General features: G+C 44.0%; 1 protein-coding gene across 1 annotated transcript; it reads right to left on the reverse strand.

Annotated features, from left to right (window-relative positions):
- Positions 1–22,844: 22,844 nt before the first annotated feature.
- LOC142741831 (tubby protein homolog) lies at positions 22,845–89,073 on the reverse strand. Its single transcript, XM_075851160.1, has 10 exons — positions 89,028–89,073; positions 88,830–88,946; positions 82,149–82,274; positions 74,516–74,604; positions 63,558–63,728; positions 63,280–63,392; positions 63,087–63,195; positions 54,257–54,355; positions 42,468–42,639; positions 22,845–22,993 (listed from the first exon to the last, which is right to left on the reverse strand). The coding sequence occupies exons 1-10, from the start codon at positions 89,071–89,073 to the stop codon at positions 22,860–22,862; spliced, it is 1,176 nt and encodes a 391-aa protein (XP_075707275.1). The 3' UTR covers positions 22,845–22,859.
- Between the last annotated feature and the right edge of the window lie 55,106 nt (positions 89,074–144,179).

Genomic DNA, 144,179 nt, shown 5'->3' on the forward strand with positions numbered 1-144,179 from the left:
TACGTGCAATAGCATCATCTCCATCCATAGCCAATCACACAGTCCCACACGACGAGCCTCCAAGCTGCATGAATGACATGGTCAGTAGCCAATCAGATGCCAGACCAACGTCCAGTCAACATGTGCGTCGCGCGCACGCGTGTATCATTCCAGATGAATGATTGTCATATCGCGGGTGCCCTGCATGTCAGGTGAATGACACCATGAACAACCAATGAGATGCCGTAAGTAAAAGTCCAATCAACGCATGCATAACGCGCATGCGTGTAGTAGTCAAGGCGGATGATAGTGACACTGCCGAGATCCTCCATTCATATCATAAGTAAAGAAGAGAGTAAGGGACTGTATTATAACAGGGCAAAGCAATCAATGGAATAGGATAACAGTGGGGTTATAAACAAGAGGGCATAGCATCAATAAAAGGAGGACGTAAATGCAGCCATTCACCACCAGATGGGAATTATCAATGGGCATAGACAGAGCACATATGTCAATAGACATAGCGGGCAGGGGTACGGAGAGAGCAGGAATAAAAACTTAGGTTGTCTGTCATATTAGTGATATCAGAACGGTGACAATATAGATGTTTCATAAACATTGTAAAATATAAATAGTCATACATCAGCAATTTGTTATAATTCAGAGTCAGTGTATTGTAAACTGTCAAACTGACAGTGATATCATGTTGCAAAAGTATATCTCTGCAAATAGGTATATTTCTATAAGAAGGCCATAAAGGTAAAACCTTCATTTAGACCATTGGGGCTGAGGGAGTTCAGCCTGTATATCCAACGGGCTTCTTCCTGTAAAAGCCTCCTGTCTAGGTTGCCAGCCCTAGGACCCAATTTTACCTGGGTGATGCCCCAAAATTGGAGGACCTTAGGATCTCCCTCATGGAAGGATCTCACATGTCTAGAGAGGGAAGTATCCTCTTTCATGTTTATAGAACTGACATGTCTCGAGATCCTTCTCCTGAGTTGTTGGATGGTCTTGCCAACATATAATTTGGGGCAAGGGCATCTGGCGGCATAAACAACGCCACTGCTCTGACAGTTAATGAAATGTCTGATGGTAAATGTCTCCCTCAGCCCCAATGGTCTAAATGAAGGTTTTACCTTTATGGCCTTCTTATAGAAATATACCTATTTGCAGAGATATACTTTTGCAACATGATATCACTGTCAGTTTGACAGTTTACAATACACTGACTCTGAATTATAACAAATTGCTGATGTATGACTATTTATATTTTACAATGTTTATGAAACATCTATATTGTCACCGTTCTGATATCACTAATATGACAGACAACCTAAGTTTTTATTCCTGCTCTCTCCGTACCCCTGCCCGCTATGTCTATTGACATATGTGCTCTGTCTATGCCCATTGATAATTCCCATCTGGTGGTGAATGGCTGCATTTACGTCCTCCTTTTATTGATGCTATGCCCTCTTGTTTATAACCCCACTGTTATCCTATTCCATTGATTGCTTTGCCCTGTTATAATACAGTCCCTTACTCTCTTCTTTACTTATGATATGAATGGAGGATCTCGGCAGTGTCACTATCATCCGCCTTGACTACTACACGCATGCGCGTTATGCATGCGTTGATTGGACTTTTACTTACGGCATCTCATTGGTTGTTCATGGTGTCATTCACCTGACATGCAGGGCACCCGCGATATGACAATCATTCATCTGGAATGATACACGCGTGCGCGCGACGCACATGTTGACTGGACGTTGGTCTGGCATCTGATTGGCTACTGACCATGTCATTCATGCAGCTTGGAGGCTCGTCGTGTGGGACTGTGTGATTGGCTATGGATGGAGATGATGCTATTGCACGTAATGAGCACTAGTCTATATAAAGAGCAGGAAGTCAAACGCGCGCTCATTAGCCCCGAATTATCCCCTGAGGACGCTGCTTGTGCAGCGAAACATGTCGGGGGGGCTATCGCCATTTTAATATTTACCGACGGTCCAGTGATTCCCACTACTAGTGTGGGACTGTATTCCTATTACGGCAGTCTGCAGCTGCCGAATCAGTTTCTCACACAGTGCACAGCGATGTGCTGCATACACTTGTTCTATCCTTTGTGATACACATTGGCCGTCCTCTGTAAACATTTTTAACTCTTGCTTGTTTGTTGTTTGTCTCCATTTGATACATTAATAAAAGTTACATTTTAACCGATACCATTCCTACGGTGGTTGGGAAATTGGGACTCTGTGCCTAGGCACTTCATTTTTCATTGTTAATATATCCCTGCCAACCACTAGGGGTCCTCCCCTTTTCCTTGACATACGCTAAGATGTTCATGGCGGCCCTTGAAGAGCACATCGTCTATGTATCCCACCACTTCAGCTATGTGCTGAGGTGGTGGAGATATATCGACGATGTGTTTGTGATATGGACTGGGTCTCAGACCCAATTACAGCAATTTTTTTGATTTCTTAATGTCATGGATCCTGACATCAAGTTTACCATGACATCATCAATGGTGTCCCTTCAATTTTTGGATACTTTGGTTTACAGGTCGGGAGATAATCCACTGACAGACCTCTATACCAAACCAACTGATCGCAATAATTTGCTTTTGTTTGATAGCCAACATCCGAGGCGAATGGTAGAATTCCTCCCTTACAGCCAGATGGATCAGATGAACCATGAATTTGTTAGGAGACATTATCCACATCCCCTTTTAAATAGACAGTTGGATAAGGTGAACAAGACCATTAGGGCTAATTTGCTGTTCTCTTCTAATGAGGATCGACCGACCCGAATCCCTTTTATTTCCACTTATTCCCATTTGAGCGATAAAATTGGCAGCATTATTCGCCGTGAGTGGCATATGTTACATAGTCTGGCAAATAAGATACCGGAATTTGGTCGGCCCCCCATGTTGGCATACAGAAGAGGTAAAAATGTACGCGATCAATTAGTGCATGCTGACGTGGGTTCAGCACGGTATGTTAGATAAACTACCTTGGTACCCCATAGGGTTGGCTGTTACCCATGCCTAAATTGCTGCAACTGCAGCGATTTATGCAAGGGTCCTGTCTTTAAACATCCCCTTAGTAACATCAATTTCAAAATTAGGCGTTTCTTGACATGTTCATCTGATCACGTAGTCTATATCTTAAAGTGTCCCTGTGGATTATTATATATAGGGGAAATGACCAATGAATGCCGTATCAGGATTAACAAACATAAGTCCACTATACATACCAAGAGACTTGATTTCCCGGTTTCTCAGCATTTTGCTAAAGCTGGTCATACTCATTATAGATCTTAAGTTTTGTAATATAGACTATAAACCCCCCCCCCCCCACTTAGACGTGGTGGTGGTGGTGATAGGATTGCTAAATTGCCAAGATGAAAGTTTCACACTAGCTGTCACATAGGGTTCGTGGGCCCACAGGGCCGTACCGCCTTGGTGGTATGGCAGCTGGCCAACAGGGCGCAGGTCAGAGTCTATTGTTCATATAGGGTACCTGTGGCAGCTCGGACAGTAGCAAAGCAGGCTTGGCTGGGACTAGGCAGCAGGTAGAAATCAGGCGTGGAGTAGCAGGGCAGGCTTGGAATACAGCACAGCACAGCAATAGCTCAACTTTGCACTAGATCAGGATACAGGTTACAGGATACAGGAACAGGGAACACTGGGAGCAGGAAACACTAGGGGGTCATTTGCAAGACAAACTTAGGATACGACAACAACACTCAGGCGTGGGAGGAAGGGGCTGAGACCTTCTTATAGCCCATGGTGCCCAGGGAGAAATCAGCACAATCTCCCACATGCGTGCGCTCTGGCTTCTTGAGTCTGGACTGAGCTCGCGAGCACACCCTGGTGGTCACTGTGGAACAGGACGACTGTATGTGCAAACATCTCTGGAGAGAAGGGCGTCGACTGGATGGAAGGAGTTCGTAATCAGAGACCACGGACGTTACAGTATCCCCCCTCTTACGCCCCCTCCTCCCGGGACCAGAACGAAAGAGAAACCTCTTAATGAGGGTAGATGCGTTGAGATTCTCTTCTGGCTCCCAGGACTTTTCTTCTGGACCAAACCCCCTCCAATCTACTAAATAAAAGGTTCCTCCTCTTACTTTTTTTAATGTCCAGGATCTCCTTAACCTCGAAAGTTTCTGAAGGACCGCTGGAGGCAACCGCAAGGCTCGGAGTCTTGGTAAAGTGGTTCAGAACCACCAGCTTCAAGAGGGAGATATGGAAGGAGTTGGGGATCTTGAGGGTAGGAGGCAGCCAAAGCTTGTAGGCGACAGGGTTGATCTGCTGTAGGATCACAAAGGGTTCGAGGAACCTGGGAGCAAATTTGTACGACGGCACCCTCAGTCGAATATTCCTGGAGGACAGCCAGACCTTCGTGCCAGGAAGAAACTGAGGAGGTTCTCTTCTCCTTGTGTCCGCCTTCCGTTTCATGCGGTCTACCGCCAGCAGGATGGAGTATCGAGTCTGCTGCCAGATCTGCAGAAAGTCCCTAAAAGCCGTGTCAGCAGCTGGTACATCGGACGTATCAGGCACCGGGAGAGGAATTCGTGGGTGTTGGCTGTAGACAATGAAGAACGGTGTCTTCTGTGTGGACTCGCTGGTGTGATTGTTGTATGAGAATTCAGCCCACGGAAGCAACTGCACCCAGTCATCATGCTGCTTGGAGATGAAGTGGCGTAAGTAGTTCTCCAAGATCTGATTGATCCTCTCGACCTGACCATTAAACTGATGATGGTAGGCCGAGGAAAAGTCCAACTTAACACCTAGGAGTCCGCAGAGGGCTCTCCAGAACTTCGAGGTGAACTGTACCCCCCGATCAGACACAATATGCTGCGGTAAGCCGTGCAGGCGGAAGATGTGTTGGATGAACAGCTTGGCCAGTAGAGGAGCAGAAGGAAGACCTGTCAGAGGAACGAAGTGGGCCATCTTCGAAAATCGATCCACCACCACCCAGACAGCACTGCATCCAGCAGAGAGAGGCAGGTCAGTAATAAAGTCCACAGCTATATGCTGCCAGGGAGCATCGGGCACAGGCAATGGCTGGAGCAGGCCAGCAGGTCTGGAGTGAGCGACCTTGTTAGCTGCACACACTGAGCAGGAGGAAACAAAGTCCAAAATGTCCTTGAGCAGCGTGGGCCACCAGAAATGATGGGCAATCAGATCTCGTGTCTTACGGATCCCCGCGTGACCTGCCAGTATAGAGGACTGTCCCCAGCGGAGGATTCTCCTTCGGTCAGCCAGGCACACAAAAGTCCTCCCTGGAGGAGTGTCCCCAACTTGCAGGAGTTTGACAGAGACAATGCAAGACGGATCAATAATGTTCTGTGGCATCTCCATTGCATCCTCTGTCTCGAAAGTCCTGGACAAGGCATCGGCCCTCACATTATTGTCGGCCGGGCGATAATGGAACTCAAACTGGAACCTGGTAAAGAACAGCGACCACCTGTCCTGACGAGGATTCAGCCATTGGGCTGTCTGGAGATAGGTGAGGTTTTTGTGGTCCATAAATATCAGGATGGGATGAGCTGCGCCCTCTAGCAGATGTCTCAACTCCTCCGGGGCGAACTTGATGGCCAGTAACTCCCGATCCCCAATCGAGTAGTTGTGTTCTGCGGAGGAGAAGAGCTTAGAGAAATATCCACATACCATAGACTTGACCTTGAAACCTCTCTGGAACAGGAGTGCACCAGCACCGACAGAGGAGGCGTCCACCTCCAACGAGAACTGCAGAGAGACATCCGGATGATGGAGTATAGAGGCTGATGTGAAGGCACTCTTCAGGCTATTGAATGCGGACTCTGCCTCAGGAGTCCACACCTTGGCGTTCATACCCTTCTTAATAAGGTTAGAGATGGGAGAAGTCAGTGAGGAGATGTTCGGAATAAACTGGCTGTAAAAATTAGCAAATCTCAAAAAGCGCTGTATGGCCCTCAAGCCTTGAGGGCGTGGCCACTCCAGGACAGACTTTACCTTCTCAGGGTCCATCTCGAGACCACGATTCAAGACGATGTAGCCCAGGAAGGGTAGGGCATCCTTGTCAAATACGCACTTCTCCAACTTGGCGTACAGACGATTCTCCCTTAACCATAGCAGAACCTGACGGACATGTCTCTGGTGCGTCATAGGATCTGGGGAGAAAATCAAGATGTCATCAAGGTAGACTACAACACAAACATATAGGAGGTCACGGAAAATGTCATTCACAAACTCCTGGTAGACCGCGGGGGCATTACACAGGCCGAAGGGCATTACTAGATACTCATAGTGTCCATCACGGGTGTTAAATGCAGTCCTCCATTCATCACCCTGGCGAATCCGGACTTGGTTGTAAGCCCCACGCAGGTCTAATTTAGAAAATTGCACCACGTATGCGATCAAACAGTTCGGAGATCAGTGGCAATGGATAATTATTCTTCACCGTGATCTGGTTGAGACCACGGTAGTCGATGCAAGGACGAAGAGAGCCATCCTTCTTTTTGACGAAGAAGAACCCGGCTCCTGCCGGGGAGGAAGACTTTCGTATGAAGCCCCTTTCTAAGTTCTCTATCACATACAGTGAAGGAAATAAGTATTTGATCCCTTGCTGATTTTGTAAGTTTGCCCACTGTCAAAGTCATGAACAGTCTAGAATTTTTAGGCTAGGTTAATTTTACCAGTGAGAGATAGATTACATTTAAAAAAAAAAACAGAAAATCACATAGTCAAAATTATATATATTTATTTGCATTTTGCACAGAGAAATAAGTATTTGATCCCCTACCAACCATTAAGAGTTCAGCCTCCTCCAGACCAGTTACACGCTCCAAATCAACTTGGTGCCTGCATTAAAGACAACTGTCTTAAATGGTCACCTGTATAAAAGACTCCTGTCCACAGACTCAATTAATCAGTCTGACTCTATCCTCTACAACATGGGCAAGACCAAAGAGTTTTCTAAGGATGTCAGGGACAAGATCATAGACCTGCACAAGGCTTGGATGGGCTACAAAACCATAAGTAAGACGCTGGGTGAGAAGGAGACAACTGTTGGTGCAATAGTAAGAAAATGTAAGACATACAAAATGACTGTCAATCGACATCGATCTGGGGCTCCATGGAAAATCTCACCTCGTGGGGTATCCTTGATCCTGAGGAAGGTGAGAGCTCAGCTGAAAACGACACGGGGGGAACTTGTTAATGATCTCAAGGCAGCTGGGACCACAGTCACCAAGAAAACCATTGGTAACACATTACGCTGTAATGGATTAAAATCCTGCAGTGCCCGCAAGGTCCCCCTGCTCAAGAAGGCACATGTACAGGCCCGTCTGAAGTTTGCAAATGAACATCTGGATGATTCTGAGAGTGATTGGGAGAAGGTGCTGTGGTCAGATGAGACTAAAATTGAGCTCTTTGGCATTAACTCAACTCGCCGTGTTTGGAGCAAGAGAAATGCTGCCTATAACCCAAAGAACACCGTCCCCACTGTCAAGCATGTAGGTGGAAACATTATGTTTTGGGGGTGTTTCTCTGCTAAGGGCACAGGACTACTTCACCGCATCAATGGGAGAATGGATGGAGCCATGTACCGTCAAATCCTGAGTGACAACCTCCTTCCCTCCACCAGGACATTAAAAATGGCTCGTGGCTGGGTCTTCCAGCACGACAATGACCCGAAACATACAGCCAAGGCAACAAAAAAGAGCCTCAAAAAGAAGCACATTAAGGTCATGGAGTGGCCTAGCCAGTCTCCAGACCTTAATCCCATCGAAAACTTATGGAGGGAGCTGAAGATCCGAGTTGCCAAGCGACAGCCTCGAAATCTTAATGATTTACAGATGATCTGCAAAGAGGAGTGGACCAAAATTCCATCTAACATGTGTGCAAACCTCATCATCAACTACAAAAAACGTCTGACTGCTGTGCTTGCCAACAAGGGTTTTGCCACCAAGTATTAAGTCTTGTTTGCCAAAGGGATCAAATACTTATTTCTCTATGCAAAATGCAAATAAATATATATAATTTTGACAATGTGATTTTCTGTTTATTTTTAAATATAATCTATCTCTCACTGGTAAAATTAACCTAGCCTAAAAATTCTAGACTGTTCATGTCTTTGACAGTGGGCAAACTTACAAAATCAGCAAGGGATCAAATACTTATTTCCTCCACTGTAGGAGGACATGGACAGAGTCTCTGGCAAGGAGAGAGGATACACCCTACCACGGGGAAGGGATGCACCAGGGATCAATTCAATAGGGCAGTCATACGCTCGATGTGGGGGCAATGTCTCCGCCTCCCTCTTGTTGAAGACATCCAAAAAGGCAGCATAATGACCCGGCAATCCTGCCAATGTCCGAGGCAGAGAAGGCTGAGCCAAACGAATCCTCCCCAGGCATCGACCTTGACACTCAGGACCCCACTGGAGAACCTCTCCAGAATTCCAGTCCAGAACTGGGGCATGCAAATGGAGCCAAGGTAGGCCCAGCAACACAGGGTTAACAGCTTTGGGCAGGACATAACGACAGAAATCTGGAATGAAGGGCTCCCACTTGGAGCCTCAGTGGCTTGGTCATGGCTATAACTGGGTCTGGCAGAGGTAGTCCATTTACTGAAGCAACTGTCAACGGGCTCTCCAGAGCGGTGGTAGGCAATTGCAGAAGGTCCACCAGATCTCTGTGGATGAAATTAGCAGCGGATCTGGAGTCCAGATATGCAGAGACCTGATGTGCCTTCTCGCCGGACACTATGGTCACAGGTATGGACAATTTAGACAGAAGTCCAACTTTACCCAAGGTCGTCACTCCAAGCAACCCTAGGTTTTGGGATCTTTGGGGGCACAGGTGTAATGACGGGGAAGGGAGACAGACAGGTGAGCCCTAATCTACCCGCCACTCAGTCCCTGCCTACTTGCACGACCCGTCCTAGGCGACGGCGTACAACTGGGCGACGTTCCCTACGCTCAATATGTGCACGATAGACAAACAGATAAGGTTACACAGAAGCTAAGGGAAATGAGGCAGTTGCCCACGGCAAGACCGTGAGCAACAAGAGTAGTGAACGAGCCGAGTCAGACCAGGAGTGTACGAGGTACCAAATGCAGAGCAGGAGAGTAGTCAGTAAAGCCACAGTCGATATGAAGCAGAGGTCAAAAGTTATAGCAGGAACAGCAGAGCCAGGAAACAAGATAGAATCACAGGCAAAGACAAGCAGCAAATGGAGGTATAAATAGACCGAGGGCGGGAGCTAGAACCGTCTGGCCAGGCTGTGATAGGTTCTCCCACTCCTCAGCCTACCAGCCAGAGTGGTAGCAGATCGAGTCACTCTATCAGACCTAGGAGCAGATGCAGACTGATTAACCACGGGCGTCGACACAGAAGCTGTGTCTGGCAGATCCTTTACAACAGGCGCACAAGATGACCATCGAGACCGCAATAAAGACAGAGTCCAGATGTGCGTCTGCGTTGTCTCTCTTGAGTAGATAACTTACACTGGTCCGTTATTACCGACTTCTTATGATGATCGACATTGGGGGACAGCAGGGGTTGCTGCAAAGTAGGAACCAGACTAAGAAGGGCTCTCTCCCGTTGAACCTCTTGGAGGCGTTCACGGAACCGTATATCAATCCGGGCAGACAGAAGGATGAGGTCATCCAGGGTAGACGGCAGACCCCGGGCGGCAAGTACGTCTTTAATTCTGGAAGATAGTCCATGCCAGAATGCATCCCCAGAGCCTCATTGTTCCATAAGAGCTCTCCCGCCAGGGTGCGGAAGTGGATTGCGTACTCACTCACGGAGGTGTCTCCTTGGCGCAGGTTAATCTTTTATGAGGGGCCACTGGACCCTTCCTAGGTGGACCTGGCTTATTTGGGAACCGAAGATGGAACCTCCTGAGCAATACCCCAGCATGAACATCCCGGGCGGGTACCCAAGTCCTCTCTTCAGGCCCGTATCCTCTCCAATGGACCAGGTACTGGAGGGAGCCTTGGACCATCCTGCTGTCCACAATCTTGGCCACCTCGAATTCTACCCCTTCAGGGGTGAGAACAGGGAGCGGAGGTTTCCTCGAGGTAACCAAGGACGGGGAGCAGCGTTTCAGGAGGGAGGCATGAAACACGTCATGTATTTGAAAAGACGGGGGTAACTCCAGCCGGAAGGAGACAGGGTTAAGGACCTCAATGACCTTGTACAGCCCTATATACCGGGGAGCAAATTTTTTGGCCGGAACTTTAAGGCACAAATTTTTTGAAGATAGCCACACCAGATCCCCGAGCACAAACAAGAGGCTAGCAGAACGTCTTCTATCTGTCTGAGTCTTTTGTATGCTCTGGGACGCCTCAATGTTCTTCTGAACCTGGGCCCAGACTGTGCACAGTTCCTGATGAACTACATCTACCTCGGGATTGTTGGAACCACCAGGTGAAACGGAGGAGAACCGTGAATTAAACCCAAAATTACAGAAAAAGGGGGAGACCCCTGCCGAGTTACTGACCCTGTTATTAAGGGAAAATTCGGCGAGGGGAATGAAGGAGACCCAATCATATTGACAGTCAGAGATAAAACATCTTAAATATTGTTCTAGAGACTGATTAGTCCTCTCAGTTTGGCCATTAGTTTCAGGATGGAAGGCCGAGGAGAAGGACAGATCAATCTCCAACTTTTTACAGAGGGCTCTCCAAAACAATGAAACAAATTGTACCCCTCTGTCAGAAACAATATTGACAGGAACCCCATGGAGACGCAGGATGTGTTTGACAAACAAGGTAGCTAACGTCTTGGCATTGGGTTGTTTCTTGAGGGGCACAAAGTGGCACATCTTACTGAAGCGGTCTACTACAATCCACACCACCGACTTGCCTTGAGATGGAGGCAGATCGGTGATAAAATCCATGGAGATATGGGTCCAAGGTCTCTGGGGAATGGGCAAAGAACATAGTAAGCCCGCTGGTCGGGACCTGGGAGTCTTGGCCCTAGCACAAATTTCACAAGCGGCGACGTAGGCCTTAACGTCTTTAGGCAACCCAGGCCACCAATAGTTTCTAGAAATGAGGTGCTTGGTACCCAGGATGCCTGGAAGGCCAGATAGTTCCCGGGAGCTAAACCTTGATAAGCCGCAATTTCGAAGACTAAGTCAGAATCAACAGAGGATATTATTATACCTGGGGGCAAAACACAAGCAGGATCTTCCTCTGAAGGAGGGCTGGCCATGAAGCTACGCGACAGTGCATCAGCTTTAATATTTTTAGACCCAGCCCTATAGGTGACCACAAAGTTGAATCTAGTAAAAAATAACGCCCATCGAGCTTGTCTCGGGTTTAGCCTTCCAGCAAAGTCTAGGAAAACCAGATTCTTGAGGTCGGTAAGGACCGTTACCTGGTGCCTAGCCCCCTCCAAGAAGTGGCGCCACTCTTCAAATGCCCATTTAATGGATAAGAGTTTGCGGTTGCCTACGTCATAGTTACTCTCAGTTGGCGAGAACTTCCTGGAGAAGTAGGCACAGGGACGGAGATGGGTGAGGGACCTGGTACCCTGGGACAACGCAGCACCCACTCCCACCCCGGAGGCGTCAACCTCCTCGATGAATGGCTCCATTTGGTTAGGCTGAATCAGCACTGGGGCAGAGATAAAGCACTTCTTAAGGATCTCAAATGCCTGGACCGCCTTCGGAGGCCAGTGGAGGAGATCAGCACCTTTGCGAGTAAGATCCGTAAGAGGCTTAGCGATGACCGAGAAGTTAGCAATAAATCTCCTGTAATAATTAGCAAACCCCAGGAAGCACTGTAACGCCTTCAGGGAGGCAGGTTGGACCCATTCAGCCACAGCCTGAACCTTGGCAGGGTTCATGCGGAATTCATTAGGAGTGAGGATTTGAAACAAAAATAATATCTCCTGCACCCCAAACACACATTTTTCGGATTTAGCAAAGAGTTTGTTTTCCCAAAGGGCCTGGAGCACCTTCCTGACATGCTCAATGTGGGAGGACCAGTCCTTGGAAAACACAAGTATGTTATCAAGGTACACTGCAAGAAATACCCCCAGGTAGTCTCTTAAAATCTCATTTATAAAATTCTGGAAGACCGCGGGAACATTACACAACCCAAAGGGCATGACGAGGTATTCGAAATGACCTTTGGGCGTGTTAAACGCAGTCTTCCACTCATCCCCTTCTCTGACTCGGATTAGGTTATAAGCCCCCCGAAGATCAAACTTAGAGAACCATTGGGCCCCCTGAACCTGATTGAAGAGATCAGGAATCAAAGGAAGGGGATACTGGTTCCTTAAAGTTACCTTATTCAAGTTTCGGTAATCGATGCACGGCCTAAGACCACCATCCTTCTTCCCTACGAAGAAGAAGCCAGCACCTTCCGGAGATGTAGAGGGGCGAATGTAACCCTTGGCCAGGCTTTCCTGGATATATTCTCTCATGGCCTCACGTTCGGGACAAGAGAGATTAAATATCCTACCCTTAGGGAGCTTAGCTCCTGGTACCAAATCGATTGCGCAATCGTATTCTCTATGAGGAGGTAACACTTCGGAGGCCTTTTTAGAAAAAACACCAGTGAAGTCCTGAATAAACTCAGGTAGAGTGTTCACCTCCTCAGGGAGAGAAATAAAATTAACAGAAAAACTGGACGTCATGCATTCATTACCCCATTTAGTAAGATCCCGAGTATTCCAGTTAAACGTGGGATTATGCATCTGCAACCAGGGAAGGCCTAAAACCAAATCGGACGATAATCCCTGTATCACCAGTACAGAGCACTGCTCCAAATGAATGGAGCCAACAATGAGTTCAAAAACAGGGGTATGCTAAAATAACCATTAGCAAGTGGAGTGGAGTCGATACCCACTACCGGGACAGGTTTAGGCAAATCAATCAATGGCATAGCTAGAGACATAGCAAATTCCACAGACATAATATTAGCAGAATCCCTGAATCCACAAAGGCACTGCCAGTGGCAGACCTACCCTCAAAGGAGACCTGAAAGGGAAGCAAGGTCTTATTAGGTTTCATATTTACGGGAAATACCTGTGCACCCAAGCGACCTCCCCGATGGTCACTTAGGCATGGAAGTTTTTCACTTGATGCTTGTCATCCCCACAGTAGAAGCAGAGACCATTCTTCCTACGGAGCTCTCTACGTTGTTGGGGAGACACGGAGGCCCCGAGTTGCATTGGTTCATCTGAGTTTTCCATGGAAGAAAGAAGCAACGGAACCTCAGGAGCCATTATGGGGGAGACAGAGGAGAAGGCACAAAAACATTCAAGTCGTCGTTCCCTGAGACGTCGGTCCAGACGTACCGCTAAAGCCATAACCTGATCTAGAGAGTCAGAACAGGGATAGCTAACTAATAGGTCTTTCAGGGCGTTCGACAGACCCAATCTAAACTGGCACCTCAAGGCTGTTTCATTCCACCGAGAAGCTACACACCACTTCCTAAAGTCAGAACAGTACTCCTCAACGGGTCTCTTACCCTGACATAAGGTCACCAGCTGACCCTTGGCAAAGGCAGTCTTGTCAGGCTCGTCATAGATGAGCCCGAGAGCAGATAAAAAAAGGTCAACAGAGGAAAGTTCAGGGGCGTCAGGAGCCAAGGAGAAGGCCCATTCTTGGGGGCCGTCCTGGAGCCGGGAGACAATTATACCTACTCGCTGGCACTCAGAACATGAGGAGTGGGGCCTTAAACGGAAATAGAGCCTACAACTCTCCCGAAAGGAGAAAAAAGTCTTCCGGTCCCCCGAGAACCGGTCAGGCAACTTGAGGTGGGGTTCAAGAGGTGAGGTGGAGGGCACTACCTGGTTAGCATCACGCTGGTCGCACCTCTGAGCCAGGGCTTGGACCTGTAGGGAGAGACCCTGCATTTGCTGAGCCAGGGTCTCAAGGGGGTCCATAGTTGTGTAGGAACCAGGGTAGAAAAGGTATATGTACCTGTAATTATGTAATGATGGGGTAGGGAGACAGATAGGTGAGCCCTAATCTACCCGCCACTCAGTCCCTGCCTACTTGCACGACCCGTCCTAGGCGACGGCGTACAACTGGGCGACGGTCCCTACGCTCAATATGTGCACGACAGACAAACAGACAAGGGTACACAGAAGCTAAGGGAAATGAGGCAGTTGCCCACGGCAAGACCGTGAGCAACAAGAGTAGTGAACGAGCCGAGTCAGACCAGGAGTGTACGAGGTACCAAACGCAGAGCAGGAGAGCAGTCAGTAAAGCCAGGTTCGATATGAAGCAGTGGTTAATAGTTATAGCAGGAACAGCAGAGCCAGGAAACAAGATGGAATCACAGGCAAAGACATGCAGCAAATGAAGGTATAAATAGACCGAGGGCGGGAGCTAGAACCGTCTGGCCAGGCTGTGATAGGTTCTCCCACTCCTCAGCCTACCAGCCAGAGTGGTAGCCGATCGAGTCACTCTATCAGACCTAGGAGCAGATGCAGACTGATTAACCACGGGCGTCGACACAGAAGCTGTGTCTGGCAGATCCTTTACAACAGGCGCACAAGATGACCATCGAGACCGCAATAAAGACAGAGTCCAGATGTGCGTCTGCGTTGTCTCTCTTGAGTAGATAACTTACACTGGTCCGTTATTACCGACTTCTTATGATGATCGACATTGGGGGACAGCAGGGGTTGCTGCAAAGTAGGAACCAGACTAAGAAGGGCTCTCTCCCGTTGAACCTCTTGGAGGCGTTCACGAACCGTATATCAATCCGGGCAGACAGAAGGATGAGGTCATCCAGGGTAGACGGCAGATCCCGGGCGGCAAGTACGTCTTTAATTCTGGAAGATAGTCCATGCCAGAATGCATCCCCAGAGCCTCATTGTTCCATAAGAGCTCTCCCGCCAGGATGCGGAAGTGGATGGCGTACTCACTCACGGAGGTGTCTCCTTGGCGCAGGTTAATCAAAGCGGCCGCTTCAGATGAGACACGTCCAGGCTCCTCAAACACCATGTGAAAACTCCGGAGGAAGGCAGGGAAGTCACGGGTCTTGCCGTTGAGGAGGGAAATTATGAAAGCGACCCTGGCACCATCAGACGAAAAAGTCCTAGCATACAGGATGAAATGGATCTGGCATTGATCAAGAAAAGCACAACAGGTACTTGCTTCTCCATCATAGCGGTCAGGAAGTGGCAAAGAAACATGTGGGTCCATACTGCCAAGAGGTGTAGACTGAGGATCCACATTGCCAGGATGTGTATTAGGAGGAACGGCAGCTTGTGCCTCCTGCCGACGTGCAAGGATGTTCAACGCCTGGAGGAGTTGGTTCTGTCGCGACCGGAGGTCCAGCATATCCGCTCGCATCTCCTGTGACGTCGTCATAGTCTTGGATTGACCAGCGGGGTCCATGGCCTGAGCGTATTGTCACGAAGGGTCTGTGGACTCAGTGGGCTGTACCGCCTTGGCGGTAAGGCAGCTAGCCAACAGGGAGCAGGTGATTGTCTAAAGTTCTATAGGTACCTGTGGCAGCTCAGACAGCAGCAGGGCAGTCTCGGCTGGGAATTAGGTAGCAGGCGGACGTCAGGCGAGGTGAAGCAGGTCAGACGTGGATGTAGCGCAACATGTCTTTGGCACAGCACCGTGATAGACCAGGAAGGTATGGATTGCTAGGAACAGGAACTGGAAACAAGTATAGGTACAGGCACTGGAACAGGAAACACACTAGGAGGCCATCACATAGACAACAACGCTCAGGCATAGAACTAGGGGGCTGGACCTCTCTTATAGTCCTGGGTACTCACAGGTCAAAATTCGTCCATGAGGTCCGGTGCGCGCGCTGCCCCTTTAAGAGCGGGCGCGTGCACCCTACGGGATCCGGCAGAGGTGAGTGGACGCGAGCGCTGGCGTCTCCTGAGGAGGAGGCTGGGGCCAGTGCTTGCCGACTCGCAGCTGCGGCTGTCAGGGGGTGGTTGGAGCTGACAGCCCGCAGCCAGGGACATTACACTGAGCTTTGTTCTGGTGCTGTATTTATGTACTGATCTTGGTTTTGGTGCTGTATATTTGAACAGAGCTTTGTTCTGGTGCTGTATATATGTACTGAGCTTGGTTCTAGTGCTGTATATATGTACTGAGCTTGCTCCTGGCACCGTATCTGTGCATTAGCAGGGAGAGTTGTCGCGGTTTACTTCGCACGCCGCACTGTCCTCCATGGGAACAGCCTAACTAAATGGGCTGAGCACGCTTAGGATATTGAATGTGCGCATATAGGCCTATACGTAATGGGTGAGTTTAATATAATGTGTGGGTAGGTCTGTACGCTTATGAAATTATATTCATAGTGTGGCAATCCACACTAAAGCATTCTGGACAGGGAATTTATTTATTTAGAGTCCACTTTAATGTAGAGGGTATTTGGAATATCGTAATTGTTTTATTTTATTATTAAAATCATTTCCAATGGCGCGAAAAACCGCAAAACACTGTGACCCCTCCCCCCATGGTGCGTATGTCTTTGTCCGAAAAACAGGGAACCTTTTATGAAAAATTTTAATCCCACCCCTGAGTATCACACATGATAGGATTAGATACAGTAGCTCAGCAGTCAGTATTACACATGATATGATTAGATATAAGGCCCAGCAGACAGTATCACACATGATGGGATTAGATACAGTGTCCAGCAGACAGTATCATACATTATATAATAAGGCTGGGTTCACACGACCTATTTTCAGACGTAAACGAGGCGTATTATGCCTCGTTTTACGTCTGAAAATAGGGCTACAATACGTCGGCAAACATCTGCCCATTCATTTGAATGGGTTTGCCGACGTACTGTGCAGACGACCTGTCATTTACGCGTCGTCGTTTGACAGCTTTCAAATGACAACGCGTAAAATGACTGCCTCGGCAAAGAAGTGCAGGACACTTCTTTGCAACGTAATTTGAGCCGTTCTTCATTGAAGTCAATGAAGAGCAGCTCAAGATTTACGAGCGTCAAAGACGCCTCGCATAATGCGAGGAGGAGCTTTTACGTCTGAAACGACGCAGCTGTTTTCTCCTGAAAACAGTCTGTCTTTTCAGACGTAAAAGCCACTTCTCGTGTGCACATACCCTTAGATACAGTGGCTCAGCAGACAGTATCACACATGATAGGATTAGATATAGGGCCCAGCTCGCTGACATTGCGGCACCAGCGCTGGACCCAGGAAAGGTAAGTATAAGAATTATTTTGCTTTATTACGTCTTACAAATTTTTTTCAGTGTGTTTGTGTTTTTTTTACAGATTTAGTTGTTGGACTACTTCAGATTTGAGGACTAATGTGATAACGGTGTTGTTTTATTCTCAATAAAATGGATGACAAGAATTGTGTGGGATTTTTATTTCAATAAAATATTTTTTCTATGTTCTTGTAGTTTTCTAACTTTATTACTATCTCCTTAGTAATGGCCGCTGGCTGATTGACAATGTCCATTACTAAGGCAGGGCTTAATGTTAGACATGAAGAGGCTAACACTAACCCCCATTATTACCGTGGTACCAACCGCCACCAGGAAGAGCCGGGTACAATCCAGTACCGACCATCTGTAGTGATGGTTAGGTACCAGCGTGGCTGCAGGCTGGTATTATTAGGCTGGGTTAAGGCAAAAAACAGTGGCCCTTCCCACCCTGGTAATGCTGCCTGCTGCTGCTGTGTTGTATCTGGCTGTTTATAAAACTGGGGGAACCCCACATCATACTTTCCAATTATTTAAAAAAAAAAATTAAATGATGTGGGATCCCGACCCATTTTCCATAACCAGCCAGATACAACACTGTGTTTGGCCTTTCCCAGCCTAATAATACCAGCCTGCGGCTGACCCAGTGCCTGACCATTACTACAGAAGGTCGGGTACTGGATCGTGCCTGGCTCTTCCCGGCACCCCTGGCGGCGGTGGGTATCGGGGTAATAATGGGGGTTAGTGTTAGCCTCTGCATCGGTTAACACTAAGCCTCGCCTTAGTAATGGACGCTGTCATTCAGCCAGCACCTATTAATAAGGCAGAAGTAATAACGTTTAAAAAAAATACAAACGCATAGAAAAAACAGGTTTATTGAAATAAAAAAAAAACCCACACAACCCTCATTAACTATTTTATTGATAATAAAAAAAATCCGTCATTGAAGTAGTCCTCGAATCTGACATAGTCCAATGACCGAACCTGTAGAAAAACACAAACACAAAAAAACATTAGTAATGGCCTGTTCACATCACCGCTGCCCTTCCGTCTCAGGTTTCCGTCAGGTAACCCATCGACGGAAAGGCAAACTGAAACCTCAGCTTCTGTTTCCCTCACCATTGATTGGTTTCATTGTTTTGACGGAGTCAATAGCGCAGTCGACTGCGCTATTAGTTGCGTCAAGAACAACGGGACCCTGTTACAACAGTGACAAACGGGAACCTTTAGCAACTTTTCCGTCACCATGGAGATCAATGGCGATGGAAACGGAAGCTGAGGTTTCAGTTTGCCGTTCCGTTGAGTGGTTACCCGACGGAAACCTCCAACGGAACCCCTGAAAGGAAGTGAAATGGTTATGTGAACACATTCTAACACATATGGAAAATTAGATGCAGGGCCCAAGTGCATGTGTAATACTGTTTGTTGGACCCTGTATCTAAGCCTAAGGTAGGCTTAGATACAGGGTCCAGCAGACAGTAATCCTATACAGTATAAGATTACTGTTTGCTGGGGCCATGTATCTAAGCCTGCCACATGGTAGGCTTAAAAGGGGTTGTCCAGACACTAAACATGGATGGCCTATCCTCAGGATAGGCCATCAATAGCTGATGAGTCAGGGTCCGACTCCTGGGACCCCCACCAATCAGCTGTTTTGAAGCGGGTGCAGAGCTCGTACAAGCGCTGCTTCCCCTTTATTTTCCTTACTTGCTCACACTGTGAATTGCTGACACGTCCGTGTCGACCATTCAGTGTGAGAAAGTGACCGGAATGAAGGGAGAAGTAGAGCTCGTACGAGCGGCTGACAAAAATGCACCAGCACCATAAATGTTGCGACCGCTGCGACCCCTAAAGTTACGCCTCTGCTCTAGATGAATTCTTTTAGGGGATTAGTTTCCAAAATGGTGTCGCTTTTCTGGGGTTTCTAATATTTTGAAAGCCCTGAGCCTCTGCTTTTATGACACAGGGCAGTAAATACCACCATAGTAAGCCTCAAATGTTGCATGGTGATCTTTACATTCTAAGCCCTGCCATATACACAAATAGCAGTTTATGACCACATATGCGGTATTGCTGTACTCGGGAGAAATTGTGGAGCGATATTTCTCCTATTACCCCTAACTAAAGTAAAAAATTTTTGGCTAAAGCGATAAATTATTGAACATTTTTTTCGTTTTCATGTCCCAATTCTTATAAATTCTATGAAACAGCTGTGGGGTCAAAAATGGACACAACACCCCTAGATTAATTCTTTGAGGAATGTAGTTTCAAAAATAGGGCTAATTGTGGGGGGGTTTACACTGTTTTTTCCTCTCAGTGGCCTTGCAAATGCAACATGGCCTCCGCAAACTATTCCAGCTAAATTTGAGCTCTAAAAGTCAAGTGGCGCTCCTTCCCATCTGATCCCTGCCGTATGTCCAAACAGCCGTTTATGACCACATATGGGCTATTGCTGTACTCTGAAGAAACTTCTGTGCAAATGTTGGGGTGCTTTTTCTCCTTTAGTTCTTGTGGAAATTTAAAAAAAATAGCTAAACCTAAATTTTATTGAAAAAAATGTAGATTTTTATTTTCACGGCCTACTTCCAATAATTTCTGAAAAGACCTGTGGCATCAAAATGCTCACTATACCCCTGAATAATTTCATTGAGGGGTGTCATTTCCCAAATGGGGTCACTTGTGGGGTGTTTCCTTTGTTTTGGTACCACAAGACTTCTTCAAACCTCACATGGTGCCTAAAATATAATCTAATAAAAAGAAGGCCCCAAAATCTACTATGTGCTCCTTTGATTCTGAGGCCTGTGCTTCAGTACATTAGCACTCTAGGGCCACATGTGGGATATTTCTAAAAACTGCAGAATCTGGGCAATAAATATTGAGTTGTGTTTTTCTGGTAAAACCTTCTGTGTTACAGAAAAAAATGGATTAAAAATGAATTTCTGCAAAAACAATGAAATGTGCATATTTCACCTCTACTTTGTTTAAATTCTTGTGAAACGCATAAAGGGTTAAGAAACTTTCTATATGCTGTTTTGAATACTTTAAGGGGTGCAGTTTTTTAAATGGGGTCAGGTATGGGGTTTGTATTGTATTGGCCCCTCAAAGCCACTTCACAATTGAACTGGTTTCAGTAAAAATAGCCTTTTGAAATGTTCTTGAAAATGTGAGAAATTGCTGCTAAAATAACCCTTGTAACGTCCTAGAAAATAAAAGAATGTTCAAAAAAGATGATACCAATCTAAAATAGACATATGGGAAATATAAATTAGCAACTACTTTGTGTGGTATAACAATTTGTCTTACAAGTAGATTTATTTAAAATGATAAAAATGCTATTTTCTTCATTTTTTTTTTTTGCAATATTTCTGTGTTTATTTAAAATTAAATACTAACTGTACCTCGAAATCGCTTAGATTGGGGAAAGTATTCTGATTTTAAAAATGGGGCTCTGTCATTTGGTCCAAAAGTGGCTGTGGCGGGAAGGGGTTAAAATCACTGACCTGTCTGTTATCACCACGCAGTGTTTGTATTTGATGAAGTGCCCGGTTCGGGCTCGAAATGCGTAATATTTTGCACTGCACCTTACGTTTTATGTAATAAAACTATTATATACATGAAGACAAAAGAGCCTTTGCATTTTTCCCTGAGGAACAGCGCCAGAGTCTCAGAGTAACTACTCATTTTTAAACCTTTTTTTTCCCATCATCATATCCTGTCCTGCACATACCTGTCTTGTTCTTGATTGATTGATTTTCAATTTTACCCATGTATGTTAAAATGCTGTAATTGAAATTTTATCTCTAGTATTTTGTTATAATTATTTGATTCCGAGATATTTTCATAAATATCTTGCATTAAGGGGTTTTCCAGTTATAAGAGAATAATGACTTATCCTCAGGATAGGCCATCCACATCTGATCGGTGGCAGTACAACTCTCGGTACCCCCGCTGATCGCTGTATTGAAGAGGCTGCTCCTTCATCTCTGTTGCTCGTACTGTAAATCGCAGACACATTGTTAGCAGCGGTTCACAGTATTACAGCCTTTTCCCATTCACTTGAATGGGATAAGGCTTTAGTACTGTGAACTGCCCCTACAAGTGTGTGAAAGTGAGTAAAATGTGTTTATGTGACTCCAATTTGTAAGCGTGCATGGAGTCTCCATTTTATATCTTAATAAATCCATTCTGTGTTTTGAAGAATTTTTTGTGTCAATGTAAATTTATGCTGGGATTGTCTGAACACAGGGTTGGCCTTAGGGGTGTGCGACCTGTGCGAGTGCACAGGGTACTGCAGCCTCCCTGTATGTATGGGGAACCACTGTGCAGGCCGTTTGACCTCTGTTCCCTGCTCCTCGTTACACACATGAAGCAGAGTAGCAAAAGTAGAGGAGGAAGCTCCGCCCACAGCCCGTCCTCCAAGAAACCTGGGAGCAAGGAGAGATGGTAAGTGGCTATTTGTGTGCATGTGTGTATATGTTCCAGTGTCTGTTTGTGTATGTGTCTGCCTGCCTGTGTGGGTATAGTTATCACTGGTGTTACATAGGACTGCAGGTAACATCTACTACATGATCTGTACTCAGAGAGTTATCACTGTGTGTTATCCGTGGTGTTATATAGGACTGCAGGTAACATCTACTACATGATCTGTACTCAGAGAGTTATCACTTTAGTAGTAGATGTTATATGCAGTCCTATCTATTATATATGGGTCTGTCTGTGTGTGTGTGTGTGTGTGTGTGTGTGTGTGTGTGTGTGTGTGTGTGTGTGTGTATGCGTCTGTGTGTATATATATTTACCTATGTGTGTGTGTACATATCTATATATATATATATATATATATATATATATATAGATAGATATATTTGTCTGTATATCTAAATATGTCTTTAGGTATGTACAGTATATATGTTCCAGTTTTTGCATGTCTATATATATGGTTAATTTTTAATTTGTGGAGGGCAGCAATAGAGAGTCCCGCACAGAGCTCCATCCAACCTAAGGCTGGACATTTATAAGTTTAAACTTTTTAACCAATGTTTTTCATCTCTTATCTGAGTCTGTTACAAGGATGTACACATACTGACTTTGCAGCTGCAAGTTTGTTATTGGACGTTTTGTTTTACTGATTATTTCTTATGAAAAGTTTTTTTTCTCGCAGTAATTTTCCATAAGATGCCTTTCTTGCCTGTTATTGGTTAACCTCATGCCTATTCCCCTTTTGAAAGCTATTATTGTAATGAGATTTTGGCAATAAACTCAAAGAAGGATATTTGAGTATAAGAGCATGGTCTCTGTGTCTTTTACTTCTCTCCGATATATGTTATGGATTTGGATCTGGATAAGTTTACTGGCGAGGTCAGTTGAAACACCTATCTATCAAGTGTGTTGGCGATTCACAGTAGTAAGGAATGAAGGGGAAGCAGCGCTCGAATGTACACCACTGTTCAAAACAGCTTATTGGTGGTGGTGCCGAAGGTCGGACCCTTACTGATCAGATGTTGATGGCCTCTCATGAGGATAGGCCATGAATTTCTTACTACTGGAAAACCCCTTTAAGTGTTACTGTTATGTGGCCTTCAGTGCCAGAGAGAAACTAAAATAATGACACAATTCATATTCATTTTTGCTATATTATAAATATTATTTTTCTTGTATTGAGAATAGACATAGAATACACATAATAATTAAGGGGAATATCCTTGGTACATCATTCGCATGCCAACTTTCCGTCAAAGCTGGATAGTGCAATCGCAAATGCTTGAACTGCGCACATAGGGTACTTATAGTCCATCGTGAATGCATCATCTGCTATGCGACCAAATTGCATGATGATATAGTCAACTGTAAAGCAAAAATAAAGAAAATCAGCTTTTGGCATCTAATTTTTTTATTCAACAGCGTAATGTGTCCTATCTTCTTTAGAGCAGTCAACAGATTTTCTATAGAATTAGGGTGAAGAATGCAACTTTCCAGAAGATTGGTTTGCTCTTTTCCGTTCATACATTTTTTATTTTTCTTTCAAATAATAATAAAAACCTGATTTAAATAATGCTTATATGTTTCTTGTGTTCTTTTTATGTGACTATCCACTAATTCTTGAAATGTTACAGTTTTCACACTGTCCATTAGAGAAGTCACAAAAGGTTGATGCTTCCTGTTTTCTGTAGCTTACTTGTCAGCTTTGCTGTATAGAATGGGACAGTGACATGTCATTATCTTTAAAGGGTGGGCGAGTTAATGACAGCCTTATTACACTGCTTAATGTCTAGATAATGCACAATATCAATATTTTAGACACAGACAAGGCTCTATATGCATTTCTCCGATTACCCCTTGGTCTCTGGAGAGGAAGCCATACTGCATCGAGGCTGCAGTAATCTATGAAACTTCTCTGTCAATTGACTTGCATTCATTGCAGCTGCCATAAAGCACACACAGCCTTCTGCACTATCTATATAGACAATAGAGAAGGTAAGTGTGTGCTTCCAATTTGGTTGCTCCTGGGAACTTCTAAAAAGTAAAAAATAAAGTGAACAACACTAAAATTAAAAACATGAGATAATCACATAACCTGTTTGTGCAAATGGGCGTACCATTCTGTCCTAATTGTGGACAACGGTACGCCCAGTAGATGGCATGGGCACAGGAGCTGTGCCCGCGCCATCAACAGCGGTGGTTGGCTGTAATATGCAGCCGAAATTCTTCTGCAACGGCCAGGATTGAAGATAACTTTGATCCCGGCCATTCAACCCCTAAGATGCTGTAGTCAATGGCTACTGTGGCATCCAAGTGGTTATAGAGAGAAGGGGCTCCCTCTATTACCCCATCAGTGCAATGCAATTGCAGGGGCACCGATGGATTGTCATGGCAACCGAGGCCTATAAAGGGCCCCCAGGTCTGCCACGGCTATATGCGTATTGGGTCGTGCCAGGAGCCTGTACAGTCAGGCAATAGAGATGAGCAAATCAATTCTAAACAAATCAAATTTGGTCAGAACTTCCCAAAAATTTTGGATTTGCCAAAATCCCAAACTTTAGGGGTTCACGCCGCATAAATCTGTAAAATGTGGCGGATTAAGTAGACCATAGGCCCTGGGCTGTTCCCGAAACTTGGGCCCCCCTTCCCCTTTCTATAGTAAACACCAACTTTTTGTGCGAGCATTGACAAATGGGTGTTACGATTCCCCTTGTCAAAGGGCTGTGTCCCTACATACTGACAGTCTCCAACCATCACTGACAGTATCACACTTCCTCTTGACAATGGGAATGGTAACACACATTTATCTATTAGTCCTGGGTACACCAAGATATGTAGAATACAAGGATTTCCTACAACAGACATGTCAGGAGAGGGGACAGATCCCCTATAGATCCAGTGACTCACAGGTGATGTCTTCTCTGATGGGAGTAGTTTTCTTTTCTTCTCCATCTGACGCAGACCGTTATTGCGACTTCTCCTGATGAGACATCTTTGCCCATCACTTCTGCAGCCATTTCCAGCCTCTATAGAAACACACAAATTTAGACACCAAGGCCCAGAACCATACATTAAAGGGGTTGTCCGGACACAGACCGTTTTTTCTACTAATGACCTATCGACAACCCTTTTTACTCAGACTAATAAATGTGGACCCCAGACTAGATCATAGAATACATACAGACCTAGACCTTCTAAACTATTGCAGTCCCCAGACCAGACGCCCCTAAACAAATACAGACCCCAAAACAAGCACCCTAAATAAATACAGACCTCAGACAGAACACCTAAATACAGACCCTAGACCCGACCCTCTACACAAATAATGACCCCAAACCTGACTCCCTTAATACAGACCCCAGACCAGACCCCCTAAACTAATACAGACCCCTAAATAAAGACTCCTAAACGAATACACACCCTAGACCAGGCCCTCTAAATACAGAACCAATAAACTAATACAGACCCCAGATCCCTAAATACAGACCCCCTAAATACAGACCCAAGACCTCAAACTAATACAGACCCCAGACCTGACCCCCTATAATGACCCCAGACCTGACTCCCTTAAGGAATACAGACCCCAGACAGACCCTCTAATCTAATACAGACCCCAGACCAGACCCCTAAATACAGACCCCTAAACTAATACAGACCCTAGACCAGGCCCCCTAATTACAGACCCAATAAACTAATACAGACCCCAGACCCCTAAATACAGACCGCCTAAATACAGACCCCAGACCTCAAACTAATACAGACCCCCTAAATACAGACCCCAGACCTGACCCCCTACACTAATAATGACCCCAGACCTGACTCCCTTAAAGAGGCTCTGTTACCAGATTTTGCAACCCCTATCTGCTATTGCAGCAGATCGGCGCTGCAATGTAGATTACAGTAACGTTTTTATTTTTAAAAAACGAGCATTTTTGGCCAAGTTATGACCATTTTTGTATTTATGCAAATGAGGCTTGCAAAAGTACAACTGGGCGTGTTGAAAAGTAAAAGTCCAAGTGGGCGTGTATTATGTGCGTACATTGGGGCGTTTTTACTACTTTTACTAGCTGGGCGTTCTGACGAGAAGTATCATCCACTTCTCTTCAGAACGCCCAGCTTCTGGCAGTGCAGACACAGCCGTGTTCTCGAGAGATCACGCTGTGACGTCACTCACAGGTCCTGCATCGTGTCGGACGAGCGAGGACACATCGGCACCAGAGGCTACAGTTGATTCTGCAGCAGCATCAGCGTTTGCAGGTAAGTAGCTACATCGACTTACCTGCAAACGCCGATGCTGCTGCAGAATCAACTGTAGCCTCTGGTGCCGATGTGTCCTCGCTCGTCCGACACGATGCAGGACCTGGGGCAGGAAGTGAGTGACGTCACAGCGTGATCTCTCGAGAACACGCTGTGTGTCTGCACTGCCAGAAGCTGGGCATTCTGAAGAGAAGTGGATGATACTTCTCGTCAGAACGCCCAGCTAGTAAAAGAAGTAAAAACGCCCCGATGTACGCACATAATACACGCCCAGTTGTACTTTTACTTTTCAACACGCCCAGTTGTACTTTTGCAAGCCTCATTTGCATGAATACAAAAATGGTCATAACTTGGCCAAAAATTCTCGTTTTTTAAAAATAAAAACGTTACTGTAATCTACATTGCAGCGCCTATCTGCTGAAATAGCAGATAGGGGTTGCAAAATCTGGTGACAGAGCCTCTTTAACCCCTTCCCGCCACAGCCCTTTTTCATTTTTGTTTTTTCCTCCCCACGTTCCAAAAGCCATAACTTTTTTATTTTTCCGTCGATATAGTCCTATGAGGGCTTGATTTTTGCGGGACGAGTTGCAGTTTTTTGTAAGAGAAGAGAGTGTCGCCCTCAGGCGACCAGCCTAATTTCCCAACTACCCAACAAAATAAATTAAAAGTATTTCTTTATTAGCTACTTATAGCAAGACGACCACACACACACAAATTTAAAATTCTCACTACCAGAAGACCGGATGACAGTATTTTGCCTGTGGTGCAGGCATAAGGTAGCTACCGATAAGGTACGCATTAACAAGTGTAGTAAGTTAGATTGCTTGACAATAGTCAACTAAATAGATAGCAAAGTGAAACCGGTCAGTGGTAGGAATTAAAAGGAATTAGAAAGCCCCCCCGACATGTTTCGCTACGGAGTAGCGTCCTCAGGGGTACACGGGGCTAATGGCGACGCGGCGAGACGGAAGCTCCTGATATGGGCCAGTAGCTGACGTTTAGTGGGGGTGTGTCAGCAGGACAGCCAATCCTGTCAAAGGAGACATGTCCGTAGCGTGGAGAGGGAGAAACAACAAATGGAAAACTGTATGAGGTTGACCAATAGCGCGAGGGCTAGGGCGCAGGCGTGGAAGCACAAAATCGGACTTAGTCTGTGTGTGTCACGCCAAGTATAGCGGCGCCAACCGACGCATGCGCAGATCTCACTTACAATGACTCAGAAAAGGAATAGCAAGTTCCCATCAGTTAACGGCAGAGGCGGCGCAGGCGCAACTGACAGTGTATGTACTCAGAAAACAAATGGTAAGTGAAATATAGAAATGAGTGGAATTAAAACACTGACGTAAACGGATAATTTTAAATGTAATATATATATAGTAAACCAAGTCGGAGATAAATGAGGCATGCATGAAAGTGCACGGCTCGTTGGCGCATGCGTAAAACAACTTTTTCGTAAATCGAACGAAAGATGACACATATAATGAATGACAAAAAAAAAAAAAAATAATCCCCCCCATCATCACCACGCCACCAAGATGACAGGAATGCATCAACTTATAGAAAGTATAATGTAAAAGATCCACCTAATGCGGCATGATAAAGGAGGTCCACATCAAGAGAGGTGAGTCCATTCATAAATAGAGGGGCAGTGAGTACCGTCCCCTATAGAAATAATTATTTGTATGTCGCCATAATTGTGTAGTACTCGTCATAAGGATAGATAGGATAAACATATATGTAAGACCCCAACATTAAATGTGTGGGGTCAGAGGAATAATCACCAAAATATTTCGATACCTTGGAAAGGATACGGCAGGGAAGGAAACTTCAAAGTATAAAGTAGAAGGAACAGTGTCAATAAAGTATCCACTATATTTTACTGATGACAGAATAGGTCCAAAGAGGCTCATAGGAAGGCACTAAAAGTGAAACCCTCGTTAAGACCCCTGGGAGACATGGTATTAAGGCGGTAAATCCACCGCGCTTCCTCCTGTAGGAGTCTGCGGTCAAGGTTACCTGCTCTGGGGCCCATTTTAATCTGGGTAACCCCCCAGAATTTAAGCAGCCCTGAATTACCCCCATGGTGCTCGTGGGTATGTCTCGAGAGGGTGGTGTCCTCCTTGAGCCTGATGGTACTGAGATGTCTGGATATACGTCTTCTCAATTCTTGCACTGTTTTTCCCACGTACAGCTTGGGACATGGGCATCTAGCAATGTAGACAACCCCTTTGCTCTGACAGTTGAGAAACTGTTTTACAGAATAGGTTTTGCCATCGGTAGGATTAATGAAATCCTTAACGGTGGGCATATATGAACAGAAAGAGCACCTACCGCAGGGATGAAATCCCTTTACTGACGATGTAAGCCATGTAGATGGAGTACTAGTTATAGTTGAATAATGACTATGTACTAAAAGGTCACGTAAGTTTTTCCCCCTGCGGTAGGTAATACTGGGACTCACAGAGATAGCCCCCTCCAAATCTGGGTCAGCGATAAGTATATCCCAATGCTTCCGTAGGATCTGGGAAACTTGAGGGGAACATGCATCAAAGGTGCCAATGCAACGAATGGCACTGGATGATCCGGTCTTAGCAGCTATAGTTTCCTTATTGGACAGAAGGTCAGTTCTCCGAGCAGCCCTTGCCCTTGCGTAGGCCCTATGCAAACATTTCTTAGGGTATCCTCGTGCTCTAAATTTATGAAACAATTTATCACACTCCAGTTGGAATGATGCTTCACTGGAGCAGTTCCGTTTCGCTCTCAGGTATTGGCCTATAGGTATCCCTTTTTTAAGGGCTGGGGGATGGTAACTTTCCCAATGTAAATAGTTATTTGTAGCTGTGGCCTTTCGAAATATGTCAGTTTGGACACCGCCACCAGGATCCAAAGAGATCTTAAGGTCAAGGAAGTTAATGGCATGGTCGTGTATCTCATAAGTGAACCTCATGCCTATATGATTCGTGTTGAGTATAGACATAAAGTCAGTGAAAGTTTTGACATCCCCATCCCAAAGGATGAGGATGTCATCTATATATCTACCCCAAAAGGAGATATGTGAAGTGAAAAAAATTAGATCGGAAAAAACCATGGTGTCTTCCCACCACCCCAAGAAAAGATTCGCATAAGTGGGTGCACAGGTAGTGCCCATAGCCGTGCCCTTAATTTGATGATAGTATACTTTATCAAAAGTGAAATAGTTGTGTGTGAGTAAATAACGTAAAAGTGATAACACAAAATTGTTATGTTGTAGGAATTGGGTACCTTTAGTGCTCAAATAATGTTTTACGACAGTGAGTCCCAAATCGTGCTGAATATTAGAATAGAGTGACTCTACGTCTATACTCGCTATCATTGTAGTGGAAGTGACATTGATCTCATGGATCCTGGTGACGGTGTCCTTGGTGTCCTTAAGATATGAGGATAGGGAGGAAACGAAAGGTGACAATATTTCATTCACATAGAGACTAATACCTTGGGTCAAGTTATCATTACCCGACACAATGGGTCTCCCAGGGAGGGGAAGAACTGCTTTGTGGACTTTAGGTAATGCGTAAAAGGTTGCTAAAGTGGGAGTAGAATTATAAAGAGATTTGAATTCATCAGTAGTGATGAGGTTATCATTCTTGGCGGTATTGAGGAGATTGTACAATTCAGGTAAGTAGGTGGCCGTGGGGTTACTTTCCAAGATGGCGTAGGTGGTAGTGTCATCCAGTAGTTTATGGACCATACTAACATAGTCAGTACGGTCCATCACCACTATATTGCCCCCCTTATCAGAGGGCTTCAGGACCAAGTTATCATTTTTACACAAATCATCCAGTGCCATTTTCTCATTGTCACTAAGATTGCCAAAGATCTTAGACCTACCACCCTTCAATTTCTTGAGATCATTACAGACCATTCTAACAAAGGTGTCAATATGACTATATTGAGAGAAGGGGGGGTAAGTTTTGACTTAGGACGTAGTGATGAGAGTGGCCCTACAGCATCAGTGACACCAAATTCGCTCTCATAGAGGAGGCCTTCCAAGTCCCTCAGGGTATTAGACTCCAGACGGTCTTGTCGAGCAACATCTGAAACGTTGCCCTTAAAATATTTATGTAAGGCCAATTTTCTTGCGAATAGGTTTATGTCCTTTACCCATATAAATTCATCGAAACCTGGTGTAGGGGTATAGGAAAGGCCCTTCTTCAGTAAAGTTAACTGATGAGTATTCAGATGACAAGAGGATAGATTGAATATCTGCAACTCTTCGTCCTTTGATAAATATGTGTTTGATGTTAAGGTTTGGTCCCCCAGTTTAGGCTGGGTGGGCCTAAAAAAGGAAAAGTAGCCCGGGGGCCAGCGACAGAATTGGCCATATTGTCCCCTGGGTTCTGACTCAGATTTAACCGTGACTGTATATGACTGATCGGAGTATTCGTAGTATTTGGTATAGATGTTAGGGAGGATGCAGAAGGCATAGACAAAAAACTGGAAGTAGTAGGTGGACATCCTAACGCACGGTTAGGGTAATTAGTACTTGTTTGTTTAGATGTAGTGAATGTTCGTTTAGGTAGACTAGGTCTACTGTTCCTGATTTTACGTTTCGTGCCCAGTCTTAAATTGTCAATATGTCTCGGTTCCTCCGGGCCAGAAGTGTCCGATTCTGAGAAATCTGTGTACACCGTAGTACGCTTTGAGGTAGGATATGAATTTGTTTTATATGTATAAACCTGTCCCAAGTCAAAATCCCTACGGTCACGGATGTACTTCCGATGTTTACGCTCCTTAATTTCTCCCTGTAATTTTTCAATATTTTTTTGCAATTTAATTTCAGAGGTGCTAAATTCAGGCAAGAATGAAAAACCTGTATATCTTCAATTTCTTTCTCTAGTTGAACACTAATCTTACTGTAGTTCTGTCTCTCAAAGTCCAACAAATACTGAAGCATACGTATGGAGCTGTCAGTAAGGAGTTCTTCCCAGCCTTTAATAAAGGCAGTATTGTCCCTATATGAATTAGGTGAAATATTGATTCTTAGACCCCTATATACTATTTTTTGTTGTATATAGGTCTCTAAGCTGGCCACTTCCCAACAGGATCGTACGTATTTTTGATATGTTTTTTGAAGGTCCCTAAAGGCTGTTAATACGTCAAATTGGTGCAATGGGATGTTCTCAACGGAGAAAACAATGGCAGCATCAGCCGACAGTGTCTCTATGTTAGGTCTTTTAGACAAAAACCCTGCCATATCAAAACGAATGCACAAATCGCTTGGTAGGTTGTTCCAATTAGGAACGGGGTCATATAACGGGTAATTAACCCAGCATTATAGAACACAGAAAGATGAAAGAGACCCCAGGTAGTTGGCAGGCACACTAATGAATTGCAAGAGAAGAGAGTGTCGCCCTCAGGCGACCAGCCTAATTTCCCAACTACCCAACAAAATAAATTAAAAGTATTTCTTTATTAGCTACTTATAGCAAGACGACCACACACACACAAATTTAAAATTCTCACTACCAGAAGACCGGATGACAGTATTTTGCCTGTGGTGCAGGCATAAGGTAGCTACCGATAAGGTACGCATTAACAAGTGTAGTAAGTTAGATTGCTTGACAATAGTCAACTAAATAGATAGCAAAGTGAAACCGGTCAGTGGTAGGAATTAAAAGGAATTAGAAAGCCCCCCCGACATGTTTCGCTACGGAGTAGCGTCCTCAGGGGTACACGGGGCTAATGGCGACGCGGCGAGACGGAAGCTCCTGATATGGGCCAGTAGCTGACGTTTAGTGGGGGTGTGTCAGCAGGACAGCCAATCCTGTCAAAGGAGACATGTCCGTAGCGTGGAGAGGGAGAAACAACAAATGGAAAACTGTATGAGGTTGACCAATAGCGCGAGGGCTAGGGCGCAGGCGTGGAAGCACAAAATCGGACTTAGTCTGTGTGTGTCACGCCAAGTATAGCGGCGCCAACCGACGCATGCGCAGATCTCACTTACAATGACTCAGAAAAGGAATAGCAAGTTCCCATCAGTTAACGGCAGAGGCGGCGCAGGCGCAACTGACAGTGTATGTACTCAGAAAACAAATGGTAAGTGAAATATAGAAATGAGTGGAATTAAAACACTGACGTAAACGGATAATTTTAAATGTAATATATATATAGTAAACCAAGTCGGAGATAAATGAGGCATGCATGAAAGTGCACGGCTCGTTGGCGCATGCGTAAAACAACTTTTTCGTAAATCGAACGAAAGATGACACATATAATGAATGACAAAAAAAAAAAAAAAAAAATCCCCCCCATCATCACCACGCCACCAAGATGACAGGAATGCATCAACTTATAGAAAGTATAATGTAAAAGATCCACCTAATGCGGCATGATAAAGGAGGTCCACATCAAGAGAGGTGAGTCCATTCATAAATAGAGGGGCAGTGAGTACCGTCCCCTATAGAAATAATTCTTTGTATGTCGCCATAATTGTGTAGTACTCGTCATAAGGATAGATAGGATAAACATATATGTAAGACCCCAACATTAAATGTGTGGGGTCAGAGGAATAATCACCAAAATATTTCGATACCTTGGAAAGGATACGGCAGGGAAGGAAACTTCAAAGTATAAAGTAGAAGGAACAGTGTCAATAAAGTATCCACTATATTTTACTGATGACAGAATAGGTCCAAAGAGGCTCATAGGAAGGCACTAAAAGTGAAACCCTCGTTAAGACCCCTGGGAGACATGGTATTAAGGCGGTAAATCCACCGCGCTTCCTCCTGTAGGAGTCTGCGGTCAAGGTTACCTGCTCTGGGGCCCATTTTAATCTGGGTAACCCCCCAGAATTTAAGCAGCCCTGAATTACCCCCATGGTGCTCGTGGGTATGTCTCGAGAGGGTGGTGTCCTCCTTGAGCCTGATGGTACTGAGATGTCTGGATATACGTCTTCTCAATTCTTGCACTGTTTTTCCCACGTACAGCTTGGGACATGGGCATCTAGCAATGTAGACAACCCCTTTGCTCTGACAGTTGAGAAACTGTTTTACAGAATAGGTTTTGCCATCGTTAGGATTAATGAAATCCTTAACGGTGGGCATATATGAACAGAAAGAGCACCTACCGCAGGGATGAAATCCCTTTACTGACGATGTAAGCCATGTAGATGGAGTACTAGTTATAGTTGAATAATGACTATGTACTAAAAGGTCACGTAAGTTTTTCCCCCTGCGGTAGGTAATACTGGGACTCACAGAGATAGCCCCCTCCAAATCTGGGTCAGCGATAAGTATATCCCAATGCTTCCGTAGGATCTGGGAAACTTGAGGGGAACATGCATCAAAGGTGCCAATGCAACGAATGGCACTGGATGATCCGGTCTTAGCAGCTATAGTTTCCTTATTGGACAGAAGGTCAGTTCTCCGAGCAGCCCTTGCCCTTGCGTAGGCCCTATGCAAACATTTCTTAGGGTATCCTCGTGCTCTAAATTTATGAAACAATTTATCACACTCCAGTTGGAATGATGCTTCACTGGAGCAGTTCCGTTTCGCTCTCAGGTATTGGCCTATAGGTATCCCTTTTTTAAGGGCTGGGGGATGGTAACTTTCCCAATGTAAATAGTTATTTGTAGCTGTGGCCTTTCGAAATATGTCAGTTTGGACACCGCCACCAGGATCCAAAGAGATCTTAAGGTCAAGGAAGTTAATGGCATGGTCGTGTATCTCATAAGTGAACCTCATGCCTATATGATTCGTGTTGAGTATAGACATAAAGTCAGTGAAAGTTTTGACATCCCCATCCCAAAGGATGAGGATGTCATCTATATATCTACCCCAAAAGGAGATATGTGAAGTGAAAAAAATTAGATCATCGGAAAAAACCATGGTGTCTTCCCACCACCCCAAGAAAAGATTCGCATAAGTGGGTGCACAGGTAGTGCCCATAGCCGTGCCCTTAATTTGATGATAGTATACTTTATCAAAAGTGAAATAGTTGTGTGTGAGTAAATAACGTAAAAGTGATAACACAAAATTGTTATGTTGTAGGAATTGGGTACCTTTAGTGCTCAAATAATGTTTTACGACAGTGAGTCCCAAATCGTGCTGAATATTAGAATAGAGTGACTCTACGTCTATACTCGCTATCATTGTAGTGGAAGTGACATTGATCTCATGGATCCTGGTGACGGTGTCCTTGGTGTCCTTAAGATATGAGGATAGGGAGGAAACGAAAGGTGACAATATTTCATTCACATAGAGACTAATACCTTGGGTCAAGTTATCATTACCCGACACAATGGGTCTCCCAGGGAGGGGAAGAACTGCTTTGTGGACTTTAGGTAATGCGTAAAAGGTTGCTAAAGTGGGAGTAGAATTATAAAGAGATTTGAATTCATCAGTAGTGATGAGGTTATCATTCTTGGCGGTATTGAGGAGATTGTACAATTCAGGTAAGTAGGTGGCCGTGGGGTTACTTTCCAAGATGGCGTAGGTGGTAGTGTCATCCAGTAGTTTATGGACCATACTAACATAGTCAGTACGGTCCATCACCACTATATTGCCCCCCTTATCAGAGGGCTTCAGGACCAAGTTATCATTTTTACACAAATCATCCAGTGCCATTTTCTCATTGTCACTAAGATTGCCAAAGATCTTAGACCTACCACCCTTCAATTTCTTGAGATCATTACAGACCATTCTAACAAAGGTGTCAATATGACTATATTGAGAGAAGGGGGGGTAAGTTTTGACTTAGGACGTAGTGATGAGAGTGGCCCTACAGCATCAGTGACACCAAATTCGCTCTCATAGAGGAGGCCTTCCAAGTCCCTCAGGGTATTAGACTCCAGACGGTCTTGTCGAGCAACATCTGAAACGTTGCCCTTAAAATATTTATGTAAGGCCAATTTTCTTGCGAATAGGTTTATGTCCTTTACCCATATAAATTCATCGAAACCTGGTGTAGGGGTATAGGAAAGGCCCTTCTTCAGTAAAGTTAACTGATGAGTATTCAGATGACAAGAGGATAGATTGAATATCTGCAACTCTTCGTCCTTTGATAAATATGTGTTTGATGTTAAGGTTTGGTCCCCCAGTTTAGGCTGGGTGGGCCTAAAAAAGGAAAAGTAGCCCGGGGGCCAGCGACAGAATTGGCCATATTGTCCCCTGGGTTCTGACTCAGATTTAACCGTGACTGTATATGACTGATCGGAGTATTCGTAGTATTTGGTATAGATGTTAGGGAGGATGCAGAAGGCATAGACAAAAAACTGGAAGTAGTAGGTGGACATCCTAACGCACGGTTAGGGTAATTAGTACTTGTTTGTTTAGATGTAGTGAATGTTCGTTTAGGTAGACTAGGTCTACTGTTCCTGATTTTACGTTTCGTGCCCAGTCTTAAATTGTCAATATGTCTCGGTTCCTCCGGGCCAGAAGTGTCCGATTCTGAGAAATCTGTGTACACCGTAGTACGCTTTGAGGTAGGATATGAATTTGTTTTATATGTATAAACCTGTCCCAAGTCAAAATCCCTACGGTCACGGATGTACTTCCGATGTTTACGCTCCTTAATTTCTCCCTGTAATTTTTCAATATTTTTTTGCAATTTAATTTCAGAGGTGCTAAATTCAGGCAAGAATGAAAAACCTGTATATCTTCAATTTCTTTCTCTAGTTGAACACTAATCTTACTGTAGTTCTGTCTCTCAAAGTCCAACAAATACTGAAGCATACGTATGGAGCTGTCAGTAAGGAGTTCTTCCCAGCCTTTAATAAAGGCAGTATTGTCCCTATATGAATTAGGTGAAATATTGATTCTTAGACCCCTATATACTATTTTTTGTTGTATATAGGTCTCTAAGCTGGCCACTTCCCAACAGGATCGTACGTATTTTTGATATGTTTTTTGAAGGTCCCTAAAGGCTGTTAATACGTCAAATTGGTGCAATGGGATGTTCTCAACGGAGAAAACAATGGCAGCATCAGCCGACAGTGTCTCTATGTTAGGTCTTTTAGACAAAAACCCTGCCATATCAAAACGAATGCACAAATCGCTTGGTAGGTTGTTCCAATTAGGAACGGGGTCATATAACGGGTAATTAACCCAGCATTATAGAACACAGAAAGATGAAAGAGACCCCAGGTAGTTGGCAGGCACACTAATGAATTGCAAGAGAAGAGAGTGTCGCCCTCAGGCGACCAGCCTAATTTCCCAACTACCCAACAAAATAAATTAAAAGTATTTCTTTATTAGCTACTTATAGCAAGACGACCACACACACAAATTTAAAATTCTCACTACCAGAAGACCGGATGACAGTATTTTGCCTGTGGTGCAGGCATAAGGTAGCTACCGATAAGGTACGCATTAACAAGTGTAGTAAGTTAGATTGCTTGACAATAGTCAACTAAATAGATAGCAAAGTGAAACCGGTCAGTGGTAGGAATTAAAAGGAATTAGATAGCCCCCCCGACATGTTTCGCTACGGAGTAGCGTCCTCAGGGGTACACGGGGCTAATGGCGACGCGGCGAGACGGAAGCTCCTGATATGGGCCAGTAGCTGACGTTTAGTGGGGGTGTGTCAGCAGGACAGCCAATCCTGTCAAAGGAGACATGTCCGTAGCGTGGAGAGGGAGAAACAACAAATGGAAAACTGTATGAGGTTGACCAATAGCGCGAGGGCTAGGGCGCAGGCGCGGAAGCACAAAATCGGACTTAGTCTGTGTGTGTCACGCCAAGTATAGCGGCGCCAACCGACGCATGCGCAGATCTCACTTACAATGACTCAGAAAAGGAATAGCAAGTTCCCATCAGTTAACGGCAGAGGCGGCGCAGGCGCAACTGACAGTGTATGTACTCAGAAAACAAATGGTAAGTGAAATATAGAAATGAGTGGAATTAAAACACTGACGTAAACGGATAATTTTAAATTTAATATATATATAGTAAACCAAGTCGGAGATAAATGAGGCATGCATGAAAGTGCACGGCTCGTTGGCGCATGCGTAAAACAACTTTTTCGTAAATCGAACGAAAGATGACACATATAATGAATGACAAAAAAAAAAAAAATCCCCCCCATCATCACCACGCCACCAAGATGACAGGAATGCATCAACTTATAGAAAGTATAATGTAAAAGATCCACCTAATGCGGCATGATAAAGGAGGTCCACATCAAGAGAGGTGAGTCCATTCATAAATAGAGGGGCAGTGAGTACCGTCCCCTATAGAAATAATTATTTGTATGTCGCCATAATTGTGTAGTACTCGTCATAAGGATAGATAGGATAAACATATATGTAAGACCCCAACATTAAATGTGTGGGGTCAGAGGAATAATCACCAAAATATTTCGATACCTTGGAAAGGATACGGCAGGGAAGGAAACTTCAAAGTATAAAGTAGAAGGAACAGTGTCAATAAAGTATCCACTATATTTTACTGATGACAGAATAGGTCCAAAGAGGCTCATAGGAAGGCACTAAGACCCCTGGGAGACATGGTATTAAGGCGGTAAATCCACCGCGCTTCCTCCTGTAGGAGTCTGCGGTCAAGGTTACCTGCTCTGGGGCCCATTTTAATCTGGGTAACCCCCCAGAATTTAAGCAGCCCTGAATTACCCCCATGGTGCTCGTGGGTATGTCTCGAGAGGGTGGTGTCCTCCTTGAGCCTGATGGTACTGAGATGTCTGGATATACGTCTTCTCAATTCTTGCACTGTTTTTCCCACGTACAGTTTTTTGTAGCACCATTTATTGTGCCATATAATGTACTAGGAAACAGGAAAAAAATTATTTGTGGGGTAGAAAATGAAAAAAAACAGCGATTTCTCCATTGTTTTTTGCGCGTCGTTTTTACGGAATTTACTGTGCAATTAAAACAACATGTTAACTTTATTCTGTGGGTCAATACGATTATGTAAATACCAAATATATATAGCTTTCTCTATATTGTACTACTTTTACAAGTAAAAACCTAAGTGTAAAAAATAAAATTTATTTTGTGTCGCCAAATTCCAAAAGCCATAACTTTTTTATTTTTCCGTCGATTAAGTGGTATGAGGGCCTATTTTTTGCGGAATAAGCTGTAGTTTTTAATGATACTATTTTGGGGTACATGCGATGTTTTGATCACTTTTTATAAAGATTCTGGCGTTTACAAATGATTATTTTTTTACGGATGCGGCGATACCAATTATGTTTGTTTATTTATTTGTTTACTATGCTCTAGGTGGAAAAGGGGAAAAGGGGGGTTTTTTGAACTTTTAATTTAAAAAAATATTTTTACTTAAAAAAAAAACCTTTATTTTAGTAATTTTTACTTTTTTTATTATTGCTCCTAGGGGACTTCAACCAGCGAGCGTTAGATCGCTTGCACTATATACTGCAATACTAATGTATTGCAGTATATCGTGATTCGGACAGGCATCTATTAAGCCCTGCCGGAGGCAACCATTGCCCCCCCTCACGATTGTGGGGCTTAATAGGAGCACAAAGATGGCGGACCTGGGGATCTTCATTAGGCCTCCAGGCAGCCATAGCAACCATCGCCACCCTGCGATTGCATTGTGGGGGGCGCGATGAGCTGTTAGAGTGGGTCCCCCATCTTTCTTTCTATTTAAATGCTGCGGTCGCTATTGACCGCGGCATTTAACGAGTTAAACGAGTGGGATTTCGCTTGAGCGTGATCCCGCTCGTTACTCTGAAGTGTCGGCTGTAACATACAGCTGACACTAGCATCGTATGGAGCGGGTTCACTCTGTGAGTCCGTTCCATACTTCCCCTACCCGACTTTGGCGTATGGATACATCAAATGTCGGGAATGGGTTAAGTAATACAGACCCCTGACCAGACCCCCTAATCTAAAACAGACCCCAGACCAGACCCCTAAATACAGACCCGTAAATAAAGACCCCTAAACTAATACAGACCCTAGAACAGGCCCCCTAAATAGACCCCAATAACTAAAACAGACCCCAGATGTCAAAATAATACAGACCCCCTAAATACAGACCCCAGACCCCTTAAAATAATACAGCCCCCTAAATATACAGACCCTAAACCCCTTAAACTGATACTTTAAATACAGACCAGACCCCGTAAATACAGTCCCCAAACCAGACCCCCTAAATACAGTCCCCACACCAGACCCCCTAAATACAGACCCCTTAAACAAATCCATCCCATGCTTACATAGCAGCTCATCTCAGTCTTCTCTATGGAATTTTGCTGCTGCTCACGGACCTGCAGTCATGTGACCTGCAGGTCTCTAAACAGTAGTAAGAACTTCAGAGATGAGGTCATGTGACCTTATGTCTAAAGGTCCTTTTGCAGGACATATACAATGCCATTTCATCGCGTTTTTTGCAGCGTCCGCGGCAAAATCGCGGCAGTGCCGGGCAAAGCTACATTGTACTTTGGGCAAAACGCCCTATGATGATCCGCCATAGCCTACAGCGAATACATGGGACAAAACAACATCACAGAGGGTCCCTGCCAGCCTCCTGAGATGACGTTATTTTGTCCCATGTAATTACTGCAGCCAATCACAGGCTGCATTGGTCACATGGGACAAAAGAGCTTCATCTCAGGAGACCAGCAGGGACACATCTCTATGGAAGATCAGGGTAGGGTGAGTATGGTGTATTTTATTTTAGGGGTGGAATCGCAAGTGCCCAGATTGCCCTGTTTTATTCTCTGATGCCTTCTACAACTTAGATAGCGTCCTAGAAGACATGAGAGAGACAGACAGGGCAATTGCAGCACTTGCAATTCGAGGCAAATTTATTACGAATCAAATTTTGTGGCCATACATGTGTTATGTTGTGAAACATAATTCGCTCATCGTTAGCAATAATGCTTTAGTATACCAAAGAATTATAGAAGAGATCAGATCAGATTTTATAGTCCCATAGTGGGACTAAAAAAAAATGTTAAACACAGTTTAATAAAGTTTATTAGGAAAATAAAAAGTATTGACCGTAAAAAAAATTTTTTTTTCCATAAAAAGTGTTTTTATTTATCAAAAGTGTTAATTTTTTTTAAAAACACATATGGTATTGCTGCGTTTGTAACGACCAGTATAGTAAAACATTGATCACATTAACCCGACACTGTGAACGGCATCAAACCAAGGCGGAGATGCAGCAGAGTTGAATATGGCAGATAAAGAAGTGCTGAATTTATCAGATGCAGTGGTGTTGAATATGTCAAATGTAGAAGTGCTAAGTCTATTGGATACAGCAGTGTTTAACGTCAGATGAAGAAGTGCTGAGTCTATCTAAGGGTATATTCGCACGGATTGTTTTCAGCCGTGTTTCAGTCCGTAAACGTCCCGAAAAACGGCTGAAAAATCGGAAGCAGAACGCCTCCAAACATCTGCCCTTTGAGTTCAATGGGAAAAACGGCGTTCTGTTCCGACGGGCCGTTTTTTTCGCGGCTGTTTTTCAAAACGGCCATGTAAAAAAACGGGCGCAAGAAAGAAGTGCATGTAACTTCTTCAGCCGTTTTTGGAGCCGTTTTTCATAGACTCTATAGAACAACAGCTCCAAAAACGGCCGTAAAAGACGCCGAGAATATCGCGAGTGGCTTAAAAAACGTCTGAAAATCAGGAGCTGTTTTCCCTTGAAAACAGCTCCGTATTTTTAGAAGTTTTTGAGTTTGTGTGTGCACATACCCTATCACGCTGTGTGTGCAGTGAAAGAAGCTGGGCTGAGACGATGAGACAGCGCCCAGTTGTCTATTAAGAAACTAATTAGCATAAATCTGAAAATGTACATAACTTGCTCAAAATTGATAGTTTTTCAAAATAAAAACCACTGTTGTTATCTACATTATAGTGCAGATCAGATTATGTAGGCGATAGGGCATTTATAATCTGGTGACAGAGCCTCTTTAAGTCTCAACACTTTGCTGCTACTGTATTCCGCTGCAAATTTTCCGTCTGCAATTCCGGACAGAAAATATGCAGCAATTCCGTTACCTGTGGACAAGCCTTTAGTAGTATTCACTGTTAATAGCAGTGTTTAGTATGTTATGTAATGGTAAGACTATCAAATGTAGCATTGTTTATTATGTAAGAAGGGGCATACTGTAGCTATAAGGGGTGCAGAGGTAGCAGTCCCATCCGGGCCCTAGAGCCTGAGGTGGCCCAAAAGCCCCTCAATCGCATAAGAAGACACCAATATTATAAATTATATATGGTAGGTGGGGGCCCTGTTATAGTTTTTGCATTGGGGCCTAGGAACTTCAATTTACACCTCTGTGATGTAGTAGTGCTGAGTCTGTGTCCTGACATATGAAGTAGTTTATGGGTAGCAACACACACAGCATAAACACTGCAGATTTTCTTCAACGGATTTCATTGTGGAAAATACACAGCGTTATACAGTAGCAGAAGTGTGGGTGACATTTTAAAAAATCTCATCCCCACACAGTGGAAAAAAAATCAGCTGAAAAAAACGTTCATAAATTGACCTGCGGTGCGGTTTTTTACTTCGTGGATTGTCAAGTTATGCTGTCCCCATTTAAATCAATTGGGTGTTAAAACCCGCAACAAAGTGCTGTGTTGAGTCTTTTGCGGCAGAAACGATGCGATTCCGCTACAAAAATTGCAAATAAAAAAATATATATTTTTCATTTTAAATTAATAAATAAAGCTCATACTTACTTTGTCCTAGCGGTGCGATCTTCTGACTACGGCTCTGTCACCACATTATAAGTGGCCTATATTGTACATGATGTGATCGGCGCTGTAATGTAGATTACAGCAGTGTTTTTTATTTAGAAAAACGATCATTTTTGAAGGAGTTATGACCTATATTAGCTTTATGCTAATGAGTTTCTTAATGAACAACTGGGCGTGTTTTACTTTTTGGCCAAGTGGGCGTTGTACAGAGGAGTGTATGACGCTGACCAATCAGCGTCATACACTTCTCTCCATTCATTTACACAGCACATAGCGATATAGCTATATCACTATGTGCAGCCACATAAACACACATTAACGTTACTGCAGTGTCCTGTGTGAATATACATTGCCTCCAGCCAGGACGTGATGTGTATTCAGAATCCTGACACTTCGCTAATACAATCCCGACACTACAGCACAGCAAGCGTAATCTCGTTTGAAATGACAGTTTACAGCGTAATCTCGCGAAATTACGCTTCCTGTGCTGTAGTGTCGGGATTGTATTAGCGAAGTGTTGATGGGAAGGGACAGGTTTGGGGGCAGCTAGAACAACCAGCGTAATTGGGGGTAGCAAGCAGGAGAAGGTTAATATGCTGTGAATATAAAACGAAAGGAATGGTAACAGGGGTTTGCAGGTGAACTGCCAGAGGGGGAAGGAAACTCTGCTCAGAGCCCCTCCCCCAGCAATAGAGATTAGCAGCACCACCAGGGGAAGCACAGAGAAGCAAAAAAAAAAAAAAGGGAAAGCTATTTTTATATTCTAGAAATACTGCAAATTTCTATAATACAGCTATTAACAGCCTTTCTGGACTTTGGTATGAAAATGATCTGTGGGATAACTTCTCTAACTTGCTAATCCTAATCAAATAGTCAGTAGAAAGCCCTGGCATCAAGCACTGTCTTTTCACTTACCATCATCTGAGTGGACAATTTGAAAGTTTTTAATGGAAGGGTGTGTGACACGCCCATGAAAGTTCAGAACATAAGACTGTGTTTCATCATTCCACACTGGACTCTTGTTATGTAACTCTATCACGTTCTCCATGTTCTTGTTCTGCCATCGTTGGAGTAGTCCGTCATTGTCCTGTTGGAAAACGATCAACCATCAAAAAAAATTCTAATTAAAGGGGTTGTCCAGTCATAAGAAATTAATGACCTATCCTCAGGGTAAGACATCAATATCTGTTCGGTAGGGGTCCGACTCTCGGCCTCCCCTCCGTTCAGCTGTTTTGAAGGGGCCCGCAGCACTCGTACGAGCGCTGATTCCTCTTCATTCTTTATCTACTCATACTGTGAATCGCAGACACATTTGTAGTGGCGGTTGACAGTATTGCAGCCTTCTCTCATTCATACTGTGAACCACTGCTACAGGTGTGTTAACGATTCACAGTATGAGCAGATAAGGAATGAAGGGGAAACAGCCGCAGCCCCTTCAAAACATCAGTGCCGAAAGTCAGGCTCCCCTCAATCAGATACTGAAATCAATTTTCTATGACAGGACAACACTTTTAAATATTTAGATTGTTTCAAATTATACTTTTCAAATGATAGCTTAGAATATTAAAACATAAAAATCCTTGTAATTGGTATTGGCTTGAAATTGGAGTTCTAATTTCCCTCAAACCCAACTCGCACTTATGGTAGTTCCTTTGTTACGGAGATTGTGGTTGGTCCATTCTGAGCAGGTATCAGTCAAATATTATGGTTGAAAAAAGGCATATGTCCATCAAATTCAATCAGGGAAAGCAAGAAGAAGAAGAAAAAAAAAAAAGGGAATCCTAGTATACCCTACTACGGCACAGCACCATACATGTGGTTGAGTCTTGTACTGCAGCTCAATACCATTCACTTGTACATATGTAAAGCAAAATATTTGTAAAGTCATATGCTTTAAACCCTTCCCGTCACAGCAAATTTTTGGATTTTTGTTTTTAATTTTTTTCCTCCCCACCTTCCAAAAGCCATAATTTATATGTTTTTTTCTGTCAATAAAGCCATATGAGGGCTTGTTTTTTGCGGGACGTGTTGTAGTTTTTCACCGCCCCATTTATTGCACCATATAATGTATTGCGAAATAAGAAAAAAAAATTGTGGGGTGGAATAGTAAAAAAACAGCAATTCCTCAATCTTTTGAGGGGTTTCATTTTTACGGCTATCACCGTACGGTAAAAACGACATGCTAACTTTTTTCTACCAGTCAATATGATTACGGTGATACCTTATTTATATCATTTTTTTTATGTTTTACTACTTTTACAAGGAAAAAAGTAATTGTTAAAATTTAAATTTGTGTTTTGTTTCCACATTCTGAGAGCCATAACTTTTTTATTTTTCTGAGTGGTATGAGGGCTTATGTTTTGTGGGACGAGCTGTAGTTTATTTTTGGAAAATAATGTGACCAAAAAACAGCGATTCTGTTGTTTTATATTTTGTTCTTTTTATGGCATTCACCGTGCGCATTAAATATTGCTATATTGTAATAGTTCTGACATTTATGGATGCAGCAATACCAATTTTGTATATTTTTTTTACTTCAGAGGAAAAATGGGAAAACTTTTTTTTTTACCTATATGTACTGTATATATATATGCAGTATATTTTTTTTTTACACTACTAAAAACTTTATTACATTTTTATTACACATTTTTTTACACCCCCTGGGAAACTTGAACCAGCGATCATCGCTGGTACAATGCACTGCAATACTAATGTACTGCACTATATTAGTATATTGTCATTTTTACAGGCTCCTGTTAAGCGCTGCCAGAGGCAGGGCTTAAAAGGAGATGAAGAAAGTCAGTCCTAGAGGCCTTCATTAGGCCCCTGTGCTGCCATAACAACTATCGGCACACCTCGATCGCGTTGTGGGGGGTGACGATAAGCTGTTGGAGGGGGCGCCCTCTCTTTCTAACGTCTTTGATAAGGAGATCGTGATTGATCGCAGCATCTAAGGGGTTAAACGGGCAGGAACAGTGCTGTTCCTGACCATTAGTCCCGGGAGACAGCTGTAATACACAGCTGACACCCGCTGCGTACAGAGCTGGTTCAACGGGTGAGTCCGCTCCAAAGATCACCCCCACACCACGACATGCTATTATGTCGTGGTGCGGGTAAGGGTTAAAGTTACTTCCCATTTTTATTTATCCTCTAAAATTGCCATTGATGTCCAAAGCTGAATAAAGAGGGCTGCAGTACACTTGCACATCGCACACTCAGAGATTGCATTTGATTTTAATGGGACAATCTTTTAATCCCTTGGCAACATCCGCCATACAGTTATGTCGGGTGTCGTAAGCCTCAAGTTGGTGCCTCACAACTGGGTGCCGGCTGTTTTGAACAGCTGACACCCACCTACAATGGCCAGTATTGGATGTAACTCTGATCTTGGCAGTTTAACCCCTCAGATGCCACTGTCAACAGCAACAGCGGAATTTGAGCTGTTAGACCGAGGGAGGGGGCTCCCTCTGTCCTCCGATCAGCCCCTTTAAGAAAAAATCACAGGGTGCCAATCGGTTGTCATGGCAGCCGGAGGCCTATTCAGAGCCTCCAGGTCGGCCAGCAAATCCCTATTAATAAGGCTTATTAGTAAGGAACAGATAAAGGCAATACACTGCAGTGTATTGCATAAGCGATTTAATTGATCGTATGGTGTTGTCCGCTAGGGAAATTTAGAAAATGTTTTCAAATATAATAAAAAAAACTAACTAAAGTTAAAAAAAAAAAGTTTTTCCATTTTTCTAAATAAATTATGAAAGCAAAGTAAACATAATTGGTATTGCTGCATTTGTAAAAGTCTGAACTATTAAAATATCATGTTATTTAATCCGCCGGGTAAATACTGTAGGTAATGCAAGTGTAATGGCAGGAAGGAGGTGAAGGGAAAGTGAGCCCTAATCTACCCACCGCCCTGTCCCTGCCTACTTGCAACGACCCGCCCTAGGCGACGAGGTACAACTGGGCGGCGGTCCCTACGCTGGCTAAGTGCACAGGAAGACAAACAGGGAACATGCAAGGGAAGGGGCAGTAGCCACGGAACGCCACGAGGAAACGGGGCGGCGAACGAACAGTCAGGACAGGACGAAGTGAGTACACCCGAGCGGGCACGGAGACAGAAGCAAGCCAGGGGCAAAGCAAAGCAGGTCAAGCAGAACTGCAGCAAGGCAGAAGCACGGCAGAAGCAGGCTGGAGCAAGCAGCAGTGGGGCCAGGAATCCAAAAGAATTACAAGCACTGAGGGAGAGCACAGGGCAGGTAATAAAGGGCAGGGGGCGGAGCTAACTCCGACAGACCAGGCCGCGATAGGCTCTTCCACTCCTGAGCCTGCCACCCTGGTTGGTGGGAGATGGTGTCAGTCGAACAGGTCTGGCCTCAGGTGTGGATTGATTAATCCCAGGAGTATAGCTAGATGAAGTACCTGGCAGATCCCTAACAGCAAGCATTGCTGTTTCATTTCCCTTCGCTTCCTCCAAAAAACTGAATAAGAAAATTATCAAAAAGCCGCATGTACCACAAAATGGTAACAGTAAAAACCGCATCTCGCCCTGCAAAAAAACAGCTCTCAAACTACTTCAAATGGCAAGACAAAAGAATAAGAAAAAAAAAAGTGTTTCTACTTTATTAGGGCTGATTCAGACGAACGTGACGTTTTTGCGCACGCAAAAACCGCGGCGTTTTGCTTACGCAAAAGGCACTTGACAGCTCCGTGTGCCCTGTTCATATGGATGTGCGGCTGCGTGCTTTTCGCGCAGCCGCCATCTTTTTGACACTCCGTTTGGATGTTTGTAAACAGAAAAGCAGTGGTGCTTTTCTGTTTACATTCATTCTTTTACTGTTATTGCGCGAATAACGCTTGTCCCACGGAAGTGCTTCCGTGGGGCATGCGTGATTTTCACGCACCCATTGACTTCAATGGGTTACATACATAGTTACATAGTTTAAAGACACATGTCCATCAAGTTCAACCGAGGGATGGGAAAGGGGAAGTAAAAAATTTCTACACATAGGAGCTAATACTTTTTTGTTCTAGGAAATTATCTAAGCCTTTTTTAAAGCCATCTACTGTCCCTGCTGTGACCAGCTCCTGCGGTAGGCTATTCCATAGATTCACAGTTCTCACAGTAAAGAAGGCTTGTCGCCTCTGCAGGTTGAACCTTTCTTTTTCCAGACGGAGGGAGTGCCCCCTTGTTTTTTGAGGGGGTTTTACATGGAACAGGATTTCACCATATTTTTTGTATTTGCCATTCATATATTTATATAAGTTAATCATGTCCCCCCTTAGACGTCTCTTTTCAAGGCTAAATAGGTTTAGTTCTTTTAATCTTTCCTCATAACTTAGATTCTCCATGCCCCTTATTAGCTTCGTTGCTCTTCTTTGTATTTTTTCCAACTCCAGGGCATCCTTTCTATGAACTGGAGCCCAGAACTGGACTGCATATTCTAGATGAGGACTCACTAATGCTTTGTAAAGTGGTAATATTACATCCCTGTCCCGCGAGTCCATGCCTCTTTTAATACACAACAATATTTTGCTGGCCTTTGAAGCAGCTGATTGACACGGAATGCTGTTATTTAGTTTATGATTTACAAGTACACCCAGATCCTTTTCAACAAGTGACTCTCCCAGTGTAGCTCCCCCTAGGACATATGATGCATGCAGGTTGTTGGTACCCAGATGCATAACTTTACATTTATCTACATTAAACTTCATCTGCCAAGTGGACGCCCAAACACTTAGTTTGTTTAAATCTGCCTGCAATTCACAAACATCTTCCATAGTCTGAACTATACTGCATAGCTTGGTGTCATCTGCAAAAATAGAAATAGTGCTATTAATCCCATCTTCTATATCATTAATAAATAAGTTGAATAATAGTGGTCCCAGCACTGAACCCTGTGGTACACCACTTATAACCGGGGACCATTCAGTAGGAATCATTGACCACAACTCTCTGGATACGGTCCTTGAGCCAATTCTCAATCCAATTACAAACTATACTTTCTAAACCTATAGTCCTTAACCCCTTAACGACCGCCCACCGTCTTTTGACGTCAGGCAATGCATGTACTCAGTCTACAGCGACGCCTTTTGGCGTCGCTGTAGTAGAGGGGGTTTATCGGCACCCTGGTGACATCTGCACTAAAAACCGGCTGTAAGTAACAGCCATCAGGACCTGCCGATTTTGTCGTAACAGCACGTGACCGCTGTGACAGCCAATCACAGCGGTCACATGCTGTTACTGCGTACAGAGCCGCCGGGAGTGTCTAAATGACAGCTCCTGCTCTAAGAATGAGCTGTTGCTAGCAGCTCTGTTCTTAGAGCAGTGATCAGGAGCCAATAGTATTGGTTCCTGATCTTTTGTGATCACTATGAGATCCAATCATAGTGATCACTACTGTAAAATAAAAGTAAAAACATGTATCTGTTTCTCCTCACTGTTCTAGCTGTGGAGAGAAACAGATACAAGTGTGTCAGTGTCCCCACACAAAATCACTTGTCCCTTACACAGTTTATTAAAAAAAAAAAACATTTTTTTCAGTATTTTATAGTATATAGTACATAGTAGTACATAGTAGTAGTACTTTTTTCAGTATTTTATAGTATATAGTATATACATATATATATAAATATAAATATATTTACTGTATATACTAAGAATCGTACTATAAACGACTTTCTTTTTAGGGTACGCTGTTAGACGGCGTGCACGCTGTTAGGCCTCATGCACACGACCGTAGCCGTGTGCACGGCCGTGATTTTCGGGTCGGCCGGCTGCGGACTGTCCGCCGCAGGCCGCCCGCAAATCGCGGGACATGCACATGGCCGCCACCATTGTTTTCAATGAGCCCGGACCGCAGAACAGGGCCGTAATAAGACATGCCCGTTCTTTCTGCGGTCCGGGCTCCCGGGCCGTGCAAGGACCGCAAAAACTACGGTTGTGTGCATGGCCCCATAGAAAAGAATGGGGCCGCAATTCTCCCGTGGATTTTCGGGGGAATTGCGGCCGCAAAAACACGTTCATGTGCATGGGGCCTTAGACGGCGTAGGGTGCTGTTCTGGGCTTGGGTTTACGGTTTGTGTTAGGCGTAGGGTTTAGGTTTAGGTTTGAAAAAAAAAAGTTTAATTCTTTTAGTGTTCTTAGTTGATTAGGCTTCATCCACACGACCGTGCTCGTAATTACGACTCGTAATTACGAGCACGGCCGGGCACGGCCGGCCGCGGGCAGCCGGCCGCTTTTGCGAACCGTGCTGTCATTATAAAGTATAGCAGCACGGCCCGTAAAATAGAAAAATAGAACATGTGAGAAAACGGGAAGGTACCCGTGGGTAACAGAAGTCTATGAGCCCGTTATTGAGGGTCGTAATTACGACCCGCAATAACGGGTGTTTTTACGGTCGTGTGCATGAGGCCTTAGTTGATAAAAAAAAAAATTTAAACCGCTAGTTCCATTTATTATTTGCGGTTTAGACTGTATTATCATTATGGCTGCCAGAAGATACAGCGTTGAGGAAGCCTATCAGATGCTATGCTCAGATATGGATTCTGCATCTGAAGTTGAGCTTTTAGGGTATGTGCACACGTAGTGACCAAAAACGTCTGAAAATACGGAGCTGTTTTCAAGGGAAAACAGACCCTGATTTTCAGACATTTTTTGAGCAACTCACGGTTTTCGATGCGTTTTCGCGGCGTTTTTTACGTCCGCTTTTGGAGCTGTTTTCATTGGAGTCTATGAGAAAACAGCTCCAAAAACGTCCAAAGAAGTGTCCTGCACTTCTTTTGACGAGGCTGTATTTTTACGCGTCGTCGTTTGACAGCTGTCAAACGACGACGCGTAAATGACAGGTTGTCTGCACAGTACGTCGGCAAACCCATTCAAATGAATGGGCAGATGTTTGCCGACGTATTGTAGCCCTATTTTCAGACATAAAACGAGGCATAATACGCCTCGTTTATGTCTGAAAATAGGTTGTGTGAACCCAGCCTTACTTGAAAGCGACAGCGAAAGTGTCGCTTCAAGGGATTCAAGTTGCGATGCAGAACGCATTTGTCCTGTACAAAAAATCAGCGGGCAGGGTGACATTCTTTGAATTTCAGGAGAAAGTGATTGAAGATCTCCTATTTCAATCTGCAGACCAGAGAGTAGTCCATGAGTCAGAGGATGTACGCCGACTTGTTGAAAAACATTTTTTAAACCCCATCCCTTCAACATCTAACCAAAAATACCCCAAAAAACTGTGTCGGGTCTGCAGCAAACGAGGACAGCGAAGTGAGTCACGATATTATTGTTCCGCTTGTCCTTCCAACCCTGGTCTATGCATAAGTCCCTGTTTTGTCCTTATCAATACACTATGGGCTTTATTACAGTTTTGTTCGGGTTTTTGGTGGACCTCTTACACCCGACAATACTTCTAGAAATAGCGACATTAATTTGGGGAGTAGTGGTCCTTTACTGTATCTATACATACGGTGTGGGACACTGCCCCTTTATATATTCTACAGGTGATTGGTTGTTTTGTGCACATGGCGGTTCCTACCTTGCCGGGCAGGGGCTTGTTATGGTGTACCGCGTCACTTGGCACATTCGTCCCTTATATAGGGATTGCTGGAGCTAAAGAGACGTTGTATGACCAGTCACTTTGAATAATAAAGTCATTACAGCCCTACAAATTTTCTTTCATCCTGTGAACATGCTCTAGTTTTCCACATAGCTGGATACATTCTTCCTCCTTTTTTTTGGATATATTGCCTTTTTCCGCCAACAGTTTAATACATTTTCCCACTCTAACTTACTATATATCAGAGCGGGTTGATATACATAATGTCTATGGACTGACATGATTTCAGGACAGCTGCTTTCTTAGCACGACATAGTCATAGGGTGTAGAAACTGTTAGGGACATCTATTTCTCAATCTAGAAAAGTAGAATCCTCCCATTTTCAAAGCAAAATGTGTGTCCTGAAAGCCTCCGGGTGCTCCCTTCCTTTTGGGTCCTGCCGTGTGTCCAGGAAACACATTAGGGCCACAATGGGGATATTTTTGAACACAGGAGAAACAGGGTGATACATTTTCTGGTGCATTTCCTTATTCTCATGTCCTCTGTACAAGAAATCTGACCTTAAAATGACACATTTGTGAAAAAAAGTGAAATAAAATTTTCTTTCCACCTGCTTTGCATTAATTCCTGCGAAAACTGTGGGGTCAAAATACTTAGTACACACCTAGATGAATACCTTAAGCGGTCTAGTTTTCAAAATGGGGTCATTTATGGGGAGTTTCTATCTTTTTGGCATCTCAGTGCCTCTATAAATGTGTAATGGGACCTGAAACATTTTCAAGCAAAATGTGTGTCCTGAAAGTCTTCGGGCGCTACCGCCCTTTCGGGCCCTGCCGTGTGTCCAGGCAACGCATTAGGGTCACAATGGGGGCATTTTTGAAAACGGAAGAAACAGGGTGATAGATTTTGAGGGGTGTTTCTTCATTCTCATGGTCGCTTTACAAAGAAATCGGTCTTCAAAGTGATACTTTTATATAAAAAGTGTTTGTTTTTTTATTTCACCTGCTATGCATTCAATTTAGCAAAAAACTGTGAGGTCAAAATACTCACTACACCCCTAGATAAATACCTTAAGGGGTCTAGTTTTCTAAATGGGGTCGTTTATGGGGAGTTTCTATCGTTCTGGTAGTTCAAAACCTCTCCAAATGTACAGTGGGGCCTAAAACATTTTCAAGCAAAAATGAGACCTGAATGCCTCCGGTTGCTCCCTTCCTTTCGGGCCCTGCCGTGTGTCCAGGCAACGCATTAGGGTCACAATGTGGGCATTTTTGAAAACAGGAGAAACAGGGTGATAGATTTTGGGGTGCATTTCTTCATTCTCATGGTCGCTTTACAAAGGAATCGGTCTTCAAAGTGATAATTTTATGAAAAAAGTGAAATTATATGTTTTTACGCCTGCTTTGCATGAATTCTTACAAAAAAACTGTGGGGTAAAAATACTTACAACACCCCTTAATAAATACCTTAAGGGGTGTAGTTTTCAAAATGGTGTCACTTGTGGGGGTTTCCACCATTCTGACACCTATGAGCCTCTGAAAACCTGGCTTGGTGCAGGAAAACAAAATGTACTTCAAAATGTATAAAATCATTGCTAAACTTGTAAGTCTTCTAAATTGCTAAAAAAATAATTTTTTTTTTCAAAAGTGCTGCCAAAGTAGAGTAAAGCGATGGAAATATATATTTAATAAAAAAAATTGTACAGTATGTATGTACATATGTGACATATTGCAGTTAAAAATAGGGAAAAATGATAATTTTTACAAAATTTCTTCAATTTTTCTATTTTTTCATTAATTTCCGCAAATCGTATCAGTCTACTTTTATCACTAAAATAAAGTACAACATGTGACGAAAAAACAATGTCAGAATTACTTGGATATTCAAAACTTTCGCACAGTTATTCTCTGATAAAGTCAGACATACCAGATTTAACAAATCTGGCTTGGTCATTAAGGTCTTTTCAGGCCCGGTCATTAAGGGGTTAATTTACCCATTAGACGTCTATGGGGGACAGTGTCAAATGCCTTTGCAAAGTCCAAAAACACTATATCCACAGCGGCCCCTCTGTCTAGGCTTCTGCTTACCTCTTCATAAAAACAAATCAGGTTGGTTTGACAGCTTCTGTCCTTTGTAAAACCGTGCTGGCTGTCACTTATAATACTATTTTTTGTCACATAATCCATTCCTGTATATAGTCCCTCAATAGCCCCTCAAACATTTTCCCCACAATGGATGTTAAGCTTACTGGTCTATAATTACGCGGGGAAGACCTAGATCCCTTTTTGAAAATAGGCACCACATTTGCCCTGCGCCAGTCCCTTGGCACTATACCAGTCATGAGAGACTCTCTAAGTGCGTGATGCGCGAAAAACGCAGACACATAGAACATGTCGCGAGTTTTATGCAGAGGACTAACGCTGCGCAAAACTCACGAACTGTCTGCACTGCCCCATAGACTTCTCTAGGTCTGCGTGAGCCGCGTGAAAACCACGCGGCCGGCACGGACGCAAAACACGTTCGTCTGAATCTAAGAGTAATAAAGATATATAAAAAACTATATAAATTTGGTATCGACGTAATCGTATTGTCCCGCAGAACAAAGTTCACTTGTCATTTTTGCTACACTTTATATACGAAAAAAACCAAAACCCCAACAGCTCTTGCAGGATTGCGCTGTGTTATAATTTCACAAAATATTTTTTAAAAGTTTCATTAATAGTACAGTATATGGTGCATTATAAGTCCTCATATACTATATTGATTGAAAAATAAAAAAGTTATGGCTCTTGGGACGCGACGATGGAAAAAAAAAATAAAAAAACTAAAATTGACTGTCTCCAAGAAGTTAACAACCTTAAGGCCGGATTCACAAGAGCGTGTGCTTTTTGCGCACGCAAAAAACGCGGAGTTTTGCCTGCGCAAAAGGCACTTAAGAGCTCCGTGTGGCAGCAGCATATGATGCGCGGCTGCGTGCTTTTCGCGCAGCCGCCATCATTATGACACTCTGTTTGGATGTTTGTAAACAGAAAAGCACGTGGTTCTTTTCTGTTTTCATTCATCCTTTTCACAGCTTTTGCGCGAATCATGCTGGTCGCACGGAAGTGCTTCCGTGTGGAATGCGTGATTTTCAAGCACCCATTGACTTCAATGGGTGCGTGAAGCGCGAAAAACGCCCAAAGAACGGACATGTCGTGACTTTTACGCAGCGGACCAACGCTGCGTAAAAATCCTGCACATGTCTGCATGGCCCCATAGACTAATATAGGTCCGTGCGATGCGCGTGAAAATCACGCGCGTTGCACGGACGTCTATCCCGTTCGTCTGAATAAGCCCTAAGGCAGAGTTCACACGGAGCCGATACACTATGTAAGAGCACACAGCGTATCCGCCCTGTGTGCCGCAGGGAATTCTGGGTGAACAGCTGCATCAAACTGTGGTGCAGTTTTGCACCCAGAATGTCCGCTGCAAAAATATGCAGCACTCAGCCGGCCTGCTAGCAGGCTGGCCTCCTGGGATGACGTTTGCCTGTGATTGGCTGCAGCGGCGGTCACATGGGATGAAGCGTCTTCCCAGTAGACTGGCCCTTTGATGTCATCCAGGCCCGCCTCTTGGGATGACGTTTCATCCCATGTGACAAGCTCTACATCATCTGAATGGCTTCAGCGGTCACATAGCATGAAAAGTCATCCCAGGAGGTCGGCCTGGAGGTAGAAACAGACTCCTGGGTAAGTATAAGATGTTTTTATTTTTTCTGAGTTGCATTTTTTGCAATGGAATCGCTGCGAATCCGCCGCAAAAAGCACAACAACTGCTATTTGTTGTGGGTTTTACCTCCACATTGAATTCAATAGGGAAAATCCACAACAATTAAGCAGCATTTATGCAAAAACAATTGACATGCTGCGGAATAAATTTCTGCACCGCTTGTCAATTTCAGGTGTGGATGAGATTTGTTTTATCTCATCCACTTTGCTGCTACTGTATTTGCTGCGAATTTTCAGCAACGAATGCTGTTGCGGAAATTCCGCTGTATTTAATGAAAGTGTGAATTGACCCTATTTACTCAAAGATCTCAGTTTTAAAAGCCAGATGAGTTCATCTCATGAAGTGCCATATTTCACTTTAAGCATTATATTCTGTTCAACTTACATTCCGTGGACGGATTGGTACTCTTTCACAGTCTTCATCCATTCCTGGTATAAGCACTGTCATCTTCCGAGGACCTTTAAATCCCAACACATTTGTTTCCTATATCAGTGACAAATAATTTTTAGGTTACTTGAACCTTTTTTCAATAATGACAATGTTAAATGTTAATGTCAATGTTAATGCTAAACATTATGCTTTGTGTCCGAGCACTGACTAGAATCAATTTCTGGAAGCAATTATTTCATGTTTTAACCATTGAGCAGAGAATTGTAGTTTGACAGGCATTACTATACTAACAACCTAAAACAACAGATCTAACTTAATATTTGTTTAACAATTTGTGTTTTTTCGCACTGATGTACAGTTGCAAGAAAAACTAAGGGAACCTTTTGGAATTACCTAGATTTCTGCAGTAATTACTAATAAAATGTAATCTGATTGTTATCTAAATCACTCTTAGGCCTAATTCAGACGAGCGTGTTCGGTCCGTGATATACGGCCTGTGTGTCGGCCGCATTTCCCGGACTGAACACACTGCAGGGAGCCGGGCTCCTAGCATCATAGTTATGTACGACGCTAGGAGTCCCTGCCTCTCCGTGGAACTACAGTCCCGTACTGAAAACATGATTACAGTACGGGACAGTTGTCCCGCAGCGAGGCAGTGACACCTAACATCATAGATAACTATGATGCTAGGAGCCCGGCTCCCTGCAGTGTGTTCGGTCCGGGAAATGCGGCCGACACACGAACCGTTTATCACGGACCGAATACGCTCGTCTGAATTAGGCTTTAGGGGGAGTTCACACAGAGTTTTTGGACGTTTTTTTTACGTAGAAACCGCACCGCAAAACGCGCCAAAAAGCGTCCGAAAATGCCTCCCATTGATTTTAATGGAAGGCAGAGGCGTTTTTTTCCTGCGAGCGGAAAAACCGTCTCGTGGGAAAAAGAAGGGAAATGCCCTATCTTCGGGCGTTTACGCTTCTGACCTCCAATTGATATCAATGGGAGGCAGAAAAAGCATATTTCGCAGCGTTTTATGCCCACAGAGCTCAATGGTCGCGAGCGAAAAACGCAGCGAAAATTGGTGTGAGGCAGAGGAAATCTGCCTCAAAATTCTGTTTGGATTTTCCGCCTGCACAAAACTCAGTGTGAACTCACCCGTAGGCTAGATTCACAAGAGCGTTGCGCATCTCGGACATGAAAAACGGCCATTTGTCACGTCTGAGGTGCATCCGTACTCTGCGCTGTGGTATGCTTTATCACGCATCTCCCATAGACTAGAATCTATGGAGGGATGCGTGAAGCGTGAAAAAAATAGGACATGTCCTATTTTCTCACGGACCCTTCACACGGTTCTCTGAAACAACGGCCGTGTGAACTGTCCATTGAATTGCATAGCTCCGTGTCACACGGACGTATTACACATTCGTCTGAATAAGGCCTTATGGACAAAGATGATCCAAGTAAACTAATAACACACAAACATGTATGTCTTTTTATTGAGCACATTGAGTAAACATGAATGGTGTAGGGAGAAAAATTTAGTGAACCTCTGTGTAAGGGTATGTTCACACGCAGTTACCAAAAATGTCTGAAAATTCGAAGCTGTTTTCAGACGAAAACAGCTACTGATTTTCATTCGTTTTTTAAAAAACTCGCGTTTTTCGCCGTGATTTTTACGGCCGTTTTTGGAGCTGTTTTTCAATGGAGTCAATGAAAAACGCCTCCAAAAACGTCCCAAGAAGTGTCCTGCATTTCTTTTGATGAGCCGTCATTTTACGCGCCGTATGTTGACAGCGACGTGTAAAATAAAGGCTCGTGGGAACAGAACATCGTAATTCCCATTGAAAGCAATGGGCAGATGTTTGTAGGCGTGTTAGGGCCATTTTTTTCAGGTGTAATTCGAGGCGTAAAACTCCCGAATTACATCTGAAAACACTGCGTGTGAACATACCCTAAATGTCTTAACCAAGAGCTAATTGGCAAAAGGTGTTTCAATGAAGCAGATGCGATTGGAAATGTGGATTTCACAAGTGATTTGCCCATCAACTCAAGCCTGCTTAGGGTATTTGCACACGATATCGACAAATACGGCTGAAATTACGGAGCTGTTTTCAGGAGAAAACAGCTCCTGCATTTTAGACGTAATTGCTCGTACTCGCGTTTTGTGAGGCGTCAATTACGGCCGTAATTTGGAGCTGTTCTTCATTGAAGTCAATGAAAAACGGCTCAAATTACATCCCAAGAAGTGTCCTGCACTTCTTTGACAACGCTGTTATTTTACACGCCGTCTTTTGACAGCGACGCGTAAAATTACAGGTCGTCGGCACAGTACGTCGGCAAACCCATTGAAATGAATGGGCAGATGTTTACCGACGTATTTGAGCTGTGTTTTCAGGCGTAATTCGAGGCATAAAACGCCTCGTTTACGCCTGAAAATAGGTCGTGTGAACCCAGCCTTACTGACAAATCTGTTCTTCTCAGAAGGCAAGCAACTTTCAGAAGATGTGTTATAGAGATGCATGAAGTTGGAAAAGGCTACAAAATAATTCGTAAAGACCTGAGTGTACATCCACAGTTAGACCAATTGTCTACATATGAAGAAAATTGAGGGCTGTTGCTACTCTCTTCTCGAATGGGCGTCCTGTTAAAGGCTATGTACACCTTTGACATCAGGTTTATTTTTATTTTTTTATAAATACAGCTGCATACAGCATACATTCTGTATACAGAGCAGCTTTAACTTGCACTGAATCCTGTATCTGTCAGGTCAGCGGCACTGACGGGTTCACTGTCAGCGGGTCCTGCGTGTCTGACACGCAAGATCGAGCTGTTAACGATCACATCTACGTTCATAACTTAAGGCTGGGTTCACACGACCTAGTTTCAGACGTAAACGAGGCGTATTATGCCTCGTTTTACGTCTGAAAATATGGCTCCAATACGTCGGCAAACATCTGCCCATTTGAATGGGTTTGCCGACGTACTGAGCCGACGACCTGTCATTTACGCGTCGTCGTTTGACAGCAGTCAAACGACGACGCGTAAAATTACTGCCTCGTCAAAGAAGTGCAGGACACTTCTTTGAAACGTAATTTGAGCCGTCTTTCATTGAATTCAATGAAGAACAGCTCAAGATTACGGGCGTCAATGACGCCTCGCAAAATGCGAGGAGGAGCATTTACGTCTGAAACGACGGAGCTGTTTTCTCCTGAAAACAGTCTTTAATTTCAGACGTAAAAGCCAGTTATCGTGTGCACATACCCTCAATGTGATCAATTACAGGTGGATCCTGCTAGTCAGAGACATACGGAATACACAGAATACAAAGCAGCTGGGTCTTAGGTTAGGCTGCCCCCACCTTTTCACAGCAGCCTAATCTAAGTCCTGCACGGTTGTGTCGCGCAGGCTAGAGCGGGTGCTCGGCTGTCTTATGACAGCCAGGCTCCTGCTCCAACGGTGTCGATCGAAGTTTACTTTGTTTGCGGGTGTTTAACCCATTAAATGATGCAGTCAATAATGATCCCAGCATTTAAGTCGGTCTCTGATGGGGTGTCATATCAGCCGGAAGAATGAAAAAAGTAACAAAAGTACACATATATGGTATTGCCGCAACCGTAATGACCTAAACAATAAAGTTAACATGTCATTTAAACCGCAAGGTGAAAAAAAAAAACAGAAAAAACTATGGCGGAATTGCTATTTCCATTGTCCCCCAAAGAAATAAAAATAAAAGTTAATCAATAAGTCCAAAAAAGTGAAAACTACGTCTCGTCCCGCAAAAAAACAAGCCCACATATAACTAACATGCTCTTGGAAAGCGACGATGCGAAAACAAATTATTTCAGTTCAAAACACTTTTTATTGTGCAAAAGTAGTAAAACATAAAAAACCTATACATATGTGGCATCGCCGTAATCGTACCGACCTATAGAATAAAGGTAACATGTTATTTACGCTGCACGGTAAACGGCGTCAAATTTTAAATTGGCAGAATTGGCATTATTTTTCTATTCCCCACACAAAAAAAGTTAATAAAAGTTAATCAAATAATTCTATGTATCCAAAAATGGTGCCATAAAAAAATACAACTAATCCCGCAAAAAAAGTCCTCATACAGCTATGTTGATGGAAAAATTAAAAAGTCATAGCTGTTTAAATGCAACGATGGAAAAATAAAAAAATTCCTTGGTCATTAAGGCCTAAAATAGGCTGGTCACTAAGGGGTTAAGATAACTTTCAGAGCACAACGCCAATCCTGAAAGCGTTTATAATGAACCCAAAGGTACAAGGTAGCCCGGTACCTCTTTATACCTCCGATTTCATACAGAGGCATAGAGATGTTTTTCTGTCAGATTCTGTACGGATCCATCAGGTTCCATCAGACTATAGCGATATAGCAAGTTTCCTAGGGAAAAATAAATATATACAAGCTGTGTGGCACTATATATAAGGGGGGCTATTTGGCACTTTTTATAAGAGGGGGAGGGCTGTGTGGCGCAAAATACAAGGGTCTGTGTGGCACTATCTACAGGGGGTCTGTGTGGCGCTATATACAGGGGTGCTGTGTGTGATGTTCTCTACAGAGGGCTGATTGTGGCACTATCTACAGAGAGTGCATGGCACTATCTACAGGGGGGATTGCTGTGTAGCACTATATACAAGAGGGGGAGCTGTGTGGCACTATATAAAAGGAAGGGGGGCTGGGTTGCACTATATACAAAGGAGGGGGGATGTGTAGCACTATATACAAGGGGAGGTTGTGTGACACTATATACAAAGGAAGGGGCTGTGTGGCACTATATACAAGTGAGGGGGCTGTGTGGCACTATATACAAGGGGGGCTGTGTGGCACTATATAAAAGGGGGAGCTGTGTGGCACTATATGCAAGGAAAGGGGGCTGTGTGACACTATATACAAGGGAGGGGTCTGTGTGGCACTATATGCAAGGGAGGGGGGCTGTGTGGCACTGTATACAATGGGAGCTGTGTGGCACTGGATGCAAGGGGAGGCTGTGTGGCACTATATTCAAGGTGGGGCTGTGTGGCACTATGAATAAGGGGGGCTGTGTGGCAATATTTACAAGAGGGGGAGGACTGTGTTATGCAATATACAGGGGTCTGTGTGGTGCTATCTACAGGGGGTCTGTGTGGTGCTATATTCAGGGGGCTGTGTGCGGCACTATCTACAGGGGGCTGTGTGTGGCGCTATCTACAGGGGCTGTGTGGCGCTATTTCCAGGGGGTGTGTGTAGCACTATCTACAGGGGGCTATGTGTGTATTGCCAGTGTCGGACTGGGGTACCTTGGGCCCACCAGAGGAATTAATTCTTTGGGCCCACTTATCAGCTATATTGAAATAATGTGACCACTCTTAATTGTGTAGTAAAACGTGTGTAGTAAACTAAAGACCATATTACCACCACATAGTGACCATACAGTGGTAGACACCAGTCCTACACAAGCGCTCTGCAGAGCATATAACTTAAAGGAGTTTTCCCATCTTAGACATTTATGGCATATCCACAGGAAAATGTCAATGTCTGATAGATGCGCCTCCCACCTCTGTTACCCGCAGCGATATCTAAAATTGACCGCAGAATTCAGGCGGAAACCAGTGGAGTGAGTGTCACGCATTCGCGCAGCTCTCTCCATTCTGTTCAATGGGAGTTACAGAAACAGCCGAGTAAGAGCTGCTCGGCTGTTTCCATAACAACAGAATAGAGAGAGCTGCGCTCACGCGTGTGTGTGTGTGTGTGTGTGTGTGTGTGTGTGTGTGTGTCTCTCTCTCTCTCTCTCCACTGGTCTCTGCCTGGATTCTGCGGTCAGTTCTAGATATAGCTGCGTGTCCCAGACCTGAGACCTGCATCTATCGGACATTTTTGGAATTTCCTGTGGATGTGCCATAAATGTCTAAGATGGGAAAACTCCTTCAATACAATAGAGTGAAATCCAGTGACTCACCAGTGACATCTTCTCAGATTGGAGTCGCTCACTTTTCCTTTTCTTCTTCATCTGGCCCAGATTGCCCTGATGCCTTCTCCCAACTACAAATCGCTTCTGCAGGATTTGAAACACAAACATCTTTGGCTTCACGCTTTTGTCACCCTCTACAAAACCCTCAACATCTATAGTGCCCCAGATGGAAATAATGCCCCCTCAGTGCCACACACTATAATAGTTCCTCCTTTAAGCCCCACAAAAATAATAGTGCCACACACAGCCCACTGTAGATAGTGCCACACACAGCCCCCTTTAGATAGTGCCACACACAGCACCCCTCTTGTAGATAGTGCCACACACAGCCCCCCTCTTGTAAAAAGCACCACACACAGCCCGCCTCTTGTTGATAGTGCCACACACAGCCCCCTCTTGTAGATAGCGCCACACACAGCCCCCCTCTTGTAGATAGTGACACACACAGCCCCCCTCTTGTAGATAGTTCCACACATAGCCCCCTTCTCTTATAGATAGTGTCACACACAGCCCCCATCTTGTAGATAGTGCCACACACAGCCCCCTCTTGTAGATAGTGCCACACACAGCACCTTCTCTTGTAGATAGTGCCACACATAGGCCTCCTCATGTAGGTAGTGCTACACACAGCCCCCTTCTTGTAGATAGTGCCACACACAGCCCCACTCTTGTAGATAGTGCCACACAGAGCCCCCCTCTTGTAGATAGTGCCACATAGCCCCCCTAGTAGATAGTGCCACACAGCCCCCCTAGTAGATAGCGCCACACAGCTCTCTCAGTAGATTACGTCACACCCACCCCAAAAAAAATTGTACTTACCTAGACCCATTCCCATGACGGACAGAGCACTCCACCATCTCAGATGTCGTAGACCAGTGTGATGCAATGACATCATCACGATGGCCTGCGCAGAGTCTCCGTCCCAGCGTGACCTGCAGCCTATACTATTCAATTGTATCTGAGGACGCAGATACAAGTGAATGGGGCAGCCGCTAACACCAGGGCCCCCCCCCGGTGTTAGAGATGCCACCGGACATGAGGGGGCCCGTGCCGCCCGGCACATAACATTTATGTGCCAGGCGGCGTGGGTCTCCTCAGGCCGTGGGCCACTTAGCAGCCGCTATTGCTGCTATAGTCGGCAGGGGGCCCTAACGCCGGACCTGCCTACAAAGGTAAGCAGCGGGGCAGGGAAACAATGTCTGTCTGCTCAGCTACCGGATAAAAGCAGCTCACTGCCAGGGCCCACCGGGGTATCCTCCGGTGGGCCAGTCCGACGCTTTATGGCACTATCTACAGGGGGGGGTGTGTGGCACTATCTACAGTGAGTATGTGTGATGCTATCCACCGGGGGGGTGGGGTGTGGCGCTCTCTACAGGGGGGTTGTGCGGCGCTATCTATAGGGTGGCTGTGTGTGATGCTGTCCACAAGGGGAGGTGTGCGGTGCTATCTATAGAGGGGTGTGTGATGCTATTTACAGAGGCTGTGTGTGGTGCTAGCTACAGGGGCTGTGTGTGGTGCTAGTTACAGGGGCTGTGTGTGTAGTGCTATCTACAGGGACTGTGTGTGACGCTATCTACAGGGGCTGTGTGGGGTGCTATCTATGGGGGGGGTGATGCTATCTACAGGGGCTTTGTTTGGCACTATGTACAGGGATCAATGTGTATGTGGTGCATTACAGTGTTTGACACAATTATATTCAGGGGCACTGTGTTTGGTACTATTTTATTCAAGGGAGCAGTGTTTGGTGCTATTATATTTAGGGGCACAGTGTCTGGCACCATGACAATTTTATCTTTGCTTATAAGTGTGGAAATGTTGGAAAAGTTAGGAGAAAAAGACATTTGAGTTCTGCAGAAATGGGTCATGGCCGGGAGGAGTCATCATGAAGTCTGGACTGTATGGCGAAGAAAATAGGAAAAAAAACGACTATAATCTGAGAAGTTGTATCATTCCCCTTGTCAGGAGGATGTGTCCCTGCACAGTGTGATCCTGTCAGTATGTAGGGACACAGCCCTTTGACAAGGGGTATCATAACACCCAATTCTTAATGCTTGCACAAAAAGGTAATGTTAACAATAGTTACGACACGGCAGGATGGCGATTGAGAAGAAGGGCCCAAGTTTGGGTAACAGCCCAAGGCCTATGGTCTACTTAAACCGCCACTGAGGACAAATACATAATTTTTCGACATAATCTCCCTGCTTTTAGATACACTTTGTCTATCTGTCAACAAGCTTTCATATTCCCACATTAAAAAATATTTTAGGCTGCCGGGCCACGGCATTCAAGCCATGAATGCACAGCTGTCTTCACCTCTTCATCAGACGTTAATCTTCATCCTCGTAGGGCTTCTTTCAGGGACCTAACAGGTGATAGTTCATCCAATAGAGTCAGCTCACGTGCACGCTCAATGTTGTCATCAGTCGTGGACGTTGACGGCCGTCTAGCTCTTTCTTCATGGCTGACACTTGTGCGACATTCTTTGAACAAATCTTTCTCTATCCATTAATACACACTTCTTCGCAACAAAACACTTTCTCCATATTGTGCACAAAGTCTTTGATAAATATTGGCACCAGATACACCCTCAGACCACTTCTTTCGTGCAAATCACAAGTGAGGTAGCCATTGTTTCTCGCACCGCAGTCACAAATAAACATACCTAACAAGTTCAAATGGGCGCATCAGTGACTGTGGAGACAGCGACATTATATGGACAGCACTGATGAAACAGTGTGGCCAACAGAAGTTTTAATATAACTAGAGTGTGGATAATTTTTGACTCATATTTATGCTTCTTTATCATACTAAAACCACATAATGTGTACCTACCCTCAGTGTTTTTTTCTACTTACATACACAATTGCTGAAAGTTCCTGACGTACATTGGACCAGTCAGAATTGGCTTTTTCAGGATTTGCACCATTGTCAAATACAGTAAATTTTGTCCCCATTAGATTGGACCTGAAAAGCAATGTAGGCAAATGTTTGATAATTTACACGATTAGTTGAAATTTTTACACTTTGTAGAACAAAACCTTTATTTACCTCAGCTTTCCAATAAAATTCTCTCCACCACGTGACAAATCCGTTGCATCAATTGAAATTAAGTAATTGGAGGTTTTACACTTTTTTCGTTTTCTTCCAGCTAATAAGAAGACCTAGAGTGCAGAAATGTAACATCAAGTGGAAAAATAATATTCATAAATACATGGGTAAGTATGATGAGTAAGTATCATCTTGTAGAGAAGAACATAAAGCCAGTCTTATTCATTTCATTCAATATGTATCACACACAAAATTTTGTATCACAAAATATTTCTTACCTTCTTGTCATTATCCAGGTGAACATAATATGTTGGATACCATCCCCTGTCCATTCCTTTTTTGTCCCTTGTGACTTTACATTTGATAGTTACCCCTTGTGGTGCTGGACGTAGGACAAACTCTTCCAGATTATCTACTTCAATGACGGGTGAGGGGGGATGTTCTTCTTTCTGCCAAAATAAAGGGAGGTTACTCTTGCTTACCCCAGTTACATTTTTGAAACATTTTTGTTTGAAAATCAATACTCTGTAAATTTGTATTGTTTAAGGCTCTGTTCACAATTGCGATGGGTTCCGCTCGGTTCCGGTGTTTTAGACTGCAAGAATAGCGTAGTCCGCTATTTTTGCAATCAAAAACCCTATGGACCCCACCATAAATCAATGTATTATATCAGTTCTATCAGCCGCGTGACAGCCGCCAAGGGAAAATGCATTCCATAATCAGAGACAGTTGGCTGTATGTTACAGCCAACACCTCACTGCAATGGGCAGAATAGGAGATAACTCCTATCCCGCCCGTTTAACCACTTATATGATGAGGCCGCTAAGCATTTAGAAAAAGGGGGACGGCACCCTCCGACAGCCGATCGCATGGTGCCAATGGTAGCCTGGAAGCCTAATGAAGGCTGGTAAAAAAACCATATACTGCAATACATAAGTATTGCAGTATATTGTGCAAGCGATCCAACAAATGCTGGTTCAAGTCCCCTACAGGGACTAATAAAAAAAAGTTGAAGACACTTAAATTAAGTTTTTTTAATGTACAAAAAAAAATGAAGTTCTTAAAAAACCTTTTCCCTTTTTCCCCTAAAGAATTGTAAAAAAATTAACATAACTCTTGTCACCATGACCCTAAAAGTCCAAACTGTTCTAATATAACGTTATTCAACCCATACCATTAATGCAATAAAAATAAAAATGCCAGAATTAGTTTTTTTTTGTCACCTTAGCTCCCCATAGTAATGGAATAAAAAGTGATCAAAAACTCAGATGTACCCCAAAGTACTTATTAAAACTACAGCTGGCCCAGCAAAAAGCAGGCCCTCACACTTCTCAATCAAAGGAAAAATAAAAAAGTTATGGCTCTCAGAATATGACGACACAAAACAATTTTTTTTAACAAATAGTTTTTTCTTTGTAAAAGTGGTAAAACATAGAAAAACTATATAAGTTTGGTATCGCTGTAAAAAAGGAAACCTAAAGAACTTTGACAGAATCACATCTCACCCTACAAAGAATTTATTTTCAATTTCCCTAGTATATTATATGGTACATTAAATAGTGCCTAAAAACTACAACTCATCAAACTAAAATCAAGCCTCCATACGTCTATGTCGATGGAAAAATAAAAAAATTATAGCTTTTGTAAGGTGGGGAGGAAAAAAATGAAAATTATGAACTGAAAATTGGCTATGTTTCCAAAGGGTTAAAGTCCATTTAAAAATGGATTCCTATACCCTGTCATGGCTCCATTAAGACCAGAAGCCTAAGGCAGCAAATATATAGAGCTTAAGGCGGCAGCATATATATGTTGTTAAATACTTTTGTGTCAGAGGTGTCAAAAGTACTATAAAAATGTATTCCTTTATTGTTTAAGCAGAAAAATTAAATGGTTAGCATATTAGCCAACAGTCCCAAATTTGCCGGGGCTGTCCCGAATATACAGAGACAATCCCGTCAAATTGCTGTCCCGAAACATGCCCCGGCAATTAGCGACTGCTGTAATCAATTGTATCTGCGTACTCAGGACGCAGATACAATTGAATACTATGGTAGAGCAGGAAACTATCCACTCCCTGCTCTTCCATTCACAAGGCTACAGGCTACGTTTGATCTGCAGTCTATAAGATGCAGGGACAGGATCCCTACGCAAGCCAGTGCGATGATGTCACTTGATTGCGCCGGCCTAAGCGAGGATCCTGTCTTGGCGCCTAGTAGGCTGCAGGACTGAGGAGGCTGTGAGGCTCTGTTCTTTGTGGGAATGGGGCTAGGTGAGAATAAGGTTTTTTATTTGTTTATTTGTACCCGACACTATCTGCAGGACGGCTATGTGGCAGTACCTACAGGGGGCTGTGTGGCACTATCTATAAAGGGCTAGTGTGGCACTATCTATAAATGGGGAGTCTGGCACTATGTATAAAGAGGGGAGTGTGTGGCACTATTTACAAGGGGAAGTGTGGCACTATCTACAAGGGGGAGTGTGGCGTTATCTACAAGGGGGTTGTGGCACTATCTACAATGGTGCGTGGTACTTTCTACAAGGAGGGATGCGGCACTATCTACAGGGGGACTATGTGGCACTATCTACAGGGAGACTGGCACTATCTACAAGGGGGATATGTGGCACAATATACAGGGGGCTGTGTGTGGCACTATCTACAGAAGGCACTGTGGCACTATCAACAAAGGATCCGTGTGGCACTATCTACAGGGGACCATGTGGCAATATCTTCAGGGGGCCAAGTGGCACTATCTACGGGGGCTGTGTGTGGCACTATCTGCAAGAGAAGGGGCTGTGTGTGGCGCTATCTACAAGAGGGGGGCTGTGTGTGGCACTATCTACAAAAGAAGGGGCTGTGTGTGTCGCTATCTACAAGAGGGGAGCTGTGTGTGGCATTATCTACAGAGGGCACTGAGGCATTATCTACAGTATTGTCTTGCCAGAAAAATACTACTTTTGTACAAATGTTTACTGGTATCTGGATCATGGAGATTTTTTGGTATCTTCAGTTTTCAGGAGGTAAGGCTCATCTTGAGCAAGAATTTTAGCTACAAACATGAATTTTTATGCATTGTTTGATGCAAAGATGCATGACGGTGCCTATGAGTGTAAACTGCTGGGTGGCATTTTCACAATGTGCCAGGTGTCTACTTTCAGAAATAATATGATTATTTTTATTCTAATATCTTAGAATGGGGGCGTGGCTTAGCGGCATATGTGAGCGGACGCAGGAACCGGAGCTCCCGCCGCCGATATCCTGATACACATCCTGTGGCTGAAATCTCCTAACGGAGACATACCTGTACAGAGAGGGGAGAAGGAGGAGAACCTGGTGACACGATTCTGCAGAATCTTGAGGCTGTAATAACCCGTTCAAGAAAGTCTAAGGCGGCAGAGGAAGGTGAGCTGGGCTTACAAGATGGCGCCGACATGTGCATGATGGCAGAGAGCAGGGACCTGAGAGGGGCGGCGGCATCCCGACTGGAGCGCTTTGCCAGAAAGACACCCATGAAGGCAGATGCTGGAGGAGAGATGACAGGTGGATGGAAAGAGAAGGCAGGCTGCTCCGGGTCCAGATATGAACCGCTGAGGGCACAGATGGAATCAGAGGAGGAGGAGGAGAATGGAGAAGATGCTGCAGGCAGCTCAGGAGGAGGGCTGGATCGAGGCTCGCACATTTCGAATAAGCCTGGGCCCACGCTGGCGGATGTTTTTTCGGCGGTAAGCCTATGTAATGCCACGCTAGCTAAACTCACCTGCCAGGTGGGCGGAATTAAGGAGGATATTTCCATAATACGGCACGATCTACAGAAGGTGTCGGAGCGTACAACAGCGGTGGAAGGTAGAGTCAGTGATGTGGAAGACAGAATGCTGCCCATGAGGAGGGATGTAAATGCGGTAGCTGTGGATGTTACTTACCTGTTATCTAAAACGGATGACCTGGAGAATCGTCTACGTCGCAATAACGTGAGGATGGTGGGAATACCCGAAAAAGTGGAAGGGTCCAATCCGGATTCCTATTTCGAAAAATGGCTACTGGAGGTGTTTGGCAAGGAGTCGTTGACACCATTGTTTGCGGTAGAAAGAGCCCATAGAGTACCAACTCGCCCGGGTCCACCTGGACGGCCGCCAAGACCTGTGCTGGTAAAGCTGCTTCATTATAAAGACAGAGATTTAATTCTTCGGCAGGCCCGGGAAAAGCAAGATATACGGGTGAATGGGGTGAAAGTGTCATTTTACCCGGATTTTTCTGTAGAGGTCCAGAAAAGAAGGATGTAATTTCTGGATATCAAACGACGACTGAGGAATCTGCGTGTTCAATACTCCATGTTGTACCCGGAGAAGCTTCGGGTTGCGGCGCTGGGATCCGTACAATTCTTTGAGAACTCAAAAGATGCGTTAAGTTGGCTGGACAGTCACGAGGATCGCCTTCGTCAGAATCGAGAGGAAGCTGCTGTGTGATCATCAGGTGGATGGTTGAAGAGGGGACTATGCTTTTTATGAAAAAGGAGGAGGATGCGCCGCACAGGGGAATAAGGCACTGTTTTTCTGCATTTATTTTCTGTTCCAATGTGGGGCTGCAGCCTCTATGTTTATAATGCTGAAGGGAAGACAGAGATGTCAGTTTAATTGAAGTATCAGTTGTTGGAGTCACTAAAATGCTATATGTCTATGGTAGTAAGGTGGCGGGAGGTTTGTGGTTCTCAGGTTTATATTGCGGGAAAAGATGTGTTTCTGCAGTGTGAATGGGAAGCTGAACAGTCACATTGGTGGAGATTTCTTCGCCAGCCCGGGCCCTCTTTGGAGGGTAAGTTTATGGAAAGTTGGGTGGTTTAGGGAGGTGGGTGGAGGGAGGAACATGTTTTGGAGGGAAAGGGAGTTGGAAATGCAGTACGCTCTGATTGGCACTGGATTCAAGGGTAATGGCCTCTGTCAGATAAAAGAAATGGATAGATGGGGGGTAGGGTAAATATTTTGTCCTGGAATGTGAGAGGTATGGGGGAGGCAACAAAACGGCGAGCTATATTTGATTTTCTGAAAGGGCAGTCTGCTGGAGTGATGGGACTACAGGAAACGCATCTTACCGCTGATACTGTGCAACAGGCACATAGGGTGTGGATTAGACACAGTTTTCACTCCTTTCATTCCACATACTCGAGGGGGGTTAGTCTCCTGGTACATAGGGATGTACCTTTTTGCTGTTTGGCTTCCTTTAGAGATGGAGAGGGCAGATATGTAGGGGTACATTGTAAACTGTTTAATTGGGAATGTATAATTGTGGCACTGTATGTACCTCCCCCATACTCTGTGGTTCCAACAAGAGAAGTGTTGGAAAGGCTGGCTAGTTGGCCGATGGTCCCGACTATACTTATGGGAGATTTCAACAATGTAATGGATATAAGATGTGATAAATTTCCAAAAGGGGGGGGGGGGGTAGGAGAGGATGGTCTGACGCGGTTTGGGAGGTACATGATGGAGGTTGGGTACACGGATGTTTGGCGGGCAAAGTGGCCATCTACTACGCAATATTCTTGTGTGTCATCTACTTATGGATCATTGTCTAGAATAGATTTGATGTTTAGTAACGGGTTAGGGATTGAGTGTGTGGAAGGGGTGGAATATTTTCCAAGGTCACTGTCTGATCACTCCCCAATGATATTGAGGGTCCGAACTAGTCCGCAGATAGGGGGGCTAAGACTGCATTGGAGGTTAAATCCGTTCTGGATCCGACTAGTGGGGGAGGAGATAATAACTGCGAGCTTGCAGGAGTACTTTGAGTTTAATAAAGGTACGGTTCATATGGATATCTTATGGGACGCTATGAAGGCAAATATCAGGGTGGTGTATATTCGGGAAATCACGACCATAAAGAATAGATCACGACAGGTGGGAGAACATCTGCTGGAAAGGGTGACGTTATCCGAGGAGAACCATGTAGCTAATAATACAGCAGAAACGATGGCCCAGTGGAAGGTAGCCCTAAAACTACTAAAGGAACATCAGCTGGAACAAGCAGCTAATAAAAGGTTGTTTTTGCAACAAAAATACTATGAGGAGGGGGAAATGACGGGCAGATTGTTGGCAAATATGGCTAGACCTCAGCGGGAGGGTGCGTTCATCCACCAATTGCAGGACAAAGAGGGGACACTGGTTGGAGAAACAGGGGATATACTGGGTGTGTTGAAGTCCTTTTATACTGAGCTGTACCGCACAAGGGTAGATTATTCGGAAGATCTTCTGACAGACTATCTAGAGGAAATGGAGTGGGTTACCTTAGGGGAGGAGGAGAAGGAGTGGCTGGAGGAGCCAATTACTTTGGAGGAACTGCAAGAAGCAGTGAGGTCTATGGCAAATGAAAAGGCTCCAGGGATGGATGGTATACCTACTGAGCTGTACAAAACATATGGGGGGGAGCTTCTGCCAGAGTTATTGGAGGTGTTCCAAGATGGTTTTACCAGGGGACGACTGCCGCAGACTATGTATGAAGCGGCAATAGTAGTCATTCCTAAAGAGGGGAAAGATCGAACACAGCCGGATTCTTATAGACCAATATCCCTGCTGTCCGCTGATGTAAAAATCTTGGCAAAGGTTCTGGCTAATAGGCTGACAAGAGTGGTGACTAAGGTAGTGGGCCCGGATCAGTCAGGATTTATGCCATCAAGATCTACAGCGGTTAATCTGAGAAGATTATTCTTGAATTTGCAGACAGAGGCTGCAGATACACAGTGTAGAGCAGTGTTGTCCTTAGACGCGGCTAAGGCATTTGACAGTGTGGAGTGGGGGTACCTGTGGGCTGTTCTGGAGCGGTTTGGTTTTGGGAGTAATTTTATAACATGGGTAAAATTGCTGTATAAGGAACCGGTGGCCAGGATTAGAGCCAATGGGCGGATGTCAGATTCCTTTAGACTGGGGAGGGGGACGCGTCAGGGATGTCCACTTTCCCCGCTATTATTCGCTCTAGCGATCGAACCTCTGGCAAATGTGGTAAGGCAACATCCGGGTATAGAAGGATTTCGATGTGGGGAGCTGGAGGAACGCATAGCATTATATGCGGATGATATTTTACTATTCCTGGGAGAGATAGTTCGGTCACTGCCGGTGATAATGACCGTATTGGAACGGTTTGGTAAATTTTCAGGGTTACAAATTAATTGGAGCAAATCGGCATTGCTGCCACTCAAACCATTGGAGGTGCCACTGGTGGTGGGGGGAATTGCTGTACCTTGTGTTAAGGAATTTAAATATCTGGGGATTAAGGTCTCGGTGAGGGTGCAGGATTTTGTTGCGTTGAATGTGAAACCATTATTGGACAAACTAAAAGATAAGAATATGGCTTGGGTTACCACTTTCAGCGCTAGGAAGAGCAAACCTAATCAAAATGATTCTGATGCCTCAGGTTCTTTATGTGGTGCATAATGCACCAGTGTGGTTGCCTAAATACTGGTTCAGGAGAATACATAATTTGTTTAGGGACTTAGTGTGGAAAAGGGGGATCCCCAGGATTAAATTGGAAAAATTACAATTACCAACAGAAAAGGGAGGATTAGCTATTCCAAATGCGTGGATATATTATTTAGCAGCACAAGCGCAACACTTTAAAGGTTGGAAGAATAGGGAAGAGTGGGGTTCTAGTGGGAAACTGGTGTATTATTTGAGTCGGTGCACGGATATACTAGAGGCAATGGAGTCTCATAAACTGAGGAGGGAGGCGAAAGGGAAACCGACTTTGCTATTGATACATAGGGTCTGGTGGGAATGCAAAAAAATACTGGGCGTTACTGGGTGCTCCAATTATATGCCTCTATGTGACAATCCATACTTATGGGAATTCAATATCTTGGACGGTTTTCAGGAGTGGGAACAAGCTGGGGTCAGATATGTATACCAGGTATATGAGGGGGGAAGTCTCAAATTGTTCTCACAGCTACAGGAGGAGTTTGGACTCCCACATCGGATGTTTTATCAATACCTCCAGTTGCGTCACGCGGCACAGGCCCAGGGTAGGCTGGTGGACTTGAGCTGCTCTACTATGGGAGTGATGGAACAGGTATTGGGAGCAAAGGACACTAAAGGGATTATTTCTGTGATCTATGGTACATTACTTTCCAAATTCCTTGGAGATCCGATGGGGGAGGTCAGATGCAAATGGGAAGAGGATGTGGGGAATATAACTGATGATGAGTGGGAGGAGATACTTGAATCGCCCAAAATGCTTTCCATTAATGTAGCACACAGGAGGTCACAACTTTTTCTCCTACATAGAGTGTATAGGACGCCTAAGGTGTTAATGCAAATGAGGCTCAGACCAACGCAGGAGTGTCCCAGGTGTTCATTTGAGGGGGCAGACATAAAGCATATGTTCTGGGGTTGTCCGAAGCTGAATGATTACTGGAAGGAGGTTGGAGGCATGGTAGCGAGGGTATTTGGGAGAGATTTTCCGTTAGAACCTAAGATCTATATGTTGGGTTGTATGGGGGAAGAGGGAGGAGATGGAGCTGAATTACTGGCCATAAAAAAGGTTTTGTATCATGCTAGGAAACTAATAGCAAAATATTGGCTGACTACGGATCCCCCGGAGGTGTCTGAACTAGTGGGATACGTTAATCACACGGTGGCATTGGAACATCGGATATATCTAAAATGTGGGGCAACACACAAACATGATAAGCAATGGGGAAAATGGGTACACAATTATGGCACGGCAGGGAGGTAGGAAACATCTTAAGGTGAAATGAACAGGAGGCGATTATTGATATATAAGTATGAGGCAGGAGAGAGAATGGTTATACGAGTCAGGGAAAGGAGGAGGTACTGCGGGGGGGGGGGGAGTTGGTATGGAGGGAAGGGGGAGTTATGTTACATGTAACTGTATATGATGTACAAGACCGAAAATTTATTGACTGTTGGAATTGAGTTGATGTACATGAGATTTATAATGTATGTTGTAATATCAATAAAAACTGGTTTGATTTAAAAAAAAAAAAATATCTTAGAATGTATTGCTGAATGTCCGTTATTATCACTGCGAGTTTTAAATTCATGGTACATATGCCTTTTATATGTCTCCTTAAAGGGGTTGTCTAGTTTAGAAAAAACATTTTCATATACCCTATTAGGGAATTCTTGAGTTAGTAAATGTGTATCCTCTGGTAAGGATCTTGTACCAGACTAGAAAGTAGTTGAAAAGATCATATCTTGCTCTAGAGGACAAGTCCTGTCATGCATTACACAGACAACCCATTAATTTGAATAGGCAGTCTATGTAATACTTAGTTTCCCCTGTGGTGGCACTGAAAGGAATATTGGGCAGTTACTGACAGATTTCCCCACAAACTACTGCTAATCTCCTGGGGTTCCCACAAGTAAGTATTCTCCAAAGTGGACAACTGCGAGTACCTGATTGGACAGTGTCAGACTGTGCAGGTATACAGCCTCTTTGACAGGGGAAATGGTAAAACCACTTGTCAATTTATCCATACATTTCCAGCAGGAATAACAGAAGAATAGCAAAATGCAGTTTGAAGGAACGTGCTACTATTTTATGGCAAATATACGGTAAGTATTTACTCTAAGGGTATGTTCACACAGCAGCGTCCATTACGGCTGAAATGACGGAGCTGTTTTCAGGAGAAAACAGCTCCTGAATTTCAGACGTAATTGCTCGTACTCGCGTTTTTTTCGCGGCGGCAATTACAGACGTAATTGGAGCTGTTTTTCAATGGAGCCAATGAAAAACGGCTCCAATTACGTCTCAAGAAGTGACATGCACTTCTTTGACACGGGCGTCTTTTTATGCGCCGTCTTTTGACAGCGGCGAGTAAAAAAACAGCCGTTGTGCACAGAACACCGTAACCCCATTGATTTCAATGGGCAGATGGTTGCCGGCGCTTTGGAGCCGTATTTTCGGACGTAATTCGAGGCGTAAAACGCCCGAATTACGTCCGTAAATAGGGTGTGTGAACATACCCTTACAGACATGTCAGGAGCCATGTTCTTTTAAATAATGACAGGTTATCTCAGCCCTAGATAAATTGTCACTGATCTTGAATTAGTTTCTTAATGCATATATGCTTGTAAGTTTATCCCTGAATCGTTTGTCTTGCTCGTGCTAAATTTACTTGATCAATTGTTTAACAAGCTAATTGAGCTCTTGATCATAGCAACTACTCTTCTATAAATTTAGACATGGTATAAGAGTAGTACAATTAGAGTCAATAAGCAATGTATGCATCTTTATGGTATAAAGTTGCATAATTCAAGGCTATACGTTTGGTGTATAGGTTGGAAAATTTTCCTAGCGCATATACTATATGTTATCAAACAAAAATTGTATAAACAGAGCCTTATTTAGTCAGTCAGTACTTTATCAGTTCTGTTAGACTGGTGAATATTGATCCTGTTTCCAAGTGAATCCTTTCCCACTGTCACATTGGGTACGTGGACGCACTGGACCATACCGCCTTGACGGTATGGCAGCTGTCTAACAGGACACGGGTCACAGTCTATAGTTCGTATAGTGTACCTGTGGTAGCTCACACAGCATCAAGACAGGCTCGACTGGGACTATGCAGCATTCAGGCGCCAGGCGTGGTGTAGCAGGACTGTCGTGGTATACAGCACAGCACGACTTCAGCTCAACACGGCACATGACCAGGATAGCACGGGATACAGGTTACAGATAGCAGGAACGGGAAACACTGGGAACTGGAAAACACTTAGGAGACCATTTTCTTAGACAGACTAGGGTAACCGCAGCAAGGCTCAGGCAAGGCAGGAAGGGGCTGGGCCCCTCATAGTCCACGGTGCTCATGGGCTAATTTTGACTTAATTTCAGTTAAATTTACTATGGAACCCGGCCAGGAGAAGCGGAAGTGAGCGCTGACATCTCCTGAGGAGGAGACGGAAACCAGTGCTCACAGTTTCAGGAGGTGCGTGAGCTTGACGGCCCGCGGCCATGGGCATGACACCCCTGTACCTCTTTTGGGTGGCAGTTAACTAGAAAGAGATCCTAGAGAGGAAAATAGGCCGATGATTGGGCAATGATATCAAATATCATAGATGAGTGTACTTTTAAACATAATACATCTATATGATCCACAGCATCACAAACAGAATGCCGAATCAATGTTCAACTATCTAATCCTATGTGCCCAGTACTTAAAACATGTATGAAGGCCAGTTGATTTCTACAATAAGATGATGGAACCATACATGCACCATCATTTCCTCATCATACCTTTTTGGATTTCTTTCCTTTCTTTCCCTTTTTGTTTGTGTTCTTCACCATTTCCTCATCTTCTTCATCATCACATTTTGAAGACCCTGCTGAATGATTTTCACATTACAAAATTATTATACTTCTAAATTCCAACAGCACAAACATTCCTGAGGTCTTGTCAAATTTATGAATTTTTACAAAATAAAAACTAAAAAATTACAGTCTTTTCTATGGAGAGTTTTCCTGTGTTCCCTTTAGAGATTTGTTGCCAAATTATTTCAAACTACATACAAACACTGACAATTCAGCTTTTGGCCAGAGCTATGGGGTGCTACATGTGCTTTTTATGTTTTACTAAATTGAACAGCACCATTCTGGGGATACTCTGCTGTCCTCAACAAGGAAATGCATTAAACGGGTTCCACGGGCATTTTATATCAATGGCCTATCCTTAGGATAGGTCATCGATATTAGATCGATGGGGGTCTGATTCCCATCACCCCAATGATCAGCTGACTGAAGGGGCCATGGCGATCGTCGCCGCGGTCTCTTCAGTGTTTACAAGGCACAGCGCCATACACATCTGTGGTGACTGTGTCTGGAATTGCAGCTCAGTCCCATTCACTTGGGGCAGTAAACTTTTAAAAGGCTGGAGCGATGAACCCGGCTGCCCCATCAATCAGCTGATCAGTGGGGGTGCCGGGAGTCCGACCAACACAGATCTGAAATTGATGACCTATCCTAAGGACAGGCCACCAATCGAAAATGGCTGAAAAACCCCTTTAAAGTGAATCTCCAACTTATTATTATCATGTCATATTTAGGTAAAAATGTCTGTGCTGATTAATGTTATAAAATATATTTACAACAGTCAGAGCTTTGCTTTTCTAAACAGAGCTCCAAATCACCTGCATATACAGTTTAAATGAAAACATGTTCGCCCAGCTAGTAAAAGAAGTAAAAACGCCCCGATGTAACGAACAGAATACACGCCCAGTTGTACTTTTACTTTAAACACGCCCAGTTGTACTTTAGAAAGCCTCATTTACATAAATATAAAAATGGTCATAACTTGGCCAAAAATGCTCGTTTAAAAAAAAAACAAAAAAAACGTTACTCTTATCTCCATTGCAGCGCCGATCTGCTGCAATAGGAGATAGGGGTTGCAAAATCTGGTGACAGAGCCTCTTTAAGTAAAGTTACATCTTGGTTTGTGAGTAACCAAACAAAGGTAACGGAATATAGCATTAACATAAATGTGGTAGTATACAATTCTCTCCCCGACAGTTGTATACAGCCACCTTGGACATCCAGATAGGAGTAATGGTAACAATCTTACAAATATTAATAGTGTGACCACATTAATATAATAAACTCTGATGGATGACTTAGCTTATTCTCACATACCCAGCCACCATCTACTTATATGCATCTGCACACTCTAAATATATGCAATAAACAATATATGATGCTACAGTCCGTTTATCAATATTTTTGTGCAACGTTGCCGCAGATGTTGACAATCTTTAGAAATCATAGGTGCACTTAATAACAAGGGAAGGATCTGTAATTTAAACATTAGGTGAAGTAGTAACTCTTGCTTGAGAAATCGATTCCAGCAGTTACAAAGCTGTGAGTCTTTAGTTATCACCGTCCAGGAGTATCACAACCAGAAAGAATGAAACATTCTCTTCTGTTGACCTGGAAATCAGGCTTGGTTCAGGCCTCCAACTATGTGCAGTAGCAGTTAAAGAGGCTCTGTCACCAGATTTTGCAACCCCTATCTGCTATTGCCTGTGATCGGCGCTGCAATGTAGATTACAGGAACGTTTTTATTTTTAAAAAACGAGCATTTTTGGCCAAGTTATGACCATTTTTGTAGTTATGCAAATGAGGCTTGCAAAAGTCCAAGTGGGTGTGTTTAAAAGTAAAAGTCCAAGTGGGCGTGTATTATGTGCGTACATCGGGGCGTTTTTAATACTTTTACTAGCTGGGCGTTCTGATGAGAAGTATCATCCACTTCTCTTCACAACGCCCAGCTTCTGGCAGATCACGCTGTGACGTCACTCACAGGTCCTGCATCGTGTCGGCCACATCGGCACCAGAGGCTACAGATGATTCTGCAGCAGCATCGGCGTTTGCAGGTAAATCGATGTAGCTACTTACCTGCAAACGCTGATGCTGCTGCAAAATCAACTGTAGCCTCTGGTGCCGATGTGGCCGACACGATGCAGGACCTGTGAGTGACGTCACAGATCTGCACTGTCAGAAGCTGGGCGTTCTGAAGAGAAGTGGATGATACTTCTCTTCAGAGCGCCCAGCTAGTAAAAGTATTAAAAACGCCCCGATGTACGCACATAATACACGCCCACTTGGACTTTTACTTTTAAAAACACCCACTTGGACTTTTGCAAGCCTCATTTGCATAACTACAAAAATGGTCATAACTTGGCCAAAAATGCTCGTTTTTTAAAAATAAAAACGTTACTGTAATCTACATTGCAGCGCCGATCACATGCAATAGCAGATAGGGGTTGCAAAATCTGGTGACAGAGCCTCTTTAAGTGTTAGTTTACAGGAAGAAGAAATGGAAGGACCCCCTTCTGATGACCACCCTGAGATGAGACTCTTCTCAGGGGACCCACAAGTGTTGGTGAATAGTTTCTTTGCTCAGTTCTTCTTCTTTCTCTCTTAGATGTCTATCTTTCCAGTCTTGCTGTAGATGGCCGTCTCCTCTCCAAAAAACCTGTTACACATCTAAAATGTCAGTTATCTTTTTCAATGGCAGTTACTTGGCTCCAGCTTACTGCCCCAAGGAGAGTTGGGAAATGCAGTTCAGTCAGTACCGTTCACCAATGACTGGCCACAGTAGTGCCTGTTGTTCTCCATAAACGTATTATAGGGGTTACATTTATATCTATTGGTGGCTGCAGGCAGCCAGCATGTTAAGTTTTAAATATATGTCTATTGATAGTGTACAAAATGGGTGAACTTGAGCCTGTGTTCGCCATGATAACCTAAAAGCACTGTCATGAGTCAATCAGGAGTATACTGTAGGTAGTACTCCAACTAGCAACTACTGGTGACCACAGATAATGGGAGACTGTCTAACAGAAAAACTTGCTCTGTTGTCCATAGCAACCAAACTCAGCTTTCTTTTTTTATTGTGTTTTTGAAAAATTAAAGCTGCACTGTGATTGGATAGGATTTATCAAGCAAAGACAGTTTTTCTGTTAGACAGTTTTCATGAAAATACTAATACAGCATGTCATTGATAGCCAGGTAAAATGAGCTTACTGTCCTCCTCTAACTTCCTAAAATTAAGAACAAACTCTTTTTAAATATTAGCTGGACCAGCGATCTTCTGATCGACATGACTCCTGCTTCTCCAATCCCTTCAAAGCTCTTATTCCTACGGGAGACGTCACCTGGCAAACATTTCCGCTACAGACGGGCCAGGTTCATGAGAGCAAGAGTTGCTTTTTGTCAGTGGCTCTATGCTATGACTCAGGGGCGTAGCTAAAGGCTCATGGGCCCCGATGCAAAAATTCTTACCCCCGCCCCCCCCGCAAACTTCTCATGGCGGACGGTCCGCAACTTCCAGCTGCATCGCTGGGTCTCTTAAGTGACCCAACAATGCAGCACTAGCAGCCGGGGCGTAACTAAGGCTGGGTTCACACACCCTATTTACGGACGTAATTCGGGTTTTTTAGCATTGAATTATGTCCGAAAATGCGGCTCAAAAGCGTTGGCAAACATCTGCCCATTCATTTGAATGGGTCTTACGGCGGCGGCGTGAAAAAGACGCCCGCGTCAAAGAAGTGCCTGTCACTTCTTCAGACGTAAATGGAGCCGTTTTCCATGGACTCCATAAAAAAACAGCTCCAATTACGTCCGTAATGGACGCAGCGAAAGACGCCTGCACATGCCATTACGGCTGAAATTACAGTGCTGTTTTCTCCTGAAAACAGCACCGTAATTTCAGCCGTAACAGACGCTGCCGTGTGAACATACCCTCAGGGCATAAAATGTCAGGGGAAATAGCCCCAATACATATGTGTCCGCCCCAAAAAATGTGTGTATAGGAGACAGCATAGCATATCTATAGCACTACGACCCTATAAACTATGGATAGGATTAGATACATTGGCTCAGCAGACAGTATCACACATGATAGGATTAGATACAGTGGCTCAGAAGGCAGTATCACACATGATAGGATTAGATACAGTGGCCCAGCAGACAGTATCACACATGATAGGATTAGATACAGTGGCTCAGCAGACAGTACCACACATGATAGGATTAGATACAGTGGCTCAGCAGACAGTACCACATATGATAGGATTAGATACAGTGGCTCAGAAGGCAGTATCACACATGATAGGATTAGATACAGTGGCTCAGCAGACAGTACCACACATGATAGGATTAGATATAGGGCCCAGCAGACAGTATCACACAAGAAACAATTAGATACAGGGCCCAGCAGACAGTATCACACATGATTGGATTAGATACACAGCTCAGCAGACAGTATCACACATGATAGGATTAGATACAGGGCTCAGCTCGCTGACATTGCGGCTCCAGCGCTGGACCCAGGATAGGTAAGAATAATAATTTTGTTTCTTTATGTGTTACGGATTATTTTTGTGTGTTTGTGGCTTTTTTACAGGTTTGGTTGTTGGACTTCGGATTCGAGGACTTCAATGATGGCGTTTTTTTTATTCTCAATAAAATGGTTAATGAGGGTTGTTTTTTTATTTCAATAAAATATTTTTTCTATGTGCTTGTACTTTTTAGACTTTATTATTACCGCCTTAGTAATGGCCGCTGGCTGATTGATAACCTCCATTACTAAGGCGGGGCTTAATGTTAGCCGGTGCAGAGGCCAACACTAACCCCCATTATTACCCCGGTACCCACCGCCACCAGGAGTACTGGGAGGAGCCGGGTACGAACCAGTACCCGACCATCTGTAGTGACGGGCAGGCACCGGGGTGGCCGCAGGCTGGTAGTATTAGGTTGGGGAAGGCCAAAAACAGTGGCACCTACCACCCTGGTAATGCTGCCTGCTGCTGTGTTGTATCTGGCTGGTTATGAAAATTGGGAGGGACCCCACATCGTTCTTTCCAATTATTATTTTTTTTTTTTTTTAAATGACGTGGGGTCCCCCCCATTTTTCATAACCAGCCAGATACAATAAAGCAGCAGCAGCCTAGCATCACCAGGGTAGGAAGGGCCACTGTTTTTGGCCTTACCCCTCCTGATAATACCAGCCTGCGGCCACCCCAGTGGCCGACCGTCACTACAGATGGTCAAGTATTGGATAGTACCCGGCTCTTCCCAGCACCCCTGGTGGCGGTGGATACCGGGGTAATAAAGGGGGTTAGTGTTAGCCTCTGCACCGGCTAACACTAAGCCCCGCCTTAGCAATGGATGCTGTCAATCAGCCGGTGGCCATTACTAAGGCGGTAGTAATATAGTTTAAAAAAAAACACAAAGACATAGAAAAAATATTTTATTGAAATAAAAAAAAAACCCACACAACCCTCATTAACCATTTTATTGATAATAAAAAAAAAGCTGTCATCGAAGTAGTCCTGGAATCCGACGTAGTCCAACGACCGAACCTGTAAGAAAACACAGAAAAAATGATTAGTAACACGTGTGTTAGGCTTAGATACAGGGCCCATGTGTGATACTGTCTGTGGGACCCTGTATCTAAGCCTACCACAACGTAGGCTTAGATACAGGGTCCAGCAGACAGTAATCTTATACTGTATAAGATTACTGTGTGCTGGGGCCCTGTATCTAAACCTACAGTGTGGTAGGCTTATATACAGGGCCCATCAGACAGGATCACACATGGGCCATGTATCTAAGCCTACCATGTGATTGGCTTAGATACAGGGCCCAGCAGACAGGATCACGCATGGGCCATGTATCTAAGCCTACCATGTGATTGGCTTAGATACAGGGCCCATCAGACAGGATCACACATGGGCCATGTATCTAAGCCATGTGATTGGCTTAGATACAGGGCCCAGCAGACAGGATCACGCATGGGCCATGTATCTAAGCCTACCATGTGATTGGCTTAGATACAGGGCCCAGCAGACAAGATCACGCATTGGGGCCATGTATCTAAGCCTACCATGTGATTGGCTTAGATACAGGGCCCATCAGACAGGATCACACAATCTGTGATCCTGTCTCATAGGCCCCCTAAGCCTTCTACATCGTAGGCTTAGGGGTTGTACAGTCCCTAAACATTAATGGCCTATCCTCAGGATAGGCCATCAATAGTTGATGTGTCTCTCGGGACCCGCAAATCAGCTGTTTTGAAGGGGCCGCAGCGTCGTACGAGAGCTGCTTCCCCTTCATTTCACTACTCGCTCACACTGTGAATCGCCGACACCGATTCACAGTGTGACAGGAATGAAGGGGAGCAGCTCTCGTACGAGTGCTGCGGCCCCTTCAAAACAGCTGATTGGCGGGTCCCGGGAGTCGGACCCCGCCAGTCAGGGCTAACCTTACCTTCCTCTTCGGCCGCGGCGGGAGTTCTGTCGTCTCGATGCTTTGCGCGGCGCATAGCGCTGTGACGTCATGCGCTGCGCACAGCGCCTGACGTCAGGACCTCCGCTGCCATCCGGAACCAGAAAGGTAAGTAAAGTATGTTACTATAGTAACAGGGGCCCGCGGCCCGAGTTACTATAGTAACTTTTTATTGATGTGGTGCGGGGGGCCGTGGGCCCCCCTGGCTTCGGGGCCCGGTCGCAATTGCGACCGCTGCGACCCCTATAGCTACGCCAGTGCTATGACTCATAGAAAGGTATCCTGGACGGTGAGTTCCCCTCAATCCTAATAGGGCATAATAAAAAAAAAATGGTTATCTTTGTGAGACAACCCTACTGAGTATGATATTTGGTGCACCATTGGTGAAGACTGAGTTATATGTACTATAACCATACAAAAAAAACCTTATAGCTGCCACTTATTATTTTACTGCACTTTGCCACTGGCATGTTATTTTGCCAAAAGTATGTAAATACCCCTCTTAATTATTTAGTTCAGCTCTTTCAGACAGACGCATTGCAAACAGGTGTATAAAAAAGTACACAGCCATGCAATCTCCATAGACCAGGGGTGGGGAACGTCTGGGGAACGTCTGGCCCGCGGGCCGTATAAGGCCCGTGAGATCATTTGGTCCGGTCCGACCTGACAGACCACACTGCCACCGTGACAAGTATGGCGGCGGTCTGAGTGAGGTCGGTGCGTTCTGGAACAAGAGTGGACCAGTCCGGTAACCTGACCAGAGTCAGTGACGTGAGGTCAGGTGATTCAGGTCAGGTGACTGGACTGGTCCACTCCCGGGCTGGCACAGTCCAGTCACCTGACCTCACTGTATTAATTATCATGTATGTTTATTCATGTACTTTGCATGTTTGCTAACTGCATTAAACACTTTAACAAATATTCTGTATACTTTTTCTTCGAGAGGACACACCTATAAAAGATTTTTTTGGGCAATTTTGGGTAGTCGTCTCAAAGAGGTGTCTGTATATGTTCGATAATGCACATTTGCTTGAGAAAAAAATTACAAAAAATGCGGTGGACATGCAGTAATTAATACCACACAATATACCTTTTTTCTTCTCTTTTACATCATTAGGCGTTTCGCCTTTAGACTGAAACATTGTAGTTGCCTTTTTCTTTGTTGGTTTTAAAGGCTTTGAACTGGAGTCAGACTCTTTATCACTACTTTCTGTCGCTGTATAAGGTGAAAACAAAATTAGTAAAGTAGTAACAAGTAATTATAGGTTATTAACTAGATATTATTAGTTAGAGAATAAGTGGTGTGAAATATTTTCATGCTTTTATACTCATGCAGTCTGATATAATTTAGAGGGTATGTACAACGCTTTGCAACTGATTTTTTAAAAAATGTTTCCAATGTATGCCAAATAATAAACAAAGCAACTTTAGAAATAGTTTAGATTTAAAAAAAATATTTTTCCAAATTGACTTCAGTTACAATTTTATATGCAGAATTTGTTAGCAGTTTAGTTGCGTAAGATTAAAATAATTTTAATTTTTTTATTTTAAAGAGGACCAGTCAGCTCCCCTGCCATGTCTGTTTTTGGAAATACTTGTATTCCCCGTAGTATAACAATTCTTATAGAATCTTTTCCTAGAACTCTGCATTGTGCCATTCCCCTGTCATTCCTCCTAGAAATGTATGAATAAATTAACAACTGGGTGTTACCAGTTGGTGGTGTGTCTCCACATAGTGTAACACTGTCCAATCAGTACTGACAGTGCCAGACTGTGTAGGGACACGCCCCTTTTACAAGAGCAATATCAAAAGGAATGGCACAGTTCAGAGTTATAAGTAAAGATACTCCAGCATTGTTATTTCATGGTGAAATATTTACTGAGCCAGACATGTCAGGAGGGCTGACAGGTCCTCTATAAGAATTCAGTGGCACGGTTGAATGTTTCACTGAAGGCTAGGGCATTGCCTTACGCACCTCTGCATCAGAGGGTCCTCTTCAACTACAAACTGCTGGGTAGTAGTGGTAGACATAATTATGTCACCATCAAAGTTCGCAATGGATAAACAGCTTTAAACCATTCACTTATTTTATTTTTTTTCAAATTCCAAAGATCTAGTTTATTAATTTGTCTGATATAAGAAAAAAGGGTATTTTTTTCTCTTCTCCAGAAATAGTGTCACTCCTGTCTATGGGCTGTGTCTGCTATTGCAGCTTAGCCCCATTAAGGGGGGATTCACACGAGCGTGTATTCGGTCCGTGCGGGCCGCGTGGTTTTCACGCGGCAGGCATGGACCAATACAAGTCTATGGGGCAGTACAGACAGTCCGTGCTTTTTGCGCAGCGTTTGTCTGCTGCGCAAAAAGCGCGACAGGTTCAATAACTCTGCGTATTTCGCGCATCACGCACCCATTGAAGTCAATGGGTGCGTGAAAACCACGCAGGTTGCACGGAAGCACTTCCGTGCGAACCGACTGAAACAGCGCACCAGCTGTCAAAAGGATGAATGTAAACAGAAAAGCACCACGTGCTTTTCTGTTTCCGACCATCCAAACGGAGTGTCTTTGCGATGAGCGAAGCTGGACAAGCGAACCGAACCCGGCAAAAAAATTATCGGTACGCGACGTCAGGAGATAGTCACTGTCCATGGTGCTGAAAGAGTTAAACTGTTTCAGCACCATGGACAGTGACTTCCGATCCCAATATACATGAACCTGTAGAAAAAAAAACGAAGTTCTGACTTACCGATAACTCCCGGCGTCTTCCTCCAGTCTGACCTCCCGGGATGACAATTCAGTCCAAGTGACAGCTCCAGCCAATCACAGGCCAAGCACAGGCTGCAGCGGTCACATGGACTGGCGCGTCATCCAGGGAGGTGGGGCCAGATGTCAAGAGAGGCGCGTCACCAAGAACGCGTCACCAAGGCAACGGCCGGGAAGTTCCTTGGTAAGTACGAACTTTTTCTTTTTTTTCAACAGGTTTTTCGATAGGATGTGTTCGGCATTCACTGTCGAGGGTGCTGAAAGAGTTAGCTCTTTCAGCACCTTGGACAGTGACGGCCGTCGACTAGCCTCATCTCTATGATGGCGGCTGCGCGAAAATCACGCAGCCGCGCATCAGACACGGATGACACACGCAGCTGTCAAATGGTTTTTGCGCGCGCAAAACGCAGCGTTGTTTGCGTGCGCAAAAACGCAACGTCCGTCTGTATCTGCCCTAACTTGAATGGAGCGGAATTTCAATGCCAGCAACACCCACACTGTGGCACTCTCCCTGGAAAAAAACATATCCTTTTTTTCTAATCTCAAAAACGCCTTTAACAGATACCTTGTATCTTTAAATGGATTTTCTGTAAAACTAAAGAACCGCTTATTTGTGGGCCAAAAACGAAAATGAAAAACTCTTCACATATGCATACCTAAACAATACTGAATGGGGCTAGCAGAAAGCCATTTGCTTACAAATGTATGGAACAGATATTCATTCTCAGGAATTTCTGTAACAAATCTGCCACGTTTAAGTATACCCTTAGGCCTAGTTCACACTGAATTTTGGTGCTGTTTTTGATTCAGAAACCATGCCAAAAAACGTCTAAAAACTCATCCCATTGATTCCGAATGGGAGGCAGAGGCGATTTTTTCCCGCGAGCGGAAAAAAAAACGTCGCTAGAAAAAGAAGCGTCATGCCCTTTCTTCAGGTGTTTCCATCTCTGACCTCCCATCAACATCAATGGGAGGCAGAGAAAGCGGTTTTCCCTGCATTTTTTTCCTGCGGCACTCAATGTCTGTGGCCTAAAAACTCTGCAAAAAACGTGGCAAAGAGAGTACAAGCAGGTCAAAATCTGCCTTAAAATTCCTTCAGATTTTTCTGCCTTTAAGAACATACCCTTAAGGCTGGGTTCACACGACCATGTTACGTCCATAATGTACGGAACGTATTTCGGCCGGAAGACCCGGACCGAACACAGTGCAGGGAGCCGGGCTCCTAGCATCATAGTGATGTATGACGCTAGGAGTCCCTGCCTCTGCGTGGAACTACTGTCCCGTACTGTAATCATGATTTCAGTACGGGACAGTTGTCTTGCAGAGAGGCAGGGACTCCTAGCGTTGTACATAACTATGATGCTAGGAGCCCGGCTCCCTGCACTGAGTTCGGTCTGGGACTTCCGGCCGAAATACGTCAGTCCATTACGGACGTTAATGTGGTCGTGTGAACCCAGCCTTAAGGGAATCTGTCACCGTCTCTTTCCCCTTCAAACTGCTGTAATGGTTAGACAGTCTTAAAGACATTGCTCTAAATATGTCATTGTTATACTCTCACTTACGCGCATTCTCCCACATTTTGCTTGAAAATTTAACACAATAGTCAAATCCACACCTACTCCTCCCCTTCTTTGCTACCCCACATTTTCAATATTCATATCCTACTTCACCTGAACTGCCTTACATGCCGCTCAAAATGGTATTCTGTCAATCAAAAAGGATGGGTGGGGATCAGTGCAGGAAATTATATAATAATATATAATATGTATAATATATACCAATGCCTCCAAAGCACGTGCATATCACTGAGAGGAGGACGTAACTAGGAAAGACTGGGCCCATTAGCAAACTTTTGACTGGGCCCACCTCCCCTGGGTGCCACACACAGCCCCCCTAGTAGATAGTGCCCCCCTGTAGATTGTGCCATACAGCCCACCCATAGATTATGCTATACAGCCCCTCTGTAGATTCTGCCATGCAACCGCCCTGTAGATTCTGCCAAACAACCCCCCTGTAGATTCTGCCATACAGCACCCCTGTAGTTCTACCATACAGTCCCCATGTAGATTTTTGCCATACAGCCCCCCTGTAGATTCTGCCATACAACCCCCCTGTAGATTCTACCATACAGCCCCCTGGAGATTCTGCCATACAGCCCCCCTGTAGATTCTGCCATACAACCCCCCTGTAGATTCTACCATATACCCCCCCCCTTGTAGATAGTGCCCCACAGCCCTCCTGTAGATAGTGCCCACACCTCCCCCTTGTAGATAGTGCCCCCTCCTCTCCCTTGTAGATAGTGCCATACAGCCCCCACCTGCCCCCTCTAGACACTTACCCCCAAACAAATAACACAAAAACATTGTACTCACCTAGGTACTGTTCTTGCGACAAACGGAGCTGCTCCACAAAGCCGACGGGATCTTTGTGTAGGCCGGCGTGATCCAGTGACGTCATCACGTAAGCCTGTACAGAGATCCTGTTCCTGTGCCTGATTCGCTGCAAGCAGAACGGACTATAGCGTAGTAAATGGCAGAGCCATATTGTCCATAGTGCTCTGCCATAGTATTCAATAGTATATGCGTCCTGAGGATGCAGATACTATTAAATATACTGGGCCCACTCATGCTGCGGATATGATAGATAAATAGATAGATAAATATAAGATGAATTAATATATATTAGAAATCAGATAATAGTTATAATCTTTATTTAATCAATGGCAAATGAAATGCTCACATGTGCTGCCAGAAAGTAAGTGTAAGAGCTTTAGTATATAACATTTAATAGACAATAATAAAGGTAATATCAAATTTTTAATATGGAGTTGGGCCCTCTTTTGTGTCCAGGGCCGCCATCAGGGAGGAATTAAGGGGTACTGCTGTAAGGGGCCCGTCCAAACCTAATTGAAAGTGGGCCCGGCAACTGCCGAGACTTGCCTTTGGTAGAAAAAAAACAGGCTCCTGCAATGGGGCCCGTTCTTTTCACCAAAAGAAAGTCGTGAGCTGCGAGCCCCCCCTCTCGTCATGTGTGCCCGGCCATCAAACACCGCTTGCGCGCACCCGCGATCTACCGCGCGCACCTGCGAACGCCCGTACTCACCCACGAGCGGTCACGTGCAACCACACGCACCCGCGAGCGTCGCTGCACACACAACTCACCTGGGCCTCCTCCTCCTCCAGAGCGTAACTGCGTAAGGAGAGGGGGAGGAGTCAAGTTGCAGCACGTCGGCAGGCGTTCTACGATCCCCGACATTTTCTGGAGCATGGAGGTGAAGGACTGGACCTGGAAGACATCGCCTGACAACAAGGACTGGAGTGGGAGCCAGCTGCTCTTCTGACACAGTGAGTAAAGTGTCTGAAAGTGCTGATTATGTATGGCCCTGTTCACACAGAGTATTTTGCAGGCAGAAAAAGTCTGCCTCAAAATTCCTTAAAGAATTTTGAGGCAGATTTTGACCTGCCCACACTATCTTGCCACGTTTTTTGCTGCGTTTTTTGCGATTGAGGACCGCCGACAGAAAGCGCAGTGAAAAATGCATTTTCTGCCTCCCATTGATTTTGATGGGAGGTCAGAGGCGGAACCGCGGCAAGAAAGGACGTGCTGCTTTGTATTTTTTCCGCAACTGGCTCCCATTGATTTCAGATGAAATCAATGGAAGGCGGTTTTGGACTTTTTCTGCGCTGATTCTGACGCATTGTCCGAGTCAATATCAAGGCCCAAAACTCTGTGAACTGGGCCTTATTGTTAGGGTAGGAACACACTAGGCATGAACGCTGCGGATTTTATGCAACACATTTCATTGCAGAAAATCCGCAGCGTATAACAGTAGCAGCAGACCGGAGGAGATGTGAACAAATCTCATCCACACACAGCGAAATTTTTTTACCTGCAGTGTGTTTTTTTAAGCCACAGCATGTCAATTTATTCTGCGGAATCGCTGCTCCTTTGTTGCGGAAATGCTGTAATTCTGCCGCAAAAATCACAATTGAGAAAAAAAAAGGATTTTTTAATTTAAAATTTATAAAAAAATTTAGACTTATCCCGGCCGTAGTCTAGGCAACGCGATCCTCTATTTTTAGCGCAGCCCGGCTTCCTGTCATGACGTTTCATCCCATGTGACTGCTGCAATGGTCACATGGTCTATAGCATCATCCCAGGAGGCGGGGCTACGTTCAGAAGAGAGGGACGCATCGCCTAGACTACAGCCGGGGTAAGTCAACTTTTTGTTTCCCTGCAGGATTTCCGCAGTGGACATGCCTCACGAAACCTGCACCACTATTTGGTGCACTTTTGCTGGCGGAATTCCCTGCGGCTACCGGGGTGGATAAGCTGTGTAGTTTTACTCAGCATATCCGCCTAGTGTGTCCCTTATGATGAGCTCCTGGAGCTGCTGCCTGTCTCTAAATAGGCAGTTGGTCCAGTAGAATTTTTAATTTTTTGTAATTTTTTTTGTGAACCAGCTTCAAAAAATACAAAACTTTTGTGTTAGGCCTTGTTCACATCTGCGTTGCAGATCTGACCAAGAATACCGGATACAATAGGGCAGCATGCTGCCCTATTGTTTTCGTTAAAACCACAGACACCCCAACGGAAATCCGACAAAACCCATTAAAGTCAATGGGTTTAGTTGGCGGCAGGTGTTGTCCGTTGTGCAACGGAACAGGCGCTTCTTATTTTGCTGTTGTTCTGCTCTGACGGAGGAGAATAACGGAAAGCTGAACGCAGGTGTGAAACCAGCCTTACATTTTGGGCATTTTGCGTAAAATAAAACTTGCACTCCCATGCAGGCGGAGCTTGTACGGAGCGGCGGTCAAGCATGTACTCTGCTGTTTCTGTCATTCCCATACACTTTGAATGAAATGGAAGCGTGCACGCTTGACCGCCGCTCAATTCAATGTCCCCCTCACTGTGGGGAGTGCAGTGAGGAGGATTTGGGGGTTTGGGACCCTCGTTCTTATGAACACAAAAAAAAAAAAGAATTAAAGTGTAAAATTATTGTTAACCTACCTGCTGGCCTGACTTTCTTGCTTCCCGCTCCGTTCCCTCGTTCTGGTCCCAGTTGTCCGGGATCCAAGATTTCTGCTACTGTCTCAGACTTGCATGTGGAGAGCGCTGCCTCCCAGTCTGAGGCATGCCCCCACCTCCTTCACTGCTCTCGGAAGGACAAGCACCGATGATATCAGCGCTGTGTCCACCTCTTCTGACACTTCTCCTGCTGGGTCCTTGACAGGGTCTGCGGCTGCAGCAACATCCTCCTCACTGACAGCGCATCAGTGGAGGACAGAGGAAGACAGCACCAGGGTTGTCAAGAATCATCTTCTGTATGTAAGTATATCACATTGTATGCTGGTAACGGTCTTATATGTTTTATTGTCTGTGGTTTTTTTTTACATGTTTCAGTATCTTGAACTACGTAAGATCGTCGTGGTATCGAATTTTTACCAATAAAATGGTCAAAGCGGGCTGTAGGGGGGGCAGTTTATTTCAATGAAGTGTTTTTTATGCATTTTTCCACTGTATAACAGAACTAGTAATCGAGGTGTCTGACTGACACCTCTCAATTACAATCGCCAGAGCTTGGCGTCAGCCAGAGGTGTGCTATGTCCACTTTTGGCTGACACCAACCCCTCCAATCTATTATCCCAGTACCCAATGCACCAGGGGTACTGGGAAGAGCCAAGGACTATCAGGAGCGGCCCATCTAATGTGATGGGTGGCCTCTGGGACGGCCGCAGGCTGGTGTTTTTAGGATGGGACGGAACCAATAGCCATGGACCTTCTCTTCCTGACAATTTCAGACTGCAGTAGTTGGTTTTTCTTGGCTGGATAGAGAAATAGGAGGACCCCACATGTTTTTTTGTTTATATAATTTACTTATTGTTTTTATTTTTTTTAAGAAAGGCATTACACTATGCTATAAATACTTAAAGTATATATATAAAAAAAAAACATGGAGAAAATCAATAGCTGCAGACTGATTATCCGGATGGGAAGGTCCATGGCTATTGGTCCCCTCCTATCTTAAAAACACCGGCCTGCGGCTGCCCATTACGTTGGTTGGGCCGCTTATTATGGTTCTCACCTCTTCCCAGTACCCCTGGTGCATTGGGTACTGAGGTAATTGGAGGGATTTGTGTCAGCCAAAGGTGGACATAGCACACCTCTAACTGACACCAAGCCCTAGCGATTGTAATGGAGAGGTGTCAGTCAGACACCTCGATTACTAGTTCTGTTATGCAGTTGAAACAAATATAAAAAACACTTTATTGAAATAAACTAACCCCCCTACAGCCCGCTTTGACCATTTTATTGGTAAAAATTTGATACCACGACGATCTTACGTAGTCCAAGACACGGAAACCTTTAAAAAAACATATAAGACCGTTACAAGCATACAATGATATACATACATACAGAAGATGATTCATGACAACCCTGGTGCTGTCTTCCTCTATCCTCCACTGACGCGCTGTCAGTGAGGATGTTGCTGCAGCCGGAACCCCTGTCAAGAACTCAGCAGGAAAAGTGTCAGAAGAGATCGACACAGCGCTGACATCATCGGTGCTAGTCCTTCCGAGAGCAGAGAAGGAGGTGGGGGCATGTCTCAGACTGGCAGGCAATGATTTCTATATGCAAGTCTGAGACAGTAGCAGCCATCTTGAATTCTGGAAAATGGGGACCGGAATGAGGAAGCAGAGCCAGAAGCAAGTAAGGGAGGCCAGCAGGTAGGTTAACAATAATTTTGCCGTTTTTAATGAGTTTTTTTTTTTTACTGAATGGTTGCTTTTTAACCAGTAAGCAGCAGCTCCAATGTGAGTCTAGCTGGGGTGTATTTAAGTTGTATTTAAGTTGCTCAGCAGTCTCATGCTGCAATCAAGCACATCTTGATGTCACGCTCAACGTAATAAGCGTTAACCCTAACGTTTAAAACTTTGTAGAACTACAGTGAGCAAGTAGAAATGAAGGGGAAGCAGCGCTCGTACAAGCGCTGCACTCCCTTCAAAGCAGCTGATCGGTGGGGGTCCCGGTATTTGGACCCCGACCCATCAGCTATTGATGTCCTATCTTGAGGATAGGGCATAAATTTTTAGGGGCTGGGAAACCCCTTTAAGTATTATATTCATTAAATCTGCAGAAAAAGGATTAAAGTCTATATATTTTTACGTTAGAGTAGAGTAGGGCCCTGCCAAAAGAGTCTACCTTGTCATGGTGGCAGGCTTCAAAATCTTTCCGCCAAATAAAAAGTTATTAGTTACGTATCACACAAAGAGCGTGATATGGTGCTGGACGGAGTATTGTTAACTGGCGGTGCCACGGTAGGGGGGCCCAGACAATTTAGCTGTATGGGGCCCTGAAATTCCTGATGGCGTCCCTGTTTGTGATAAGAACATCCTCTACTCTTCTGGGAAGGTTTTCTACAAGATTTTGGAGTGTATGAACCTTGCTTTGTGTACAGAGATACAATCTTGCTGGAACAGAAAAGGGCCTTACCCAAACTGTTGCCAAAAAGTTGGAAGCATACATTTGTCTAAAATGTGCTTGTATGCTACAGCATTAACATTACCCTTCACTGGAAATAAGGGGCCTAGCGCAAACCCTGAAAAGCAGCCCCAAACCATTATCCCTTCTCCGCCAAATTTTACATTAGGGACTATGCATTACGGTAAGTAGCATTCTCGGCATCTGCCATACCTAGATTCGTCCATCACACTTCCAGTTAGTGAAACAAAATTCATCACTCCAAAGAATATGTTTCCACTGCTCCAGAGTCCAGTGGTAACCTGCTTCACACCACTCCATATGATACTTGGCAATGCAGATGGAGAACACTGTAGTGAGTGATGCAACAGACGGTTTTTACATGCCACACTCTTCAGCACTGGGCAGACCTGTTCTGTGAGTTTGTGCGGACTACAGCTTTGTGGCTGAACTGTTGTTACTTATAGACACTTCCACTTCACAATAATAGTACTTACAGTTGACTAGGTCAGACCTAACAGTTGAGAGGTTTCACAAACTGATTTCTGACAAAGGCTGCATCCCAGGCCCTATTTAAAGTCACTGGAGGAGATTTACTTAAACTGACATTTCATACACCATTCTAAACGTAAAATAGGTTGGAATAAGATCTGACCTATTTACGACCGCACGACTCAGTAACTGTACGTTGTCGTAATTACGACCCAAAATAGCGGGCCCATAGACTTCTGTTAGCCACGGGTACCTTCCCGTTTTCTCACGGGAAGGTGCCCGTGCCGTTAAAAAGATAGAACATGTTCTATTTTTTTATTTTACGGGCCGTGCTCCTATACTTTATAATGGGAGCACGGCTCGGAAAAACGACCGGCTTCCCGTGGCCGGCCGTGCTCATCTCCTGAAATACTCTGTGCTGCCTTAAACTCTGTGGACAGGTCAGGATCCTGTTTCTTTTAAATGTTTCATATGGGGGCACATTGGGGGCAATAAATGATAAAAAGAAAGCGTTCAAACTACTAAAGCAGGATGGTAGTGGCGAGGCATTAAATAACTATAAAGAAAAAAATAAGTTGTGTAAAAGACAAAGGCTGCAAAGATTCAAACAGAGACTCATTGCCAAAGAAAGTAGAAATAACCCAAAAATATTTCTCAAATACATAAATAATAAGAAACTGAAAATTGAAAGTTTTGGCCCTCTCAAAAATCATCTGGGTGTAATACTGGGTGAGGATGAGGAAAAGTCCTATCTATTAAACGCCTGCTTCTCTACTGTAATTACACAGGAAAATCCAATGTCAGACAATATGATTCGGGATATACAAATTCTCCATTAAACGTCACCTGCTTAACCCAGCAAGAAGTGCTGCGCCGACTTAAAAACACTAGTGGATTTTGGGGCCTTATTTTTATTAGAATATATTTTTGGCACCATGTCAGGTTTGAAGGGCTCTTGCGGCGCCAAAACAGTGGAAATCCCCCAAAAGTGACCCCATTTGGGAAACTACACATATCAAGTAAATTATCTAGTGGTATAGTGAGCATTTTGACTGCATAGGTTTTTTACAGAAATTATTGGAAGTAGGCCGTGAAAATTAAAATCTACATTTTTTTAAAGAATATGTAGGTTTAGTGATTTTTTTTCTCATTTCCACAAGGACTAAAGGAGATAAAGCACAACAAAATTTGTAAAGCAATTTATTCCGAGTAAAACAATACCCTATATGTGGTAATAAACGGCTGTTTGGACACACGGCAGGGCTTAGAAGGGAAAGAGCGATATTTGGCTTTTGGAGCTCAAATTTAGCAGGAATGGTCTGCGGAGCCAATGTCAAATTTGCAAAGTGCCTGAGGGGATAAAACAGTGGAAACCCCCCTACAAGTGACCACATTTTGGAAACTACACCCATTGAGGAAATTATCTAGGGGCATAGAGAGCATTTTAACCCCACAGGTTTTTTGCAGAAATTATTGGAAGTAGGCCCTGAAAATAACAATCTAAATTTTTTCAAAGAAAATGTAGGTTTAGATAATTTTTTTCTCATTTCAACAAGGACTGAAGGAGAGAAAGAACCTGTAATGACGGGGGTGGGGAGACAGACAAGTGAGCCCTAATCTAGCCGCCACTCAGTCCCTGCCTACTTGCAACGACCCGCCCTAGGCGACGAGGTACAACTGGGCGACGGTCCCTACGCTCAATAAGTGCAAGACAGACAAACAGACAAGGGTACACAGAGCTAGGGGGAGAAAGGGGAGTTGCCCACGGCAACACCGTGAGCAACAATAGAAGTGAACAAGCCGAGTCAAATCAGGAGTGTACGAGGTACCAAACGCAGAGCAGGAGAATAGTCAGCAAGCCGGGGTCTATATGAAGCAAGGACAAATAGAACAAGAAGCTGCAGCAGGGCCAGGAAACCAATCAAGAAGAATCACAAGCAAGGAGGAACAGGAAAGGCAGGTATAAATAGACAGAGGGCGGGAGCTAGCTCCGTCTGGCCAGGCTGTGATAGCTTCTCCCACTCCTAAGCCTGCCACCCTGAGTGGTGGAAGATGGAGTCAGTCTCACAGACATAGAAGCAGGTGCAGACTGATTATCTATGGGCGTTGACCCCGAAGCTGTGCCTGGCAGATCCTTTACAGTGCCCCCCCCCTTTTATGAGGGGCCACCGGACCCTTTCTATGTGGACCTGGTTTACTGGGGAAACGAAGATGAAACCTCCTGACCAATATCCCAGCGTGAAGGGGGGGCGTGGCCTAGCGGTGAATGTGAGAGGACGTGTGTGACCGGAGCTCCTGCTGTATTCATCCTATAAGGTCCATATATCCCGTAAAATTCGGGGAAAACAGTTTCCCCAGGGTCCTACCAGAGTCTAGAGGTGGAGGAACACTAGTGCCCGTCCATAATGACGCGTTCAAAGAAGCAGAAGTCGCCGCCAGCGAGTCCCGGGTCCCGCGCTCAAGATGTCGCCGAGGAGAAGGAGGGCCGCAATAGAGGCCTCCGGCAGGAAGTAGTGGAGAAGCTGGAGAGGTTCGCCCGCACGCCGAGAGCAGGGGGGGCGGCTGCACAGCAGCGAAAGTCGGCTGGAGATCAGGCAGCTGGAGGCTCATCTTATGGATCCAGGTACTCTCCTTTGGCGGGGGACATGAGAAGTGAGGAGGAGGAGGAGGAGATGAGTGGCGCCATGCAGGATCAGCCAGGTGCTGGAGGGAAAAGTGGAGCAAGGAAGGAGGAACCCTCCTTAAAGGACATTTTGGCAGCGGTGAAGCAAAATTCTATGGTCCTTAATACCTTAGCAAGCCAGATGGGTGGATTGAAGGAGGACATTTTGCTGCTCAGGAACGATCTGCAAAAAGTAGCGGAATGCACCACTGCCGTGGAGGGGAGAGTCTCAGACATGGAGGACGCGATTCCTCACATAAAGCAGGATGTACAAGCACATTCGCAGGCAGTGGCGACATTGCTGGCTAAGACAGACGACATGGAAAATCGGCTGAGACGGAATAACGTTCGCCTAGTGGGGGTTCCAGAAAGAGTGGAGGGAGCGAATCCGGATGATTTCTTTGAAAAGTGGCTGATAGACACATTTGGCAGAGAGGAATTGACCCCTTTATTTGCGGTGGAGAGAGCGCACAGGGTGCCGACCAGACCCGGCCCTCCGGGAAGGCCGCCGAGACCGGTGCTGATAAAGATTTTACATTACAAGGATAGAGACAAGATCCTGAGGAAAGCTAGAGAACGTCAAGACATCTCCTTTAATGGGGTGAAAGTGTCCTTTTTCCCGGATTTCTCTATGGAAGTACAACGGAAACGATCACAGTTCATGGATATAAAGAGACGCTTAAGGTCGTTACAAGTGCAATATTCAATGATGTATCCTGCCCGCCTGAGAGTGGTGGCGTTGGGCACAACTTCCTTTTTCGAGACACCGAGAGAAGCGGTTAGATGGTTGGATAGCCATGAAAGTCAGCTGAGACCGGCGGAGGCAGAAGGACGGCGCTGATCCGGAACAGACCGGCTGATAAAAGGAGGCTGGGGATGCGGGACTGAACCAGGTGTCGTAAAAATTGCAAGATATGGCATTGAGGGTTCCTGGTCATGTTTGGACTTGGAGTTGGAGGGCATTGTTGCGGTGAACGCGGAAGACCGGAAGAGGAGGAATGTGTTTATGGACATTGAGGGGTACCGAAATGTTGAAGGGATGGTTGGTTATTTGCAAGGAAAAGGCAGCGGGAGGGATGGTCAGTTACGCGGGAAACGTGAATAACGAGTTATGGTATTGTTGAATGTATGGTGGGCGGAGTTGGCCTGCCGACGCTTGTTATGGGTAATGGCAGATACGTTCTGTCGCCCCAACCCTTGGAAAGGGGTAGGTTTACGGGGGAGGGTGCAGGGGGGGAGGGGAGGGAGGGAAAGAGGACCCAGCCGGTCGGATATGTAAAACTACGAGAACAGGATAGGAGGTGTAGGGATATGTTGAGGGATGATGGGATCACTTAATTGTTTGTCCTGGAATGTACGGGGCCTGCGGGAAGCGAGAAAACGACAGGCGGTATTTGATTTTATTAGGAAGCAGGAGTCGAGGGTGATAGGACTACAGGAGACACATATGACTAGGGATTCAGTCTCCATGATGCATAGGGCTTGGGTAGGCCATAGCTTTCATTCTTACCATACTACATATTCAAGGGGGGTGAGTCTTCTCATACATAGGGCGGTGCCATTTATATGTCACGACTCCTTCCAGGATGGGGAGGGGCGGTATGTGGGGGTACACTGTACGATGTATCATTGGAATTGTGTGTTGGTGGTGTTGTATGTCCCCCCTCCATTTTCTAGCGGATGTATCAAGAAAGTGGTGGAGGAACTGGCGAGATACCCGGAGGTGCCGTTGCTAGTGATGGGGGATTTTAACGCGGTATTGAATACTAATATGGATAAATTCGGCATGACAGGGGGAGGTTTAACAGCGTTTGGCCATCTTGTTGCTGAAATGGGTTGGCGGGACATATGGAGGGATAAACATCCAAATAGCTTTCAATATTCTTGTGCGTCTTCCACGTATCAGTCTTTATCCAGGATAGACCTAATCTTGTGCTCACCGGCAGCGGTACCCTTTGTAGCCCAGATAGAATATTTGCAAAGAGCGTTGTCGGATCATTCTCCTTTGTTAATGAAGGTAGAGACGGAGGGGAGGACAGGGCGGGGGCAAGGGTGCTGGAAACTCAATGCCTTTTGGCTGAAGTTGATAGATCATAAACAAATTTTAGACCTCATAAAGGAATACTTTCAGTTCAATTCAGGAACGGTACCGCAAGAGATACTGTGGGACGCGATGAAGGCGTGGCTGAGAGGGGTGTTCATCCAGCACATTTCGGCAGTAAAAACACGGTCTAGACAATTAGGGGAAGCGCTGTTGGAAAGGGTAACGGAGACAGAAAGACTACATATAGCAGATAACACACCAGACACACTGAAGCATTGGGTGGAGGCGCAGCGGTTGTTAAAACAGCATCAGTTGGAGAGGGCAGATAACAAAAGGATGTTTTTAAAACGCCAATATTATGAGGAGGGGGAAATCACTGGACGGCTGTTGGCAAGGATGGCGCAGGCTCAGAGGGAGAATAATTACATACACACTATTAAGGGGGAGGGGGGGAAGTCGGAGACGGATACAGGACAGATTTTGAAAGTTTTTCAGCAGTTTTACTCAGATTTGTATGCCTCTAGGGCGGAGCACACACCTCAACAGCTGGAAGAGTATATAGGGGAGATAGACCTTCCCAGGTTGGGAGGGGAGGAGAGAGGGACATTGGAGGAGCCCATATCTCTGGAGGAGCTCCAGGCAGCCATAGGGATACTAGCCAGTGAAAAGGCGCCGGGGCCGGATGGTCTTCCGGTGGAAGTTTTTAAGGAATATGGGGAGGAGCTTGTACCGCAGTTATTGGCCACTCTTTTGGATAGTTTTGATAGGGGGCGGCTCCCGGAAACAATGTACGAAGCAACTATTGTAGTTCTGCCTAAAGAGGGGAAAGATCCTCAGCTCCCGGGCTCCTATAGACCAGTTTCTCTACTGACGGCGGATATCAAAATCATAGCAAAAGTATTGGCGCTTCGACTAGCTAAGGTAGTGGCTGGGGTGGTACATGGAGATCAGGCCGGCTTTATGCCATCCAAATCGACGGTGGTGAATCTGATACGGCTGTTCTTGAATTTACAAGTTCGACCGGACAATCATGGGGGGAGAGCCATTCTGTCATTAGATGCGGCTAAAGCATTCGATTGCGTGGAATGGAAATATTTGTGGTCAGTTCTGGAGAAAATGGGGTTTGGCCCTATTTACATAAAATGGGTAAAGTTGTTATACGTAGCCCCGACAGCAAAGATAAGGGTGAATGGGGTGCTATCGGATCGGTTTGCGCTGGAGCGGGGAACGCGTCAGGGATGTCCATTATCCCCATTGTTGTTTGCGTTGGCGGTGGAACCCTTGGCGTGTGCAGTGAGACAACATGAACATATTCAGGGGTTGAGATATGGGGGGGTGGAGGAACGAATTGCATTATACGCAGACGATATGCTGATATTCATGGCGGATACCGAGCGCACACTACCGTTAGTGATGGCCCTAATTAAGCGGTTCGGGAAATATTCGGGATTGCTCATTAATTGGTCAAAATCGGCTCTAATGCTCATGGACCCGGGGGGTATCCAGACTGGGGAGGAGGAGGTGGAGATACCGGTGGTCACGGAGTTTAAGTATTTGGGGGTTAGGGTGACGGCGAAGGTACAGGATTATATGTCCCTTAATGTAATGCCACTGTTAACAACGATAAAAGCCAAAGTAGAGGCGTGGAATAAGTTACCGCTATCGGCTCTGGGTAGGACAAATCTGATTAAAATGATCCTTATGCCCCAGGTGCTGTATGTCCTACATAACTCCCCGGTATGGATCCCCAAATATTGGTTCAGGAGGTTGCACAACCTTTTTAGGGACCTAGTATGGAAGAAGGGGGTACCTAGGATTAAACTGGAGAAGTTACAACTGCCTAAAGAGGAGGGGGGCCTGGCTGTGCCCAATGCTTGGGTGTATTATTTAGCTGCCCAATGTCAGCATTTCTGGGGGTGGGAGCAGGAAGAGACATGGGGGTCCAGTGCGCGCATCCTATCATATCTGGGGGGGGGGGAGAACCCGTTGGTAGGACTGGAAGCGCACAGCTATAAACGGATGGCGAGTACCAGACCCACTCTGCTTCTCATACACAAGGTGTGGTGGCAGTGCAAACAATTGCTGGGGATAGGAGAGTGCACTAAATATACACCGCTCTGGAGGAATGCTTATCTGGGGGAATTGGGTAAATTGGAAGGGATGCAGGGGTGGGAGCAGCAAGGCATAATACGATTGAGTCAGTTGTACGAGGGAGGCATACTCAAATCCTTTCAGCAAATAAGGGAGGGGTTTCAGCTGGACTCCCGCATGTTCTATCAGTACCTGCAGATTCGGCACGCTGTGCAGACACAGGCGGCCAGTGTAGACATGACAATACATGCCGCGGGAGTGTTGGAACATATTGCAAAAGCAGTAACGTCAAAAGGATTAATTTCATTGGTTTATCGCAGGTTATTGGTGGAACATCTGGGGGATCCTATGGCACCAGTGAAAGCTATATGGGAGAGGGATGTGGGTCCTATTACAACAGACCACTGGGAGGCGGTATTGGCAGCAACATGTACTTTGTCCATTAATGTAGCACAACGAAGTTCGCAGTTGTTTCTGATACGTAGGGTGTATAGGACCCCGTGGGTGCTGAAACAAATGGGATTAAGAGCAGATGCCAAGTGCCCTAGGTGCCCGGAGGAAAAAGCAGACATCCTCCATATGTTCTGGACATGCGGGAGGTTGGGGATTCTGTGGACGGAAATATTGGAGCTAGTGGGGAGAGTGTTTGAGGTACAGGTTCCATGGGATCCTGTGGTAATGCTGCTAGGGTATGTTGGAGATTTGGTGGGGGATAGGATGTCAGGGTTGGCAATCGCTAAAATACTATATCAAGTTAGGAAAGGAATAGCAAAGCACTAGCTGGATGCGGAGCCACCCTCAAAACAAGAAATCATAGGGGCACTTAACTCACAGGTTCTAATGGAATTTAGGATATACTCCAAGAGGGGGTCCAAGGTCAAGTTTGAGAAACAATGGGCCAGGTGGATTGATCAATCTGGATATGCTTCTGTGGAGCTGATGACACTACGGTCACACGTTCAGGTATAAGACTACTGAAGGTGGGGTACATACGGAGAGCAGGCGTAAGATGGGGAATGGAAAAGGGGAGGAGAAGGAGATAGGATTGAAAAAGTGGTATCGAGAAGACCGGCTGGGGGGATACAAGGGGGAGTTGGGGGGAAGGGAATGTTTGGTTGGATATAAATACTTGGGTCTGTGGAAATTTGCTTATACACTGCATGTGAACGTACAATGACCTGTAAAAATGTGAAGTTTGTTGAATAAAATTGAACTGATTAAAAAAAAAATATCCCAGCGTGAACATCCCGAGCGGGTACCCAAGTCCTCTCCTCTGGCCCATATCTTCTTCAATGGACCAGGTACTGGAGGGAGCCTTGGACCATCCTGCTGTCCACAATCTTGGCCACCTCGAATTCTGCCCCCTCAGGGGTGAGAACAGGGACCGGAGGTTTCCTCGAGGGAGCCAAGGACGGGGAGCAGCGTTTAAAGAGGGAGGCATGGAACACGTCGTGTACTCGAACAGATGGGGGCAACTCCAGTCGGAAGGAGACAGGATTGAGGACTTCAATGACCTTGTACGGCCCTATAAACCGGGGAGCAAACTTCTTGGACGGGACCTTAAGGCGCAAATTTTTAGACGATAGCCACACCAGATCCCCGACCATAAACAAGGGGTTAGCAGAACGTTTTCTATCTGCCTGAGTTTTTTGTATGCACTGGGACGCCTCTAGGTTCTTCTGAACCTGAGCCCAGACTGTGCACAGTTCTCGATGAACGACCTCTACCTCGGGATTGTTGGAACTACCAGGTGAAATGGAAGAGAACCGTGGATTAAACCCAAAATTACAGAAAAAGGGGGAGACCCCTGACGAGTTACTGACCCGGTTATTAAGGGAAAATTCGGCGAGGGGAATGAATAAGACCCAATCATCTTGACAGTCAGAGATAAAACACCTTAAATATTGTTCTAGAGACTGATTAGTCCTCTCAGTTTGGCCATTAGTTTCAGGATGGAAGGCAGAGAAGAAGGACAGATCAATCTCCAACTTTTTACAGAAGGCTCTCCAAAACAATGAAACAAATTGTACCCCTCTATCAGAAACAATATTGACAGGGACCCCATGGAGACGCAGGATGTGTTTGACAAACAAGGTAGCTAACGTCTTAGTATTGGGTAGTTTCTTGAGGGGCACAAAATTGCACATCTTACTGAAGCGGTCTACTACAACCCACACCACCGACTTGCCTTGAGATGGAGGCAAATCGGTGATAAAATCCATGGAGATATGGGTCCAAGGTCTCTGGGGAATGGGCAAAGAACATAGTAAGCCTACTGGTCGGGACCTGGGAGTCTTAGACCTAGCACAAACTTCACAAGCGGCGACGTAGGCCTTAACGTCTTTAGGCAACCAAAGCCACCAATAGTTTCTGGCAATGAGGTGCTTGATACCCAGGATGCCTGGATGGCCAGATAGTGCAGAGTCATGATTTTCCCTAAGTACCCTTAGCCGGAATTGCAGGGGAACAAACAGCTTGTTCTCAGGAAGGCTCCCGGGAGCTGAACCTTGATCAGCCGCAATTTCAGAGACTAAATCAGAATCAATAGCGGAAATGATTATACCTGCAGGCAAAATACAAACAGGATCTTCCTCCGAAAGAGGGCTGGCCATGAAGCTACGTGACAGTGCATCAGCCTTAACATTTTTAGACCCAGCCCTATAGGTAACCACAAAGTTGAATCTGGTAAAAAATAACGCCAAACGAGCTTGTCTCGGGTTTAGCCTCCGGGCAGATTCTAGGAAAACCAGATTCTTGTGGTCGGTAAGGACCGTTACCTGGTGCCTAGCCCCCTCCAGGAAGTGGCGCCACTCTTCAAATGCCCATTTAATGGCTAAGAGTTTGCGGTTGCCAATATCATAGTTACTCTCAGTGGGTGAAAACCTCCTGGAGAAGTAGGCACAGAGACGGAGATGGGTGAGGGACCTGGTACCCTGGGAAAAGACAGCCCCCACTCCCAACTCGGATGTGTCAACCTCCACGATAAATGGCTCCATTTGGTTGGGCTGAACCAGCACCAGGGCCGAGATAAAGCACTTCTTAAGGACCTTAAAAGCCTGGACGGCCTCAGGAGGCCAGTGGAGGAGATCAGCACCTTTGCGAGTGAGATCCGTAAGAGGCTTAGCGATGACCGAGAAGTTAGCAATAAACCTCCTGTAATAATTAGCGAACCCCAGGAAGCACTGTAACGCCTTCAAGGAGGCAGGTTGGACCCATTCCGCCACAGCCTGGACCTTGGCAGGGTCCATGCGGAATTCATGAGGAGTGAGGATTTGGCCCAAAAATGGTATCTCCTGCACCCCAAACACACATTTTTAGGTCTTCGCAAACAGTTTGTTTTCTCGAAGGACCTGGAGCACCTTCCTGACATGCTCAATGTGGGAGGACCAGTCCTTGGAAAGCACAAGTATGTCATCAAGGTACACTACAAGAAATACCCCCATGTAGTCTCTTAAAATCTCATTTATGAAATTCTGGAAGACCGCGGGAGCATTACACAACCAAAAGGGCATGACGAGGTATTCGAAATGACCTTCGGGCGTGTTAAACGCAGTCTTCCACTCATCCCCCTCTTTGATGCGAATAAGGTTATAAGCCCCCCATAGATCAAACGTAGAGAACCATTGGGCCCCCTGAACCTGATTAAAGAGATCAGGAATCAGAGGAAGGGGATACTGGTTCCTTACAGTGACCTTATTCAAGCTTCGGTAGTCAATGCATGGCCTAAGACCACCATCCTTCTTCCCTACGAAGAAGAAGCCAGCACCTACTGGAGAAGTAGAGGGGCGAATGTAACCCTTGGCCAGGCATTCCTGGATATACTCTCTCATGGCTTGACGTTCGGGACAAGAGAGATTAAATATCCTACCCTTAGGGAGCTTAGCTCCTGGTACCAAATTGATTGCGCAATCATATTCTCTATGAGGAGGTAACACTTCGGAGGCCTCCTTAGAGAAAACATCAGCGAAGTCCTGAACAAACTCAGGTAGCGTGTTCACCTCCTCAGGGGGAGAAATAGAATTAACAAAAAAACATGACGTCAAGCATTCATTACCCCATTTGGTAAGATCCCCAGTATTCCAGTCAAACGTGGGATTATGCAACTGCAACCAGGGAAGGCCTAAAACCGAATCGGACGATAATCCCTGCATTAACAGTAGAGAGCGCTGCTCCAAATGCATGGAGCCAACAAGGAGTTCAAAAACAGGGGTATGCTGTGTAAAATAACCATTAGCAAGAGGAGTGGAGTCGATACCCACTACCGGGACAGGTTTAGGCAAATCAATCAAAGGCATAGCTAGAGACATAGCAAATTCCACAGACATGATATTAGCAGAAGACCCTGAATCCACGAAGGCACTGCCGGTAGCAGACCTACCACCAAAAGAGACCTGAAAGGGAAGCAAGATTTTATTACGTTTCATATTTACGGGAAATACCTGTGCGCCCAAGTGACCTCCCCGATGATCACTTAGGCGCGGAAGTTCTCCGGCTGCATTCTTACACCTACGACAGTTGTTCACTTGATGCTTGTCATCCCCACAGTAGAAGCAGAGACCATTCTTCCTGCGGAAATCTCTACGTTGTTGGGGGGACACGGAGGCCCCGAGTTGCATAGGTACCTCCGAGTCTTCCGGGGAGGAACAAAGCAACGGAACCTCGGGAGGCATCATGGGGGAGTCAGAGGAGAAAACACATAAACGTTCACGTTGTCGTTCCCTGAGACGTCGGTCAAGTCGTACCGCTAAAGCCATAACCTGGTCTAGGGAGTCAGAAGAGGGATAACTAACTAGCAGGTCTTTCAGGGCGTTTGACAGACCCAACCTAAACTGGCACCTTAAGGCAGGGTCATTCCACCGAGAAGCTACGCACCACTTCCTAAAGTCAGAACAATACTCCTCAACAGGTCTCTTACCCTGACGTAAGGTCACCAGCTGACTCTCGGCACAAGCAGTCTTGTCAGTCTCGTCATAGATGAGTCCGAGAGCAGAAAAGAAAAGATCAACGGAGGAAAGTTCAGGGGCGTCAGGAGCCAAGGAGAAGGCCCATTCTTGGGGCCCTTCCTGGAGCCGGGACATAATTATACCCACCTGCTGGCTCTCAGAACCTGAGGAGTGGGGCTTTAAATGAAAATAGAGCCTACAACTCTCCCGAAATGAGAGAAAAATCTTCGGGTCCCCTGAGAGCCGGTCGGGCAACTTGAGGTGGGGTTCAAGAGGTGAGGTGAGGGGGACTACCATGGTAGCATCAGGCTGGTTGACCCTCTGAGCCAGGGCCTGGACCTGTAGGGAGAGACCCTGCATTTGCTGAGCCAGGGTCTCAAGGGTGTCCATAGTGGTGTCAGGGACCAGGGTAGACTAGGTATGGGCTTGTGATTATGTAATGACGGGGAGACAGACAAGTGAGCCCTAATCTACCCACGACTCAGTCCCTGCCTACTTGCAACGACCCGCCCTAGGCGACGGGGTACAGCTGGGCGACGTCCCTACGCTCAATAAGTGCACGACAGACAAACAGACAAGGGTACACAGAGCTAAGGGGAGAAAGGGGAGTTGCCCACGGCAACACCGTGAGCAACAAGAGAAGTGAACAAGCCGAGTCAAACCAGGAGTGTACGAGGTACCAAACGCAGAGCAGGAGAGTAGTCAGCAAGCCGGGGTCAATATGAAGCAAGGACAAATAGAACAAGAAGCTGCAGCAGGGCCAGGAAACCAAACGAGAAGAATCACAAGCAAAGAGGAACAGGAAAGGCACGTATAAATAGACAGAGGGCGGGAGCTAGCTCCGTCTGGCCAGGCTGTGATAGGTTCTCCCACTCCTAAGCCTGCCATCCTGAGTGGTGGAAGATGGAGTCAGTCTCACAGACATAGAAGCAGGTGCAGACTGATTATCTATGGGCATTGACCCCGAAGCTGTGCCTGGCAGATCCTTTACAGAACCACAAAATTTGTAAAGAAATTTCTCCCGAGTAAAACAATACCCCACATGTGGTTATAAACGACTGTTTTGATACATGGCAGGGCTTAGAAGGGATGGAGCGACATTTGGCTTTTGGAGTTCACATTTAGCAGGAATGGTTTGTGGAGGCCATGTCACATTTACAAAGCCCCTGAGGGGACAAAACAGTGGAAACTCACACAAGTGACCCCATTTTGGAAACTGCACCCATTGTGGAAATTATCTAGGGGTATAGTGAGCGTTTTGATCCCACAGGTTTTTTGCAGAAATTATTAGAAGTAGGCCCTGAAAATAAAAATCTAAATTTTTTTCAAAGAAAATGTAGGTTTAGCTCATTTTTTCTCATTTCCACAAGGACTGAAGGAGAGAAAGCACCACAAAATTTGTAAAGAAATTTCTCCCGAGTAAAACAATACCCCACATGTGGTTATAAACGACTGTTTGGACACACGGAAGGGCTTAGATGGGATGGAGCGCCATTTGGCTTTTGGAGATCACATTTAGCAGGAATGATTTGCGGAGGCCATGTCGCATTTGCAAAGCCCCTGAGGGGACGAAACAATGAAAACGCCCAAAAAGTGACTCCATTTAGGAAACTACACCCCTTGAGGAATTCGTCTAGGGGTGTAGTAAGCATTTTGACCCCACAGATGTTTCATCGAATTTATTAGAATTGGGCAGTGAAAATAAAAACAATCCTTTTTATTCAATAAGACGTAGCTTTAGCGCAAAATTTTTCATTTTCTCAACAAATAAAGGAAAAAAAGAACCCAACATTTGTAAAGCAATTTCTCCCGAGTACGGCAATACCCCGTATGTGGTAATAAACTGCCATTTGGACACACGGCAGGGCTCAGAAGGGAAGGAGCGCCATTTGGAGTGCAGATTTTGCTGGATTGGTTTTTGGGCACCTGTGGGACCAAAACAGTGGAAACCCCCCCCCCCAGAAGTGACCCCATTTTGGAAACTACACCCCTCAATGCATTCACCTAGGGGTGTAGTGAGCATGTTAACCACGCAGGTGTTTTGTAGAAATTAGTGTGCACTCGATGTTGCAGAGTGAAAATAGGATTTTTTTCCATATATATGCCAATATGTGGTGCCCAGCTTGTGCCACCATAACAAGACAGCTCTCTAATTATTATGCGGTGTTTCCCGGTTTTAGAAACACCCTACATGTGGCCCTAATCTTTTGCCTGGACATTTGACCAGGCTCAGGAGTGAAAGCGTATCATGTAAAATTCTAGAGTCCTAATTTGTCGATTTACAAAGTATTGGTTCACAATTGCAGGGCTCAGATGTGAAATAATAAAAAGAAACCCCTGAGAAGTGACCCCATTTGGAAACTACACCCCTCAAGGCATTTATTAAGGGGTGTAGTGAGCATTTTCACCCCACAGATCTTTTCCATAAATGAATGCGCTGCGGATGGTGCAAATTCAAAATTTATATTTTTCCCTAGATATGCCATGTCAGTGGCAAATATGTCATGCCCAGCTTATGCCACTGGAGACACACACCCCAAAAATAGTTAAAAGGGTTCTCCCGGGTATGACTATGCCATATATGTGGAAGGAAACTGCTGTTTGGGCACACTGTAGGTTTCAGAGCGGAAGGAGCGCCATTTGGCTTTTGGAGAGCGGATATTGCTTGGTAGTAGATTTGATTGAGTATTGCTGGTGTTTCCATTTATAATGTGGGGGTACATGTAAGCTGGGTAGAGTACATCAGGGGCATAGTCGGGTGGTATAATAATGGGGTATAAAAAACAATAAAATGATCCATAGATGTGTGTTACGTTGTGAAGCAATCCTTTCTGCACAGGCCAGTATCGCACTGATATATGGCGTCCTTTTTTATGCCCCTTTTGGTCCACACTCCGCACCTTTGCAGTTTGGGGAATTTTGCTTGGAAAGTGTTGTCCTGGTATAATACGGGCACCCTTGCTTCCAGCAGATATGTTTGGGCCCTCACCTTCCTAATTTTAGGTCCTTGATAAATCGCCTCTTGAAACTGACTTATTGGAGCCATAACTAATTTTATTTTGTCATAGACGTAGTGGTATGAGGGCTTTTATTTTGCGGGACGAGCTGTAGTTATTATTGGTACCATTTTGGGGTACATGTGACTTTTTGATCACCTTTTATCCTCTTTTTTGGGAGGCAAGGTGACCAAAAAAAACGCAATTCTGGCATAGTTTTTTGGGGTTTTTTTTATACAGCGTTCACCACGCGTTATAAATTACATGTTAACTTTATTCTGCGGGTCAGTACGATTCCGGCGATACATATTTTATAGCACTTTTTTATGTTTTACAACGTTTTGCACAATAAAATTACTTTTGTAAAAAGAATGTCTTTTTTCTGTCCCCAAGTTGTGAGAACCATAACTTTTTAACTTTTTTGTCGACGGAGCTGTATGAGGGCTTGTTTTTTGCAAGATGAGCTATAGTTTTTATAGGTACCATTTTTGGATACGTGCGACTTTTTGATCACTTTTTATTCCAATATTTGTAGTTTCAAAGTGACCAAAAAACAGAAACTCCGGTATAGTTTTTTACGGGGTTTTTTTACGCTGTTCACCGTGTGCAATAAAAAATATAATATTTTGATACCTCAGGTCGTTATGGTCACGGCGATACCAAATACATATGGTTTATTATTTGTTTTCAATAATAAAGTACTTGATAAGAGAAAAGGGGCGATTGTGTTTTATTTTATTACTTTAAACTTTTATTATGTTTTCAAACGTTTATTTTTTTCACTTTCTTTTACTCTTTTTTTATACTTTTTTTTACACTTTTTCTCAAGTCCCACTAGGGGACTTGAAGGTCCAACTGTCAGATTTTTATTTTTTCTAATACATTGCACTACCTACGTAGTGCAATGTATTAGATCTGCCAGTTATTCACTGACAGCAAGCCGATTAGGCTTCGCCTCCCGGCGGGGCCTAATCGGCTTCCGTAATGGCAGAGCAGGAGGCCATTGTGTCTCCTGTTACCATAGCAGCAGTTGCCAGTCGTGATTGCCTGTCAGGGCTGGCAATCTGCTAGTAACCGCTAAGATGCAGCAATCGCTGCATCGAAGGGGTTAATGGCAGGGATCGGAGCTAGCTCTGTTTCCTGCCATTACAGGTGGATGTCAGCTGTAATATACAGCTGACTTCCACTGCTGATGACACCGGATCAGCTTCTGAGCCGGCGCCATCTTGCCGGCGGCTACAGAAGCCGATCAGGCTCCGCCGCCGGGCGGATCTTGACCGGCTTCCATGCTAGGCAGACCGGGAGGCCAGTATTAGGCCTCCGGTTGCCATTGCAGCCACCGTTTCCCCGGCAATTTCATTGCTGGGGTTCCGATGACCTGCAAACACCTTAAATGTAGCGATCGCGTTTGAACGCTGCATTGAAGGGGTTAATGGCGGGGATCGAAGCTAATTTCGGTCCCCGCTATTGCAGCCGGGTGTCAGCTGTAAGATACCGCTGACATCCGGGGATGATGGCACCGACTCAGCTTCTGAGCCGGTGCCAAGCATTTGGCGTATTCTTACGGCAAATTGCGGTAAGCACTAGCTTTCCATGGCGTACCCATAGGGCAAATGTCAGGAAGGGGTTAAACAACTTCAAGAAGGGCATTGATGCCTTACTTGAAAAAATACAGTATTACAAGTTATGAGTACTATATTCTGGAGATGGGGCATTGATCCAGGGATTTGGCCATATTTGGAGTCAGGCAGGAATTCTACCCCTAATGAGGTAATTGGCATCAATCTCTTGAGGCTTTTGCCTTCCTCTGGATCCTACCACGGTAGGATTATAGGTTGGACTTGATAGACCTGTGTCTGTTTTTCAACATTATCAACTATGTAACTAAGTCCTATTCCGTGTGATTGTTACCAAGTGTTTTCTTATTTAGTAATTAATGGCTACATGTATATTCAGTTCTTATGTGTATAGCCTTACATTTATGGGTATGAAACCTCATTTGCCCCTTTTCTGCCCAAGTCTCTAACTTCTCCAGATCGATTAGTAAAGTAATATTGTCCTCTTTTGTGTTAATTACTTTACACAGTTTAGTATTATATGCAAACATGTTAATTTTACTATGCAATCCCTCTACAAGATCGGCTCCCAATATGTCTCTTGTGTTATACTACTGCTCATTAATATAAATACACCGCCCAAATCATCGATTTTTTTTTTTGCAAATAAACCAAATAAGCTTTATAAACATTGTTTACAAATGAATTGAGCCTTGATTTCCTTAAATTTTTCGCTTCTCAAAGCATCCACCCTTACCAGCGATCACAGCAGTGCAAATGTGGGGCATTCTGTCAGTCAGCTTGTCTAAATTTTCAGCTCTGATTACAGCCCGCTTGACTTGTAGCAACTCCCAATGGTGATTTTGGTTAGTAACTTGCACATCTTGAACACACTTGTCCACATGAGTTTAATTGGATCGCAATCGGTAGATGGGGTGGCCTAACCATGTTCTTAAGCACCTATTATCGTTCTTTTGACTGAACAACTGTTTTCGGGCTGCAACACATCCCTTTAAGGCCACTGGTTACAAGGCAGCATTTGACAGTCGTGATTGACACGCTTTTCTTCCATGTTTCCATCAGAGCATCACGGATCTGACAATCTGTTTTGAATCTTTCCTGTTTGGAACACACTCTGATAAATTTGTCCTCCTGTTTTGTAGAAGTTGTCCAGGTTGTGGTCGATCATATACACTCTTGTTTTTGACCTATCTCTTGAGAGTACACTGCACGCCACCAAGAGAAACCTTCTCCGTATGGGCAGGTTCTTGCATACTATGCCCTGCATTTCTTAAAGCAACTATGGCTGATTGCTGTTCGATTAATTACTTCTTCCTAGAGACAATGCAAGACGGATCAATGATGTTCTGTTGAATCTCCATGGTGTCTTCTGTCTCGAAAGACCTGGACAAGGCATCGGCCCTCACATTCTTGTCGGCCGGGCGATAACATAGTCTCTGGCAAGGTGCGAGGATATACCCTACCACGGGGAAGGGATGCACCAGAAATCAGTTCGATAGGGCAGTCATACGCCCGATGTGGAGGCAATGTTTCCGCCTCCCTCTTGCTGAAGACGTCCGAAAATGTAGCATAATGTAGCAATCCTGCCAATGACCGTGGTAGCAAAGGCTGAGCCGAACGAATCTGCACCATGCATCGGCTTTGACACTTAGGGCCCCACTGTTCCATAACAGTTCTCCCGCCAGGGTGCGGAAGTGGATGGTGTACTCGCTCACGGAGGTGTCTCCTTGGCGAAGGTTAATCAAGGAAGCCGCTGCAGATGAGACCCGTCCAGGCTCCTCAAACACCATGCGAAAAGTCCGGAGGTAGCCCTGGAAGTCACGGGTCTCTGGTTCTTGTCTCTCCCAGATAGGGTTCGCCCATGCAAGAGCCTTGCCAGTGAGGAGAGAGATGATGAGAGTGACCCTTGTGTCGTCAGATGAAAATGTCCTAGTATACAGGCTCAAGTGGATCTGGCACTGGTTCAAAAATCCAAGACAGGTACCTGCGTCTCCATCATAGCGGTCCGGAAGTGGCAAAGAAAAACACGGGTCGACACTGCCAGGAGGTGTAGTCTGAGGATCAACACTGCCAGGATGTGTAGTAGGAGGAACGGCAGCTCGTGCCTCCTGCCTATTATCGTTCTTTTGACTGAACAACTGTTTTCGGGCTGCAACACATCCCTTTAAGGCCACTGGTTACAAGGCAGCATTTGACAGTCGTGATTGACACGCTTTTCTTCCATGTTTCCATCAGAGCATCACGGATCTGACAATCTGTTTTGAATCTTTCCTGTTTGGAACACACTCTGATAAATTTATCCTCCTGTTTTGTAGAAGTTGTCCAGGTTGTGGTCGATCATATACACTCTTGTTTTTGACCTATCTCTTGAGAGTACACTGCACGCCACCAAGAGAAACCTTCTCCGTATGGGCAGGTTCTTGCATACTATGCCCTGCATTTCTTAAAGCAACTATGGCTGATTGCTGTTCGATTAATTACTTCTTCCTAGAGACAATGCAAGACGGATCAATGATGTTCTGTTGAATCTCCATGGTGTCTTCTGTCTCGAAAGACCTGGACAAGGCATCGGCCCTCACATTCTTGTCGGCCGGGCGATAACATAGTCTCTGGCAAGGTGCGAGGATATACCCTACCACGGGGAAGGGATGCACCAGAAATCAGTTCGATAGGGCAGTCATACGCCCGATGTGGAGGCAATGTTTCCGCCTCCCTCTTGATGAAGACGTCCGAAAATGTAGCATAATGTAGCAATCCTGCCAATGACCGTGGTAGCAAAGGCTGAGCCGAACGAATCTGCACCATGCATCGGCTTTGACACTTAGGGCCCCACTGTTCCATAACAGTTCTCCCGCCAGGGTGCGGAAGTGGATGGTGTACTCGCTCACGGAGGTGTCTCCTTGGCGAAGGTTAATCAAGGAAGCCGCTGCAGATGAGACCCGTCCAGGCTCCTCAAACACCATGCGAAAAGTCCGGAGGTAGCCCTGGAAGTCACGGGTCTCTGGTTCTTGTCTCTCCCAGATAGGGTTCGCCCATGCAAGAGCCTTGCCAGTGAGGAGAGAGATGATGAAAGTGACCCTTGTGTCGTCAGATGAAAATGTCCTAGTATACAGGCTCAAGTGGATCTGGCACTGGTTCAAAAATCCAAGACAGGTACCTGCGTCTCCATCATAGCGGTCCGGAAGTGGCAAAGAAAAACACGGGTCGACACTGCCAGGAGGTGTAGTCTGAGGATCAACACTGCCAGGATGTGTAGTAGGAGGAACGGCAGCTCGTGCCTCCTGCCGACGTGTGAGAATGTTCAAAGCCTGGAGGAGTAGGTCCTGTTGAGACCGGAGGTCTAGCATATCCACCCGCATCTCTTGAGACCGTCATGGTCTTGGATCGACCAGCAGGGTCCATGGCCTGAGCTTACTGTCACGTTGGGTTCGTGAATCCACTGGGCCCTGCCGTCTTGGCGGTAAGGCAGCTGGCCAACGGGACGCAGGTAAAAGTCTATAGTTCGTATAGGGTACCTGTGGCAGCTCGAACAGTAGCAAGGCAGGCTTGGCAGGAACTTGGCAGCAGGTGGACGTCCGGCATGGAGAAGTAGGACAGGCGTGGTATACAGAACAGCACGATTACAGCTCAGCACAGCACTAGATCAGGATACAAGTATAGGATACAGGAACAGGAACACTGGGAGCAGGAAACACTAGGGGGCATTATGCAAGACATACTAGGAATACACAACAATGCTCAGGCGTGGGAGGATGGGCAGGAACCTTCTTATAGCCTAGGGTACTCGGGACCAATTAGCTCAATCACAAACATGCTTGCGCTCTGGCTTCTCAAGTCTGGACTGAGCTCGTGACCTGGTGGTCACTGGGAAGCAGGACGGCCGTATGTGCAAACATCTCTTGAGAGAAGGGCGTTGACTGGATGGAAGGAGTTTGTGGTCAGCGACCACGGACGTTACAGTTATTTACCCACTTACACACATTTTTTCCCAGTCCCAGCATTGTCATTTTATGTACCACCCTTTTATGTGGCACAGTAACAAATGCTTTGAAAATAGCAAGATATAAGATGTCTAATGATTCTCCAAAATCCAGTCTAGAACCTCACAAAAGAAGCTGGTCAGATTAGTTTGATAGAGCGATCCCTTTTAAACCCATGCTGATAGGGAGTAATACATTTATTTTTATTCCGAGATATTCCAGGATAGTCTCTTTTAGATTACCTTCAAACAGTTTACCCACAAGAGAGGTTACATTTACAGGCCTTTAGTTTTCCGGCCCACTTTTTGACCCTTTTTTAATATTGGCACCACATTTGCTATGCGCTAGTCCTGTGGAATCCTTAAATATCAGAAATTATGGTCTGTCACTGTAATTAATTCCTTTAAAACATGGGCATGTATGCCATCTGGACCTGGTGATTTGTCTATTTTAATCTTTTTAAGGTGGCTTTGCACTTCTTTCTGAGTTAGACACGTGAAATTTAATGGAGAATTTACTGTATCCCTCTGATTTTACCTGACATTTCATTTCTCTCTGTGAACACTGTGGAGAAGAAAATGTTTAATATATTCGCTTTCTCCTCATTACCCACCACAATTTATGCCTTAGTACTTTTTAAAGGGCCAACACTTTCTATATAACCAATTTTTTTTATTTTTTTATTTTTACATAATTGAAGAACATTTTAGGATTAGTTTTACTCTCTTTGGCAATGAGTCTTTGGCAATGAGCTTTTTAGTGCTTTTTCACTGCCTTCTTGTTTTAGTAGTTTCAAAGATTTATTTTTGTTATTTATTGCCCCCTTTACATTTTTATTTATTCACATTATTTTTCTGCTATTCCTAACCCTTTTATTCCCATAAGGTATTCTGCACTAACAATGAAATTTAAACCTCTGGAGGAGGCCTGTATTGCACCGCTTAAGGCAACATGGAACAGGATCATTATAAATATTAGGGGCCCTCTAGGAAAGCATTATTACTATTGGGGCACAATCACTAATGGGGGCACTCTGGGCAGTTTTATTACTATTAAGGGCAGCCTGGGGAAGCACTATTTCTAATGGGGCACCCAGGGGAGTATAATTAATGGCACTATAAGGGGAAGGCTGGCTCAGTTACTTTTGGGGGCATTATGGGGGAGCACCCTGCACTCTTACTACTAAGAGTATTCTGCTTAGCACAATTACTTTTGAGAGTTGAGAAGGTGGGGAGGATGATGGAAAAGTGAGGAACCTAAGACGTTTGGACAGAAAACTCTGCAGAGACGATTCATGGAATGAAGTAGCATTTATGGTGGTCTGGAGTGAATAGAGAAAATGAGGAAAGAAAAAGTCTACAATTAAAGACGTCACCTGTGAGTCGCTTGATGTAATTGTTTTTTGCCTGTGACTGTATCTGATTAGTACTGGATTCTCCTGTACTAAAGTGCCAAACTCAGTTTGAAAAATATTATCCAGGGGGCGTGGCTTAACCACTGAAGAGGGAAGATGCGAGTGTTGGGAGCTCCTGAAGCTGGCAAACTAATCTACTGTCATCCTGGCTAAATACAGAACAAACCCCATAAAATTGTGTAATACCTTTCTCCCCTTAGTCCAGGCTCTATATTAATTTATATTTTACCCTTTGGAGTGCATTTCAAAATTGCTGCAAGCTGCAGCATTATAACATGGTTAGACCATGTATCTATCAGTGTCAATAAAAGAATCCCATCCAACTCATTCTGATTATATTTGGTGCATCAACCCCTCCCTACTAAACTCATCACACATCGCTTAATGCGCAGAAAACTCCAGGAAAACTAGTCCTTATATAACCTAAAAAATATACATTTACCCATCTCACAAATTAACAAACAATAGATTCCTTACTTGAGAAGGTTTAGTCCCCCACCTTACTTCTTTATACCAATATGCTAAGTCTGTAGGAAAGTTGCCTAAATAAATGCTATCAGCTATGATTGTTAACCTCTCTGAACGAGGAAAATCCCTTGACACCACAGCCAATACTATATGGCTTAATTTCACTTTTTAACTCAAACTGTATTCTAAAATAATTGCCAAGAGATTATCTTATATCATTCCGCAATTGATGTGGACCAACTTGGACTTGTGCATACCAGACAACACCAGACGTCTACTAAATATAATCAATGCAGGGGAAATACATCGAGAACAGCTTTACCTGATAATCCTGGATGCCAAGATGGCATTTGACCGTGTCAATTGGTTTTATGCCTTTCTCGATGTTAAGAAAATTTGGCCACAATGGTGAAATACTTTCATCAAGACAAGCCCTAGACTCCAACCCCTCTGCAAGAGTCTTCAACAATGGCCTCCTCTCAGAATAATTCTCAACCACAAATGGAACTCATCAGGGATGCACTTTGTCCCCAATTTTCTTCATACTGTCAATTAAACCAGCAAAATCTATTAGATCAAATTCTAATCTCTATGAAAATAAAATAGGAAATATGCACAAAATCTCCTTATTTGTTGACGATGTAATATTGTCTACTCTAAACCCTATTCATTGATCATAGAAGGATTGATCTCTTACTAGAAAATCAACAATAATATATTAGGTATCTTGTCCATAAACACTCCACAAAGTGAAATACGTCAAATTGTATAACCTACAAAACAAAAGTGAATTTATCACATACTTAGGCATTGAATTAACCTCTTCATCTAATAAACTATATCAAATAAAATTTAAACCACTTCTAAATTAAGTGAAGGCAGATTTACAAAGGCTATCTCATTATATCATATTATGGTTTGGAAGGGTGGCAACTTAAAAATGTTAATCTTCCACAGAATTTTATATTATTTCAGAACTTACCCATTATATAACCACAAAGGTTATTTTCTGAAATGAACAAACTTGTTAGACAATTCTTTTGGAATAATAAAAAACCTAGACTCCCTATAACCACGGAAACCAGACATAGAATGTGCTTAGAACTTGGCCTTCCTAACATCAAAGACTTAGAACCACTCCTAGATCAAGTTCGATCATAGTGGAATTACAAAATAGATAACTACTGGCCATACATGGAACAGCTTGTATTGGGAGTCCTGAAAAAATTTCTACTAATTGGCCTAACAATATGAAAACCATACCAAAAATACAAATAGCACAGGCTACACTCTTAGTATGGAAAATATTGTCAAACGTGAAAACGGACAATAGCACCTGTAAGGGAATTAGGTAGCGGGACAGTCGTCTCCTGGGGTAGACGGGCACTCGGTATCAAACACGCCAGTCAATTTCAGTCCGTACAGCAAAGATGTGGTACTACTGGCCTCAGCCAGTTTTATTTACAGGTTTGTACATGAAATTAAAAGAAAACAAACAAAAGAAAACTCTATGCCTGTCCGGCACTAACTATACAGTCAGGTATCCTAACTAACACAGTGCAGGCCTAATGCCTGGCACCATAAACCATGCAGACATACAACCTGTTATGAACGCAGTCGGTTTGCTCTCACAAGCTCCTTTCCCCAGGCTGAGAGAGAGTGTGACTGAACTGCAGCCTTTTTAAAGGGCTATCACACCTGACCCCTGATTAATAGCTAGACAGCCCAAGACCAGGACTGTGTGGATGGAGTGGGGACCCACCCTTCTCTCCCCACTCCAACAACCAGGCCCTTTTCCAGGTTTTAGATAAACCTATTGCAGAGGGAGAACCACATTCTCTGCTGAATTTATTCCCTGGTTGTTTTCAGATAGGAGAAGACAGAAATCTTGGGGAAATATAGGCCCCATCCACAACCTCTCCACATGGTCTGTCACACACCTCAGTACCTATTCCAATTTGCACATTAGGGTTATGCATTTTGGATTTGCATCTTTTCCAAAGGGAACAAATAAGGATCTGTTTGACAAAGATGGATATCTCCTGTTTTCAACCACACATTTCCAATTCAACATATAGCAAGATTTCTGTAAAATTCTTCAGGTTAGACAGTTTCTGGACACCAATGTATATTCCCTGGTCACAATTCACACTATCTTATTACATTTTCTAGATGGTAAATCGAAGTTCAAAGATGTAATCTCCTTGTTAGGAAACGTCTATCACTTTTAGGTTGTCATGACTTCTAGTCAAGCTTCTGGGAGGCCCTGGTGTGAGTTGCAGAGCCACTCCAATTTCTCATTCTGCACCTATTTGGGCCAAGGGTAGAGTTTTTGAATCTGTTCAGTTTTCTCATTGTTGCTTGTGATTTCTTCGGTATGCATGTGTCTGATCAAGTTCCTGGTTACACCCTGTATCACCTTGACTGTTTGGACTCTTGAACTGGACTTCGGCTTGTCTTTGAATTTACCCTCTGCTCACTGATTTGGACATTCTGCTCTCGGCTGGTTTTGACCTCTACTACTCCTGGTATTCTTCTGTTTTGCGATTTGGACTCTTAGTATTTCCTGGATTTGTGCTCTGCTCGCTGATTACCCCTCTGGCTCGTCTGGTTATCCATTCTGGTATTGCCTGCAGTTGCACCTCCTGTCCAACACTGTATTCTGTAAAAGCAACGTGGTTTCTATGCAGCCAAATCCAACCTGCCTTGCTGTGGGCTCTGGTGAAGACCATAGAGTAGTCTTAGACTCTGCTAACCAGAGTGGTGATGGACTTGAGGTAGCTAATTTACCTGGACACTTGATCCAAACAGTCTCCAGGTGTCTTTTGGGGAATTGAACGTATAGCAATTCCATAAACTTGCATACCGAGGATTTGCTCAAGTAGCGATTCCTTGACACTCCTACTTCTAAAACACGCTACTTTACAAGCAAAACAGCACTCAATCTTGTAAAAAAGATCTGCTGAAGAAGTTTTCAGATTCAGAATGGTATCCAAGCGCACAGTCTGATTTATACTACATTTAAATGCACTTCTTACCAAGAAGTTGTTATTAAAACCTTAACTAGATGGTTCTCCCCTACTCATCTAAAGCTTGTTGGGGACTCTGAAATCGGAACAACTAGAATAAATCTAAAAATTTGAAATTAAACTTGACCCTGCCACATTTCTTCTATTTCGAAATATGCAAACCATACCTCAACCAATTAGCAACTTTTTACCTTTTTTTCATTTTATGACCACCAAGTTGGTATTTACTAAACACTGGAAGAGTCCAGTAAGCCCACAAATTTTGGAAGTAATACATTTCTTAAAGACAACTTGTATTTTTTTTAAAATGCGAAATAAGAAGAAACAATAGCCTTAAAGGCTGTGTAAATTATTGAGCACATTTATTTTTTTTGTTAAATAAAACCATGTATTAGAGGATTTAAAACAACTTTTTAATTGGTTTCTATTAAGATTTTATTTAACTTTTTGTTGATACAGCTTCTATGTATCCAGGATACATAGAAAACAAGTTTCGAACAAAAACTCTATTTTAATATTGCACTTTATTATTGTATTTGATTGATACACCATCAATGTGGTTGATAATACCATAATCTCTCCAAACAGGTTTAAGCACTTACAGAGTTTATTTTTATAATTTTTTTTACAGTCGTGTGTATGGGGCCTAACACAGCTTTCTTAATTGAAAAATAAAAAAGTTATGACTGTTAGAATATGGCAACACAAAAACTATTATTTTTTTTTAAATCTGTGATTTTATCGTGCAAACACCGTAAAACATAAAAAAACTATATACATATGGTATCGCCGTAATCACATCTACCCGCAAAATTAAAGTTAATATGTCATTTATAGCCCAGGTTGAACGCCGTAAAAAAATGAGAATAAAAAACAATAGAAGTTTTCACGGCCTAACTCCACTAAATTCAGCAAAAAACCTGTGGGATGAAAATGCTCACTATAACCCTAGATAAATTATTTTAGAGCTGTAGTTTCCAAAATGGTGTCACCTTTGGGGGGGTTTCCACTGTTTTTGTCCCTCAGGGTCTTTACAAATGCAACATGGTGCCCGAAAACCAATCCAGCAAACTTCAGCTCCAAAAGCCAAATGGTGCTCCCTCCCTTCTTAGTCCTGCCGCGTGTCCGAACAGATGTTTATTACCACATGTGGGATATTGCCGTAATCGGGAGAAATTGCTTTTCAAATGCAGTGGTGCTTTTTTTGCTTTATGCCTTGTAAAAATTATTAATGTCTACGTTTTATTTGGCAAAACATGTGGGGTCAAAATACTCACTATACCCCTTGATAAATTCCTTGAGGGGTGAAGTTTTCCAAATGGTGTCTTTTTGGGGGTGTTGGCCCCACAAGACCTCTTCAAAAAATATTCTAAAAAAAGGAGGCCCCTAAATCCACTAGGTGCTCCTGTGCTTCAGAGGCCTGTGTTTCAGTCCATTAGCACACTAGGGCCACGTGGGATATTTCTAAAAACTGCAGAATCTGGGCAATAAATATATATATATATATATATATATATATATTTTATTTTTTTATAATTTATTTCAATAAGATGAATAACAGAAAAAATAATGATATCAATATAAGGTCAAAAGGATACATATTCTCAGATCCCTGACCCTAATTAGAATACATAACAACCTCCCCTCCCTTCCCTTTTTTGGGTGCGCGGAAAAAAAAAATAAGAAACACATTGTGGTTTTAATCTAAAAAATTATATATGTCTTTTTTATCAAATAAACACTTCATCAGTTTTTCCCATGGTCTCCTTACCTGTGATAAATATGTAGCCATTCTAATGTAGAAAAAACTTTAAGAGATTTAAGAACTTGTTATAGGCTGGTTTGTGGGGTTTTAACCAAGCATTCAAAATAGTATTTTTCGCTGTCAATATTGATAGCATAATAATTCTCTTTATTTCTGTTTCGTTTGACTCTAAGTCAGCATTGAAGGCGAGAGTCTACGGATTCATAACTAAGGACTTGTCTACTACAGTATTAATAAATGAGACTACTTGGTTCCAAAAGTACTGAATCTGTGGACACTTCCACAAAGAATGCCATAGTCCAGCTTTGAAAAGTGAGCATTTTGGACATGCATCAGTTGGACTTTGTTGGTCTCGGGATTTTGACAGCTGAATTTTCTTGGGTTCAGACCGCACATTAAAAGTATAAACTCCAAAACTTACCTTCCATTGAAGTTCTCTTAATGTCTCAGATTTTACTGCTATATTGGTGTTCTTCCAACCCTTATATATTTTTTCCTGGATCTCAACTGGTGATATTTTAACCCCTTCCCGCCGCAGCCCTTTTTCAGATTTTCATTTTTGTTTTTTCCTCCCCACATTCCAAAAGCCATAACTTTTTAATTTTCGGTCGATATAGTCCTATGAGGGCTTGATTTTTGCGGGACGAGTTGTAGTTTTACGTAGCACCATTTAATGTGCCATATCATGTACTATTGAAGTAAGAGAAAAAACGGGATAAACGGCGCTGCTTATAAAGGTACGGTTTATTAGAAGGATGCTACGCGTTTCGGCGCCGGACCGGCGCCGAAACGCGTAGCATCCTTCTAATAAACCGTACCTTTATAAGCAGCGCCGTTTATCTCGTTTTTTCTCTTACTTCAATATTACTTTGGCATCTCCACGGGGATTGCGTCTGGGATTGGCAGCAGCTTATTGATACAAATTACATGCCGGTAATTTGCCACTGAACAGGTGACCATTTATGTACCGTTTTTTTTGCTCCTTATACTATTGATCACGCTACTTGGCGCCGTGTCTCCCTTTTTGCATTTTTCCTAATATCATGTACTAGGAAACGGGAAAAAAAATATTTGTGGGGTAGAAAATGAAAAAAACAGTGATTCCTCCATAGTTTTTTGCGCGTCGTTTTTCACTGTGCAATTAAAACAACATGTTAACGTTATTCTGTGGGTCAATACAATTACGGCGATACCAAATATATATAGTTTTTCTATATTTTACTACTTTTACAAGTAAAAACCTAAGTGTAAAGAATAACATTTATTTTGTGTCGCCAAATTCCGAGAGCCATAACTTTTTTATTTTTCCGTCGATTAAGTAGCATGAGGGCTTATTTTTTTTGCGGGATAAGCTGTAGTTTTTAATTATACCATTTTGGGGTACATGCGACATTTTGATCACTTTTTATTTCATTTTTTGCGGAGATGAGGTGACCAAAAAATACTTTTTTTTACGCCGCTAACCATGCGGGTTATAATAATGATATATTGTATTAATTCAGACTTGTAAGGACGTGGCGATACCAATTATGTTTATTTTTTTTATTTTTTTTACTATGCTCTAGGGGGAAAATGGGAAAAAGTGTTTTTTTGTAACTTTTAATTGTAAAACAATTTTTACATAAAAAAAACTTTATTTTACTAATTTTTACTTTTTTTTATTAGCCCCCTAGGGGACTTCAACCTCGTTAGATCTTCGTTACATCGCTTGCACGATATACTGCAATATTAATGTATTGCAGTATATCCTGATTCTGACAGGCTTCTATTAAGCTATTGCATTGTGGGGGGCGCGATGAGCTGCTAGAAGGGGTCGCTGCATTTAACGAATTAAAGGGGCGGGATCGCGCTCGAGCGTGGTGCCGCTCATTACTCCGATGTGTCGGCTGTAACATACAGCTGACACAGGCATCATATGGTGTGGGTTCACTACATGAGTCCGTTCCATAGACAACCGTTCCGCTAGACAACGCCTGCGTATGGATACGTCAAATGTCGGGAAGGGGTTAATATCTGGGAGAATTTATTTTGCCCATTTTTCAAAACAATTAGAATTTAACTCTTTATGATTTATCCTAGTGATATGTAATATATGATAGATACGAGATATTGAGGTTTTACCTCCTGCATTTGGAATTATTTTATAAAAATCTAATGGATTCCAGAAACTAGGATGGTCTCTACAAAACTGACACATTAAGTGTCTCCAATGGTAATAATATAAATAGTCTTTATTTGAGATTGAAAATTCACTCAGCATTTCACGGAAAGTTTAAATCATTAAATTTTCTCGATGAATCGCTTGAATTATAGATTTCAACGCACATTGTTGCCATTTTAAAATGACGCTTTTGGGTATAATAGTCACCAATGCAGGATGCTCTCCTATTATGGAAAACCTAGTAATGTGGGGTGGAATTCCAAATATAGAGGTACACTTGCCCTAAACCTTCCATGTATCACTAAATAACATCATATTCCTCTGGGCTACTGGTATTTCAGCGTTACGTGCCAGAACAATTGATCTTAGAGGAAACAGTGAAAAACAAGCCTCCTCAAGCTCGCTATCCACCGAATTTGAGCTCTTTCTAATCCACTCAATAGGATATCTAATGATAAATAAATATTGAGTTGCGTTTCTCTGGTGAAACCTTCAGTGTTACAGAAAAAATGGATTATAATGGATTTTCTATCGAAAAACATTGAATTAATAAATTTGCTTTAATTGCTGTGAAACGCCTAAAGGGTTAAGAAACTTTCTAAATGCTGTCTTGAATACTTTGAGGGGTGCAGTATTTAAAATTGGTTGACTTCAGAACTGAACTTGTCCACAAAAAAATAGGTTTAGGAAATTTTCTTGAAAATGTGAGAAATTACTGATTAAGTTCTAAGCCTTGTAACATCCTAGAAAAAGAAAAGGATTTTCAAAAAGCTATGCCAACATAAAGCAGACATATGGGAAATGTTAATTAGTAACTATTTTGTGTGGTATTACTATCTGTTTTACAAACAGATACATTAACCCATGGGGGTACCAGGGGTCGGAGTAAGACAGATTAGATATTAATGGCCTATGCTAAGTATTGGTTATCAGTGTTTTTTCCTGGAAAAACCATATAAATCATTGCCTGGATGAATACTTTTTTTCAATACACTTTGTGGTTAGATTTGGTATCATCGGGTGTTCCCCTGCAGGTCTGTGATTACACCATTCAAAAATAGTAGTATTTATGTGGGGATTTTTGTTTCCTACTGCTCTGTGATAACTGTTAGGCCTCATGCACACGACCGTAGCCGTGTGCACGGCCGTGATTTTCGGGTCGGCCGGCTGCGGACTGTCAGCCGCAGGCCGCCCGCAAGTCGCGGGACATGCACATGGCCACCGCCATTGTTTTCAATAAGCCCGTACTGCAGAACAGGGCCGTAATAAGACATGCCCGTTCTTTCTGCGGTCCGGGCTCCCGGGCCATGCAAGGACCACAAAAACTACAGTCGTGTGCATGGCCCCATAGAAAAGAATGGGGCCGAAATTCTCCCGTGGATTTTCGGGGGAATTGCGGCCGCAAAAACACGTTCGTGTGCATGGGGCCTTAACAGTCATCTTACATGAACAGCACAAACAACTGCACAAACTTTGTTTTACACAGACAGATTAGTATAATACCTTGCAATAAGAGCTGCCCACAAAAGAGTTTGGATGGTATGGTATATAAGACTGGCAGGGAAAGCAGAATTATGAATTACTTCTACACATGATACTACGTATACTCCGTTTAAATTCTAATACTATATAAAAATGTATTGAAAATGTAAGTAATACGGGACACTTTAAAGACATTTATTACTATACAAAAAACACCTTTCTTTTTGCTGCTTTCTTTTTTTCCATAATTTGTTTGGAACATGGCACCAGAGTCTTTTTGCTTGGCTTTGGCTCCATTACTTTTTTTTCGAAGGTCACTTTTATCTCCTATAAGATATAAACAGGTTTCTATACATGTAACAGGACTAGCCACTACTCTGAAGTGTAGCATGAATATTCTATTATATGTAGGTGACAGTAATGCTTTTTATTTAAAAAAACGATCTATTTTCACAACGTTAGGAGCGATTTTGGTTTATGCTAATGAGCTTTCCTAATGCCCAAGTGGGCGTATTTTTACTTTTGACCAAGTGGGCGTTGTACAGAGGAGTGCATGACGCTGACCAATCGGCATCATGCACTCCTCTAAATTCATTTACACTGCACTAGCGATATAGTTATATCACTATGTGCAGCCTCATACACAAGCCCTAACATTACTACAGTGTCCTGATTATGAATACACATGAGATTTACAGCAACGGATACGAAATCTCGTTTACCTCGTAATCTCGCGAGATTTCGTATCCGTTGCTGGAATCTCACAGAAAAGATTCAGAAGTATCAGGATTCTGAATACACATGACCTCCAGGCTGGATGGTCATGTGTATTTATTATCAGGACACTGTAGTAATGTTAGGGTTTGTGTATGAGGCTGCACATAGCGATATAACTATATCGCTAGTGCAGTGTAAATGAATGGAGAGGAGTGCATGATGCTGATTGGTCAGCGTCATGCACTCCTCTGTACAATGCCCACTTGGTCGAAAGTAAAAATAGGCCCACTTGGGCATTAAGAAAGCTCATTAGCAAAAACCAAAATCGCTCCTAACGTTGTGAAAATAGATCGTTTTTTTAAATAAAAAGCATTACTGTCACCTACATTACAGCGCCGATCTCCTTATATAGGAGATAGGGCACTTATAATGTGGTGACAGAGTCTCTTTAAATCACTCTATGGTCTGTAGACTAGGTTTTTAAAACAAATTAGATATCAATACCACATTTTTAAGGTAGATAGTACACGTTGGAAGAAAATATTTAAAACATAAACAGAAAATAATAATTTATATATTTTGTCATAATCTTGCTGTACGACAGGTACTTAAAAATGGTCAGTAAGCATAACAGATTATAGATTCTGCCTGTACAGTCCACAATTCATTGGTCCTATAACTATCATCTTTCAATTACTGGGCAGTAATCTTCTTGATGAACTCCGAATAACTGCGGCACTTGTTTTTGAAAACTGCTCTATAATAACCATACCTAAAGGAACATTTATTGCCTATTGTTTTTGCAGTTTTGTTTTCTGGTTTTCAATGTATCATGTCAATTATACACGATAAAGTTATGCTAAACTTTATTACTGAATTTCTTGCTTTTACATATTTGAAATGACCAACCTTTTTGTTTCTTCTCTTGGTTATCACAATCTGTTTTACTTGTCTCTTTCTTTTTTGGCTTCTTTCTGGTCTTCCCCTCGTCTGAATCCTTTTCTGATACTAAATTAAATTTCAAAACAAAATTAAATGCCCATGAATCTAATATGTAGTCGAGCATGTGTGTATAACCAAGATCGCTTAACACTTTGGCGCCGCAGCCATTTTTCATTTTTTCATTTTAGGTTTTCACTCCCCTGCCTTCCAAAAGCCATAACTTGTATATTTTTCCGTCAATGGAGTGGTGTGAAAGCTTATTTTTTTTCAGGGAGGAGTTGTAGTTTCTATTGGTACTATTTAAATTACCATAAAATGTACTGGAAAAATGAAAAAAAAATCTTTGTGGGGCAATTGAAAAAAATACTGCAATTCCTCCATAGTTTTCTGGGTTTCGTCTTTACGTCTTTTACCGTGTGTTTATATAAATGACAACTTAACTTTATTCTGCAGGTCAATACAATTACGGCAAAATTTCAAATTTTTTTATGTTTTACTACTTTTACAAAGAAAAAACTATTTGTTAAAAAAAATTGTTTTGTGTTGTCTTGTTCTGAGGGTACATATAACTTTTTGATCACTTTGTATTATTTTTTTCTTTGAGAGCTAAGGTGACCAAAAAAACAGCGATTCAGGCGGTTTTTTTACGGCGTTCACCATGTGGGTTAAATGTTATATTGTAATAGTTCGGACTTTTACAGAAGCTGTGAGACCAATTTTGTTTATTTTTTTAGTTTTCACATTACTTTAGAGTAAAAAAATGGGAATGGTTTTTTTTTCAACTTTTTTTAAGTATTATTTGTACAGTACACTACTAACCAGTGAGCCACCCCCTCTTTCTAACAACGTAGATGCATCTAATGGGTTAAACGGACAGGATCAGAGTTCTCTCTGTTCCTGGCCGTTATAGCGAGGTGTCCGTTGTAATACACAGTTGACACCTGCAGCGTATGGAGCAGGCTCAGCCCGTGAGTCTGCTCCATACTTCTCCCCCCACACCTGATTTACAGTGTTGTCATGGTGTGTCAAGGGGTTAATGTACTAAAGAAATGCTCAAAATGTGTTATTGTTTCTGTTGCCTGGATGTCTTTCTTGTGTGCTATTATATTATAAGTTATGGTTGCTAAATTACTGGAGAATCTGTGGTTGATCCAGGTATTTATTCTGATTGCTATATTAGAGTAGAGAAGGATTTTTTCCTATTACATGAGGAAAATTTGCTTTTGGGTAATGGGGGTGGGGGTTTGCCTTACTTTGTATCAACAGTGCAGGATAATAGGCTGAACTGGATGAACAAATGTCTTTTTTCAGCCTTACAAACTATGTTACTGTATTTTTCTAATCTTTTTTTAACCTCTTTTAAGGCAATGGCTCATACTTGCTTCTATTAGAGTAGAGAGCAGCTAAAAAACAGTTACTCTTGGTCTGGCTGGCCCAGTCCATCCATGTATTACATAATTGCCCATTTGTATGAATGACTGGCATGGAATATGTATGAGAGTTTGCAGTTTTCCCATGCAAAATTAGCTGGTTGCCGGGGGTTTCTGAATCTGACTTCAGTTTGAAAAGACATTGTCTTCATGAAAAAATAAGGATGTAAATTTTATTCAACAGAATATGATGGGTGTCTGCCAGGCTTTTCTGGTGTTATCTAGTTACTAATCTGCTTTACTCACTGATATAACAGTCCTTTAAATACCTCTCAATAGACACAGAAATGTCTTTGGACAGCCTTAGCCTTTACAACAGTTTCATATATCTGAAAGAACCGCCTATGTCAGTCAGTCAGACATACTTAAAGAGGCTCTGTCACCAGATTATCAAATCCCTACCTCTTATTGCATGTGATCGGCGCTGAAATGTAGATAACAGTAAAGTTTTTTTTGTTTTTTTTAAAACGATCATTTTTGGCCAAGTTATGAGCAATTTTATATTTATGCAAATGAGCCTTTCTAATGGACAACTGGGAGTGTGTTTTCTCTTATTTCCAACTGGGCGTGTATTGTGTTTGTAACATCTGGGCATGTTTACTTGTTTTACTAGCTGGGCGTTGTGAATAGAAGTGTATGATGCTGACATATGATGCTGACAAACGCTGACAAACGCCCAGAGTTATGACCTATATTAGCTAAGGGACCAAAACAATGAAAACACCAAAAAAGTTACTCCATTTAGGAAACTACACCCCTTGAAGAATCCATCTAGGGGTGTAGTGAGCATTTTGAACCCACAGGGGTTTCAGAGATTTTATTAGAATTGGGAAGTGAAGATAAGAAAAATCCTTTTTTTCCAATAAAACGTAGCTTTAGCTCAAAATTTTTTCATTTTCTCAACAAATAAAGGAATAAAAGAACCCCAACATTTGTAAAGCAACTTCTCTGGAGTACGGCAATACCCCATTTGTGGTCATAAACTGCTGTTTGGGCAGATGGCAAGGATCAGAAGAGAAGGTGCGCCATTTGGCTTTCGGAGCACAGATTTTGCTGGATTGGTTTCTTGACACCATGTCACATTTGCAAAGCTCCTAAGGTACCAATACAGTGGAAACTCTCCAAAAGTGACTCGATTCACGAAACTACACCCCTTGAGGAATTCATCTAGGGGTGTAGTGAGCATTTTGACCCCACAGGTGTTTCATAGATTTTATTAGAATTGGGCAGTGAAAATTAAAAAAATCCTTTTTCTTCAATAAGACTGAGTTTTAGCTGAAAATATTTCATTTTCTCAACAAATAAATGAAAAAAGCACCCCAACACTTGTAAAGCAACTTCTCCTGTGTACTGCAATACCACATATGTGGTTATAAACTGCTATTTGGGCACAGAGTAGGGCTCAGAAGGGAAGGAGCGCCATTTGGCTTTTGGAGTACAGATTTTGCTGGATTGGTTTCTGGGCGCTATGTCGCATTTGCAAAGTCCCTGTGGGACCAAAACAGTGGATCCCCCCCCAGAAGTGACCCCATTTTGGAAACTATACCCCTCAAGGTATTCACCTAGGGGTATAGTGAGCATATTTACCCCACAGGTGATTGCCAGAAATTGGTGTGCACTCGATGTTGCAGAGTGAAAATGGGATTTTTTCCATAGATATGCCAATATGTGGCGCCCAGCTTGTGCCACTGGAGACACACACCCCAAAAATTGTTAAAAGGGTTCTCCCAGGTATGGCAATGCCATATATGTGGAAGTAAACTGCTGTTTGGGCACACTGTAGGGTTCAGAAGGGAGGTAGCGCCATTTGGGTTTTGGAGCGTGGATTTTGCTTGTAGTAGTTTTGTTTGGAGTGTTTCCATTTATAATGTGGTTGTACATGTAAGCCGGGCTGAGTATATAAGGGGCATAGTCAGGTGGTATAATAATAATGGGGTAAAAAAAAACAATAAAATGATCCATAGATGTGTGTTACGCTGTGACGCAATCCTTTCTGCACAGGCCGGTGTCGCACTAATAAATGGTCCTTACTTATTCCCCTTTTGATCCACACTCGGGATCTTTGCAGTTTGAGGAATTTTGCTGGGAAGTGTTGTCCTGGTATAATACGGGCGCCCTTCCAGCAAATATGTTTGGGCCCTCCCCTTCCTGGTTCCCTAATTTTAGGGGCCTTGATAATTTGCCACTTGAAACAGAAGAAACGTTCCGCTCGGGCCGGCAAAACTGCATATTTTTATTGGAGCCATAACTAATTTTATTTTTTCATAGACGTAGTGGTATGACGGCTGTTTTTTTTTGCGGGACGAGCTGTAGTTTTTATTGGTACCATTTTGGGCTACATGCGACTTTTTGATCACTTGTTATCCTTTTTTTTTTGGGGAGGCAAGGTGACTAAAAAAATATGCCAGAATTGCTGTTTTTTGATTCTTTTTATACAGCGTTCACCACGCGTTTCAAATTAAATGTTACCTTTATTCTGCAGGTCAGTCCGATTCCGGTGATACCTAATTTATAGCACATTTTATGTTTTACAACTTTTTGCACAATAAAATAACTTTTGTAAAGAGAATGGATTTTTTCTGTCGCCAAGTTGTGAGAGCCATAACGGTTTTAATTTTTTCGTCGATGGAGCTGTGCGAGGGCTTGTTTTTAGCGAGACGAGTTATAGTTTTTATAGGTACCATTTTTGGGTACATCCGACTTTTTGATCACTTTTTAATTACATTTTTGGAAGACAAAGTGACCAAAAAATAGCAATTATGTCAGTATTTTTTTTTTTTTTTTTTACGCCGTTCACTGTGCGGAATAAATAACATAATATTTTTATAGTTAAGGTCGTTATGGTCGCAGCTATACCAAATATGTATGGCTTTATTATTTTTTTCAATAATAAATGACTTGATAAGGGAAAAAGGGTGATTGTGTTTTATTTTATTACTTGAAACTTTTATTGTATGTTTTACAACTTTTATTTTTACTTTTTTTACACTTTTTTTTAGTCCCAGTAGGGGACTTGAATGTCCAACTGTTTGTTTGATGTTCTAATACATTGCACTACCTATGTAGTGCAATGTATTGGAACTGTCAGTTGTTCACTGACAGCAAGCCGATCAGGCTCCGCCTCTGGGCGGGGCCTAATCAGCTTCTGTAATGGCAGACAGGAGTCCATTGTTAGGGCTCCTGTTGCCATAGTAGCAGTCGCCAGCCTTGCCATCTCATGGCAAGACTGACGATTTGCTACAAACCTCTAGGATGCAGCGATCACAATGGATCGCTGCATCGAAGGGGTTAATGCCAGGAATCGGAGCTAGCTCCAGTTCCTGGTGATAGATCGGGGTGTCCGCTGTAACATACAGCGGACACCCACTGCTGATGACGCCGGCTCAGCTTCTGAGGCGGAAGCTGAGCCGGCGCCATCTTGCCGATGGTACCGGAAGACTCCTGGGCCCCGCCAACGACGGGGCATAGGAGGATTCCGTTACTGGCGGACCGGGAGGTAAGTATTAGCCCTCCGATCGCCTTTGCAGCCACCGGCAACCCAGCGATCATGCTGCTGGGGTGCCGGTGGCTATAAACTCCTCACATGCTGCGATCTCTATTGAATGCAGCATGTGAGGGATTAATCGGTCGGATCGGAGGCTAGCTCCGGTCCTGGCCAATACCTCAGGGTGCCAGCTGTAACATACAGCCGTTCACTGTGCGGAATAAATAACATAATATTTTTATAGTTAAGGTCGTTATGGTCGCAGCTATACCAAATATGTATGGCTTTATTATTTTTTTCAATAATAAATGACTTGATAAGGGAAAAAGGGTGATTGTGTTTTATTTTATTACTTGAAACTTTTATTGTATGTTTTACAACTTTTATTTTTACTTTTTTTACACTTTTTTTTAGTCCCAGTAGGGGACTTGAATGTCCAACTGTTTGTTTGATGTTCTAATACATTGCACTACCTATGTAGTGCAATGTATTGGAACTGTCAGTTGTTCACTGACAGCAAGCCGATCAGGCTCCGCCTCTGGGCGGGGCCTAATCAGCTTCTGTAATGGCAGACAGGAGTCCATTGTTAGGGCTCCTGTTGCCATAGTAGCAGTCGCCAGCCTTGCCATCTCATGGCAAGACTGACGATTTGCTACAAACCTCTAGGATGCAGCGATCACAATGGATCGCTGCATCGAAGGGGTTAATGCCAGGAATCGGAGCTAGCTCCAGTTCCTGGTGATAGATCGGGGTGTCCGCTGTAACATACAGCGGACACCCACTGCTGATGACGCCGGCTCAGCTTCTGAGGCGGAAGCTGAGCCGGCGCCATCTTGCCGATGGTACCGGAAGACTCCTGGGCCCCGCCAACGACGGGGCATAGGAGGATTCCGTTACTGGCGGACCGGGAGGTAAGTATTAGCCCTCCGATCGCCTTTGCAGCCACCGGCAACCCAGCGATCATGCTGCTGGGGTGCCGGTGGCTATAAACTCCTCACATGCTGCGATCTCTATTGAATGCAGCATGTGAGGGATTAATCGGTCGGATCGGAGGCTAGCTCCGGTCCTGGCCAATACCTCAGGGTGCCAGCTGTAACATACAGCTGTCACCCGGCGGGGATGTCGCTGGCTCAGCTCCTGAGCCAGCTCCATCTGTTTCATGTACAGTCACGTGGAGTTGCGGGAAAAGACCATCTCCCATCACGTAACTATACGTGAAATGGCGGGAAGGGGTTAATCTTTCCAAGGAATGCTGTCGCAGAACTGGGCTGGCTTCTTTAGATGTTGTTTGGCAAAGTTTAATCTGGCCTTTCTATTTTTAAGGCTGATTAATGGATTGCACCTTATGGTGAACTCTCTGTATTTTCCCTCATGAAGTCTTCTATTTATGGTAGACTTAGATACTGATACACCTACTTCCATAAGAGTGTTCTTCACTTGGGTAGATGTTGTGAAGGGGTTTTTCTTCACCATAGAAAGGATTCTGCGAACATCCACCACTGTTGTCTTCCGTTGACGTCTAAGCCTTTTGCAGTTTACAAGATCACCAGTGCATTCTTTTTTTTCCAAGAATGTACAAAACTGTTGATTTGGCCACTCCTAACATTTGCGCTATCTCTCTGATGGATTTATTCATTTTTTTCAGCCTAACGACGGTCTGTTTCACTTGCATTGAGAGCTCCTTTGACCTCATGTTGTGGGTTCAAAGCAACAGCTTGAACTCCAAAACTTGTGTCACTGTCCAAAAAACTCTGGACCTAACTGTATTGGTGTCAATTAGAAAGTAACATAGCTTTAGATGTTTCATCTCATAAAAAAAAAAAATCGCATTTAGTACCTTCTTATGTATTGGTATGGTATTGGTATGTATTGAATTGGTATGTAAGATGGGGTAAATTCTGCAGGGGGATACAATGCTTGACATTGTTTAGTGTATTTATTAAGTCACTGAGTTAGAAGTACTTCAAACATAAATGCCCTTTTGCCTCATCAGACTTGTTACTTGTGAATTGATCATACTGATAATAATATGAGACATCTTGCTGAAATGTATGCAAACTAACCAACAACAACAACCTGCTTGTAAAAGTGAATTATTTCCCTGCACCATCATTCAGAGCCCAATTTTGACTTACCAGGTTTCTTTGTGGATGCTTTAGTGGCACTGAAGTGTGACAATTCTGCCTTCTTTTTTCCCTCAGTAGCATCCTTGGATTTTTTTTTCACCACCTTTTCTTCACTGTTTTCTCCTTTCTTCTTTTTTACCTGTTTAGTAACTGTTCGGTGATAAAAAATAAGAAGCAACAGAATGCAAGACATGTCTTTTCATCTGTGAGAAATGATGTAACCCTAATTTGCTACTCTCCGATTCTTGCTCATCATCGCTTCTCCATTTTTATCCTATTATGTTACCCTTTGTACCAGAACAGTGATTACCTCCATTTTTTTTTCAGTCAACTTTTGGTGGGTACGGATTCTTCTTGCAGAGATCCAGCTGGTAGGGAGTCTTAAAGGGAACCTGTCACAATGAAAATACGATACCAAACTATCGAAAACATGTTATAGAGAAGGAGGAGCTGAGCAGCTTAATATGAAGTTCTGTGGGAAAAGATTCAGTAGAACTTGTAATCTATTAATTTACTGTAAATCCCTGCTGGGCTTGTGTGGTCTCGATGAATGATTGACAGTTATCTCTATATACACACTTATACCGTAAAGGCTGTCAATCATTGAGTGAGACCGTCCACTCGACTCCTAAGCCTAGAATGTGCAGGGATTTAAATGCATAGATTGCAGGTTATACTGAATCTTATTTCACAAATCTACCTGCCAAGAGGGTGAGAATAGCATGTTTGGTGTTTATAGACAAACAAGAGACAGTACTGTTTCAGAGATGCTGTTCCTTATCAATACGGAGTTGAGTTCTGGTTGGCTGAATGATATGTCTTTAAAGCAGCTTTTGGAGTGTAGACCCCCTACCAGATGGATCTTTGCAATGAGAATCAGCATCCTCATAGGCCCCATGCACACGACCGTAAAAAAAAAATCAGTTTCTGCGGACCGCAATTGTGGTCCGCAAAAACGGACCCATTCACTTCCATTGAACGCGGACACCTTTCCATATTGCTACGGATGGTTGTCTGTGCCGTATAAATGTTCAGAAAATTATGGAACATGTCCGATCTTTTGCATTTTGCGGGCCGTGCTCCCATACTGTGTATGGGAGCACGGCCCGAAAATGCGGGTGACAGTCGGCGGCCGGCCGTGCCCGCAATTGCGGGCCATGATTATGGGCACGGCCGCGTCCATGGGGCCTTAGAGCTGATTTAAAGGGATCTCACATGTAACACATGCGGATTTGCAGTGAATTTCTCCCTTTTGCATTGCATTGCAAAAGGGTAAATTCTGCGTTGAAAAAGCGCAACTAATCTGCCACAGAAACTGATTCATTTGAAAATCTGCAGCATTCCCTTAAAGGCTATGTAAACCTTTGAAACACAATTTTCCTTTTTTTTATTATAAATAGTTCAGTCAGTATGATTAGTGCAACTTTCTAAATAGATTTTATTAAAAATTCGGTTTACTTTTTGAGATACAGCTGCTTTGTATTCTCTATACACAGCAGATGTATATTTCTCTAAATCCTGCTCACCTCAGGTCCGGGAGACTGACAGGTTCAGTGGCAGCTGGTCCTGCGTGTCTCTGACACACAGGATCCACCTGTAATTTATCACATTTAACATTTAAATTACGAATTTAGTTGTGATAGATTACAGCTGGATCCTGCGTGTCAGAGACATGCATAACCCTCTGACACTGAACCCGTCAGGTCCGCGGGATTAAGGCTGGGTTCACACGAGCACATTAACGTCCGTAATGGACGGACGTATTTCGGACGGAAGTCCCGGACCGAACTCAGTGCAGGGAGCCGGGCTCCTAGCATCATAGTTATGTACGATGCTAGGAGTCCCTGCCTCTCCGTGGAACTACTGTCCCGTACTGAAAACATGATTACAGTACGGGACAGTTGTCCTGCAGAGAGGCAGGGACTCCTTGCATCGTACATAACTATGATGCTAGGAGCCCGGCTCCCTGCACTGAGTTCGGTCCGGGACTTCCGGCCGAAATACGTCCGTCCATTACGGACGTTAATGTGCTCGTGTGAACCCAGCCTAACAGTTTCAGGTCATAGCGAACGATATAGCTGCTGTGTATAGAGAATACAGAGCAGCTGTATCTCAAAAAGTAAAACTAATTTTTAATAAAACTATTTCTAAAGTTTTACTAATCACATTGACTGACCTTTTTATATATAAAAAAAAGTTGCCTTTCAAAGGTGTACATAGCCTTTAAGGCTGAATAGATTTTTTCCGTTATCAGTGAATAAACGTTTGAAAAACCCATCCACATGCATTGTACTCTAAATTGTTGCATATATTCGGTACGAAAATGGGCAACAAATACCTGTGAATTCACCCCTAGGGTATGTTCACACAGCAGCGTTACGGCTGAAATTACGGTGCTGTTTTCAGGAGAAAACAGCACCGTAATTTCAGCCGTAATGGCATGTGCAGGCGTCTTTTGCTGCATTCATTACGGACGTAATTGGAGCTGGTTTTCCATAGAGTCCATGTAAAACGGCTCCATTTACGTCTGAAGAAGTGACAGGCACTTCTTTGACGCGGGCGCGTAAAAAAAAAATGACCGTCGGCACAGAACATCGTAAAGCAAATTCAAATGAATGGGCAGATGTTTGCCGATGCTTTTGAGCCGCATTTTCGGACGTAATTCGGGGCTTAGACGCCCGAATTACGTCCGTAAATAGTGTGTGTGAACCCAGCCCTAACCTTCCATTCCTATTATATTTAGTACTCAATGTTATTTTCATTACACACTTTATTCTGTTTCTAGTTTTCAGATCTCTTCCTTACCTTGAGATTCTGGCTCACAATCTTTAACATCTTCTTTTTTTCCCTTTGACTTCTTGATTTCTGTTTGATTCTTTGACTCTTTGGCTTCTAATTTCTGCTTTGTTGTCTATTTACAAATTAATAGATTATCAGATTCACCATATATTAGTAAATTATCTACTGGAGGTAAATAGAGTATTTTAGAGATTGTTCGTCACATAGTATAGCACATGTTGGTTGTGCATGCTGTCCTATTTGTACTCATAAGTGGGAATTTTGTTAAGCAATCTACACAAGTGTTCTGCTTTTTGGGCAATCATTTTGCAACTTTTTAATTTTTCTGACACTTGCGACACTTTTTAAAAAAAGTCGGCGGTGCCTAGCGGAATGGGCTGGGCCACACGAGGCTTAACACATTTACTTTAATTGACACCAGAAGCTGACATAAGTTACAGCTGAAATCTACGCCAGCTATTAGTTAGCGTAGATTTTCCTTTCTAGCACACATTTTTTGGGAGGCATGTACATTTTAATAAATGTTTTGCATCTTAATCCAGCGGTGATCATTCTCAGGGCGGATTTACACGAACGTGCTATACGTCCGTGCAACGCGCGTGATTTTCATGCGCGTTGCACAGACCTATATTAGTCTATGGGGCCGTGCAGACAGTCCGTGATTTTTACGCAGCGGACACATAATGATAATGATGGCAGCTGCGCGAACATCACGCAGCCGCACATCATATGGTGATGACACACAGAGCTGTTAAGTGCCTTTTGCGCGCGCAAAACGTCGTGTTTTTTGCGCGCGCAAAATGCACACGCTCGTGTAAATCCTCCCTTAGACTGGGGTATAAATTGCCAGTCTAAGTAAATCTCTCCCGAAGAGTCTGTGTGAAGTTAGGCTATTTTTGCTGTGTGGTGGTTAGGTTCACCCCCACTCCTTGTGAAACAGAATTTAGCATTTTTTTTATTAGAGTGCTTTTTTTAACCACTTAAGAATGCAGTTATTTTAGGCCTTAAAGGGTTATTCCCATCTAATAAAGTGATGGCATATCCCTTTATGATTTTGACATTGTTTTCATTGTTTTTGCAGCACAATACAAAAGAATCACATAGTTTCAAAATACAAAAAAAGCTAAGTGACATATTTTGATTGCGAGACATACAGGAACAGTAAAATAACCATTAACAGTTGGTAATCTATAGCATTGTCACCTTTAAGCGCAAATAAAGGTTGGGTTACCAGTTCAATAGTTGGTCAAATAACCAGTGGAGTGGCTGTAAGGAAATGGGGGGTAGGGTGGTTAGGTGGTCCCTGGGGATAGGGAAAAAATATGTGTGTGTGTGTGTGTGTGGCTGTAAATCAACAGCAACACCCCACGGGAGTCGTATACTTACCTCTGGCATTCTCTGGTCCTGGCTGCTGCCGCGTACCTCCACCAGTCGGGGACGGTCACACTCTCCATCGAAGCCGCACTCCTCCAGGACTTCTTAGTCCACACTGACCCTCCTACTCTTAAAGAGCAAGTGCACGCCTAATTATTCACCTGGCTTTTCCAGGGCATAAAGGGACCTCTCCCTGGTTTAACATTGCCTGAGCAATTTGATTCCTCCGAGCTTGCTAGTTATCCTGTTCATCATTTGTTTGGTATTCATATGTTTGACCCTGTTTGTATCTTTGACTATCTCTGCCTGCCACCTGTCCTGACCACTTGCTTGTTACCCGTGACAAACCTCTCCTGCCTGCCCTTACTTTAGGCTCTACCAACCGTGAGTGCATGTCTGCTGCCTGCCCTGACTTATGCTATACCTGGGGGTCCCTTAGACTCTGCAAACTACTTTAGCCCCATCTCAAAACTCTTTGTGACACAGTGGGTTCACACAATCCTCTGTAGGCCCCGTTACAGTCTCACTATCCATGGACCCTGTGACAGTGCCTATATAGTAGAGGTGTAAAGGCAACTTGCACATGGTAAGGGCGGTTAAGTTAATTAAGTAGGAGGATCGGGTCTGCCAGGGGAAAACATATAGTGTCCAGGCATCCCAGATTCTTTGAAATATGCCAAGGCTGTTAGCTTTTAATAAAACAAATAATAGTTAATCTATGTTTTAACTTCAGAGTAGTCAAGGGTAGGATGTTTCCAGGCACAAACAATTATCTACTTTTTTGCTAGAAAGAAAAGACATATAACCTTTTTCTTAGTCCGGGGCAGTACTATCCATAGCCTTGCCAAGAGGCACCTCCCAAAGGTTCTTGACTAGATTGGGACCTGTAACATTGTGAATGAGGTGGTAGACTCGAATCCACAGCTGGCTGACTTTGTGGCAGGTCTGCCAGGGGTAGTACATGTCACCCCTATTTGGACAACATCAAAATCATGTGGGAGTGTAACTTGGTAACGCATAGGCTGTATGTGTTGGGACTAAATACCATCTAAGTAACACTTTATAGGACGTCTCCAACATGAGGGTATTAACAGAGCTCTGAGTTGTACTTTCCCAAATTTGATTGCACTGTGTGTCTTTTAAAGTAGAGCCTAAGGCTGGCCATAGACATGATATTAAATTCGGCCAAAATGGCTGATTTTGGCCATTTCCACTGACATTTGTTTGAAAAATTAATGTGAAATATTGGAATGGCCAATGACAGACTCATGTCTGATGAAAATGGGATCAGCCAGGTTGTAAAAGTGTGGCTGTGGCCGCCAAAACTATAAGTGTATGGCATGAATGGACGACTTTTGGCTGATCACTTGCCACCTTGCGCTGGCCCCAGGGAGTCAGGTTTTTTTTCTCTTTTATTTTTCTCTTTTATATTGCTGATGGGATCGCTCATATGATTGATCGTCAGCATTCTGGTCAACTATAGTCCTATGTGTATGGCCAGCTTAAATCTGATTCCCAGCGGGTGGTGTAAGCTGGGGGTCCTGTAAACAGAGGGTAGTAAGTCTGAGTGTAAGAACAGGTGCATGGCGGTTGGTTCTTACCCTGTTTTCAAAAATGGTAAGGAGAGGGTAGTGTTTTTGAGGAGCGTAGCGATAAAATGTTTTATTTGGAGGCATCTAAGGAGCTCTGAAGAAGGGAGTTGGTAGGTTTCCTGTAAAAAGGGAAACTCACGAGCCCTGCTGATATTGAGAAACTGATATACAGCTTGGACATTCCTTGAGAACCGTTGGCAAAAAAGATGTGTCTATTATTGAGCTGGTGTGAAAAGTAAGAGGTAAACATAGGAGGTGGGATAAGAAGAGATGCATTTTGTTAGCCTGTGTTCTACTTTTTTTTTAAATTCAATTGAAAATGTGATCCTTTCATCTCTTTAATAATACACAGCGATATCTCTGTATGGCCGTTTATTATGCCAGTAAGTGGTGCACTGACAGGCATCCTATTAGGCACTGCCTTAAGCAGCGCCTAATAGGCTCGCATCCGTGGCAGACCTGGGAGACTTTGTTAGGTCCCCGGTTGCCAATGTAACCCATTGGTACCCTGTCATCATCTCCCAGGGCGCCGATGGGCTTACAGATGGAGCCCCCTCACTCTATAATACAACTTAACTGGCGCAGTCGAAAATTCAATGTAGCATCTTAGGGGTTAAAAATCCTGGGATCGGAGTTACCTCCGATCCTTTCTGTTGCAGCAGGGTGTCAGCTGTACGTGTAAAAAAAAAGACAGAAAAATTTGAGGTATACAAGAGGGACATGCCTATGAGAAAGATGAAAAGGTTAATATTATCAGGGGCATAGATATGGGGGGAGGTCGGGTTCCCCTAGGCGCAACTAGGAGGGAAAGGGGGGGACACCGCAGCGCCACTACTGACCAGGTGCCACTGGTACAGCTTCCGCCAGTGGCGGAACTACTGCTAAAGCAGCCGTAGCGTGGCCCACGGCATGAGGTTACCCGTGCCGACCTAGGCACATAATGAGCCAGGCCAGGTGGCCCAGCCCCCTCATTCCCGGTGGCAGCTGTCACATTCAATTGTATCTGCGTCCTTAGGTGCAGCAAGGAGCCAGTTCCCTGCTCTTCCATTCACTAAGGCGCTGGGACAGGATCCCTGAGCAGGTTGGCGCGATGACCTCAATGGATGACACTGGCCTTTGCAAGGATCTCGTCTCATAGGCTGCTGAGGAGACTGTGGAGCTGCTCCGTTCGTCACAGGAATGGGGCTAGGTGAGTACAAGGTTTTTGTATTTGTTTGGGGTCTGTGTGTCGCAATCTACAAAATACCTGTTCCCTTAAGGTTACCATGACTATGGTTCTGCATTCTGGGGGTATCTGTTTTACATTGAGCCTCTCTCTTTTGTCTTTCTTTCTGCCTTCAGGTGTAGAATTAGTATTTATACCCAGCCTCCTCCACCTCTCCCTTGCTTGTGAATTTTCCTGTCTTCTGGTGCCTGATCAAACTTCCTACATTCCCTGCACTCCAGAATTCTGGACCTTTTTGGAAACTGACCCGCCTTGTCTCTCATTAACCCTTTGTTTGCTGATTTTGGATTATCTGCTCCCGTCCTGTTTTGACCTTTGCTATTCCACTTCCCCTTTCCCATCCCACTTCCCCTTTCCCATCCCTTGGTTGAACTTGATGGACATGTGTCTTTTTTCAACCGTACAAACTATGTAACTATGTAATATATCCGCTTGCCTTCTGATTTGGACTTTCTGTTTAAACTCTGGCTGTCTGGTTTCCTGCTCAAGTTAGTTTGCATTGCACCTCCTATCCTACTCTGAATGTAATGTCCGTGGCTGCGGGCCGTCAGCTCCAACCTTCCCCTGAGAGCCACAGCCACCAGTCAGCAAGTGCTGTCCCCAGCCTCCTCCTCAGGAGACGCCAGCGCTCGCGTCCACTCACCTCAGCCGGATCCCGTAGGGTGCGCGCACACGCTCGTGCCCGCTATTAAAGGGGCAACGCGCGCACCAGAACTTGTGATGAACTTTGACCCGTGAGGACCCTGGACTATAAGAGGGGTCCAGCCCCCTGCTTCTATGCCTGAGTGTTGTTGTTTCCCTTAGTCTGTCTTGCGAAGGGTCTCCTAAGTGTTTTCCAGCTTCCCAGTGTTCCCCTGTACCTGTATCCTGTTTCCCATGCTATCTGTACTATCCTGGTCTACTGCCGTGCTGAGCTGTTGTTGTGTTGTGCTTCATCTCCATGCCTGTTCTGCTGCTCCACGCCTGACGTCTACCTGCCGCCTGGTCCCAGCCAAGCCTGACTTGCTGCTGTCTACATTGCCTCAGGTACCCTTTTCTGGACTATAGACTTTGTACCATACCTTTTTGGCCAGCTGCCATCCTGCTACGTGGTACAACCAAGTGGGTCCACACCCCGCCTTGTGACACTGAACTCTGCTAAGACAACCTGGGTCCTAAGCAGCAAAGTCCATCCCACCTTGCGGTCGGCTCTGGCGAACACGTTAGGGTTGCCTTAGACACTGTTGATCAGAGTTGTGATGGATTTGAGGTTGTGGTTTTATGTAAAAGGCTCTCTCCTGGCACTCTCCAGCAGCCTCAAATTGCAATTCCATAAAAAGGGGACTGTGTGGCATTATCTACAAGAGGGGGCTGTGTGGCACTATCTACAAGAGGGTGCTGTGTAGCACTATCCACAAGAGGGGGCTGTACGGCACATGTCTACAAGGTGGGCTGTGTGGCACTATCTACAAGGGGTGTGTGGCACTATCTACTAGGGGGGAGTGTAGCAATGTCTACAAGAGGGGACTTTGTAGCACTATCTACAAGGGGGTGTGTGGCACTATCTACTAGGGGGGACTAAAGCACTATCTACAAGAAGGGACAGTGTGGCACTATCTACAAGGTGTGGTGTGTGGCATTATGTACAAGGGGGCTGTGTGACTTTATCTAAAAGGGGGGTGTGGCACTATCTACTGGGGGGATTGTGGCAATATCTACAGGGTGGGCTGTGTGGCACTATCTACAAGAGGATACTGTTCATTATGTCACCAAATAGTCTCATTAACCTCAGTTATACAATCTGTTTTAGTCATACACACTGACCTCTAATTTATTTTATTTTAATTTATTGTTATGTTAACTACCTTATATAATTATATTACTTGTAAAATGTACAAATGCTTTTATGTTCCAGTTTCGTGAAAAAAAAATGACACCTCATTGATTGGTAGGGAAAGCAAACTTGGAGAGGGGGATGGAGATGTCGGGAAAGAAGTTGGGTGGGGGGTGCGCCAAACTGAATCTTTGCTCCGGGTACAGGAGAACCTAGCTACGGCTCTGATGTTATTATATACTGTATATATTATATAATATTGTACTGTGCATATACATTTTTTGTACGAGGTGAATGTGGTGCTTTATATTAAATGACAGACAAGTTTTAGTGATTCAGGTAATTTGCGCGTGTGGTGGTTTAACGACCAAAACTTTTTTATTTGGTGGGCTACCAAAATAATTTTTGCTTTGATTTTTTTGAGACACATAGGGCTATTTTTTTTACGCATTTTTATTGGAATACTTTTTTCTTTTTTCTTTTATTTGTGGTAAACTGAGCAAAAAGTACAAAGAAAATATATATATTATAAATTTATAGTGCTATATTTGCAAATTCACACAAGTGTAATAATGGGTCCCCCATTTTATTGTGGTTATCTGATGCTGTGGTCAGGGACTCCAGTGCTGCTGCCGACGTCACTGTCCATATATTTTTTTCAGTGACTTGAGGGGTTTTCTTATCGCTGGAGTTCCCGAGCAGAGCATCAGCTGATGCTCTGCCCGGGGACTCCAGCACCGCTGCCAACGTCACAGGAAGATGTCATTCAAGCATGGAAAGGTGTGTTTGTAGTCAGGACTGTGTGACTCTTCAGGATGCGGCACCGCCCCATGACCCTTTAAAGAGTAATTAGCATACAGCGTTCTCTGTTTTTAAAAGTTGACATCATAGCTTTTGCTGCATCTGATGAAACATACACGGCAATGTTGGGAAATATTGTCAGGTCATGTATTACCGCACAATGGTGGTTCAAGTAGTTAAAACTATCTAACAGTTTCCCATTAAATAGACAATAAATTGCAACAATTCCATCTGCCTTGCAATTTTGTTATTAGAAATATATCCTATATAATTACAGAATCAAAACCAAGCTCTGATATATATACAGTACTAGAACCAAGCTATGTACATAAACACAACACCAGAACCAAGCTCAGTACATATATATAGCACCAGAACCAAGCTCAGTACATATACACAGCACCAGAACAGAGCTCAGTACATAAATACAACACCAGAACAGAGCTTAGTACATAAACACAGCACCCGAACCTAGCTCAGTACATATATACAGCACCAGAACCGAGCTCAGTACATATATACAGCACCAGAACAGAGCTCAATACATATATACAGCACCAGAAGAGAGCTCAGAACATATATACAGCACCAGAACTTAGCACAGTACATTAATACAACATGAGAATCAAGCTCAGTACATGAATACAGCTCCAGGACAGAGCTCAGTACATATATATATATATATATATATATATATATATATAGTGCCAGAAAAAATCTCAGTACATAAATACAGCACCAGAACAGAACTTAGTACAACACCAGAACAGAGCTCAGTAAATATATATAGCGCCAGAACAAATCTGTACCAGAACCAGTGGTTCTGCTTGGGTCTTAAAAGATCAGGAGACATATATTTACCCCCCCCCCCCCCCAGATTTATTTATTTTTAAAAATTACACACATATCGGAGATAGCAGATCTATAAGACTGAGGCTCCTATAGCTACCTCGCTGGATAGAATTGGATACATTGTCTCAGCAAACAGTATCACACATGATAGGCTAAAATACATGGCCCAGTAGACAGTATCACACATGATAGATACAGGGTCCCAGCCGTAAGTATTCTTGACCTAACATATGTCCACCCCCAAAAAAAATATGTGTATAATATAATATAACATATATGTAGCACTCTGCCCCTATAGCTATGGGTAGGGTTAGATACAGTGGCTCAGCAGACTTTATCACATGTGATAAGCTTAGCTATAGGACACAGCTTGCTGGCATTGTGGCTTTTGTGGCATTTGTGTTTTTTTACAGGTTCGGATGTTGGATTACATTGGATTCGAGGACTGCTTCAATTACAGCATTTATTATTCTCAATAAAATAGTTAACAAAGGTTGTGTGTTTTTTTATAAAATATGTTTTCAATGTCCTTGTATGTTTTCCATTTATCATAACCAGCCAGATCCAACACAGCAGCCTAGCATTACCAGGGTGGGAAGGGCCACTGTTTTTGGGCTTTCCCGGCCTAATAATACCAGCCTAATAATATCAATATCAGCCTGCGGCCGCTCCAGTACCCGTCCATCGCTACAGATGGTCGGATACTGGATCGTACCCGGCTCTTCCTGGCATCCCTGGTGCTGGTGAGTACCGGGGTAATAATGGGGCTAACTTTAAGCCGGCTAACATTAAGCACCGCCTTAGTAATGGACGCTATCAATCAGCCAGCGGCCATTACTAAAGTGCTGGTAATAAAGTTTAAAAGAAAATACATGGCAAAAATATTTTAATTAAATTAAAAAAAAAACACACAACCATCATTAACCATTTTATTGAGAATAAAAAAGGCGTCATCGAAGTTGTTCTCGAATCCGATGTAGTCCAACATCCGTACCTGTAAAAAAGTAGGCTTAGATACAGGGCCCCAGCAGATAGTAATCTTATACTGTATACGATTACTGTCTGCTGGGGCCCTGTATCTAAGCCTAACAATTGGTAGGCTTAAATGCAGGGCACATCAGACAGTATCAAAAGTGGCCATGTATCTAAGCCTACCTACCTAAGACTATCTGTCTGATGGGCCCTGTAACTAATGCTACCACGTAGTAGGCTTAGATATAGGACCCCAGCAGATAGTAATGTTACACTTACCCTCCGCTTCGGCTCCGGGTGCAGTGGATGTCCTGACACCATCCCGCGTCATGGCGACATGCACGGTGCACTATATACAGGGGTGGGCTATATCTACAGGGGATAATTCACTGTATTTCAAAGATATATTCAATTGTGCTCCCACAACATAACAATTTTAAAGGATTCACTGGTGTGATATGAGTAAAATATAACATTTATTTATAACTCTCTAAAAACAGGGGTACAATCACCACTGTGAAAAAGCCCCACCGTGTGTATAAAAACGTATTAAATAGTAAACACTGAGTTCTAATTCAATTGTGAACCTACTATAGCTCAGTGTTAAACAAAGATATCAATACGGAATCAGCATTTGAAAAGTGGGCATAACAATAGTCTTGACCCTAATTCACACTAGAGTCCGTGATAACCGCACCGGAAGCTCCTAGTGTTGAGGTAAACAAACAATGCTAGTGTTCCCTATGCTAAAAAATTCCTATTCACAACCGACCCTACGCGTTTCAATACTCATCATCAGGGGTCTGTAGCTTGGTCACTCTGGCCGGGATGCCAGCGATATTTAGTTCAGCAGCAGGTATTCTGCTGTACACCACGGAAGCATGCTCGCATAGATGTCAGCGGCATGCTTCATTCTGGGACTCCAAGTTATTTAAAGCATCTGACTCCTCCCCCTGTCCTCGGCACCGCCAATCGAAACAGCCAATCACACTCACCAATCGAATTCGTGACACCTGTCCATGTGACTCCCGGCCATCAGCTGACAGCCAGGAACCAACATCGACCGCATCAATTGCCAAACGCGCAGGCGCAGTAGAGGCCACAAACGAATCGCCCATGCTGCCGGGAACTCACCACTGCAAAGAAGGAGTATAACGATATTAAGAGTTTGGGTAAGTGTTGCGGGTCAGCTCAAAACCCGCAGCTGGACTGCCATTGATAAAACAACTACACTGTAAGTACTGTGTAGATAAATGAGTGTCTACCCCACTATGAAGTGTCATTGGAACACCTGCTGAATACGGACCATAGCCAGACTGCCCATACGATGATTATTATTGATGAAGAGTCCCTTGCTCTCCTGAAGGGATAACTGGCCATGGAAATGCATGTTTGAATAAAAAATGCATGTTTAAATAAAACATGCATAATTTGTCTGCTCGTTTAAACCCCCTGGTTGTACACTCGCCAATCTATAGATCCACTGGGCTTCCTTTCGTAGTATGAGGTTGTCCCAGTCACCTCCCCGTTTGGGAGGCCTAATGAGTTCAATTGCTTGAAATTTAAGACATTCTGCACGACCCTGATGTGTAGCGTGTACATGTTTAGATATAGGAGTATCTCTAGAATTCGCAATGTCGCCAACAT

This window comes from Rhinoderma darwinii, chromosome 2, assembly GCF_050947455.1.
Source record: "Rhinoderma darwinii isolate aRhiDar2 chromosome 2, aRhiDar2.hap1, whole genome shotgun sequence".
NCBI classification, from domain to species: domain Eukaryota; kingdom Metazoa; phylum Chordata; class Amphibia; order Anura; family Rhinodermatidae; genus Rhinoderma; species Rhinoderma darwinii.

Coding starts and splice junctions, on each gene's coding strand:
- LOC142741831 (XM_075851160.1), bottom strand. CDS start 89,073: ATGTTGCTGCAGCCGCAGACCCTGTCAAGGACCCAGCAGGAGAAGT. Junction 63,393..63,557: donor ACCTGGATAATGACAAGAAG/GTAAGAAATATT, acceptor TCTGCACTCTAG/GTCTTCTTATTAGCTGGAAG. Junction 63,196..63,279: donor AATTTTATTGGAAAGCTGAG/GTAAATAAAGGT, acceptor ATTGCTTTTCAG/GTCCAATCTAATGGGGACAA.